General features: G+C 48.8%; 3 pseudogenes and 2 gene segments (V, D, J or C); all 5 read left to right on the top strand.

Moving 5' to 3' along the window:
* Positions 1-12,156: 12,156 nt before the first annotated feature.
* On the top strand, positions 12,157-32,858 carry LOC136133065 (immunoglobulin lambda-1 light chain-like; annotated as a pseudogene).
* LOC136133149 (immunoglobulin lambda constant 3-like) lies at positions 19,460-26,262 on the top strand (annotated as a pseudogene).
* A 1,497-nt stretch (positions 32,859-34,355) lies between the features above and the next one.
* LOC136132609 (immunoglobulin lambda constant 3-like) lies at positions 34,356-36,157 on the top strand. The segment is given in 2 exon segments: positions 34,356-34,416; positions 35,838-36,157. Coding segments are annotated over 2 exon segments (381 nt in total).
* A 1,507-nt stretch (positions 36,158-37,664) lies between these two features.
* On the top strand, positions 37,665-39,600 carry LOC136132608 (immunoglobulin lambda constant 3-like). The segment is given in 2 exon segments: positions 37,665-37,725; positions 39,147-39,600. Coding segments are annotated over 2 exon segments (381 nt in total).
* Positions 39,601-78,123: 38,523 nt separating this feature from the next.
* Positions 78,124-140,388, top strand: LOC136132607 (sodium/glucose cotransporter 1-like; annotated as a pseudogene).
* The last annotated feature ends 3,791 nt before the right edge of the window (positions 140,389-144,179 follow it).

Below are 144,179 nucleotides of genomic sequence, written 5' to 3'. Positions count from 1 at the left end.
TCTGGGCTGTGGTGTTGACTTGAGGAAATAAGGCCTGAATGAAGGACAGACAGCGAGGGCAGAGACCCAGTGCTAGTGGACCCTGGATGTCCACATGGTGCTGACTGGCCATTCATCAGCCCAAATCTCTTGGATGGATGCCCAGAACCACCCAGCTCGTCACAGCTCTGGAACCTCCAGGATCCCGTGACAACATGGGACTCCAAACGAGGCAAAGCAGCACAGTGGACAGAGTGGGGGCCGCCACGTCCCTCCTCCGGGCTCACCCGCCTCACACCCATGTTGGAGCCCCTGGCAGCTCCCAGCTGTGCCCTCCCTGGGAAGGGCTGTCGTTGTAGAGACAGTCCCCCCTAGGTCGTGTCCCCGGTGCCATCTAAAAAAGTGTAAATGCAAGTACAGAAAGGATTTAACTGTGACCAAGTACCTTTGTTGAAACTAAAAACAATAAGAAAGAAAGAACATAGGGAGAAACAAAATATCCCATACCCAGCAAAGAAAGATTCACAATACCTGAATATCAAAAATTTCCTGTAAGGAATCAGAAAAATAAGAGTCAGAATAAGTACAAAAATCAGTTAATCCGAACTTGCCCTGAATGGCCCAGATGATGTATTTGATAGACAAGGACACAAAAGCAACTACTATAGTTATAGTCCATTTGTTCTTGAGGTTGAGGAAAGATTGAACATGTTAAATGGAGACACAGGGTGTAAAAACATGATCCACATTGAATTTCTGCAAATGAAAACTACACATCTGAGATGAAAATAAACTGGATGGGACTGAGAGCACATAGATGCTGCAGAGGAAGACCACTGAACTTGATGAAATAGGAGCAGAAACTACTCAAAATCAAACACAGACCCAAAAAAAAAATGATGAGAGACGTCATCCCCTGCCCCACACCCACCCATGTGGCCTGAGAAAAAGTCTCCTCTTAACAAATTTTGCCCATCGTTCCAGGGTCTAGGGTCTGACAAGCTCAGTTTGATGAGTTTAGGACAGTTAAGCTCCAGACCCCAGTGGCCTTAGAAAGACTAAGGAGGCCAGCAGGAGGGGCTGAGGGTGTCCATGGTGACCTGGAACAGAGCTCCTGAGACCTGGTGGGCGCACTGAATGGGTTTAGGGGCCCCTCAATCCAGTATGAACTCACCTTAAGTAATTACATCTGAATGGACCCTATTTCCAAATAAGGTCCCACTCCTGGGCACTGGTGGTTAGGACTACAACTGGCAATTGTTAGAGGTCCGACAATATGTTTGTGTATTTTGGTGTGGCCAGAAAATGTTGTCAGTGGCAAATCCCAAACCCAAGACTTTTCCCATCCATCCCATTCCTACATCCACTGTTCCACCGTCTCTGCTTTCTATTAAGTGTATGGGTAAGGCATAAGGATATTCATAGATGGAAGAGGAGTAAATATTCATGTGTGCTTAATACATATCAATACCCATCCGCGTTCTTCCTACTTATTAACTTGTTTAATCACAAATAATCAATGAACAAGCATCCCCATTATATCCCATCATACAGATGCGGAAGCTGAGGCACGAAGGACAGAGCAACTTGTTTCAAGTCAGAACTGGAACGGGGCAGACCCGGCAGCAAAGAGGTCCCTCCACACGAGTTCCTGGACTTCCCCACCTTCCTGTGGCCTCTCATGGTGCTTCCAAAGCTAAGACATGGCTTTTCCTGAATATGCTAGGAAGTTCTTTCTCCTATTTCAGACACAAGCGACTGACGTTGTGACTTTGCAGCGCTGCCCTATCCATTACATACACTATTTGAAACACATATGTAATTTTAAATTATCCAGTAAACGTTTTTTAAAATTTAGGACAAACCCATGCAGTTAGTTTCCATAATAGATTTTGCTTAACTAAATTACTTGAAAATATCATTTCAATATGAATTAAATATAAAAATATTGATACGTTCTACACTACACTATCGTAAATCTTTGAAATGTGCTGGGTATTTCAGATCTACAGCACATCTCACTGCGACCACCCACATTGCTTGTTCAGAAGCCTCATTGGCTTGTGGCCACCATGTTGCACAGAGCAGGTGAGATGGATGAGGTTTCCTTGGGGTAACCGTGCCTGTAGTACATACTCACCACACCAAGAGGTGACGGAGGGTCCCAAGCCCAGAGTCTTTGCTGGAGAGGAACTGCTGAGCCATTTTCCACCCAGACCAGGGATACTGAGGGTACCTCAAAATGAGGAGATTTAATACATGTATCCGTGTGACTTCTTTCCCAAAGGCAAGATAGTAAATACAACTACAATTTTCAAGGTGCTTCTGAATCGTTAAACACATTTTTATTACAGTCTGTGAAATGAATGACAATAGTCTGTACCTTTTTAAGTAAATAGTGTCACATCATCCCTTTCAGTAGGGAGATCATTTCCATAAACCACACGTCATAAAGTTATGTTTTGTGAATAGATCTAGATGGAAAGGTGGACCATAAGGAATATTTTCGTGACATTGGATACGGATCACCTGATGACAGAACAGAAGGTGGGGAAGGAGGGGCTCAGGGGGCTGGAGTAGGGATGCAGGAGACTATGGGGGGTTTGAGGGGGAGGGGGGAGGGGCTGAAACGTCAGGCTCTGAACTCAGTCCCTTGGATGGAATCTTGACCCATGCATCCCTGTCTGGGGGAATCTGGGAAAATCATTTACCCTCCCAGTGGTTACTCTTCCTCATTAGACTGGGGAGAGGTTGTGCCTTCAGCAGAGGGCGCTGTGGGATTATTTGGTGCCCGGTGAGGTGCTGCAGGAAACTCACCAAGGGTCTGGCATGTACTGGGGGCTCAAAAGTTGTCATTCTATTAAAGTAGCTACATGTGTAGGAAGACGTCCATCCTGGGGGCACCAAGGGGCACTGTGGTCCTGACTGGGACCCTCGTAGGTCCACGTCCCCTGGGAAGGGCTCAAGTGCAAAGGGCATGACTGACGCTTCCTTGAAGACACCTCTCTTGAGGAGAGTAAATGTCTCTCTGAAACCCACACGTGGCCCTTCTTCTGACCCCAGGGAGTCCCCAGCGTGAGGCCTCTGGGCTCAGGGCTCAGCCAGGAGCTGAGACACAGGATGGGCAGGGAGGAGTAGATTTGCATTCATGCTCCTCCCTTTTTGAGCTGCAAGGGGAGAGGATAAGACAGAGACCTGGAGAGGCCAGTCCAGCTGGGCAGCCTCAGTGCAGAGCTCGCAGAAGGACCTCCGACCATGACCTGGGTGCCCTTCTACCTCCTGCCCCTCCTGTTCAACACAGGTCAGAGTGGCCCAGGGACGCGGGGGCCTCCCAGCCCCTCCCTCCAGCACAGTCCTGAGGGTCACCTGCCCAGTGTCAGTGCCGTCAGCCAACCCTTGCATTTCTGTCTGCAGGTCTCTGTGCTGTGCCTGTGCTGACCCAGACCCTGTCTGCATCTTCATCCCTGGGAGGCTCGGCCAAGCTCACCTGCACCCTGAGCAGTGAGCACAGCACATACTACATTGAGTGGTATCAACAGAGAGCAGGGCAGGCCCCCAGGTATCTGATGAAGCTGACCAGTGACGGAAGCGTCACCAAGGGGGATGGGATCCCCGACCGCTTCTCAGGCTCCAGCTCTGGGGCTGACCGCTACCTGACCATCGCCAACATCCAGTCTGAGGACGAGACTGAGTATATCTGTGGTGTCAACTATAAAACTGATGGCCCATATGGATACCACAGTGACACAAAGGGGAAGTGAGGCCAAAACCGTCCCACGTCCCACGGCACCAGGGTGAGCTGCTCCCTGTCTGTCCCCGGAGTCCTGACCTTTGAGTCTTCCCCTTGCAAACCCCTCACCCCCAACCTCTCCCCGAGTCACCCCCAGGGAGAGGCAGACGCACATTAAAATTTAGGTGGTTTTGACGAGGTGGGATTCTGGGTCCTCCTCACAGGCCTGTGTGGGCAATGCTGGGAGAGACCGGCTCAGCCCAGGGCGGAACAGGACACTGGGAAAGGGCTGAGCTGAGATGACCCTGTCCCCAGTAGCCCCCAGGCCCTACTCCAAGTCTCTCAGGGAAGGAACATGGATCTTGGCGTCCAGAGGCGACATGCAGGTCATGGTACCAAGTGTCCTGACTTGGGTGCCCCGGGTGCACAGCAGGCCCCTGGCCAGGACTGAAGGCTCAGCAGGAAGCACTGGGCCTCTGGGGAGGGAGGATGGGAACCTTGACCCCATGGTGGGTGCAGAGCTGGGTCCTTAGGGAGTCAGGTGGCGGTGAGGGGGTCTGTGGCAGTACAGACTTGGAGCTCGGCCGGGATTCTCTTGCTGGGGATGGGTCTCAGCTTTGGTGCCAAGAATGGCTCCCCATTCACCCACAGGACGTTCTAAGGACCGGCCAGCACCACGTCCACTGGGACAGCAGCAGGGATGGGGAACGGGGATGCTGAGCTGGAGAATATGGTCCCCTTACCCCAGTCGGACCCCCAGTGACTGAGGCCTGAGAGGCAAAGTCCAGGAGCTGCCCGTGTTCTGGAGGACTCCACAGGGGCAGGAGGGGAGGAGGTGGCTGGTCTTCCGTGGAGGGATGGACTGGGGGCTGGGGGCAGGACTGGACAGGACATCAGAGCTCCATGCTGCAGTGACCTCTGTCCCCGACTCTGCTGGGACTCACAGGGGACACAGGGCCCTCTCCTGTCACCCCATCCCGGAAAGGGTTGTTCTCTCCAAGGGTGTGCTGTGACTTTGTCCCAAACAAGGCCTTCTGCAGGTCCCTCTAGTGGGGAGTGTCCTGCCCCCCTTACACTGTACGAAAGGGAGCCAGGAGGATGGCAGTGAGTAAACCACCTCCCATGCAGGTCCCACCACATCCACACGCCCCGGGGCCTGTGCTGCTAAGAACTGAAGACAGCAGGAGCCTGTGACGGACACACAGACGGACAGACGGCACGATGTGAGGACAAGGATGGAAAAGGGAAGACGATGAGACCATACCCCGCTGTGCTTAGATGGCGACCCACCAGGGAGGGGTCTGCCCCTACGGACTCGATCACAGAGAGATGGACACCCATTCGAGGGCATCTCTCTGGTCAAGGTCATAATAGGGTCAGGGTCTGGGTGAGAACTGTCATCCTGTCTGTGAAAGTGACTGATGAACAGGGTGGAGGACGGTATCTCCTCCCAGGTTGGTCCACACCTGTGGACATAGGATTAGTGACCTTATAAGAAGAGACCAGAAACACACCCCCAACCCCGAGTGAGCCACTGAGACAGACCATCTAAGGACAGAGCCAGAAAGTGCCTTCAGGGAGCCGGGAGAGAGCTTGCACTAAAAACAATATTAGGGCATCTTGATCACGGACTTCTGACCTCCAGAACCTTGGTAAAGAAATTTGTGGTGTTTTAGCAACATATGGGTGGTATTTTTCCATGGCTGCCTGAGCTGACTAAGACAGGAGCTGGGAACACTTGTGTGTAGGTGTTTATGGGAGCATTAGTCTTCATTTCTCTGAAATAAAATCCCAAGGGTACAATTCCTAGATTGTACAGTAATGGCATGTTCAGTTTCACAGTAGCTGCAAAGCTGTTTTCTAGGGTGGCTGTGCCACTTTATAGTCCTACCAGCAACACCTGAGCCACCAGGCCCTCTTCTGCGCAGCCAGCATTGGTTCTGCCACTGTTTTTTACTTTAGCCCATCTGCTCCATTCTGACTGGTGTGTAGCGGCAACTCTTTAGGGTGTGATTGACATTCCCCTAATGACTCATGGGGACCATCTTCCCATGTGCTCATCTGACATCTGGACATTCCCGAAAAAATGTCTGTTCACATCATTTCCCAAATTCCACTTGGATTTTAGTTGTTTTGTTTATTGATTAGTTTTCAAACATTTTTCAATGTATATACAAGTTTTTGGATGAATATGTGAGTGGAAAGTATTTTCTCCCACTTTACTGGATTTTTCAACTCCATAAAAAGGACTTTTATAGAAAAATGCTTTTCAATTTACTGTATTTCAATTTATCTTCTTCCTTTCACAAATCATGCATGTATTGTCAAGTCCAAGAATTGTTGCCTAGGTCTAGATAAGGAAGACAATTTCCCTTTTTTTCTTAAACATAAAATGAAAAAGAATGTATATGTTGATTTGAATCACTTTGCTGTGCACCTAAAACTAAAACAACAGTGTAAATCCACTATGCTTCGAAAAATAAAAATTAAAAAACTTTAAGGAAATAGAATAAAACCTCTGCCAGACGTACCTGACCAGGGTCACTGTGTCTGCTGCTGGGATTCTGGGCTCTCGCAGCAGCATGACCGTGGTCCCCGCAGTGCCAGCTTCCAGCACTGTCCAGCCCACCACACGATAACCTCATCCCCAGAGAGGACGCTTGTGTGTCCCCAAGGCCCAGAGGGGAGCCCAGGATCGGACTGAGAGGTGTGTACACACGCTGGGCCAGGGGCAGCCTTTCTCACTCAGCACCAGAGAGTTCTGGGGACCTGGGCTCAGGCCTGGAACTCAGGTGCCAGTTTAACTCCTCCTTGGATCCCAGCTGTTCTCTGCTCAGCAGGGAGCCGGTCACAAGGCCAAAGGTGGCAGGAAGGAGATTTGCATGAAGACACCCCTTCTGAGCATAAGAGAGGCCCAGAGGCCCCACCCCAGCTGTGAGCTCAGAGGCAGAGCTCGGGCGTCCCCACCATGGCCTGGACCCGTCTCCTGCTCCCCCTCCTCGCTCTCTGCACAGGTGCTGCCCCCAGGCTCAGCCCGAAAAGTGACCAGAGCTCAGCCCGGTCCAGAACTTCAGCTCAGCACAGGAGCTGCCGCAGGGGGCATGAGGCTACAGGGATGAGACCCTCTTCCTCACCCTCACTCTCCTCTCCTATCTTGCAGGTTCTGTGGCCTCTTCTGAGCTGACTCAGCCACCTGCGGTGTCCGTGTCCTTGGGACAGACGGCCAGGATCACCTGCCAGGGAGACAGCTTAGGAAGCTATTATGTTCAATGGTACCAGCAGAAGCCAGGCCAGGCCCCTGTGCTGGTCATTTATAAGGATAGCAACCTGGCTTCAGGGATCCCTGACCGATTCTCTGGTTCCAGCTCAGGCAAAATTGCCACCCTGACCATCAGCAGGGCCCAGGCCGAGGACGAGGCTGACTATTACTGTGGGTCAGCTGACAGCAGTGGTTATCTTCACAGTGACACAGGCAGACGGGGAAGTGAGACACAAACCCCCTCCCCATCTCTCTCTCACTCTCCTCCAGCCCCCAGGAGGATTGTGGAAGAACAGTGACAGGTCTGGCCCAGTTCCCCCAGATCTGAGACCCCCAGGCTGCCCCTCTTCCCAGCCCTCCAGGCAGGCTCTGCACAGGGGGCTCAGGGATGGATTATGGCTGGCAGGACCAGGCTGTCTTAGTGCTGTCTGGCCAGGTCGGGAACTTCGGACAGAGGCCCTGTATGGAAAGACAGACAGAGGGACACGTCCCTCCAGTGGTAGTTTTCCCCACATTTCCATATCGTGGTCCCTGGGCCCCTCTTGGCCCAACTGTCTAGGATTTGACCACAGAATGTCCTATCCCATCTGATGCTGAAGCCCCAGGCTCCCATAGCAGCTGGGATTCTGAATAGAACACGCCAGAGCAGTGGGCATTCTAGCATCTACCTCCTTCTCTCTTCTGGCCTCGTCTACTCATCCACGGCTGCTGGGAGCCTGTGAAAACTCACAGCGGCGCCCTCACTGGGAAATGCTGTTGGTGCAGAAAATGGCCCCCCACCCCGGTTTATCCCCCTGGTCAGAGAGGGTCAGGTGCGTGATGCCTGAGGCCACCATCCCCAGGCTCTGATTCAGTTTAGGACGACCCGAACGGACCAGCTTTAACTCTCCTGCAGAACCCCGAGTCCTCATTTGTGTGACCAAATCCCGGGTCCCCTCCCCTCTGCCCAGTCTCCCCTCCTCATCTCCTTCCAGATTTCCAGGACATGCACTTAACATCTCAGAATCAGCTTCCAGGGAACCCGATCTAAGTTGGCCAGCTGTTCCCAACATGTTCACAGGGTCCCGAGGAGGTTATATATACCCCCAAGTCTCTGTTTTCCTGCCTAAATCCACAGTGTGCTCTTCAAAATCCCCAGTTAGATCTGATTGTCCTTGAATTTTTATAAAACTGTGCATTGGAGGCCAATAAGCTATGGTGAGAATGTTTGTGAAAGAAACTGGCAAAAAACGATTTCTCTATCCAAAGTGATGACTGAAAACTCACCACTATCACGCTGTCCTATGATTAGGTGTTGTAAGTGATGGGGACCACCAAGAACATCTGTTCTGTTTCAAACTAGGGCCCCAGTTTCACAGTAGACACCCCCATTATACCAAAGCCTCAGTCTTCATCTGAAACAGGATCCAGGGAGGAACTGGGTTGATTTTTGCACAGCTATTGACCCATCAGTTGACTGGATATGTTTCTCCTTCTTGTAAAGAAATAAAACCTTGACATCCTACAATGCATGGCTTTCCTCACAAAAAAAGTCAGTGTCCAAACTCGTAGACGTACAATGAGGAAATTTCTGGGTGACCTTGGAAAACAGTGAATTTACACCCAAAGACCATTTCCCTGGAAAATGCTTAAACAAACATGTGACAACCTGAACAATGGCACATAGATCTCCTGCTTCACACAGAATTCTAGATTCTCCAGGGGAAAGGTCCACATTAGAAATATTAAAATGCCACCTGTGGATTTTTTTTAAAAGAAAAGCCAAAAGTTTCCTCCAAGTGCACTCCTGTCTTGCATGAGGGTGGATGTCTAATTTGGAGGATGGAAACCACATGGGAAAAAATTACGTTCAAAAAGTATTGACAATTACAGATTATTAAATGTACAATTAACTTGTCACACTAATGGACCATGAACCAGCAACAGATGATACTGTATGCACCGAATCCCTAAGACCTAAGCAGTAATTCCAGGATTCCTCCAGAGGAGAGATCATGAAAAGGCTGCTGTCGTTGCTTTGAATCTGGAGTGTGTTGTTCTTGGGCTTTCTGTTCAGCCCCACGGGGAGCAGGGCGCTGTCAGCCTCGCAGGTGTCAGACGGCCCCAGGGGAGGTGCAGCAGCGCCCCCAGAGGCAGTGGGGAGAACTGACAGGAAGAATCTACAATTCAGGCTGAGAATTTCCCACAGCCCCCTCCTGGCCCAGTCTGGTTCTAGAACACTCAGAAGAGGCTATTATTTAGGAATTAAGACATCTCTCTTCTCTCTAGCCCCCAAGTGACCTTGGCGTTGTCATTCCCTCTCTCAGCCTCTGCCTTTCCCTGTCAAGTGAGCTCCTCGAGTCCTGGGCTCCCAGTCACAGAAGCAAATCTGCAGACATTTATGGAAGACAGTGACTGGTCAGCCACATGGGACAGTAGACAGGGCTCAGGACCAGAGGCACATGCAGCAGCTAAAGCCCCAGCACGGCTGCATGGTGGATACTTGGCAGGGGAGAGGCACTAGTAACCCCCCCGAAGGTCTTCAGCCCTCAGGTAAAGTAGGGAAGGCCGAGGGGTTTGTCTCAACCCACCTGTGTCAATCCTGTTCCTGCTCCCTGGGCTCCAGCCTGTGCTAAGGAGCTGCAAAGACCCGGATTTATTACGTGTGAATCCCCTTTGCTCCACCTGAACACATGTCACTTCTACCCCTCAAATTCTTAACTCAGAGAACATATTACACTGGCCCTGAGCTGGGTTTACATCCCAGATCCCTCAAGTTTGCCCTGTCCTTTCAGATCCTCCAACACACCCGACTCCTCCCCACTGGCCAAGTCTCAGCCCTTCCCACACTCACTTCTTACTACTTGGTTCACCCCAGTCCTGAGGGCAGCTCCAGAGTTATCCCTTTGGAGAGGCCCCCAGCCTCTGATTACAGGACAGCCTGCCTGTCATTGTCTGTCTCTTCTCTGGATTAATTATCCCCACAGCACGCACCACGATGGGGTTCTTTCCCCATCACTAGTTTCGTTAACTGATGCATTTGTGCTCAGACTTTTCCTGCTTGGTCGGAATACATTTTTTTCTTTTTAATTTCAGGACTCACTGATGAAAAGCAGAGGCATGAACAGGCGGGACCTATTGTAGTCTCACCAAGATAAGTTCTCTGGGTGATCACAGATTCCACGTGGGACCCAAGATCTTGCCAGCATCCAGGTCCCTTGTCCCTATATGTTGGCCTTGCTTTCATTCTTGTGGATGACAGACCTCAGGATGGCTGCTGCAGCTCCAGCTATCACACCATGTTCAAGAGGAAAGGATCTGCGTCAATTCCTGCTATTTCTTTCCTTTACAAGAGCAAGAGTTCCCCGAGATAAACTCCAGCCAACTGACCCTTACATCCCATAGAACAGTGCTGGGCCACCTGGTCAAACCTGATAGCCAGAGACCTGAAAGAAGCAAGTGTTTGGCTTTTAAATAAACACTGCAGGCAATGTGTAGGTGACCGTGGTGGAGATTCTCTGCCAGGTGTGCAAAGCCACTGTGTCCCCTGCACTGCCCCCCACACAGGATGGAAACACCCTTCAAGCAGGGACTGTGTCCTGTTCATGCTGAATTCCCTGGAGGGAATGTGCCAGCCCAAAGTGGGTCTGAATGAACATTTCCCAGTGGGTGTGGTCCTAACCGTGCCTTTGGAACTGTAGCCGCCACCCCGCATCAGGCCCATACCCAAAGCTGGCACCAATAAGAGTCACCCCCTGAGGGAGGTGTCCCCAACTGCCCATCCCACCTGCGTGACCTCCCACCACGCCACAGACAGGAGCAGGGATGCCTCTGTGAGCCCAGCCCCCTCCTCTTCCAGATGAGCCTGTTCATACCTTCACGGGTAATCTCAGCCCCTCGTGCCAGGACGTGAGGCAGACAGAGCCATGGAGGGGGAGTAAATCCTGATTGGGGTCACCATCCCTGGATCAGGGAAATCACCACCTGAGCAGTGGGCTCTGAAATCTACACCTAGAACTGAGTCTCCGCCTCCAGTGTGGAGCAGCCACCAGGGGGCAGCAGAGGTAGCCCGGCAGAGCCACCTGGAGGAGGGGTGTCCTGGGCATCAGGGCTCCAGTACAGGGGAAGAAGTAACCAGGACCTCACACCTGATGACAAGTGTCCTTCCGTTTCTACAGTGTCACCTTCACTCTCAAGTACATGTTTCTGTCTCCGTGTGTCCCAAGTCCTGCTCTTGGAGACGGTGCCTGTTTCCTTGCCCCACACCCACTGCCAGCACACCTAATACTGCTAAAAAGCCACCGCTGTCCAGAAACGCTCATCCTCCCTGTGACCACGTTGCCCCTCCCTTCCCTGTACTCGGAGGCCCCGTCCTCCAGACACAGCTGCTCCTACTCCCTGGAAGCTCTCCCACTGCCCCCTACCTGTCCCTCCACTTACCCCTTACAGGGAAGGGGGGGAACCAGAAATTTCCACACTTCCTGTTTCCCAGTGTCTGACACACAGCAGTCACTCAATCAGCTTTCCGTAATTGTGATGTTTATGACATATATATTTTCCCAGCAACTGAAGGGAAATGGATTAGGACTGACATTCCCTTGCAGAGTTATTAAACCCTGAAGCCCCCTCTCATTCTCTCACAGAGCAAACATTTCTTTTAGCCCCTTGTCTGTTCCTGCCCCTGAGGCACAATGGGGACACTACAGCCCCGGGAGCTCACAGCCCAGGGTAGACACAGCACCGCAATGGCCTGGAACACTCCATGTGCTTTGTCAAACCGTGAATTTTATTCAGTCTTGGGCCCAGGAGCTGTGATGGGGGGGAGAATCCTGTACAGTCTAAGCCTCTTAGTGTCGCCCATGGAATGAGTTCAGAGAATACAGACCCACCTCTGAGCTCTCAGTGGCCAGGCCCGTCCAGGAGTGAGGCCAGGACTCAGACTGGAGTGGAGACGTCACCCCCAGACTACGGGACAGCAGGTGGAGGAGGATCCCCCAGGCCGAGGCGGGGTCTGCAGGGGCCACCCCTCCCTCTCCGTGTCCCTGGGGGCTGAGCCCTTCTCTGAAACCACAGAGCTCTCCAGGCAGACCCCCTGGGCCCGGCTGATTTGCACCCCCGGCAGCTCTCTCTCCAGCAAGGGGATAAGAGAGGCCTGGGAGCCACCCTGCCCAGCCTAGGCCTCGGGGAGCAGACTCGGGGTGCCTCCACCATGGCCTGGACCCCCTCCTCCTCGGCCTCCTGGCTCACTGCACAGGTGCTGCCCCCAGGCTCCGCCCACCCCTGGCCCAGGGCTCGGGGACAGACCTGGCCCTGACTCTGAGCTCAGCAGGGCGCTGCCCGTGGGGACAGGAGACTCCTGGCCCTGCTGCAGGATGGGGGGCTGGAGGGGCTGAAATCTCCCCACTGTGCTCACTGCTGTGTGTGAGCCCCGAGGCGCTGCGCCTGCCAGAGAAAGTGAGGCTCCATCCACCAGCCAGGCCCATGGGCCCCTGGGGCTGAGACTGACGGGAGGGGGCGCCCTCGGGGCCCAGAGAATCTTTGGAGCTTAGTCCAGGCCAGGCAGGTGGGGGTCTCTGGACATGGGTTCTTCACCTCCAGCCCACCTGTCCTTTTCTCTCCTGCAGGCATTGTGTCCTCCTATGAACTGACTCAGTCGCCCTCGGTGTCGGTGCCCCTGGGACAGATGACCAGGATCACGTGTGGGGGGAAACAACATTGGAAGTAAAAGTGCTTACTGGTACCAGCAGAAGCCGGGCCAGGCCCCAGTGCTGGTCATCTATCATGATAACGAGAGGCCCTCTGGCATCCCTTACCGGTTCTCAGGATTCAGCTCAGGGAACACAGCCAGCCTGACCCTCAGCGGAGCCCAGGCCGAGGACAAGGGCGACTATTACTGTGCAGTAGCTGATGGCGGTAGGAGCAGCTGGCAGTGACTCACGGTGACACAGGCAGATGGGAAAGTGAGATCCTGACCTCCCTGCCTGGCTCGGCGCTCACTCCACCCGCCTCGGAGCAGCTGGAGGGCAGGCCTGAGGCTCCGGTGTCCTCTGTGCTCTCAGGACCTCTGTTTATCCTGCTGAGAAATGGCGAGTGGGGATTCGGTCCTGAGTCATGGAGACTGTCGTCAGCACCCTTGAGCCAGAGGGTTCCCCTTGCCAGCTGTGTCCTAGGACAGCCGTGTCCCCTCTCCAGGCTCAGCTTCTCCACTGGCTTCTCTCAGGAGTGGGGGGAAGATTCCAGATACAGGAAGGAAAGCTTCCGGCGCCTGGTGGCTGCTGGTGGCCCCTGACCCACGGAGGTCATTCTCGTCACTTGTGCCTGATCGTCCTGCACTGAGACCCAGGGCCTCCCTGCAACACCCTGAGGCGGGCCCTCAACACCATTGCCCACAATCCTCTAAGAACTGGGCTTCCCCGCGATGCCTGTTCCTTTGTAATTTGACATCTGAAAATTGTCATCAGAAGATTGCAAAATGTTCACATCACTTCTTTACATATATTCATCGGAGTCTAAAAATCGTCGTGATTTGATATCCACTGTCCTTAAAATTCTTCTATAACATCCATCTTTCCTTCTGCTTAGACTTGTTTCCATTCCACATCCCTTACTACATTTGGTCTGCTCATACATTTTCATACCTGAAAATCTCATTCATTATCCTGTCATACATCTCTGTCATAATAATGTACATTCATTTAAAATTTTTGAATTTGTTTCATTTCCCGTGATTTTAAGCGCTAAAAGGTTTCTCCCACATTGTTATATCCTAATTATTAGCAGCAGAGTTTGATCAAAACAACATAAATGCATTGACATTTTCATAAATAACTATTAACTAGTGTTGATTCGTGGATCCATCAATTAATATAATTTACCTCTAGAATGAAGTAAGTCCAGCAACAACGCTGTCCTGGCTTGCGTTTCTATATGAAACAGAGAAACTTTGGTCCATCAATAGGAGTCTTGTAATACAGTGTCACTGCCTGATATGAACTCCTTCCTAGTTATACGCCAAAAATCGTTCTTGGTTGATGGTCAAAAATAGTTTCTCTAAATGATTTATCAGCTGACAGCTCCGTTTCATACTCTTGTAATTTTGTGGAAAGCAAAGGATTGGACGGACACCACCCGACTTCAAGAGGACTCGTGTGGGAGGCAGTTCGATGCACCTCCAGACCCCTCAGGGATGAGGGCTCATTGCCTCACATACTGGGAGAGCCTGCAAGCCGGCTCCATCCCAGAGTCAGCTTTTCGGGGAACCACCCTCAGAGAGGTGTCACCCGGCCACTTGTCATTCATTTTCTCGGGGATAAACACCGAGAAGGCTTGAGCAGAACTTACTAGTTAAATGTATTACTCCTTTACTTAAGAGGCCCCTTGTGTAAGAAGATATAAAGATTGGGGAAAATTTAAATATCACCTTAGTGCAGCTTTGCCAATATGATATCTTTTGAGAAAAATACTTGCATCTTATCATGTGTTTTGAGTATATGCTTCCTCCAAAACCTGAGGCTGCTGACTTGAATCATTTAATCTATGGAAGAGTCTGACCGAGTGATCTAATTTGCACAGCCAGTCCTCACTGCCAAATGTACTATTCGGACGAAGTCCTGTTAGAAGCCTTCCCACTGTATTTGTCAATACAAGTAAACGTGTTAGTGGGCATTTTGAGGAACATCATAAATCACTTTTAATCAAAAGATGTATCTGGTGAGATCAACATTAAAATGATGTAGATCTTCTGCGTTCACTTATCTACATTTATAACTTTTTAAAAACAAGGTAAGTCACAAGGCTATTTGTCGTTATTTAATTAGCCACAGATACTATTGGACACCATGTGAGAAATAAATGTCAGAGTATTTAGCGGTTTGGCTTTTAGTAAGAATGAAGTAAGAATCGAATATAAATCACATTAGTCTTGTTACCCATCAGGACGGAAGCATTTCCTATGAATGGAACAAGGATGTGAGAATGTGTAAGTCTGGACCACCCTCCCAGGGTCCCAAGAGGATTCACCCGGCAGATAGCTGCTGGTGGAACAGTTAAAGGACCAATGGCTGCTACAAAGCCACCACCTGCCAAAGTGGGGTCTCCTCACCGTGGGAGTGTACCCCTCCCAGGTGTCAGTCCAAGCCTTTGGAAAGGACCTGGAAAACAGGTTCTGCCCTACAAATATAAACCCACCTGGTCAGGTGGGGCAGGACCTGCTGGGCACTGGCCATGCCCACTCCAGCACAGGGAAGGGTTGGGCAGACCCTGCAAAAAGCAGTTCCTTGAGCTGGAGGTAACTAGTTTCTCCCAAGTTCCAGACACAGCCAAGACTAGAGTGAGATGAGTAAGACACCCTCCTTGTCTGAGAAATTTAAGGAAGTGCCCCAAAACTCAGTAATCAAGAAAAATAATATTTTGGGAATTCCCTGGAGGTCCAGTGGTTAAGACCGCATGCTTTCACTGACGAGGTCACTGGTTCAATCCCTGGCTGGGGAACTAAGATCCCATAAGCTCCATGGCACGGCCAAATTAAAAAAAAAAAAAAAAAAAGATAAATAATACTTAATGCAATATTTTTAAAAATTGAAATTAAAGCCCCCCCAAATCCATATGAGTAAAGCACTGAAACAGTAAGTAAAATGAGGATCTGACCATGCACTGGTGTGACTCACCTTAAGCACCCCCACCCCAGGACAAGCCGGGACTCCAGGAAGATGAAGAACAGAGTCCAGCCCCTGCACCCCTCCTCCCCCTCACGGGAACCCCCCGCCCCCACCCTCAGGTCTCACGCCTCCCGCGAGCCACATTTTCTGGGCGTTGCCTCCCTTGACAGCTGGTTTCTGCTGCCCTGTACCGGGCCCTCCCCCTCGGGCTGCATCCCCGGTGGCTGGACTGGGAGAGTTAGAGGTTAAAGCATGGAAATTTTCCAAAGCCCCCAGTTCCAGGCTGGGTCCCACCACCATGTCCAAAAAGGCTGGTCCTCCCAGGTCTCCGGCTGGTACTGGTAAGTCCCAGGACACGGTCTTTACACCAAGTAGCTGTGTGTCTTAGGAAAGAAACTCTCCCTCTCTGTGCTTCAGTTTCTTCATCCGTAGAAGCTACCAGGTCGGTGAGTCTGTGGCGTCTCCAGAAGCAGCAGGATTCTCTCCCTATTTGCTGGAGGACAGTGCAGGTAGGGGGCTGTACCCCCAGGATCGCCAGAGGAGCTGGGATCTTCAGGGTTCCCCGGGCACCCTTCAGAGGGGGCTCAGGAACCACAGAGCCAGATCCTGATTCCAGAAACTTTGTCATATCTCCAGATGGACACTTTGTCCCCCTCTGCCTCAGACCCTCCAGGCCCCAAGAGTAAAACGCTGAAGATGTTAAGAGAAGGACCAGCCGCTTAAGTTTTGGGGATGGTGGGGAGTGGGGAGCTGGGGAGACCTAGGCCTGGGAGAGAAGACTCCACTGTGACTATAGGCAGGTGTCTGGGGCCTGTGGGATGGAGAATGGGCAGGGGGCTGACCAGCAGGAGGCAGGGGGCGCCCCTGACACGGGAGCAGGGCAGAAGTGACGGGGCATGACACACCCCTCCACTCCAGGGGAGATGGGTGGGGGCGGGGCACAGAGGAGCCAGGGACCCTGAGTAGGGGATCTGCTGAGCAGGACAGCTGGACCCAGACCTCTCTGGCTCAGCCTGAATCCAGCCCTCGGCCATTCTTGGTCCAGGGAGGGGGTGGGGAAAGTCTGGGCGGCCAGAGCTGCAGCTGCACCAGCTGGGAAGGCCCTGCCCATCCCCCGAGGGTTCCCAGCGTCCAGCCAGACCAGAATTTCCAACCATGGCCACCACAGGAGGATGTGGTCTGCGGTGGCGGCTGCCCAGAGGCCGTGGCAGGTACAGGGTGGAGGATGGGGCACAACTGGAATCACCGAGTTCAGGGACAGCCCCTTTTTCTCCCCGAAATCTGGGGCTGTCCCCAGTGGGTGGGGGGAACCACAGCTTCTGGGCTCCGGGCAGTGGGTGAGTGTCACACCCACACAGGGGTGCGGGGAGGGAGCAGATTCAACCTGGACTCTGGGGCAGGGGCAACGCAGCCCCCAAGGTGCAAGGGGCCCAGGTCCCATGCTGGAGTGGGCCAAGCACCACAATGGGGAGAAGCTGGACTGAATCAGGGCCTCCCAGGGGCTCCCCCATATCCTGCATGATGGCTGGTAGGGCACCCACACCCCGTTACTCTTCAATGCCTGGCCCATGTCCAAGGACAGGGATCTGTCTGTGTGTGCTGTATAGTCCAGCCCTCAGCACCCGGCCCGGCAGCCTGGGGTTCCTCCAAAGCTGCTTTATGAGTTTGGTCAAACTGTGAGGTTTTGATCACCATCATCACCTTCCTTCCCTCCTTCCCCCATCACAACCGTCATTATCAAGAGCTGTGGAGGGTCTGGGATTTGTTCCCGCCCACAAGCTAAAAAGTGAGCCTGCCGCAGTTGCACAGATGCTGGCGGACACAAGATGCTGGGTTGGAGACAAAGGCCAGCATGTTACTCCCAGCAAGAGAGGCAGCCGGCATATCGGCATCACCCTGCACTGGTTCTCTGAGCCCCACAGGGAGATGCAAAGGGGCCAGGAGACACCTGCACATCCACGCTGGGGACCTCAAATCTTTTCTGCCGGACAGTAAGCATGTTTTGCTCCAGAGGGAGACGCTATCTCTACCCTCCAGGGTCATTCATTACACACACATACTCGAAAAGATGATCCAAAACAAAGGCAATCCGTTCCTTTGCTCGTGAGACGTGCAGAAATACAGAGATCCGTGGACATTGTCTCCCAGGGACCCTTATCTATATGAAGAAAATGAAGTCCCAAGCTGTGTGCCTGTTAACGCATCCCATGGAACAGGCTGGACTGATTTTCACCAGATGTAGCAGGAAAGATAAGGAGCATCGGCCTCAAAACATGGGCCAGGGCTTCCCTGGTGGCGCAGTGGTTGAGAGTCCGCCTGCCGATGCAGGGGACATGGGTTCGTGCCCCGGTCCGGGAAGATCCCACATGCCACGGAGGGGCTGGGCCCGTGAGCCATGGCCGCTGAGCCTGCGCGTCTGGAGCCTGTGCTCCGCAACGGGAGAGGCTGCAGCAGTGGGGGGCCTGCGTACCACAAAAAAAAAAATCACGGGCCAGACACCTCTGAAAGGGCCCTCCCAGGAAAGTCACTTTGGGGTCCATCCCTGGGAGGCCTCTTTCAGATTTGCTGAAACAGAAGATTGGGAGGGCTGCAGAGCTGGACTTAAGTTGACATAGGTATTAGGGCTCCTGTGGCCAGAGAGCAACTGGAAAGCCAGAGGGTAGGTGCTGGCTGTGACGAGTGGAAACTTGCAAGCTGCCACTTGGAGTTCTTCCTATACCCAGCAGCCTGACAGCACCAGGACCTAGAGGGAGGGGCATGCCCTGGAGCTGTGTGAGGGCCAGGCCTCTTGACGGTGTGGCATCAGGAAAGTACGGAAGTTGCTTGAACATCAATTTCTTCGTCTTCAAACAGGGGAGAAAAAACAAAATCTCAGCTCAGCAGGGAGCCGGCCCAGTTGTCAGCACTGGATAAACAGCACCCCTCTCATCACTGTATCATGTGTTATCTTCCTGGGCTTCAAAACGGACCCCAACCTAAGCAGACACGTGATCACACTGATCCTCAAGGCCTTCCTACGGCAAAGGAACTGCCCCTATTTTACAGATAAGGAAACTGAGGCCCAGAGGGAACCTCGGTCTGATTGGTGTCAACATTCATGACTTGACATTTCTCATTGAACGCGGGGTATAGAATCACTCCCGCAGGGCCCTTGCCTGGCTGAGAAGCTGAGTGAGGAGTTGACCAGGGACACTACCCAGGCTTGACCAAACCAACCAAGGAAGGGCGATCTTGACTGGCCGGAGTGAAGGCTGCAGGGACCAAGCCAGAGGACTGGTCAGAAGAGAAGCCCCAGCCCACTGCACTCAGGCCTCACTGACTCTTATTCCACGGGAACTCGGCTGCCCTCCCCGGCTCCTCCAGGCCCCAGGGAGATGCTCCACAGCCCAGGGACGCAGTTGCAGAACAGGGAAGGAGAATAGGGCAGGTATGCCCGACCCAGGGACCCGGGGGCGGGGCTGGTGGGCGGGCTTTGCTGTGAAGCCCTTGAGCCCTGGATCCTGACCACAGCAGAGCAGTTAGCAAAGGCCCCCCTGGGAGAGGCCCCAGGAGTAACAGCCATTGATCCTGAAGGGGGCCAGGTGCTGGGGGCAGGGACAGAAAAGGCCCAGGCAGAGGACAGGGCCACGAGGGCCAGGATGCACTGGGACGGCCACTGCCAGTGAGAGGAACTGGGGGCACCTGCCGATCCCCCTCCAGGGAGCCCACACCAGCAGGTCGGCCGAGGCGCCTTTGACCCTGAGGGCACATGAGGCCCAGGTCAGGCCAGGTGGGCCCATGAACACCCCAGGGGTCAGAGCTCTGTCCCCAGGCAGTCCTGGCCTCTAATAGTACTGGGCCTGGCCATGGGCACCCATGGCCTGCTGCCCCCGAAGGCAGCATGGCCCCCCACATGGAAGCCCCGGGAAGTCTCCAGCCTCTGGAGACTGTGGGACAGGTAAGAGGCCGAGGGAGTTGTGGTACAGGGGGACTGGAGGTCCCTTTGACGGGGTGCAGGGGTGAATGACTATAGAAGAGAGGGGCAAGAAGGGAGAATCATCCGTAAAGAAGGGGCCTGAGCAGACAGTGGCTTTATTTAAAGTGTTGACATTTTGTCTAGTGTGAATTTGTTTGTATTGATTTTTTTCTTAATATTGTATTAAAGTATTATTTATCTCAATGACTGGATTTTTTTGGTGCCCCTTAAGTTTTGTGCCCAAGACTGGTGCCTCACTTGCCTCGCCCTGGACCTCTGAGCAGGGAGAAACAGGGTAGCAGGGGCAGGACATACCCAGAAGACACTAATCACTTTAGGGGCAGCAGCCCCACAAGGCAGGTCCTGCCATCATCCCCGTCTTACAGACAGGGATAGAGGTCCAGAAAGGTGAGGCAACCTGCCCAAGTTCACACAACACATGGGCACGGTCCCAGGACTGTGGAAATCCCGGGACTGAACAGGCACCAGCATGTCCTGTGTTTTAAGAAAATGGTGCAAGAGAAGGGGCAGTTTACAAGGCGTCCAGAGAAGGAAGCAAGGGTTTGGCTTGTTGTCCCCCAAGGAGGCCAACTCCTCAACTAAATTCCTGAGTGTTTAACTGGGGCCAAGACTGAACCAAGCGGGGTCATGTCCAGGCATTGGGCAGACCCATGGGTCATTTTAGGAGCAGTAAGATGGGAGGGGGGGATGCCCGAGCTGGTCTTACAGATCCAGGGTGCTGACACATGACGGGGCGCTCCAGGCAGAGGGAATGGTCGGGGGTCCGAGGAGGACAGTGAGGTGGCACAGGCCCACAGGGAGCCTCCAGAGCCGGGGAGAGCGGGGTGCAGACTGCTGGGGTCTTGTACACCTCATCCTTTATCCTGGGGTCCAGGAGGAGTCACTGAAGGATTCAAGTGGGGAGCTGTCAGAGTCAGGTTCATGTTTTGAAAAAATGGCTCCAGATCGGAGACCAGTGTGAGTGAGGCCAGATTAGAGGATGGAGAAGGGGCAGTGGAAAGGGGATGGGGAGGGGGTGCTGGTCCATGGTGACCAGGTACCGATATCTCCTATGGAATTGGCAGCTGAATTTAAAGTGACATTATCATGGTGGGGAGAAACGGGCACAGTCACGAACTGTCTATAAAAGACTAAAATGTCCACCCTTTTTAGCAATATGCAATGAGTCATAAAAGAAAGCGTATTTCTTTAAATTGTGTAATTCCACTTCTAGGAATTCACCCTGAGCAGAGGGTGGGGGGAACAACCAAAGATGTAACCAAAGGTTTACAAGCAAGAAACTCAACATTATTAATGATGGGAGAAAACTGGAAATAACCTAGAAATCCAGCAGAAAGGGTGTGACAAAATACAGCATGGAATATCCATCATAAGGAATCTTGCACAAACCTCCAAAATTGTATTTCTGAAATTGGGTTTTTAAAGTATGTGTGCATTTTCAAAAGCCTGTCAGAAAATGTAGAAAAATGTCAATTGTGTGTCTCTGGCAGGTGTGATTTCATCTAGTTTCAATTTTTTACTTTATAATTTTCTGTAGTTATGAAAATGTTCACAAGAAGATATATTTCATTTTTATCTTCAAAAATAATTTTTAATACCAGAGTACTATGTGTTTTAAAAAAAGATTAAGTACAGAAGTATATTAGCCTGCAACTAGCTTTTTCAACAGTCTGTTGAGATTTTCTGTATCAGCCCATATGAATCCCCCATGTTCTCCACACAGCTTTGTAAGACTTCAAAATTTGGATGAAGCAGCATGTCTATAATGATTCTCCTGTTAATGAACATTTAGGTTGTTTCCACTTAAAAATGTGAATTACAAGAGATGCTACATGGAGACCCCCAACGTGTGTAGCTGTGTATCCATACTAAGTACACTGTGTATCTCCACGGGATAGATACCTAAAAGTGGGATTGCTGGATCAGAGAGAACAGGCTTTGAAATTTTCATAGGAGATGCCAGTGGTCCTCCCAAAAGTCTGTTCCAACTTACTCTCACCACAGTGAATGACAGTGCCTTTCCCTCTCCATTGTTGCCAATAATGTGACAGGGTGGATCTTTTTTTATTTTGCATGTCTGATGAGCAAAAATGAGAACAAATGTGTTTGTTTATTTGATCGTTGGTGAAACTTATTTTTCTTTCATATTTTTATTGACTGATTTTATTTCTTCTGTGAATTTCACCAGTCATAATTTTGCCTGGTTTATTTTTCATTCGTTTGGTTGTATTTTCTTAAAGATCTATAAGAAACTCTCCATCTATTTGGGATAGTAACCCCTTATTAAGTATGTACATGGTAAATATTTTTCCCTGATCTGTTTTACACCTTTTGTTTGTGGGGTCTTTCACCATAAAACCTTTTTGATTTTTATATGTCAGATTGGCGGTTTTTCTTTACAGTGTCTGTGATCTGCGGCAAACATAGGGAAGGCATATTCATTTCTATTTTTTTCTATTTTATTCAGGTATTTTCATTGTTTTGGTGTTTGTTTTTACTTCACCTGGAGTTTATTTTTGCGTAGGTAGGAATATAACCTTATATATTTTCCAAATGGAGAGCCAATCATCATATGTTTGTTGAATACAAACATAGCTTTTATCCAATACTGAATTATGGATTTATCACATCCTCTCTGTGGTTCTGTTGATCTAATGATCAATTCCCACATCCTTTCCACCCTGTTTTAATTATTGTAGCTTTACAATGTGTTTCTGTACCTGGTAAAGAACAACCCCGTCATTATTATTCTCATTCAGAATATTTGTGTCTCTTCTCCATTATTATTCTTACTGTTGGACTTCAGAATCGGTTCGCTAATTTTCAAAAATTATTCCTTTGATGTTGTGCTTGTAATTTCATGAAGTATATGGATTCATTTGAGGGGAATTGATGTCTTTGCTGTTGTGTCCATTAGTCAAGTTGTGTTATATTTTATCCATGCAAATCTTGCACATTTTGTGTTAGGTTTATTCCTAGGACTTTTAATAGAATTTTCATTGAGGTTGTCAGTGTTTCCCAAATTTCATCTCCTCAATAGTTACCTATTGCTCTTGTGTTCAATCATTTTGGTTAATTCTTGTATTAGTTCTAATAGTCCTTCAGCTGATTGTCTTGGGTTTTGTTTTGTTTGTTTGTTGAAGTAAACTAGCCCATCATCTGCAAAGAACAATTTTATCTCATTTTTCCTAACACACTCTTTCCCCCACCTCATCTCACTTCATTGGCTCAAATCTGTAGAATATGATGAATAATAAAAGTAAGAGTGGGAACCCTGACCTTTAAGATGGTTTTACCTTTAAATGTGAGGGTTGCTATAAGTTTTGGGAGACTCTTTATCAAGTTGAGGATGTTTCCTTAGATAATTAACTTAATAAAAGTCTGGATATTTGCTTTATTTAATCAGAAATAAGTGTTGAATTTATACTGCAGTTCTGTTAAATTTTGTTTCAAAAATCTTATGTGCACACCTTAAACACAACCATGAACAAATAGTTCCACCGCTGAATTAAAAAAATTCTTGTCCCAATGCAAAGGGTTACCTTCTGATTTAGATAAACTGCATTGGGAGATACAATCAGATTTGTCAAAGTTTGAGGATTCTTGTCATCATAAACTCTCAGGGTGAGATTTGGGTGTTTTTTCTTTTTCTGAGTATTTTAAGGGTATTTTGTGTTTAGTAGGATGCCTAGAACACAGAGGGTGATTCAATGAGGGGAAAGCATTCTGGGATGACTCCAGGCCTCTGGCTTGAGGAGAAATCTACTGAAGTGAGAACAATGAGGGGCAGCAAGTTTTCGGGGAACTGTGAGGAGTTTAGATGGGGGATGTTGAGTTTGAGGTGTCTGGAGGGCATTCAAGCAGAGATGCATTCAGGAGGCAGAATGTGCATAAATCTAGAGCCAGAAAGAGAGGTCAGGACTGGAAATAGAGATGCAAGACCCCTGGGCAGTTGTCAGAGTGCACAATGTGGGTCAGAGGCAGAGAGAATGGGAAAACACAGGGGACTGGGAAGGGACCTCAGACTTGACCAGGATGGGGACCTTGTTGGCGTTGACCTGAGAAGTTTCAGGGAGAGATGGGGGTGAGAGGAAGAGGGCTCCCCATACCACATCCCAGCCTGTGAAACAGTGCCAGGCAGACAGGTGCTTGGGGACCATTGTTGGACAGATGGACAAATGATGGATGGATGATGGATACATGGATGGATGGATGGATGGATGGATGGACGAATGATAGATGGATAGATGGATGATGGATGGACAAACATACGGACAGAAAGACAGTGAACTGAGAGAGCAGAGAAGGCTTCATGAAAGAGGAGGAACTGAACTGCATCTCAATGTATGGAGACAACAGGGCAGGGGGTCCCCACATGGGGGCCCCCCAGGAATGACCTGGTGTCCACAGGCCCAGGGAGGAAGCTACCTGGCTGGACTGTGGGAAATTATGGGGAAGGAACACCCAGAAGCCCTAAAATGAGGCCAGGAGAGGTCGGGCAGGTCCAAGCCAGCTCAGGACTCACTCTGCCACACCACATGGCCACCCGAGGGGACTGGGCACTCAGCAGCACCATCAGCACTGAGGATTCAGTGGTCACAGGACAGCCTCAGAGTTGGGGGACACACTGGGTGACAAGGTGTGAGTGGCTCCTTCCTCAGACAGGGGGCTGGGCATGGGGACACCCAGGCGTGCCCCAGCCTCTGGGGGGCTGGCTGCCCACACCCCAGCCCGAGGACACAGCTCCGCCTGCTACAGCTCTGAGCCCGTCACGCCCAGCAGTTCCCTGCTCCATCCTGGCCCCCGGAGGGACAGGCCCCAGGTGCTGGCCCGGCGGGTTTTGGTCCGAGTCTCAGTCACCCTGCTACGTCTTCGGCGGCGGGACCCAGCTCACCGTCCTAGGTAAGTGGCTCTCACGTCTTTCCCAGTCTGTCCCACCCTTGGCTGTCTCGGGAAAGTCACTTTTTTCTCTCTGGGGGCTGCTTCCCCTCTGCCCTCCCAGCTTAAGGACCGACCCCACCTTTCTCCTTGGGGCCTGGGGAGGCAGGTTGGTCTTGGGGTAACCGGCAGGAAGGACCCCAACAGCAGGAGCAGCCACCTCCAGGGTCCAACTGTTGGACATGGCCCATCCAGGGGCCTGGGCTGGGGTTTGGTCCAGGAATGGGGGCTCCTTCCCCTTTTCTAGGGCAGACATTGGCGTAGGGACCAGAGGCTTGTTCTGACAAGAGGCACTGGGGTGGCCTTGGAGACAGTCTCCAAGCCCCAGGGTCTGGGCTGAGGGCCACAAGGGAGGTCAGGGACATAGCGGGAGCTATGACCCAGCCTCCAGGGACACAGAGGAGCAGCCCGAGGGAGGCCCGTGGAGGGCAGAGAGACGGGTCCCACTCACTCTGGGCTGAGGCTCTCTGGGCCCTGGCTGGGCTGTGAGGACACAGGGACATGGAGACACAGGTGAGATGGGACAAGGTGACCAGAGGCTCCCAGGATGGTGGTCAGAAACGAGCGGGTCCTGTAGGGCAGAGACTTCTCCGTCCCTGGAGCGCCGACCCCCTGGGGCGCAGGGATCACACCTGTCCAAGGGTCAGCCTCCACCTGCCTCAAAGATTTCATTAGACTCAGGAGATCATGAACAGGGGCTCAGAGCTCACAGCAGCCCCATAAAATCAGAGTCGTCAGAAGTGCTGCATGGGGGCAGCTGTGCCATCCTCTGGGGGAGCAGCTCCAAGAAGACAGCCAAGGTGAGGGGCTTTGCAATCAGGGCAGAGGGATGGGGAGATGGGCAGAGCCTCGGAGGAGTCCCTAGGGCTTTGGTGAGGCAGACCCAGCCCTCGGCGGAACGGCTGAGGCCAGGCTGGGGCAGAGCCAGTTCCCGTCAAGGAGAGGAGGCTCCAGGTCCCGCTGTGCAAATGGCTCTGCTTCGGTGCCTCTCCATACACAGTCAGGATTCTGGCACGTGGGGTGGGGGACCCCGGTTGACAGAGGAGGCATCTGGGCTCCTGAAGGATGAAGCCATGTGGGGGCCTGATGCTGGGTTGAGGGCTCAGGAGGTCAGGACCAGATTCCAAACTCAGACTCCAGGTACCAGGAGGAGGGAGGAGAGCTGCCCGGGTTACACACAGGGACACTGAGGCTGCAGATGGAATGGCTTGGCCGGGTCACCTGGGAGGGTAACATGGAAGTTTCTTAGGATCCCCCGACAGAAGGTGAGCAACCCCAGCCATGGCTGCCTGACCTCAGGGGAGCAAGGGCCCGCCTGGGATCCATGCACTGGACTTTGGGCACCTGTGCCCGCTTCTCCTGAGCTCAGGGGCTCCCGCGATGGACGCTGCCCCAGTGACCTCCCGTCTCCCCCTCACTTTGCAGGTCAGCCCAAGTCCCCGCCCTCAGTCACTCTGTTCGCGCCCTCCACTGAGGAGATCAGCGCCAACAAGGCCACCCTGGTGTGTCTCATCAATGACTTCTACCCGGGCAGCGTGACGGTGGCCTGGAAGGCAGGCAGCACCACCATCACCAGGGGCGTGGAGACCGCCCAGCCCTCGAAACAGAGCAACAGCAAGTACGCGGCCAGCAGCTACCTGGCCCTGACACCAGCGAGTGGAAATCTTATGAGAGCGTCAGCTGCCAGGTCACGCACGAGGGGAGCACCGTGGAGAAGACAGTGTCGCCCTCCGAGTGCTCTTAGGTCCTGGTCCTCACATCCTCAGGGGACTGGAGCCACAGGACCCCTGGAGGGTCTACCCACCCACCCTGGTCCCCCCAGCCCTTCCTCCTGCACCCAGTCAATTCTCAATAAAATGTCCTCATTGTCATTCAGAACTCGTGCTCTGCTCATGTTTCTTTCTGCATTTGGTGTCCTGAACTCAACCATCCTCGAAGGGGAACAAAATCCTCCTATCCTTTAAGAAATCAAGATAGAGGATGGAGTCTTGGGACTCTTGTGAGGGATGGTTTCACTGTCACCCAGGAACCCCCTCCTCCAGAGAACATTCGAGAACAGGGAATTGGGTCGCTGCAGGAATGGAAGTCTGTCCACCCTCCCCACCCTCTTCCATGTTTCCTCCTCTGTGTGGACCACCTCCACATCTGATTGTCCCGGTCACACAGTGTTTGGTTGCCAGGGTCCCCAGGACAATACCTCAGATCCCTTCCCTGGAATCGTCAGCATCACATTCTGGGTTGTGTACCCCTCAGGAGTCCGTCGGTTCTGTAGATGGTGACCCACCGATTCCACGTGTCCTTTTGCTCAAAACCCACCCCGGTAATTCCGCATGACCTCGTCCTAGAGTTCCCACCCCTCCTCATGGCACCTCCTGCTCGCACCTCCCTAGGGAAACAGCCCTGTGCCCCTCCCCCAGGCCTTCCTGTCACACTCTGCACAGGACCCACAGCCCCTGACCTTGATCCCTCATCCCACACTCCCTCTAGACAGTCCTCCTCCCACTTGCGTCAGGAGGGTCCCGGCTGCCTTCAAGGCTCCTGGGACGAGGCCAGCTCTGCTCTCACCAGTCTCTCGGTGGCCAGCCCACCACCGACCCCACCACAAATGCCAGTAAAAACCATGTGAGTGGTCGACGGGGCCATGAGTCTAACGTCAAGTTTCGGTCTAGGACGGTGCCGTGGACTTGACTGTGTACTGATTCACCATCTTAGATCTGGAATGAGATCTCAGATCAGTGAGATTATTGCTGTAGGAGCTACACAGGACAGGGATCCGAGTGGTTAGAAAGGCAGACACACACGCACATGCACACACACCGGCACACACACGAGTTACTACAAACTTGGCCGTGTTGGACATGCCTCTAGGGCACTGGAGCCTCCAGAATCCCTGTGGCCTCGCTCTGCAGAGAGCACAGCTCCATCCCCTCAGGATGCTAAACAGGCTCCTCACCCTCCCACCATGACGCCCCCCATGCTGCAGACCAGGGGACCCCACCTCCTCCAGGAAAGGAAGGTCCCTGGGAGGTGATGTGACACCCAGATGTCTCTCCTGCACCTCCCATGCCTGGGGATGGATGGAGCCCCGCTTCCCAGGGCTGAAGTTGCTGGTGGGGTGGGGTCCCCCCACATCCTCCCCGAGGACAGACCAGCCCCCATGACAAGGAGGGTGGCCCTGGGGCCTCTGTGCAGCTGCAGCTGGGCCTGGGCAGGGGGTGGAGGGGTTGTCAGGAGGGTTTATGTTCGAGGCTGTGTCACTGTGTGATGTGTTCGGCGGAGGGACCAAGCTGACCGTCCTGGGTGAGTCTCCCCCTTCCCCTCCTCTTCGGAGTCCACAGTGAAATTTGGGCAGATTTTCTTGTCTTTTCCCTCTTCTCTGGGGCTGGGGTCTCACCCTCCGGGGTCTGTCACCTTCACCCTCTAGGCTGTCCATTGCCCCCAAGCCTGTCATTCTTCACAGAACCTGGTGGCCATGGTGGGGACAGGCTCAGTGACCCTCCTGCCACGCCTCGCTCTTCCCATCCCGAGCCTTCCCTCCAGGCCCTTCTTCTCTGGATGCTGGGATGTCAGCTCCCTCCTCAGGGTGCCCAGCCCCAGGGTCTGAGGAGAACGGAGGGGCTGAGGCCCAAGGAATGGGGGTCTCAGGCTGGGGCACTGGGTCCAGGGATGTGGGAAGGACACTGGAAAGAGCTGGACAGAGTATGGGTGTCATCCTGGGACCTTTCTGCTCAGGGACCCAAATGGGGGCTAGTGAGGGACCCCAGAGCCAGGGGCCTTGGAGAGTGGAGGAGGGAACAGTACACGGGGGAAGGGTAGACGAGTGTCCCGTTGAGAAGGTGGCCTCAGAGTGCTAGGTCCCCATCATCCTCCCAGCAAGCAGGCCACCCCAGGCCGCACACATCTCAGGACACTTGGGCCTTAAGGGTCACTGCACCAGTTACACACTGGACGTGAGCCCCTAGCTCAGACGCCCAGGGTGGGGACTCCTCATAGGGACAGGTGACAGGAACTGACTCAGCCAGGCAGACAGATGTCCCAGGACAGACAGATCCCCAGCGGGACTTCACAGGTCAGGGGACCCCTCAGAACAGACACAGCCCCAGGCTCAGAACATAACATTTACCCACATGGAAACTCTCATTTGTGGGACTCCCTGGACCCCAGCCCTGGGACTGACGCTCCCTCCACCCTGGCAGCCCTGGAGGGGTCTCTGTGGTCTCTGTGGCAGCCCTAGAGGGTTGGGGGCTGCGAGGCTGGCATCAGGGGGACTGTGGGCAACAAACCCCCCCCGCCAAAAGGGAAGAGAGCCTAAACGGGAGACAGGCAGACGACCTGTATGAGGACACCGGACGAAAACCAGGGGAAGATCTCAGACAGACTGATGCCCAGGACACACAGACACCCAGAGGAAAGAGAGGACCTCAGGGTAGACGCCAGGCAGCACCAGGGAGCAGAGGGTGGGATGTGGTTTATGGGACGTGGGAGCCTGAGGAAGAGATGGAGACTTGCAAGGGAGCCCCGAACTCCCAGGAGTCGGGCACTGAGGATCCCCCGACAGAAGGTGAGCGACCCCAGCCATGGCTGCCTGACCTCAGGGGAGCAAGGGCCCGCCTGCGATCCATGCACTGGACTTTGGGCACCTGCGCCCGCTTCTCCTGAGCTCAGGGGCTCCCGCGATGGACGCTGCCCCAGTGACCTCCCGTCTCCCCCTCACTTTGCAGGTCAGCCCAAGTCCCCGCCCTCAGTCACTCTGTTCGCGCCCTCCACTGAGGAGCTCAGCGCCAACAAGGCCACCCTGGTGTGTCTCATCAATGACTTCTACCCGGGCAGCGTGACGGTGGCCTGGAAGGCAGGCAGCACCACCATCACCAGGGGCGTGGAGACCGCCCAGCCCTCGAAACAGAGCAACAGCAAGTACGCGGCCAGCAGCTACCTGGCCCTGACGGCCAGCGAGTGGAAATCTTATGAGAGCGTCAGCTGCCAGGTCACGCACGAGGGGAGCACCGTAGAGAAGACAGTGTCGCCCTCCGAGTGCTCTTAGGTCCTGGTCCTCACATCCTCAGGGGACTGGAGCCACAGGACCCCTGGAGGGTCTACCCACCCACCCTGGTCCCCCCAGCCCTTCCTCCTGCACCCAGTCAATTCTCAATAAAATGTCCTCATTGTCATTCAGAACTCGTGCTCTGCTCATGTTTCTTTCTGCATTTGGTGTCCTGAACTCAACCATCCTCGAAGGGGAACAAAATCCTCCTATCCTTTAAGAAATCAAGATAGAGGATGGAGTCTTGGGACTCTTGTGAGGGATGGTTTCACTGTCACCCAGGAACCCCCTCCTCCAGAGAACATTCGAGAACAGGGAATTGGGTCGCTGCAGGAATGGAAGTCTGTCCACCCTCCCCACCCTCTTCCATGTTTCCTCCTCTGTGTGGACCACCTCCACATCTGATTGTCCCGGTCACACAGTGTTTGGTTGCCAGGGTCCCCAGGACAATACCTCAGCTCCCTTCCCTGGAATCGTCAGCATCACATTCTGGGTTGTGTACCCCTCAGGAGTCCGTCGGTTCTGTAGATGATGACCCACCGATTCCACGTGTCCTTTTGCTCAAAACCCACCCCGGTAATTCCGCATGACCTCGTCCTAGAGTTCCCACCCCTCCTCATGGCACCTCCTGCTCGCACCTCCCTAGGGAAACAGCCCTGTGCCCCTCCCCCAGGCCTTCCTGTCACACTCTGCACAGGACCCACAGCCCCTGACCTTGATCCCTCATCCCACACTCCCTCTAGACAGTCCTCCTCCCACTTGCGTCAGGAGGGTCCCGGCTGCCTTCAAGGCTCCTGGGACGAGGCCAGCTCTGCTCTCACCAGTCACTGGTGGTGGCCAGCCCACCACCGACCCCACCACAAATGCCAGTAAAAACCATGTGAGTGGTCGACGGGGCCATGAGTCTAACGTCAAGTTTCGGTCTAGGACGGTGCCGTGGACTTGACTGTGTACTGATTCACCATCTTAGATCTGGAATGAGATCTCAGATCAGTGAGATTATTGCTGTAGGAGCTACACAGGACAGGGATCCGAGTGGTTAGAAAGGCAGACACACACGCACATGCACACACACCGGCACACACACGAGTTACTACAAACTTGGCCGTGTTGGACATGCCTCTAGGGCACTGGAGCCTCCAGAATCCCTGTGGCCTCGCTCTGCAGAGAGCACAGCTCCATCCCCTCAGGATGCTAAACAGGCTCCTCACCCTCCCACCATGACGCCCCCCATGCTGCTGACCAGGGGACCCCACCTCCTCCAGGAAAGGAAGGTCCCTGGGAGGTGATGTGACACCCAGATGTCTCTCCTGCACCTCCCATGCCTGGGGATGGATGGAGCCCCGCTTCCCAGGGCTAAAGGTGCTGGTGGTGTGGGGTCCCCCCTCATCCTCCCCGAGGACAGACCAGCCCCCATGACAAGGAGGGTGGCCCTGGGGCCTCTGTGCAGCTGCAGCTGGGCCTGGGCAGGGGGTGGAGGGGGTGTCAGGAGGGTTTATGTTCGAGGCTGTGTCACTGTGTGCTGCGTTCGGCGGAGGGACCAAGCTGACCGTCCTGGGTGAGTCTCCTCCTTACCCTCCTCTTCGGGGTCCACAGTGAAATTTGGGCAGATTTTCTTGTCTTTTCCCTCCTGTCTGGGGCTGGGGTCTCACTCTCCGGGGTCTGTCATCTTCACCCCCTAGGCTGTCCATTGCCCCCAAGCCTGTCATTCTTCACAGAACCTGGTGGCCATGGTGGGGACAGGCTCAGTGACCCTCCTGCCACGCCTCGCTCTTCCCATCCCGAGCCTTCCCTCCAGGCCCTTCTTCTCTGGATGCTGGGATGTCAGCTCCCTCCTCAGGGTGCCCAGCCCCAGGGTCTGAGGAGAACGGAGGGGCTGAGGCCCAAGGAATGGGGGTCTCAGGCTGGGGCACTGGGTCCAGGGATGTGGGAAGGACACTGGAAAGAGCTGGACAGAGTATGGGTGTCATCCTGGGACCTTTCTGCTCAGGGACCCAAATGGGGGCTAGTGAGGGACCCCAGAGCCAGGGGCCTTGGAGAGTGGAGGAGGGAACAGTACACGGGGGAAGGGTAGACGAGTGTCCCGTTGAGAAGGTGGCCTCAGGGTGCTAGGTCCCCATCATCCTCCCAGCAAGCAGGCCACCCCAGGCCGCACACATCTCAGGACACTTGGGCCTTAAGGGTCACTGCACCAGTTACACACTGGACGTGAGCCCCTAGCTCAGACGCCCAGGGTGGGGACTCCTCATAGGGACAGGTGACAGGAACTGACTCGGCCAGACAGACAGATGTCCCAGGACAGACAGATCCCCAGCGGGACTTCACAGGTCAGGGGACCCCTCAGAACAGACACAACCCCAGGCTCAGAATATAACATTCACCCTCGTGGAAACTCTCATTTGTGGGACTCCCTGGACCCCAGCCCTGGGACTGACGCTCCCTCCACCCTGGCAGCCCTGGAGGGGTCTCTGTGGTCTCTGTGGCAGCCCTAGAGGGTTGGGGGCTGCGAGGCTGGCATCAGGGGGACTGTGGGCAGCAAACCCCCCCCGCCAAAAGGGAAGAGAGCCTGAACGGGAGACAGGCAGACGACCTGTATGAGGACACCGGACGAAAACCAGGGGAAGATCTCAGACAGACTGATGCCCAGGACACACAGACACCCAGAGGAAAGAGAGGACCTCAGGGTAGACGCCAGGCAGCACCAGGGAGCAGAGGGTGGGATGTGGTTTATGGGACGTGGGAGCCTGAGGAAGAGATGGAGACTTGCAAGGGAGCCCCGAACTCCCAGGAGTCGGGCACTGAGGATCCCCCGACAGAAGGTGAGCGACCCCAGCCATGGCTGCCTGACCTCACGGGAGCAAGGGCCCGCCTGGGATCCATGCACTGGACTTTGGGCACCTGTGCCCGCTTCTCCTGAGCTCAGGGGCTCCCGCGATGGACGCTGCCCCAGTGACCCCCCGTCTCCCCCTCACTTTGCAGGTCAGCCCAAGTCCCCGCCCTCAGTCACTCTGTTCGCGCCCTCCACTGAGGAGCTCAGCGCCAACAAGGCCACCCTGGTGTGTCTCATCAATGACTTCTACCCGGGCAGCGTGACGGTGGCCTGGAAGGCAGGCAGCACCACCATCACCAGGGGCGTGGAGACCGCCCAGCCCTCGAAACAGAGCAACAGCAAGTACGCGGCCAGCAGCTACCTGGCCCTGACGGCCAGCGAGTGGAAATCTTATGAGAGCGTCAGCTGCCAGGTCACGCACGAGGGGAGCACCGTAGAGAAGACAGTGTCGCCCTCCGAGTGCTCTTAGGTCCTGGTCCTCACATCCTCAGGGGACTGGAGCCACAGGACCCCTGGAGGGTCTACCCACCCACCCTGGTCCCCCCAGCCCTTCCTCCTGCACCCAGTCAATTCTCAATAAAATGTCCTCATTGTCATTCAGAACTCGTGCTCTGCTCATGTTTCTTTCTGCATTTGGTGTCCTGAACTCAACCATCCTCGAAGGGGAACAAAATCCTCCTATCCTTTAAGAAATCAAGATAGAGGATGGAGTCTTGGGACTCTTGTGAGGGATGGTTTCACTGTCACCCAGGAACCCCCTCCTCCAGAGAACATTCGAGAACAGGGAATTGGGTCGCTGCAGGAATGGAAGTCTGTCCACCCTCCCCACCCTCTTCCATGTTTCCTCCTCTGTGTGGACCACCTCCACATCTGATTGTCCCGGTCACACAGTGTTTGGTTGCCAGGGTCCCCAGGACAATACCTCAGCTCCCTTCCCTGGAATCGTCAGCATCACATTCTGGGTTGTGTACCCCTCAGGAGTCCGTCGGTTCTGTAGATGATGACCCACCGATTCCACGTGTCCTTTTGCTCAAAACCCACCCCGGTAATTCCGCATGACCTCGTCCTAGAGTTCCCACCCCTCCTCATGGCACCTCCTGCTCGCACCTCCCTAGGGAAACAGCCCTGTGCCCCTCCCCCAGGCCTTCCTGTCACACTCTGCACAGGACCCACAGTCCCTGACCTTGATCCCTCATCCCACACTCCCTCTAGACAGTCCTCCTCCCACTTGCGTCAGGAGGGTCCCGGCTGCCTTCAAGGCTCCTGGGACGAGGCCAGCTCTGCTCTCACCAGTCACTGGTGGTGGCCAGCCCACCACCGACCCCACCACAAATGCCAGTAAAAACCATGTGAGTGGTCGACGGGGCCATGAGTCTAACGTCAAGTTTCGGTCTAGGACGGTGCCGTGGACTTGACTGTGTACTGATTCACCATCTTAGATCTGGAATGAGATCTCAGATCAGTGAGATTATTGCTGTAGGAGCTACACAGGACAGGGATCCGAGTGGTTAGAAAGGCAGACACACACGCACATGCACACACACCGGCACACACACGAGTTACTACAAACTTGGCCGTGTTGGACATGCCTCTAGGGCACTGGAGCCTCCAGAATCCCTGTGGCCTCGCTCTGCAGAGAGCACAGCTCCATCCCCTCAGGATGCTAAACAGGCTCCTCACCCTCCCACCATGACGCCCCCCATGCTGCAGACCAGGGGACCCCACCTCCTCCAGGAAAGGAAGGTCCCTGGGAGGTGATGTGACACCCAGATGTCTCTCCTGCACCTCCCATGCCTGGGGATGGATGGAGCCCCGCTTCCCAGGGCTAAAGGTGCTGGTGGTGTGGGGTCCCCCCTCATCCTCCCCGAGGACAGACCAGCCCCCATGACAAGGAGGGTGGCCCTGGGGCCTCTGTGCAGCTGCAGCTGGGCCTGGGCAGGGGGTGGAGGGGGTGTCAGGAGGGTTTATGTTCGAGGCTGTGTCACTGTGTGCTGCGTTCGGCGGAGGGACCAAGCTGACCGTCCTGGGTGAGTCTCCCCCTTACCCTCCTCTTCGGGGTCCACAGTGAAATTTGGGCAGATTTTCTTGTCTTTTCCCTCCTGTCTGGGGCTGGGGTCTCACTCTCCGGGGTCTGTCATCTTCACCCCCTAGGCTGTCCATTGCCCCCAAGCCTGTCATTCTTCACAGAACCTGGTGGCCATGGTGGGGACAGGCTCAGTGACCCTCCTGCCACGCCTCGCTCTTCCCATCCCGAGCCTTCCCTCCAGGCCCTTCTTCTCTGGATGCTGGGATGTCAGCTCCCTCCTCAGGGTGCCCAGCCCCAGGGTCTGAGGAGAACGGAGGGGCTGAGGCCCAAGGAATGGGGGTCTCAGGCTGGGGCACTGGGTCCAGGGATGTGGGAAGGACACTGGAAAGAGCTGGACAGAGTATGGGTGTCATCCTGGGACCTTTCTGCTCAGGGACCCAAATGGGGGCTAGTGAGGGACCCCAGAGCCAGGGGCCTTGGAGAGTGGAGGAGGGAACAGTACACGGGGGAAGGGTAGACGAGTGTCCCGTTGAGAAGGTGGCCTCAGGGTGCTAGGTCCCCATCATCCTCCCAGCAAGCAGGCCACCCCAGGCCGCACACATCTCAGGACACTTGGGCCTTAAGGGTCACTGCACCAGTTACACACTGGACGTGAGCCCCTAGCTCAGACGCCCAGGGTGGGGACTCCTCATAGGGACAGGTGACAGGAACTGACTCGGCCAGACAGACAGATGTCCCAGGACAGACAGATCCCCAGCGGGACTTCACAGGTCAGGGGACCCCTCAGAACAGACACAACCCCAGGCTCAGAATATAACATTCACCCTCGTGGAAACTCTCATTTGTGGGACTCCCTGGACCCCAGCCCTGGGACTGACGCTCCCTCCACCCTGGCAGCCCTGGAGGGGTCTCTGTGGTCTCTGTGGCAGCCCTAGAGGGTTGGGGGCTGCGAGGCTGGCATCAGGGGGACTGTGGGCAGCAAACCCCCCCCGCCAAAAGGGAAGAGAGCCTGAACGGGAGACAGGCAGACGACCTGTATGAGGACACCGGACGAAAACCAGGGGAAGATCTCAGACAGACTGATGCCCAGGACACACAGACACCCAGAGGAAAGAGAGGACCTCAGGGTAGACGCCAGGCAGCACCAGGGAGCAGAGGGTGGGATGTGGTTTATGGGACGTGGGAGCCTGAGGAAGAGATGGAGACTTGCAAGGGAGCCCCGAACTCCCAGGAGTCGGGCACTGAGGATCCCCCGACAGAAGGTGAGCGACCCCAGCCATGGCTGCCTGACCTCACGGGAGCAAGGGCCCGCCTGGGATCCATGCACTGGACTTTGGGCACCTGTGCCCGCTTCTCCTGAGCTCAGGGGCTCCCGCGATGGACGCTGCCCCAGTGACCTCCCGTCTCCCCCTCACTTTGCAGGTCAGCCCAAGTCCCCGCCCTCAGTCACTCTGTTCGCGCCCTCCACTGAGGAGCTCAGCGCCAACAAGGCCACCCTGGTGTGTCTCATCAATGACTTCTACCCGGGCAGCGTGACGGTGGCCTGGAAGGCAGGCAGCACCACCATCACCAGGGGCGTGGAGACCGCCCAGCCCTCGAAACAGAGCAACAGCAAGTACGCGGCCAGCAGCTACCTGGCCCTGACGGCCAGCGAGTGGAAATCTTATGAGAGCGTCAGCTGCCAGGTCACGCACGAGGGGAGCACCGTGGAGAAGACAGTGTCGCCCTCCGAGTGCTCTTAGGTCCTGGTCCTCACATCCTCAGGGGACTGGAGCCACAGGACCCCTGGAGGGTCTACCCACCCACCCTAGTCCCCCCAGCCCTTCCTCCTGCACCCAGTCAATTCTCAATAAAATGTCCTCATTGTCATTCAGAACTCGTGCTCTGCTCATGTTTCTTTCTGCATTTGGTGTCCTGAACTCAACCATCCTCAAAGGGGAACAAAATCCTCTTATCCTTTAAGAAATCAAGATAGAGGATGGAGTCTTGGGACTCCTGTGAGGGATGGTTTCACTGTCACCCAGGAACCCCCTCCTCCAGAGAACATTCGAGAACAGGGAATTGGGTCGCTGCAGGAATGGAAGTCTGTCCACCCTCCCCACCCTCTTTCATGTTTCCTCCTCTGTGTGGACCACCTCCACATCTGATTATCCCGGTCACACGGTGTTTGGTTGCCAGGGTCCCCAGGACAATACCTCAGATCCCTTCCCTGGAATCGTCAGCATCACATTCTGGGTTGTGTACCCCTCAGGAGTCCGTCGGTTCTGTAGATGATGACCCACCGATTCCACGTGTCCTTTTGCTCAAAACCCACCCCGGTAATTCCGCATGACCTCGTCCTAGAGTTCCCACCCCTCCTCATGGCACCTCCTGCTCGCACCTCCCTAGGGAAACAGCCCTGTGCCCCTCCCCCAGGCCTTCCTGTCACACTCTGCACAGGACCCACAGTCCCTGACCCTGGTCCCTCATCCCACACTCCCTCTAGACAGTCCTCCTCCCACTTGCGTCAGGAGGGTCCCGGCTGCCTTCAAGGCTCCTGGGACGAGGCCAGCTCTGCTCTCACCAGTCTCTCGGTGGCCAGCCCACCACCGACCCCACCACAAATGCCAGTAAAAACCATGTGAGTGGTCGACGGGGCCATGAGTCTAACGTCAAGTTTCGGTCTAGGACGGTGCCGTGGACTTGACTGTGTATTGATTCACCATCTTAGATCTGGAATGAGATCTCAGATCAGTGAGATTATTGCTGTAGGAGCTACACAGGACAGGGATCCGAGTGGTTAGAAAGGCAGACACACACACAGACACACACGCACATGCACGCACACCGGCACACACACGAGTTACTGCAAACTTGGCCGTGTTGGACATGCCTCTAGGGCACTGGAGCCTCCAGAATCCCTGTGGCCTCGCTCTGCAGAGAGCACAGCTCCATCCCCTCAGGATGCTAAACAGGCTCCTCACCCTCCCACCATGACGCCCCCCATGCTGCTGACCAGGGGACCCCACCTCCTCCAGGAAAGGAAGGTCCCTGGGAGGTGATGTGACACCCAGATGTCTCTCCTGCACCTCCCATGCCTGGGGATGGATGGAGCCCCGCTTCCCAGGGCTAAAGGTGCTGGTGGTGTGGGGTCCCCCCTCATCCTCCCCGAGGACAGACCAGCCCCCATGACAAGGAGGGTGGCCCTGGGGCCTCTGTGCAGCTGCAGCTGGGCCTGGGCAGGGGGTGGAGGGGGTGTCAGGAGGGTTTATGTTCGAGGCTGTGTCACTGTGTGCTGCGTTCGGCGGAGGGACCAAGCTGACCGTCCTGGGTGAGTCTCCTCCTTACCCTCCTCTTCGGGGTCCACAGTGAAATTTGGGCAGATTTTCTTGTCTTTTCCCTCCTGTCTGGGGCTGGGGTCTCACTCTCCGGGGTCTGTCATCTTCACCCCCTAGGCTGTCCATTGCCCCCAAGCCTGTCATTCTTCACAGAACCTGGTGGCCATGGTGGGGACAGGCTCAGTGACCCTCCTGCCACGCCTCGCTCTTCCCATCCCGAGCCTTCCCTCCAGGCCCTTCTTCTCTGGATGCTGGGATGTCAGCTCCCTCCTCAGGGTGCCCAGCCCCAGGGTCTGAGGAGAACGGAGGGGCTGAGGCCCAAGGAATGGGGGTCTCAGGCTGGGGCACTGGGTCCAGGGATGTGGGAAGGACACTGGAAAGAGCTGGACAGAGTATGGGTGTCATCCTGGGACCTTTCTGCTCAGGGACCCAAATGGGGGCTAGTGAGGGACCCCAGAGCCAGGGGCCTTGGAGAGTGGAGGAGGGAACAGTACACGGGGGAAGGGTAGACGAGTGTCCCGTTGAGAAGGTGGCCTCAGAGTGCTAGGTCCCCATCATCCTCCCAGCAAGCAGGCCACCCCAGGCCGCACACATCTCAGGACACTTGGGCCTTAAGGGTCACTGCACCAGTTACACACTGGACGTGAGCCCCTAGCTCAGACGCCCAGGGTGGGGACTCCTCATAGGGACAGGTGACAGGAACTGACTCGGCCAGACAGACAGATGTCCCAGGACAGACAGATCCCCAGCGGGACTCCACAGGTCAGGGGACCCCTCAGAACAGACACAGTCCCAGGCTCAGAATATAACATTCACCCTCGTGGAAACTCTCATTTGTGGGACTCCCTGGACCCCAGCCCTGGGACTGACGCTCCCTCCACCCTGGCAGCCCTGGAGGGGTCTCTGTGGTCTCTGTGGCAGCCCTAGAGGGTTGGGGGCTGTGAGGCTGGCATCAGGGGGACTGTGGGCAGCAAACCCCCCCCGCCAAAAGGGAAGAGAGCCTGAACGGGAGACAGGCAGACGACCTGTATGAGGACACCGGACGAAAACCAGGGGAAGATCTCAGACAGACTGATGCCCAGGACACACAGACACCCAGAGGAAAGAGAGGACCTCAGGGTAGACGCCAGGCAGCACCAGGGAGCAGAGGGTGGGATGTGGTTTATGGGACGTGGGAGCCTGAGGAAGAGATGGAGACTTGCAAGGGAGCCCCGAACTCCCAGGAGTCGGGCACTGAGGATCCCCCGACAGAAGGTGAGCGACCCCAGCCATGGCTGCCTGACCTCAGGGGAGCAAGGGCCCGCCTGGGATCCATGCACTGGACTTTGGGCACCTGCGCCCGCTTCTCCTGAGCTCAGGGGCTCCCGCGATGGACGCTGCCCCAGTGACCTCCTGTCTCCCTCTCACTTTGCAGGTCAGCCCAAGTCCTCGCCCTCAGTCACTCTGTTCGCGCCCTCCACTGAGGAGCTCAGCGCCAACAAGGCCACCCTGGTGTGTCTCATCAATGACTTCTACCCGGGCAGCGTGACGGTGGCCTGGAAGGCAGGCAGCACCACCATCACCAGGGGCGTGGAGACCGCCCAGCCCTCGAAACAGAGCAACAGCAAGTACGCGGCCAGCAGCTACCTGGCCCTGACGGCCAGCGAGTGGAAATCTTATGAGAGCGTCAGCTGCCAGGTCACGCACGAGGGGAGCACCGTGGAGAAGACAGTGTCGCCCTCCGAGTGCTCTTAGGTCCTGGTCCTCACATCCTCAGGGGACTGGAGCCACAGGACCCCTGGAGGGTCTACCCACCCACCCTGGTCCCCCCAGCCCTTCCTCCTGCACCCAGTCAATTCTCAATAAAATGTCCTCATTGTCATTCAGAACTCGTGCTCTGCTCATGTTTCTTTCTGCATTTGGTGTCCTGAACTCAACCATCCTCAAAGGGGAACAAAATCCTCTTTTCCTTTAAGAAATCAAGATAAAGGATGGAGTCTTGGGACTCTTGTGAGGAATGGTTTCACTGTCACCCAGGAACCCCCTCCTCCAGAGAACATTCGAGAACAGGGAATTGGGTCGCTGCAGGAATGGAAGTCTGTCCACCCTCCCCACCCTCTTCCATGTTTCCTCCTCTGTGTGGACCACCTCCACATCTGATTGTCCCGGTCACACAGTGTTTGGTTGCCAGGGTCCCCAGGACAATACCTCAGTTCCCTTCCCTGGAATCCTCAGCATCGCATTCTGGTTTACTTTCCCCCTCAAGTGTCCTTCTGTCCATTGATGAAGACCCACTGATTCCATGTTTCCTTTGGTTTAAAACTCACCCTGACTATTCCGCATGACCTCGTCCTAGAGTCACCCCCACTTCACCCCCTCCCAGCTCCCTCCTGCTCCCACCTCTCCAGGGACACTGCCTTCTGCCCCTGCCCCAGGCCCTCACTGTCACACTCACAGGAACCTCCATTCCCTGAGCCTGTCACTCATCCCACACTCCCCCGGGGTATCCCTCCTCCCGCTTGTGTCAGGTGGGTCCTGCCTCCATTCAAGGCCCCAGGGCCGAGGTCAGCCTTTCTCTCTCTGACCCTTAGAAGTCAGCCCAGCACTGACTCCACCACAACTGTCTCCTGTCCAAGTGTCCATGGTGGTCGATGGGCGCCATGAGCTCGAGGTCTGGCATCATTTTCTAGGAAGGTGCCGTGGGTTCGTCTGTGAACTGGAACTGTGGAATGGGATCAGAGACCCTCCCAGATGACTGTCCTAGGTGCTAACATAGGATCTCATAGCTGCCCCTTTCATCGCACACACACACACAAAGTTACTAGAAACATGGCCCTGTTGGATGTGCCTCTAAGGAAATGGAGCCTCCAGAATGCCCCGTGGCCTTGCTCTGCAGAGAGAACAGCTCCATCCCCTCAGGGTGCTAAACAGGCTCCACCCTCCCACCACTGACACTCCCCTCAAGCTGCTCTCCTGAAAGGGAGTTCCCTGGGATGTGATGTGACACACAGACATCCCTCCTGCCCCTCCCACAACTGGGGATGGATGGAGCCCCGCTTCCCAGGGGTGAAGTTGCAGGATTGGAGAGGTTTCCCCTTCCCTCCCCAAGGCCAGACTAGCTCCCATGACAAAAAGGGTGGTCCTGGAGCCTCAGTGCAGCTGCAGGTGGGCCTGGGTTAAGGGCTGGGTGGCTGACAGGTGGGTTTATGCTTGAGGCTGTGTCACTGTGTACTGTGTGGACCCAGCTGACCATCCTGAGTGAGTCTCCCCCTTTCCATCTTCTTGGGGTCAGGAGTGACAATTGGGTAGATTTTTCTGTTTTCTCTGTCCTGTCTGGGGCTGGGGTCTGAATTGCTCTGGGGCCTGTAACCCTCACCCTTTAGTCCGTTCACTGTTCTTAGACCCCGGTTGGCGGCAGGATGGGATGGTCTCAGGGAGCCTCTTGCTCCCGGTACTGTGACCCCGAGGTCTCTCCCGGGGACCTTCTCCTCTTGATTCCTCATGTTTCCTTGAGGGATAGTTTCACTCTCACCCAGAAAAGCCCAGAGAATATTCCAGAGCAGGGCACCAGGACCCAGGAGAGCCCACCTCTGCAACTTCCCTACACTTGCTGTTCTTGTGTGGACCTCGCCCACCGCCAGCCCTCAGGCCCTCTCCCCCACTCCCCTGCCCCCAGGATAATATCTGAACTGCTTCCCTGGATTCTTCACAATCTGAGACTATGAGGCAAGAAACCCCCTCCCCAAAAGGGCGGAGACCTGACACCAATACAAATGGATGGATGGACATGCTGTATGAGGACATGGGGAGAGGGTCTGGGGGGAGGGGATCTTCAGGCAGACAGATGCCCCGGGAAGGATGAGAGGTCACAGCTGATGTCGGCAGCAGCAGGGAGCACAGGGCAGGAGGTCAAGTTATGAGGACGTGTGAACCTGAAGGGTCAGGGGCCAAAGAGGGTGCCCAGAGCTCCCATGATTAGGGCATCGAGGACTTCCAAGTGGGTCCAGTGGTTAAGACTCCGCGCTTCCGCTGCAGGGAGCACAGGTTCCATTCCTGGTCGGGGAACTAAGATCTTGAATGCCACACAGCAGGGCCAAAAAAAGAAATTAGGGCATAGAGATTCTCCCAACAGGATCCGGTAGGGTCTCCCCGTGCCCGACCTGGGCCCACCGCAGCCCTCTTCCTGCACCAAACAACCTGCAATACAATGTCCTCATCGTTATTCAGAAATCATGCTCTCTGCTCATTTCTTTTTTTGTCTCGTATTTAATTTTCACCCTCTCCAGAATTCTGGGGGTGGGGTGGGGAATCCTAGGCGCCAGTGAGAAAGTAACTGAAGGGAGAGGCTCACAGTCTCCTGGTTGCCTGGGCATCTCCCAGGCAACCAGCCAGGACACATCACCCATCCGCCCTCTCCTTCTTTCCACTCCTCCTCCAGCACAAGGCCGTGCCCACCCCCTGCCACCTTCCTGGCCGGAGCTGCCCATGACTGGTGACCTCCAGATGAGCCCTCCCTCCCTGCCCTGGTGGGGACGCTCTAGACCGCCCCCCAACCCACATCCTGTCTTTCCTGCCGTAGCCTGGACCCCCTCTGCTTCTGGCCCTGCCCCCAGGATGCCCTCCTCCCTGCCTTCCCAGCTCAGCTCCTGCCCCCCCTCACCCTCCCTGTCACTCCCTAGGGCTGGACCACCCACGGGGGCCAGGACACTCCAGCAACATTGGATTCATGGGCTCTTAAACCTGGGGTCCACCTCAGTTCTTCACCCGATGGCAGGTGCAGGGCTGCAAGAGGAGTAGGAGGAAGCTAGGAAGGAAACTGTCCCACAAAAGCCCTGCCTGGAAGCTCGGGCACGTGACAAAGATCAGCTCTGAGCTCCCCAGGAGCCAATGCGAGGAGGGAATAGGTGCCTCAGAATCTCTGAGATTCAACAAAGCTTTTGCTGGAGGGAAACTGGTATCTCAGCACTGAAGCCAGGTGTCTTGTACCACGGTTAGAAGTGGGGACATGTTTTACACAAGGCCTCAGCGTTGACGGGAACCGGGCTCTGACACACACACAGGTGATCACCTGGCAGTCTCATGACATGGTAATGACCACCAGGTGGGACAGCTGCCCCTGTATGGGGAGCCCTCCATGTTCCTGTCTCCGGTACAACCAGGTTACCATCTCTGGGGGGTTACATAGTAACTGTACATAGTACTGTTAGGTACATAGTGTAGTTACATAGTAACAGTCCCCTGATTTGGCTCCCAGGGGTGTAGCCAGGAAAGTCCCTGCCCCTGGACCCAGGGTGGACCACCACCCTGCACACACCACACACCCAAGTCCTCTCCCACCCCTGCCTGAGGCCCTCCTGGGTGTCCTGGCACCCCCAAGCTGCCCCCCACTCACAGCCCAGCTATGCCAGGTGGGAGCAAAGAGGTGAGGGGCGTTCTCGCAGGTCTGTGCCAGAAAGGCACGTGCCACCTTTCTGGGGCTTGTCTACTGGACGCCTCCTCCCTTCCGTCATGTTGTCAGTGGGAAAGCCCCATCCCGTGGAGGGACTTGGTGTCTCTGCAAGGCCCCTGGGGTCTGGGGGCTCCAGCCACTTTGACGATGAAGGGTGTGGTGAGAGACCCAGCCCCAGCCCCGCCCAAGCCCTTCATGCAGGGACCCTGGGCTGTGGAGACCCCACTGCACTTGGGAGTTAGAGGGGTGGGCCATAGAAGTGGGTGACTCTGTCCCTCGGCTCCTGGCTATAATGAATCACCCAAACTCAGAAGCTTTAAACAACATTTATTCTTACAGGTTGGGGGGCAGAAATCCAAAATGAGTCCTACAGGCTGAATTTGAGGTGTCTCAGGGCCAAGCTCCTCCCAGAGCCCGTTTCCAGCCTCTAAAGGAGCCCTAGTCCTCAGCTCGGGTCCCTCCCTCCTGCTTCAAAGCCACAGCAGCTTCTAACCTCTCTCCCTTGCCCCCTGACCTCTGTCCCCATCGCCACACCCCGTCCCCTCCCTCTGACCCTCCCTTCTAAAGCCCCTGCATGGAGCCACCCAGATAATCTAGGATAATCTCCGCATTTCAAGGCCCTTAACTCCATCACATCTGCAAAAGCCCTGTCGCCCCATAAGGGACGTACTCACAGGGTCTGGGGATTAGGACGTGGACAACTTGAGGCCTTATTCGTCTGACCACAGCTCCAGCTCCCAGATCCCCGAGGTCTCGGGGACCTTTGCCCACGTTCCTCTCCCTCTGTGTCCTTCCTGGTCCCTGGGCTGGGCCACTCCTGGGGGCCTCCCAGCCCAGGATCCCCCCCCGTTCCTCCCTTGCCTCCTGCGGCCCCTTCTCCTGGGCTCACAGGAGGAGCCCGGTGTTAGCTTCAGCTCTGGGGCACTGCTTCCCTCCGGCCCCAGCTAAATGCTCTCCAGGCCTTACTTGTCAGTCATCAAAACTCCCTCGGAGGAAGACCCTATAATGACACACGCCCTACGGATGGAGACACAAGGCCCAGAGACCCTGAGTGACCTGCCCACGTTCACAGCAGGACTGAACCCCATCCGCCCACCCGACCCCAGAGCTCAGCTCCTGCCCCCAGGTTCCCAGCCGCCCCCAGTGCCCTGCCCACCCTGGCCAGGCCCTCCTGACTCATCCAGCCTCCTCCCTGGGGACCTCCGAGCCCACCTGAATCAGGTCCCCCTCCCTGGGACCCACGGCTTAAGGGGACAGAGTTGCTGGGGCCCGTGAGGGACCACGGGGGACAGGGGCCTTAGGTCAGAGTGGCTGGCTTCCTCATGTTCTGGGTCAGAAATCAGGGTCAGGGCACTGGGGGAGGGGCCGAGAGAGGGTCGCCTCTTTCTGAGGACCCCACCTCAGTCCAGGCTCCCAGGGAGGGTCACCGCAGGGCTCACCCTTGGTTGCCCCAACACCAGGAGGGTCAGTCCCCAGTAGGTGGCTTCCCAGGCCCAGCCACCCCCCCAACTCCCTGGTCTCTGAAGATGCAGGAACTGTCACGACACCTTCAGTCAGGGGCTGCTCTCCGAGGAGCTGTGGATCTGGGCTCCAGGGAAGGGAGCCCAGTGCTAAGTACAGCAGGAACTCAGAGGCCAGGACAGCCCTCCCGCAGCCCCCCAGAGCAGCAGGCCGGCTCCCCTTCTCCCCCAATGAGGCCCCTGTGTCTGCCTCTGCCTTTTCCTGCCAAGAACCTTTGGGGTCCCCACTTCCTCCGGGATGTGAGACTTCACCACAGCTCCTGGGGGGCATGCAGAGGGGCATACGGAAGAGGGGCCCTGAATTCGGGGAATCTCAGGCCCCATGATGACGGACGCCCTGCCGCGGAGCAGCCACTGGGCTGTCAGCCGTGGGGATGCTTCACCCCTCGGATGTCCCAGCCCCTCCGTGAAACCTCAGAGACACCCCACTTCCCTGCGGTCACTGTGACCGCATCCCACTCCAGTCCCCTTCCCTGCAGTTGACACTGGGGCTGGAATCACTACCAGCCCGCGCATGACTCAACCCCTTCCAGGTCTCAGACCACTGGCTGCCAATCAGCTGCTGTTTCCCAAGTGCCTGAGCAAGCCCTGCCCCAGCCGGGACCAGTCCTGGCCCTGCCTGGCCCCGATATGGCAGTAACGGAGGACCCAGACACCAGGCCAGCGGTCAGAGAGCTGGAAGGCCGTCTCCGGGGCCCAGCACCAGCTTTCAAGCCTCAGCAGCTCCCAATTTCCCTCCCGATGGCCATTATAGGCCCACAGACATGATCCTGGGGAAAGAAATAACCCGGAGGTAATGAGATGCCCAGACTCGAGGATGGCCTCTGTGACCTGACAAAATCCTGAGGATCGTACTTCCTCATATGAAAGCGGTAGGGCCACCGAGTGTGAACCCACCCCCCTGAGCCCACCACACAGGGCCCCCCGGCAGGGCCCCTGACTGTGACCTCACTCAGTTAGCAGGCAGCCCCAGTGGCTTCCAAGGCACTCGGTCGCTCCAGGGTAAGCCATCTGGCTCACCCAGGCTGCCCCTCTTGGCAGCCATGCACCCACGCTCTGATCCTCAAGGATGGCACCTTGAGGCCAACCCACTTTCCTGTCACCCCCTCCAGGTGGACCTGTCTCCCACTCATGACCCAACTCGGGGCCACGTTCTCTCCAGCCACATCCTCCTCCCTTCAGCCCCTTACAGCACAGCTCTGGGGGCTCCACATTGCCCTCCCTTCCTGCCGTCACCCCATCTTTCCCTGCACTCCTAGGTACCAGTGACCTCCAAGGGGCCCAATCTAACCATCCCCTCTCTGTCCTCCCCACTGTCGGCCTCTGAGTGGACTTGAGAACCACAGTCCGTTCTTTCTCTCTTGAAACTCCTCAGCCCCCAAATCCCCTCTCCTGGGTCCTCTTTCCTCTCCTCTCTCATCCCCTTCCCCATTTGTTCTGTGTTGTCATCAGGTCCCGGGGAGCCAGCGGCCTGGATGCCCTTCCTTCTCTGTCCACGGGAGCTAGAAACTGGCTGCATCTAAAAAGGGCTCGTGGAATATGACTCAGCCATTAAAAAGAATGAAATAATGCCATTTGCAGCAACATGGTTGGACCTGGAGATTATCATACTAAGTGAAGTTAAGTCAGACAGAGAAAGACAAATATCATATGATATCACATATGCAGAATCTAAAAATAGCGACACAAACGAACTTATTTACAAAACAGACACAGACTCACAGACTTAGAGAATGAACTTATGGTTACGGGGGGCGGGGGGGGGCGAGGACGGGAGGGATAGATTAGGAGTTTGGGATTGACATGTACACACTGCTGTATTTGAAATAGATCACCAACAAGGACTTACTGTGTATAGCACAGGGAATTCCGCTCAGTATTCTGTAACAACCTAAATGGGAAAAGGATTTGAAAAAGAATAGATACACGTATATGGATAACTGAATCACTGTGCTGTACACCTGAAACCAACACAACATTTTTAATCAACTGTACTCCGATATAAAGTAAAAAAAATTTTTTAATTAAAAAAAGAAAGGGGCTCCTGTTTCTTTATCCATCCAATCTCCCAGCCCGACCAGGGCTCTGACCTCGCTCCAGGAGGTAGGTGCCCTGAGGGCAGGGGCTGCACCCCCACCCCCTCAGTGCCTCAGAGGATCAGCTGGGTGCTGGACAGGCATCAGGGAGCCTCTTGACGATTGCTGTCAACTTACTGCAGAACTGTCCCCAGCTCTGCCCAGTTGTGGGACTGACCATCCCCAGCTCTGCCTGGTTATGGACTGATTGTCCCCGGCTCTGCTGCAGGTGTCTGTCATCTCTCTGCCACGAGGAAAGAGCCCCAGGTGGGTACTGCCTGTGGATCGTGTTCTAACTCCCCCATACCAGCCCAGGAAGTGGGTGCTAACACCCCCTCACCTAATGGATTAGGAGACAGAGGTTCCCGGAGCTGGGGCAGCTGCCCAGGTCCCGCAGGCACTCAGGGCCACACACACGGTGGGCACCCGGGCCCCCCTCATGAGGTCACCTTCGCGCCCCGAGGAGGCTGTGCTGTGCCGGCCGGGAGATGGTGCTGAGCACACGACCCCGCAGCCTCTGGACATCAGAGGCAGCCTAAGGCTCTGTGGGGTGGGGGAACCCTGGCTCCTCAATCTATACTGACTCGGTGCAGGTAGGGGCAGGCAGGAGGGGGTTCATGGACCTCTGAGTCCATACAGCAAAGCAGTGTGGGTATTGTGGGCCCAATTCACAGAGGAGAGAACTGAGGCTCTGTCAGCGGGATGGGGGTTGGGGGACCTGCCCAGGGTTACAGGGTGAGCTGCTGGCTGACCTGCACCCCCCACCCCCAGCTCTTTCCACGGCTCCTCAGCCCTGCGAGACATGTCATTCATCCATTCACTCACTCATTCATTCAGCAAACCATCAGCGAGCACTGCTGTGGGCTGGTGCTGGGAGCAAGGAGACAGGACCACCTGCCCTGAAACAGCTCATGCACTGGGGGGACACCCGTAGAGCCCACCGCTGACCCCACCGTGTCCTCAAGCACCCAGGTCAGCCCCCCGCCCGGGGAGCATCTCTCCGCACACCTGAGATAAGATTTCATCCACTGCCCGACCCCAAGTGGCGGATCCCCCAGCAGCCGGCACTGGCACATCTACAGGCTCATCACAGCCCCTCAGGGAGCCTTGAAGTCCCCATCAGGGCTGCCATTGCCCACTTCACAGAGGCGACACTGACCATGAGGGAGGCACCGGGCCTGCCCTGCTCAGCTCCGAGCCGGGACAGCCCCTGCGGACTGGTGGCCCCAGGGCACCGGCAGGGGGGGCGGGTGTCCATGCTGGGCTGACTCTTTGTGGAATAAAAGAGTGTCAGGTCAGGGGAGGGGGCTTGGCCTGGCCCTGCCCTGCCTGCTGTGCAACCCTGGGCAGTGCCCTCTGTCCGGGGCTTCCTTGTGGGAGGCCAAGACTGGGGGAGGTGACTGATGGGGGAGGGTGGTTGTGGCTTCCTTCACAGCAGAGCCTGGAATAGCCCGGGGGGAGGGGAGGGGAGGTGACTGCTGGGGCCCTGGGGGTGGCCTGAGCTGAGCTGGGTGATTCTCCCGGCCCACTGTGAGACTTGCAACGTCACCAAGAGAGCGCAGCCGGGCCAGGTCTGGGCAGGGGGACACCCTTGTCCTTCACCCCACAGTGTTCACCAGAGTGCCGCAGTGGTTGCAAGGGGCTCTGCCCCGGCCTGTGTCTCTCTGGATACAGACCCTCACTCCCAACACAAAGGTCTAAACCCAGGTTTCCAGCCGCTTTGAAAATACAGCTTCCAGGGGTGTCCGCGGAGCAGTCAGCTGTCTGTTGCCACACCCGCTGGTTCAGTGACACAGGACACAGCAAGGTGATGTCTACATCTCTCAGAGCGTGCTGTCCTCCTCCTGGTCAGGTCCTGCGTCCCCAGCCCACCTGTGCCCGTGATGGGGCATCAACCTCCTCCCTGCAGCTCCTGAGCAGGACGGGTGGGAGGAACGGGCCAGGTTACCAGGGTCCCTGGCTGCGCACAGAGGAGCATCCCCCACTGGCATCCACGCGCCAGGCTAAACACTGCTGTGCAGGAGACTTTGTGAGGCTTCGAGGGGACGCGCTCCCTCGAGGTGGCCAGAGAACCCCCGCTTCTGTATGGTCACCTGGAGGGACTGCACACCAGTCTCACGGACACAAACGCAGTGATGTGACAGAGGGTAGTTGGTCCTGGCAGGGCCAGTCTTTGGACCAGTTTTTCTGAAAAGCCAGTTGGTCACCTGGGATCACAGCAAACCTAGTCCTGTTTGGCCAGGAATCCCCCAGTGACAGCCTCCCCCAGAACACCTGGCCCAGGGAGGGGTCCAGGGGGTGACCTGCCTCCTAGATTTCACTGACGTCCCCAGTTCATGCCCATGTCTTGGTGTGATTATTTTTTAAATTAATTTGTATTGAAGTACAGTTGATTTACAATGTTGTGTTAGTTTCTGCTGTACAGCAAAGTGCATCAGTTACGTTGCTGAAACCCTGGCCTCTGTTCACCGGTGCTAGATAGAAACGCGGAGACAGAGCTTTGGAGGACTAGAAAAGAACAGCTTTATTACTTTGCCAGGCAAAGGGGGCCACAGCGGGCTAACGTTCTCAAGACTGTGAACCCCTTCCTGGGAAATAGGAAAGGGTCTTACGGTTTCAGGGTGGAAAACAGGGCTGTAGAAAAGGATCGGGACTGACGTAGTCTTGCATTCTTCTTCCCTCCTGGAAACATTGAGATCATTAGGGCTGGCGTCCGGTGGTTCCGGAACAGGTTCTGGTGGTCCTCGAGGTTATCATCCCGTCACCTTTCTGGAATAAAGAATGCTCCCAAAGGAGAGGAGTCTTAGGGAGTGTCGTCTTGGAGAAGTAAACATCAGGTGCATAGTACAACTTTAGCTAGAGGGCAATCATTTTCAGCGGGCAATTAAGCAAGAAAGAGAGGGGAAAAACATATCTGTAGGAGACAGTTTGAACAGGCAGAAAGAATAAGGGCTGAATAAGGGCTAACATAATGGGGGTACCTCAACAAACTTCTGCTACAGCAGTTATACATATACATATATCTACTCTTTTTCAGATTCTATTCCCGCGTAGGTCATTACAGAGTATTGAGTAGAGTTCCCTGTGCTTTACAGTAGGTCCTTATTAGTTATCCATTTTATATATAGTAGTGTGGATATGTCAATCCCAATCTCCCAATTTATCCTTCCCCCTCCCTTACCCCCCGGTAACCATAAGTTTGTTTTCTACATCTGTGACTCTATTTCTGTTTTGTACATAGGTTCATTTGTACCATTTTTTTGGATTCTACGTATACGTGACAAACCCACAGCAGACATCATCCTCAATGGTGAAACACTGAAAGCATTTCCTCTAAGATCAAGAACAAGACAAGGATGTCCACTCTCTCCACTTTTATTTAAAATGTGTTGGAAGTCCTAGCCATGGCAGAGAAGGAAAAGAAATAAAAGGAATCCAAATTGGAAAAGAAGTAAAACTGTCACTGTTTGCAGATGACATGATACTATACATAGAGAATCTAAAGATGCTACCAGAAAACTACTAGAGCTAATCAATGAATTTGGTAAAGTTGCAGGATACAAAATTAATACACAGAAATCTCTTGCATTCCTATACACTAACAACAAAAGATCAGAAAGAGAAGTTAAGGAAACAATCCCATTTACCATCACATCAAAGAGAATAAAATACCTAGGAATAAATCTACCTAAGGAGGCAAAAGACCTATACTCCAAAAACTATAAGATACTGATGAAAGAAATCAAAGATGACACAGATGGAGAGATATACCATGTTCTTGGATCGGAAGAATCAATACTGTCAAAATGACTATACTACCCAAAGCAATCTACAGATTCAATGCAATCCCTATCAAATTACCAACGGCATTTTTTCACAGAATTAGAACAAAAAAGTTTACAATTTGTATGGAAACACAAAAGACCCCGAATAGCCAAAACAATCTTAAGAAAGAAAAACGGAACTGGAAGAATCAGGCTCCCTGACTTCAGACTATACTACAAGATTATTAATAGCGCTCCTTCCACTCCCAGAAATGTCCCAGTGTGGACAATAAATTTTGGTCGTCTGAGTGCAGGGAAACTGTTTGCTGAATGGCTGAATGACTCTCCTTATAATAAGTTAAAATGTGGGGCTCAAGGCCAGCACCAGGCTTTGTGGTCAGCTGACTGTGCAGCGCCATCGAATCCCCTGACAGAGGTGCAGGATGGGGGCAGCAGCCTCACCAAGGGCCACCCCCAGGGGGTCACCATGGGGCTCCTGAGCCCTGTGGACCTTGGCTGGAGCCCTGGTGTGAGCTCACACCGTACCAGCCCATGAGAGCCCTGAGTGTGACCCTGACACCATTTCCCACCCAGTGATAGATCCGCATGTGTGGAAACCTGCAAGGGACGGACCCTCTGGGCAGCCCTCGTCCCCAGGGAAACTGGGAGGAATCAGGGAGAATGTCTGGGGCAACCAGGACAGGGGCCAGGGGAGGGGCTCGGTCATCAGACGCCCTGTGTCCACTCCAGGGACAGAGTAGCTAATGGTCAGCGCGACCCACCAGGGCACTGCCATGTGTGTGCTTCCACACAGATCGGAGTGACACTCTCTTCCTGTGGCCACTCAACCCCCCAGGTCCCTTCTGCTCCTCAGCACGTGGCCTGGGGACACGTCACGTCAGGGCTGGCGTCCACTGAGTATTCTCTGTGCCCGGGCTGTGCTGGGCACCAAAGTCTGGATCCCCCTCCTGTCCTCACCGGGATGGGTAATCCCTGCCCGCCCAGGGCCCGGCCTCCTGGGGACATGCTGGGGCCTCCAGATTGTGCCGGGAGAAAGGAGGAAGCCTCAGCCAGACCCCAAACAGGCTCCCTAAGGAGGACGGAAAGGCTGCTGTGGGCCGGCCGAGAGCAGCTCTCCAAGGGAAGGTGGGACCCCAGAGCAGCCTGGTGAGCCCACCCGCAGGGTCTCTGGTCACACAGGGCCTCCAGCTCAGCACTAGTGTGGACCAAGTCCCTGCGTGGATGAGACCCACTGCGATCACTGCCCGGGGCAAAGCCACCGCTCAGCAGCCCTTTCCTGAGCACCTACGATGTGTGGGGACCTCGGCGGTGGCAACGCAGCTCTGCTGGGCCTCCTGTGGGCACTGGGAAGCAGCCTATAGAGAGGGAGTGGTGTCGTGGAGGATGGCCTCATGCCTTGGAGAAACCAACAAGAGTGAGGGCTGAGGGTGCCCAACTGGGCCTCACAAGGGGCCACGGCCGAGCCTGGAGGTGGCCAGGGGGCAGGACAGCTCTGACTCTGGGTTGGCGGCTTGGGGCCTGTGTCCCCTCCATGCAGCCGGGCTGGTGATAGTGGAAACTCTCTCCCTGGGGTCCAGGAGGGACGGTCAGATGGAAACTAGATGTTTACTGGTCTCTAAGGTTGACTGTTGCTGCCATTAGCATCGGCCTGATCGGGCCCAGCCGGCCTCAGGCCAGCACCCCTGGGCTCCCCATGGGCCCCACCCTCACCCTCACCCCCGCGCAGCTGGCCTGGTGAAACCAAGAGGCCCTGACGCCCGAAATAGCCGGGAAACGCCAACCGGCCCAGCCCGGGGAAGCAGGTGCCTCCCTCTCCCAAGGCTGGGGGGAGGAGTGGCTCCAGTTCTGGAAGCTTCCACCAGCTCCCTTGGAGAAGAGACCTGCGTCACAGCACCCAGGTTGCCCAAGCCCCTGCGCCCAGGCCTAAGCCTGGCAGAGATCACGTCAATCAACCATCAGAAGGGGCATCTTCTGTTCCAGAATCTTGTGTCTGTGCAGGTCATACCCCCTCCTCGGGGTCCCCAGGGACCTCTCTAAACGCTGGGCGTGCAGCTGTGGCTGATGTGGGACACAGCCAGACACTTGGGGCTCAGAGGAGCCCGGGGGGCAGGGCTGGCCAGGGCTGGACACGGGGCACTGCAGTCACACCTTCCCTGCTGTCCCCACACCTAGGACTCTTCTTGGGGAGGGACTGGGCCAAGGATGGGGAAGGGGGAGAAATGGGGACCCTCACAATCACTGCACTGGGAGCCCTGGGTCTGGGGTAATAATGAGGAGCCCAGAGCACAGATGTCCCCCAGGAGGCCTCATGCGGTCCTTCCCCAATGGACAGGACCTCAGATTGGTCAGTCACTCATCCATCTGTCTGTCCACCCATCCATCCACCCATCCATCCATCTACTCATCATCCATCAATCCATCCATCCAAAAAGCCTCCCTCAGGCCTCCTGGAGGCCTGGCCTGTGTGGGGCTCTCAGCTACTCATGTCCCAAGCAAGGCAGGACTGGCCCAGTCAAGGCCAAAGTCAGACCTGGAACGTGCCTGCTTCACCATGGAAGGAGGGGCCTTTGGACACTGGGTGCCCTGTTCCCTGCCCAGTCTGCCCTGTGCTTGGTCGATACGCTGAGGTCAAAGAGAGGGCAAGAGGTGTGACAGATGGGCCAGCGTGGTGAGGCCAGCTGCCTCCTGCCCTGTGGGTGACCTGACTCCCCACCTCACCCCCACCCACAGTTACAGGCCTCCCCGATCCACCCTCCAGGCTGACCCTCCCATTCTCTCCTCTCCTCCCCTGTCCTTCTCCAATCAGAGAGTTTCCCAGGACATTCCAGGGCTCCAAGGTCCTGATGGGAGTGGAGATGGGGGACAAGCACCCAGCCACAGTTTCCTGAGTTCACCCCCAAAGACAGCAGATCACTTCCACAGGGTTGACTCCACCAGCTCGTTCTCAGGGGACACTGCCAGTAGGTCCCCCAGCCCAGGGAAGCCGGGAGCCAGGCCACAGGCCACAGCCATAACATCGCATCACCTGACACATGAGCCGTGCAGTACCCGGGGGGCAAATGCTCCCACCCGAGAGCCTGGGGGAGTGTGGCCCTCACCCCAGCACTGACCAATCAGCTCATCAGCCAGTGCTCACTCCCATCGCCCCTCACCGCCCCTGCGGGCCCAGGTCGCGTCCTGGAGGTGAAGCTAAGACAGGGGAACTCGCCCCTGCCCAGCCCAGAGCCCATGGCGCCGAGAGATCCTCCCCCACCAGTAAACATTAGCAGGGAAGACAAGGACGGCGGATCCCGGGGTCCTGGGGGGTCAGCCAAGAGGAGCAGCAGCAACTTCAGCCACCTCAAAACAGGGCCTGGCGGGCTTCCCTGGTGGTGCAGTGGTTGAGAGTCCGCCTGCCGATGCAGGAGACACGGGTTCGTGCCCCGGTCTGGGAAGATCCCACATGCCGCGGTGCGGCTGGGCCCGTGAACCATGGCCGCTGAGCCTGTGCGTCCGGAGCCTGTGCTCCGCAACGGGAGAGGCCACAACAGTGAGAGGCCCGCGTACCACAAAAAAAAAAAAAAAACAGGGCCTGGGAGCTGGACCCCCAGGGCTGAGGGGCAGAGGGAGGAAGGGCCTCCCGGGGGGTCAGCATGAGCAAAGGCACAGAGCGGGGGGGCCGCAGCAGCCCGCGGCTGGCACACACAGGTCCCCAGTGGAGCACCCTGACCCCTCCACCTCGGAGACTCCAGACTCCTGTCTCCCGCACCGCCTGGCCCACCACCCTGCTCACCGCCCAGCAAGCCCTTGCATTCGGTGTCACACGGCAGGGCCCTGCCCTGGGGAGGAAGAGGAATCAGACACAGACTGGATGCCAGGCAGAAAGGGACGAGCAGAGGGTGCAGGGAGCAGGCCCAGGGAGGGACGGGGGGTGGGGGGGGGAGTTCTCCAGGGGGGACGGTTCTCTGTGCCGCACACAGTGAGGCCGGCTGGTTGGCCAGAGTGTCCCGAGCCCCGGAGCCCAGCAGAGGGACAGGGACGGGGCTCGGAAGAGGTGAGGCGGGGGGCAGAGGCCCTGAAGGCCTCAGTCCTGACCAGATCTGAGATTCCAAAAGGCAGCTGCGCCCTGAGGCTACTGAGTGGCCTACTGTCCCGAACCATTTACGAAACATGCAACACGAGTTACCCAGCTGAGCCACTTCCGGATTCTATGGGGCTCAGCTAGCATCACCATCCCATCTCACAGGTAGGAAAACTGAGGCCCAAAATGATTAACATGCCAGAGAGCGAGACAGAGCCAGCCCCCGGCGTTCCCCCTCCCAACCTGGGGCCTCCCCTCTGAGGGACAGGAAACTGAGGCCACACAGGGACAACCGGATGGAAAGCGGCCCTCTGCAAGGCCCCAGAAGCCTTCTGTGGGCAACCTCCCCCCATCACCTCCCAGCCCCAACCCGAGTCAGGGGAGCAGAAAGGAGGCCAGAGAGTGGACCCAGTGGCCACCCCCACTCCATGGCTGGAAGGAGGGAGGGCTGGTGGCAAAGGGCTTGGGAGTGTCCAGACCCCAGGGTGGACAGGGTGGGTCCCCCTCACCCACAGCCCTTCTCAGCCCTTGACCTTAGGCCATTTGCTTCCCTCTGTGGGCTCAGTTTCCTTATCCCATCTGTACAGGGGGTGATAAGTCTCTATCCCAAAGGGTGGGCTTGGGGATTAAAGGAGCCAATGTCTGTGAGGTGCCTGGACCATGGTGACCCTCACCCACCCCAGCCACTGCTGTCACGTCCTGGGCTCTTGCCTGGGGCCTGCCTCTGACATGCTGTGTGACCTTGGGCAAGATAATTCCCCTCTCTGGGCCCCAGCTTTCCCCTCTGCTCAGGGAGTGCTGGGTGAGGGGCCCTGTGGGCCAGAAACTACAGGAAAACTGTCGGATTCCTGGATGAAGGGGCTGAGCAGGGAGGCCCCGGGCCTGGAGGGGCAGTGAGGCCTGAGGTGGGAGCAGGGTGGGGGCCAGGCCAGGACAAGGAAAGGATGCAGCGGGGGCCCTGCCTGCAGCTGGCCACCGCTGGGAATCCCCAGGCTAAAGTTAACCCTGCGTTGGCCGAAACCAGAACTCAGGGTGACGAAAGGGAGAAGTAAGGGGAAGAGAAACTGAGCCCGTGGTCAGCGGGGCGTGGGACGGGTGACAAACAGGGCCAGGTGTGGCCCGGGACGACGGGACAGGGCAGTTTCAGGGCCGTAGCCGGATGTTTGTGCAGCTCGCAGGTGGGGGTAGCAGAGCCCTCCCCCTCCCCCACCCCCTCCCAGCCCCCTCCCAGCCCCGCCTGGCCCTGATGCCGCCCCCTGGCTGCCTTCCCACAACCTCCCCCAGCTCCATCTTGGGTCCTGGAATCCTGGAGGTCCCGACCCCAGGGGATCTCAGAACCACTCAGGGGTGGCCCCCACTGTCAGCATGGCCCTGGGAAGGGAATAACCCGGGGCACAGAGCGAGTCAGCATGGGAAGGGAGGGGCTCCGGTCCCAGAGTCCCAGCCCCGGGTCCTTCTGGCAGCAGAATGAGTGGATGGGTGGGCAAGGGGGTAAGCACAGGCCTCCGGCTGCCCAAGACTCCGTGATCCTGAGGGGCCCCAGGGAGCCGGACGCATCCCATCTTTTCAGGAGGGAAGGCGTCCCCGCGTCCGTGGGCTGGGGACGCACTCTCCTTTGACCAAGCAGACCCAGCAGTTCATCACCGGCCCAGGGCGCAGAGACGCCGAGGTACCCTGCCCTGCATCTCTAACAGAGATACCGTCAGACAGCCTGACATCCATAGCTCCAAACAGCCTTGGAGACGTGCCATGGGTGGATTCCACCCTGGGGGCCAGGGGACAAGGGCAGGTGACAAGAGGAGGTCTCGTCTGAGCCCATCTTTGTGAAAAGAACATGACTGTTATAGGGAAATGTCTGGAAGGATACACACCAACACACTGAATCCTCCCTGGTAGCAAGATCAGATGTTTATTTTCTTCTTTATGCTTCTCTGTACTTTCTCATTTCTCAAAGAGCGTGGATTACTTTTATCATCAGAAAACGAAACAGTAAACTGATTCAAGATCAACGACACTCTAAAAATGGTGTGTTAGAAGGTTTGAAAGGCATTGTGAAAATAACGTTATCCCCAAGAGGTCACAAGACAGGACCTGGCACGTGTGAGCGTGTCTCTGTATCTACATCCACATCCATGTCCATATCTCTTACCTGTGGCTACCTGTGGCAGTGGACCTACAGGTAGTGTTGGTTTTCATTCGGCACATTTGACTTTTCTGATTTATTGGGTAATTATGAAAAACAAGATTCTTTTCACTTAAGTAAGGGTATTTATTCCAACTCACTTAACGTTCAACAAATATTTATTGCTTGCCTGCTACATCCATGACAGGCTGGGTGCAGGCTTTGGGACTACAGTGATGAAAAGACAGAGAATCATCCCTCTTGAGCAGTGGTCCAATGGGAGAAATGTATGTGGAAAGAGGTCATTACAATGCTGAGATGGATTCTTACCTCTAGGTCTTAGGTCATGTCCAAATCCACGAAACTCTCTCACTGCGCCAGCTCCACACCCAGGCAGGAAGGTTACTGAGCCCCTAAAAACAGAGAGAAGGTGTTCCGGGGGTGCTGAATACCTAGCAGCAGGCATTGAGCAAGGAGGATCAGAGAAAAGCACCCCCCTTTTAAATACAGTTAAAAACAGAAGCCTGAGCGATTGTAAACAAAAAGTTTAAGCAATTTCTGCAAAGAGCAATAAAAACCTTCCCACCAATAAAGCAAATTGGCGTGGGACACAGTCCAGGATCGGCAGAACTTATGAAGGAAAGAGGCGCTGTCTGAAGCAGACCAGAATAGACTTCAAGAATTTTTACCCAGTTCTTTGGACAGGAAGAATTATGTGGTAGATCAGAGCACAGTCCATGTAGGTGAGAAGACCTAGGGTGACAAACTTCTCTGCCGTGTAGGCGACAACTTATCTTGGCAACTAATCTCTCTCCCTGTGTTCTGATCTGGCCGATGTTGATAATATTAGTGGCCACCTCACATTTCCATCTTGAGGAATGCAAGAGGGGATGTACCTAGATCCTTTCACAGAATACCGGGTTCAGTGAATGGAAGAAACAGGTTAGAAATGATTGTTGGAAACTCCCTCTCTGTCACGTAGAGTTTGTTAATCCTAATTACATTTACAGGTGCCATAGGAGCTTGTAGATATGTCATTTCTTTTCTTATACTCCTAAACTCTCTATTTAAACTCTCCACTTAAGGTCATTGCCAGCTAGCAGTCCTGTAAGTGACATGAAGACACCTCAGTTGTCCACTCCTCACTCTCTCCAGAGAAATACAAGTGTTTAACCCCACTCAGTGAGTCTGGTGCTGTGGCCCAGAGCCCCAAAAGGCAGGGACTCAACAGCCATCTCTCTAGCCTGCCTGCCTCCTGCCCCAGCTCCAGCTCCAGAATCCTCATGGACGAAGGAAGAGGTGCAGCCCCCTTCCTGGGCCTGCAGACTCTGCATGTCGCCCCCAGCCCAGTGCCTGGCAACTTCGAGGCTCTCAATAAACAGTTTGAATGAGGGAGGGAGGAAGATAAGGACAGGTGAATAGATGGATGAGTGGGTGGGTTGGTGGGTGCATGGGCAGGTGGGTAGTTGGGTGGGTGAGTGGATGGATGGACAGTTGGGTGGATGGGTGGATGGATGGGGAAATAGCTGGATGATTGATGGATGTGTGGGTGGATGGGTCAGTGGCTGGCTGGCTGGCTGGATGATTGATGGATGGGTAGATGAGTGGGTGGATTGGTGAGTTCATGGGTAGGTTAGTAATTGGATGGGTGAATGGATGAGTGGATATTTGTGTGGGTGGGTAGATCCTAATTATGAGAAACACAGAACCTTAGTGCCTGGCAACTCTGTGGAAAGGGGCTGAACGCGACACCCAGGTTCCAATCCCAGCTCTGATCCTGACTTGGTGTGACCTTGGGCCATTTCCTTAGTGCCTCTAAGCCTTGTCCCCTTGCAGGCAAAGATGATGTCAACCCCTGCCCTGCCCATCTCACAAACTGCTGGGAAGAACACCGAAAGGACACATATGCGTGAAGATGTTTTAGAAACCCGAGAGGCTTCTCAGGTGTACTCTTAGCCTTCGAAGGACCTTGCAGGGCATTGAGCTGACTCACCCCTGGCTTTGGAGCACAGCTGTGGGAAGAGCCTGAGCTTGGAGCCCAGACAGACCTGGGTTCCAATCCTGGCTCCACCACTTTCCAAGTGTGTGACCTTGGGCAGGTGACTGTCCTTCCCATGTCCTCCTCTGTGATGCGGAGGTGATGACAGCGGCAGCTACCCCTCGGGGCTGTGAGAGAAATCAGGGGGATCATTCAGGAAAGCACTCAGCACAGCACCCAGTAAAGGTGCAATGATGGATCTGAGGTCTACCATCTGGGGTCACAAAGAAGAGGCTCAATCCTGCCCTCTCTGTAGCAGTGTTCCCTGGAGGCCTGGAGGTGTTCCAGGACATCTAACTCAGGGGTTCAGAAACCCTGAAGTGTGTCTGTAAAAATGCTGATTGTGGGGAGAGGTCCAGGGCTTTGTGCAGAAGAGAGGCCATGGCCCGTGGAGGACTAACCGCACTGATCTAATCCAAGGCCCTCATTAAGGAAAAACAGAGACTCTAAGCCACCACAAGGGCACTCGGTGGGTCAGAGGAAGGCCAAGTACACAGGCATTCAGTCCAGCGTGATACCCTCCTTACCCAGCGGCGGGGGCCTGCCTTGGAACACAGGGCCTGAGATAGGATTACTGCCACCTGGTAGCAGCATGTACCAGGCAGAAGCCCCCAGGATGGGGGGGATGGCAGGGGGACCACAGGGGTCACCATTTGGATTGTGCAGTAGGATTGTGAGGAATTTCAACTTTCTTTTTAAATTTGTCTCTCAAGTTTGTTATAAGAGGACTTTAACAATAAATTAAAGTTGAGGGAGAAAGAGGTAGTGGCTGGTGGCAAAACATCTCACCCACTCCCCCAGGGGACTCACAGTTCATGATCTTGTGCTGATGAAAATCAACCCAGCGAGAGGCCCAAACAGAGGGAAATAGAGTTTATCAAACACAAGTGTGACCTGCAGCGGATAATCCAGGGAGGGAACTGCTGAGCCTGGGACAGATCTGTGTCCTGTCTCAGGGCCATCCTGGCAGAGAGGTGCAGGTGCCTCTGGGGCACCAAAACTCCAGGCCCAGCTGGAGGTAACAGGATGTAGATGAGCTGCAAGGACACAGGTGTCAGCTCAGCATCAGGGAGAATCACGTTGTTTGTTTTCTGAGTTCCTCTTAAAATAGAGTTTACTGGTCTTGGTCTTTGGTTTTAAAATAATAACTGCTCACTGTAAACAACGGGAAGACTACAGAAAAACAAACAGGAGGAAACAAAATGCACCCCATGTATTTCACCCAGAAGAGCCGCCACTAATATTTTGATGGATTTCCTTCGATTTTAATTGTAAACTGTAAAAGCCACGACATAAATCAATAAAATGTATCTGTAAAGTTTAAACAGTAAAAGCAACAGTGGCGATAGTTGCACAGCGCTGTGAATGTGCATTTCGAAACGGTGGATTCTCTGTGATGTGCATTTCCCATGAACTAACTTCACAGGCTCAGAACGTGGCCACAACCTCAGGAACCCTGATTTCATCATCTCTACTTTTCCTTATAGCTTTAGGTCCTCTGTGTCTGCCCTTACACCAACCACTTTCAACTTCACCTGTTTTTGAACTTCACGTAGATTAAGTTAGAGTGTGTGTCAGGGAACTCCGTTCAGTATTCTGTAACAACCTGAACGGGAAAAGAATTTGAAAAAGAATAGACACCTGTATATGTATAACTGAATCACTTTCTGTACACCTGAAACTATCACGACATTGTTAATCAACTATACTCCAATATAAAATAAAATTTTCTTTAAAAGTTAGACTGTGTGAGTCTTCTTTCTCTCAACACTGCATCTGATACCACCCACACTGCCCAGCGCTGCTTTCACTGTGGACATGGAGGGGCTCCCACCCAGCTGTGTGCCCGGCTGGCCACCACTGGGCAGATCTGCCCCCGGAGTAGGACCACCAACACTGAGGTGGGAGGGAGGGGTTCTCCAGGGCCTGTCATTGTCCAATGCATTGTTTCTACTTGTTTTGTTTTCAAAAATGGAGACAGCTTAATTTTTTCCTGATTATAAAAAGATATACAAAGATTCTTTACAAATAAAATGGGGAAAAAGGTATAGAGATGGGAAGTTTCCAGCACAGCCTGAAGATCCCGTTGGTTGTACCGGGTGTGTGTCCTTCCAGACTGGACCTCACATTCCACGCAGACAACAGATCAATGATAGATGATGGATAGACAGATGATAGGTACATAGATACATAGATGAAAGATGATAGATAGATTGATAGATAGATACATAGATGACAGAGAGAGGAGAGGAGATAGATGGGTAGATATTTTCCTTTCGTCACTGAACAGCCCACCCACGCATGTGTGGTAACCTGGGCGTGCATCACGCTTGTGAACCTGCGGCTCTCATGACACTCAGTGGGTCCCTCCGGGCACTACTGTCCCGCACAGGATGCAGCCAACGCCCCGACCTCCATCCCTGGGCAGGGATCCCACCACTGACTGCGGGTTGACCCTCCCCACAGGGATCAAAGGTCATGCCCGTCTAAGGCTTTGAGAGCTCATTCCAGAACGACTTCCAGCATTGCCCCCCACCCCTCAGAGCCCGGGAGGACCCCTGGATCCTAGGGAAGGGATGGCACAGGTGTAGACAGAGAGGGGCCTGAGGACACTGCCCCCCCACCTGTCCCACCCGACCCCTGCTCTGCTCTGAGGCGGGGGGCAGACAGGGGCCTCGAGGCCTCTTCCCAGCTCTTCAAAGCACCCACCACAAGCTGGCCTGAACCAGCCGGAAGCCCCCTTCTCAGGGAGTCTTCGGACCCCTCCCCTCCAACCGCGGTTGCCCTGCATGTCTCCCTGGCAGCACGGAGCCCCCGGTGAGAAGAGAAGGTGCAGAGCTGTGAGCTCAGCCTTCCGCTGCTCTTGGGTTTGACGGGGGTGGGGAGTGTGTGAATGCTGGGAGTGGGGGGCTGTGGGCTGGGGTCTGTGGAGTCTGCACAGGTGGAGCTGTGGGAAGGCCCTGTCGGTGGTCTCCACAATCAGAGCCAAAGGAAGGGGTCTGGCCCCTCTGCCCCAGATAACGTCTGGTCCCTCAGCTTCTGAGGCCAGAGACCGCCAGTTTGCCCTTGATGGGGGAGCGTTGGAGGGGAGGTCCCCAGCCCCAGCGTCTTCAGCAGCAGGGCCTGATTCCCCATCTCCCAGGCCCTGATCTCAAGAGTCTGGGGTGTCGGGCCCACTGGGGGTCCCGGCTGCCCAGCCCAGCTGCCCCAGGAGCCAGAGTGGGGCGAGGGTTACTGGGGAACCTGGAAGGGGTCTTAGAGATTGGGCCCTACCCACTCAGTTTTCACAGGAGAAACCGGGCCCACAGGGGGCAAAGGACTTGTCTGGGTCACACTGTGAGCCCAGCTGCTGGACTCAAGGCCCAGCTCTCCCCCGCCACACCCGTGATGTTCACACGCCCTTGGCGCTGAGGGGCCCCCTCTGCTCAGCCAGGCTCCAGCCCCGCGACCTGCACCCCAGCACTCAGCACTGGCCATTGTGAGCTGAGGAGTCCTCAGGATCCGCACCCAAGGCCACAGGGCCAGCACTCTCCCGGCCAGGCCTCCCAGCCAGGCTCCTCTCTGATCAATGGGCCCTGGCCTGGCTTGACTCCTGCAGGCCTAGTGCCTGTCTTCTTCATCTGGGCCTTTGGGGTCCCACCCACACCCCCAGCCACCATCCAGGCTCAGAGGCAGCCCCTGTGCGACATCCCCATAGGTGAGTCTCAGTCCCACCCTGAGCAGACAGCACATGAGGGGGCCGCAGGCATGGTGTCCTGTGCTTATTTATCATGAACGAGTGGGTACGCAGTGTCAGAGAAGAGAGGCCTTCCAGGCCTCAGGGAGCAGACTGAGCCCCCAGACCAGGGTCCCTTCTGACGGGCCAGGCCCCAGCCCGGCTCTCCCCCAGCCCGGGGGCCTCAGTCCTTGGCTGGGGCCTGGAGCTGGGCCTGTGGGGAGCTGGCCTGGGGGCAGGATGGCCGAGTTTGGGAGCCCGGCCAGGCCGTCACCATGCATCGCATGGAGGGTGTCACCCACACAGGGATGTCACCATCGTCACCTGACTGTGCTCATGGGCCACATGGAGGTGTCCGGGCTGCATTCCTGGTCACATACTCATGTCCCCATACTGTGCCACCCCAACATAGGCATACACACACATTCACACACCCCCACACAGGTGTACACACACGCACACATGCACATACATGCACACACGCTCACACAGGTGCGCACACAGAGGCTCCGGCCGACAGTGCCCTCTATTGGCCACTGTTGTCATTTCTCTAAAAGGTCGCAATCACACCCGCAAAGACCCAGGATGGTTCATTAGATATCCCAGATGCACAAGTCTGGGAAGATCGTTCTCTCCTTTCACAGGGTGGGGGATGTTACCTGGGCAACGTCACACAGCAGGTAAGCAGTGGAGTCCTGGCCCCCGACCCAGATTCCAGCCCATTCCAGCTCCCAAGGCCCTGCCAGAGCCCAGAGGCTGGACCCTCTGGGGCAGCGGAGCTGGGGGTCTTGTACTCCCAACCCCCCTCACGTGCACAGGTGCACGGACCCCCAGGAGGGAAGATGCACCATGGGGAGAGGAATCTCCAGACCAGAGAGTCCCCAAGACGGGCCTCCTCGGTGCTGATGGCATGGGGTGTCGGAAGGGGAGGGGGCTGGACTTCACAGAAACCCCAAAATGCCAAGAACACTGACACGGGCGTGCCACACACACCACACAGAAACAAGAAATGCTAACCTGTGGTCCAATAGCTTAGGTCTTCTCGCAAGAGAAGGAAACTGGTCATGACGGGTCCCCTTGTCCCCCAGGTCCATTGTCCCTCATTCCCCAGAAGAAACAAGCACCATCCACTCCACCCGTAGCCCCTGATCAGCTCCAAAGCCCAGCGCTGCCTTGGGGCCTGCAGACGCAGCAGGGGCCTGAGAGACCAAGTCCTGGAGCAAAGTCCCAGTGGGTGAGGCAGGCCAGACAAGCACATTGTATTTACTATAATATGAGGTGTGACAAGCTCTTTAGGAAAGGAAGGGGTTGGGGTGACAGCAGTTGGTTTAGGGGGATGGTCAGGAGAAGCCATCCCTGAATGAAGGAGGGGACCCCCAGGAGATGCCTGGGGAGGAGTGGTCCTGACAGAAGGGACAGCAAGTGCAAAGGCCCTGGGGTCATATGTCTGTTGCAGGAACAGCAAGGAGGTCAGTGTAGCCTGATCCAAGGAAGGGGACAGGGGAGGGAGCAGGGCCCTCGGGTGCTTGCAGAGCAGGCTGAGCACCTTAAAATTTGTCCACGTTTTCAAAGGTACCTGGACGATATCATGCTGCCATACCTGCTCCTTCTAACTTCCTGCACATACATCTCTGGGACTGGGATCCAACCAGTCAAGCAGGGGGAGCCAGATGGCTCAGCGTGTGGACACGGCAGATGCCAGCCAGTCTGCGCAGATGGACATTGGGCAGTTCGATCCTCCCCTCACAGACACGGCCCAGGGAGCCCTGTGCATCCCTGGTGTGCGGTCAGCACTCCTGGAGGGCACACGCCCACCTGGAGCTGCGGGGACACAGCGTCTGCGACCTGTAGCAGCCGGACTCACAGCCCCGGGGACAGCCAAGCCAGGTCCTGCATCTGCGCCACTGCTTGGATTGTGGCCCCTGGACGTTGTCCCCAGCGGTGCACCTCCCCCATGGGGTTAAGTGAGAACCCGGGCGAGGTCCACGGGAGTCACTCGCAGGTCCCTGAGCCCCGCCATCTGGGACCTCTTCCTCTGGGTGGTCGCTGTGGGTCCCCCTGCCATTCCAACGAGGGGACAGCGACCCCTGGCGGCCGAGGAGGGGGAGGCAGGAGGGCCCAGGTTAGAGGAAACGGGGCGGGGCGACACCCGCAGGACACAGGGAGCCCCCCCTCCCGGTCCCTACTCTCTGGGCTGAAGCTGGGACGGGTGTGCCCATGAGGAGACCCCCACCCAGGTCGCCTCTTCAGACAGAGAGGGAGAAATCTGAGTGGGCGACGCAGGGAACCAAGTCCTTCTGGCCATGACCTTGAAACTGCCCAGGTGACCAGGAAGAAGGAGAGCGCTCCTCTCTGTCAAGAGGATCTGAGCGTCTCTTAATTAGAATCGGCTCTTTGGCTTCTGCTCCCTAAAAAAGGTACAGGAATTCTGCACCTTGAACCAGTTCTGGGGGAATTTAGCAATCAATTTGGGGGAAACTGGCATCTTTACCACATTGAATCTTTCAATCCATAAATATCCTCTCTCTCTCTCTCATTAACAGGTTTTAATAATTCTCAATGAAGTTGTATGTAGAATTTTCGCCATAAACAAATGACTTGGGCATGTCTTTAGATTCATCCCTAGTAAACTTATATAAAGTTTTTTGAGATTTTATTGAAATGTAGTTGATTTAGAACATTGTGTTAATTTCTTCTGTACAGCAAAGTGACTCAGTACATACATATACTTTTTCTTATTCTTTTCCATGATGGTTTGTCACAGGATATTGAATATAGTTCTCTGTGCTGTACAGTAGGACCTTGTTGTTTATCCATACTACGTATACTAGTTTGCCTCTGCTAATCCCAAACTCCCATTTCCTCCCTCCCCTACTCACCCTCCCCCCTTGGCAACCACAAGTCTGTTCTCTATAAACTGATATTTTTAATGCAATTGTAAAATGTGTCCTTCTTAAATGCTATTCTCTATTCATTTGCTGTTATATAGAGATACAGTAAGTTTCTATATTTGAAATTGGACCTGCTAAAGTTGCTACAATTTTTTATAGATTCTGTTAATTTATCTACATTCTGTGGGACTTGCTACATACTTAAACTTATCATCTGTGAAGAATGACAGTTTTGCTGCTATCTTCCCAATTCTTATACATTTCATTTCTTTCCCAGTTATTTCAAAAGCCAGTTCGGGAGGGGGGAGAGTTCCACTTCTGGAACAGCAACACGAAGATTTCCACAGACCCATACCCCAGCCAAAGGGGTGAAAATTATTTTTTAAATTTCTGTATTTATAATAACATTTAAATGTATTTATTTATATGTTTATAATTATATATTTATAATATACAATATATCTATGTTTAGATATATATTTAGAAATATATTTATATTTATTATAATATATGTTTGTTATAATTATGTATTTATGATAATATATAAATATATTATATGTTTATAATCGTGTATTTATAATATATGCATATATTGGTTTTATATATTAATTTTAAATTTATGTATTTTAATAATACATAAATTTAAATTTATGTATTTTAAATAATACATAATTTTAAATTTATGTATATATTTTAAGAAATAATATAGTCTTTTTATAAATGTATTTATTTATTCATTTATTTAATTTTTGGCTGCATTGGGTCTTCGCTGCTGCACGCGGGCTTTCTCTGGTTGCTGAGAGTGGGGGCTGCTCTGTTGCGGTGCGTGGGCTTCTCATTGCGGTGGCTTCTCTTGCTGTGGAGCACAGGCTCTAGGCGCATGGGCTTCAGTAGTCGTGGCTCGTAGGCTCTAGAGCACAGGCTCAGTAGTGTGACGCATGGGCTTAGCTGCTCTGCGTCAGCTAAGATGTGGGATCTTCCTGGACCAGGGCTCGAACCCGTGTCCCCTGGATTGACAGGCAGATTCTTAACCACTGCGCCACCAAGGAAGCACACATAGTCTTTACATATAAATATTTAAAGTCTTTAAATATCATTAAAGTCTCTCTATATATATTTAAAGTCTCTGGAAACAGACCTAAGGGCATACAAAAAAAAATGTAATATTTATTCAAGAAAGTCTACTAAAACTTGGCAAGAGCAGTGAGAGTTTGTAACATTTCACCTATGACCTGTTTCCTCCCCCCTCCCAGCCCAACACGACGGCACCTCCACCCCAAGTAGGTGCAGAAAGAACACAGGGCACCCTCCCCACCCAGCTCCAGGTCTAGGTGATATCTTCCTGACATTTTCCCCAGGATAAATGGTTGCCTCTGGGCACGATGCAGGCTGATTGCTCTGCCCCTCAGCTAATAAGCTCCAAACGTGCTTCCTTGTAAAGGAGGATCATACTCACCTGGTCAGACATCATAAATAAAAGACCTGCCAGCTACCCCAAAACACCAGGCTGAGACCTTTCAACGCTAGAGAGCGCCAGAGACCGCCCAATCCCATCCAGGCTGCAGGGGCTGCCGCTCAAAACTTGTAAAAACGAATGTAGACTAGGTTTGAATTTCAGAAAAACAACGAATAATAGTTTCAGTATAAGTATGTACCCCGCAATATTTGGAACACACTTATACTAAAAAATTATTCACTGTCCGGGCATCCTGTATCTTACCTAGCAACCCTATTCATGACCGATGAAAAAAGGGAGAACGGCGGTGACTTTGCGTCTTTTTTTCTTTGCTCCTTATTGTGTGTGTATTTGTATTTATCAAACACGTTTTCTTTTCTTCTCAGTACTATTTTATGTAGGAGTTGTTGGAGGTCCGCAGAATATTCAGTGGAACTGTGACTGAGTTTCAAGAGGAATTAACACAGTTGGCTGTGGATACAATGACTCCTGGGAGCAGGTGTCCCTCATTTTGAGGAGAGGGCGAGATCCGGACGCCGAGGTTTGGCCAGCGGTTGCAATGCATGGCTATGCCAGCAGAGGGTGCTGGAGGAACGCGCAAGGCCACAGTGGCCAGAAACCGCCGCCCTGTTTTCCCGCTTTCCTTCCCTTTTACTGAGCACAGGAGCCAGTGATTGGTGTGAGGATGGCCCCGGGTCTGCTCAGCAACCCTGACCGACTGTTTAGCGTAAGTATGTCCCAGATCTCAGCACCTATGCCCCCACCCACGGTAGGATAGGTGGGGGATGAGGGCAGCCCCTGAGATAGTGAAACTGTGGGTCATGATTAGTCAAATCCATTCCACCTGCCGTCACTAATCAAGGCCGTTTTAAGACTTGCACGTCTTCCAAGCACGGAGCCCCAGAGATAAAATATCTGCCCTGGTTGTTTTCTAGAAACTGAGAGTCAGCTGCATCTAGTTGGAGCTGAGCTGGCTAAGACTGGATGGGACACCCCTGACCCTCCCACTGGGCGTGCGCGAGGGTCCGCTCCGTAAAAAGTCCGCCCCCAGATCGTGCTGTGAGCGTGCAGAGGCCGGGAGTTGGTTACACCTGCTCAGAACCACAGTCCCTGCTCCTTTTTCCAATCATTTCCCCCCACCACGCCTCAGACCGCACTGTCCTGCTGCTTGGTTCTCCATCCTGTAAACACCCAGCCCCTTGCTTTCACGGAGGCAGATTTGAGAGTGTTCTCTGGTCTCCTCATTGGCTGCCTTAAGGATAAACCCTCTCTTTGCTGCAAACCTCTGGTTGTTTAAGCGTTTTGGCCTGCTGCACTTTGGGGAAAAAAAAAAAAAAAAAAAACCTGGTTCCGTAACAATAGCAAAACCATTACGCTAATCCACCGCAATACCCCACAGATTTCTGACCACCAGAGGTTTGTCCTTGAATCCCTGCAATAGTGTATTCTTCTAGAAAGCTTCTGTTTAGCCCAGGCCTCCATTTTCCAGATCCCTGGAGGGGCAATGGGGGGAAAGTTTATTAATTCAAACTAATTCAAAATTAATTCAAAAGCAGAAATCCCCAGCTGCCATTTCTGCAGACCAGCTCCTGCTGTGTCCTCAGACCAAGTCTCCCCACCCGGGGGGCTGCTGACCCTGCAGACCTGGGCAGCGCTGCCCCCCCAAGGCCCTCCACAGTGGTGGCACTTCCAAGGCCCACCTCTGGCCACGTCCTGTGGCACGTGGCTTTGCCTCTGGCAGGCTGCACATCGCTGCAAAGTCACACCCTCTTGGGAAAGGTCTGAGTCTCAGCCTGTGTGAGTCCCTTCACTGTCCAGCCTCCCTCTGCCTAGAGGTGGCAGGTAGGACATGAGTGAGCCTCTCAGCCCTCTGTTTCCCTTTTCATGAGCTATCTACTCTTTTTTTTTTTCTTTTGGCTGAGTTGGGTCTTCGTTGCTGCACGCAGACTTTCTCTAGTTGTGGCGAGCGGGGGCCTCTCATTGCGGTGACTTCTCTTGTTGAGGAACACAGACTCTAGGTAGGTGCACGGTCTTCAGTAGTTGTGGCTCGCGGGCTCTAGAACTCAGGCTCAGTAGTTGTGGTGCTCGGGCTTACTTGCTCCGCTGCGAGTGGGATCTTCCCGGACCCCAGCTCGAACCCGTGTCCCCTGCATTGACAGGCGGATTCTTAACCACTGCGCCACCAGGGAAGTCCCGAGTTATCTACCCTTTATAGTAAACATTTCTCCTTCAAATAACTGGTGGGGTTTGTGTCCTGACTCGACCCTCATTGACACAATACAGCATCAAAAGGTGGCCGAGAAACAGAGGTCATTTCCAAACAGTTGCTGTCACTGATCTGAAAGTGAAAACCAAGATGAAGACACCTTCCAGAGAGAAGTGGGAGATGGGGATGGGAGGTGGCCTGAGGTTACCAGTGCTCTTTACCCCAAAGGGCTCAGAAAGTTAGAATTCAAGGTAACAGGAGTTTTAGTCTATGAACTAATAATGTGTGACCAGGCAAAAAACAAAATTAATTCAAAAAGAAGGTAGGTATGACTCACTAGGGGCATCTCTCCTCAAGTCTTCCTGCAGTGAGTTCTGTAAGCATCTGCTGTGTGTCCACTTCTAGAGTTTCAAAAGCCAGTTTGGGAGGGGGACAGTCCCACTTCTGGAACAGCAACAGGAAGAGCTCCATAGACCCACCCCCAGCAGAAGTGGTGACAGTTATTTTTTAATTTATATATTTATTATAATATTTAAATGTATTTATTTATATATTTAGAATTACATATTTATAATATACAAATATATTTATATGTTTATAGTTACATGTTTATAATATATAAATTTATTGTTTATAATTATATATTTACATAATGCATAAGTATATGTTCATAGTTACATATTTATAATATATACATACATTTATTTATGTCTATTATTTATACATATTTTAAATTTGTATGTATAAATTTTAAGAAATAATATACTATTTATATATATTTAAAGTCTCTATAAATTCAGTGTCTCTGGAAATGAGTCTAAGGGCATAGAAAAAATGAAAGATTTATTCAAGAAGTCTATTAAAACTGGCAAGAGCAGTGAGAGTCTGTAGCATTTCACTCATGACTTGTTTCCTTCCACCCCGCTCCCAGCCCACTATGAAGGCACCTCTACTCCATGTAGATACAGAAAGAACACATGGCACCCTCCCCACCCAGCTCCAGGTCAAGGTGGCATCTTACTGAGAGGAGCAGTCTTCAGCACTTTTCATCCCCCCCTCCCACACCCCAGCTACCTGTTGCAGTGGCTAAATTCCAGGTGAGTATGGTTTGTGACACAGAGGCTCTGCCTTGGAGGCAGCACACTGAAAACACTGGGACACCTATCAGCCTCGCCCAGCTCATTTGTAAAGTGGGGATTCCATGCTGGAAGAAGTAAGCCAAGAAGATCAAAGGTGCCCTGATGACTGCCAGATCCTAAAACAGGGTTGTCATTCAGAGAGAAGACACCCAGAGCTGTGGCTCAGAGATTTTTTCCAGGGAGAGAGGTGGGACAAAATAAAGTGCTCTAAGCCCTTCCATAAATGAGCTAACTTTATTTGCAACAGGCTGTGAGAATATTCAAAACTATTGAGCTTGTGGTGAAAAACAATTAAAAGGAGACTGGTAGTGTCTTTAGATATAAGCTGAATCACAGGCCACTAATTTACCAGAGAGAATCAGGAAAAGGGACAACTAAAAAGAGATTAGAACAAATCCCAAACACTGACCTCAAACACAATCCCTGCAAAAGAGCCCAGATTTAATTGGACCAGCCTGTGAAGCAACTGATGCCCCAGGACATTGTTGAGACGATAGAGCAATCAGCTGCAATTAATGAAGCTTATCAGATGGCTATGGTCAGGAAGAGAGGTTCTGGCAAGGGCAATCAGGCCACAGAAAGAAATAAAAGGCATCCAGATGGAAAGGGAAGATGGTGTGACCTTATACATAGAAAATCCTAAGGAATAAACAGAAACACGACTAGAGCTAATGAACACGTTCAGCAAGGTTGCAGGATCCAAGATCAATAGACAAAAATCATTTGTGAGGGCACAAATGGGTACAAAGGTTCAGTTATTCAGGATGAATGAGTTCTGGTGATCTAATATATAGAATGATGGCTGTAGTTAGTAATACTACATTGTATACTTGAAATTTGCTAAGAGAACAGATCTTAAATGTTCTTATCACAATAATGTATAAGTATGTGAGGAGATGGATAGATTAATTGGCTTGATTGTGGTAATCATTACACAATGTATATGTATATCAAAACACCATATTGTGTACCTTAAATATATATAATTTTAATTCGTCACTTATATCTCAATAAAGCTGGGGGGGAAAATTCAATTGTATTTCTATACACATAGCAATGAACTATCCAAAAATGAGACTAAAAAAATAATCCCATTTACAATAACATCAAAAGGAGTAGAATACTTAGAAATAAATTTAACAAATGTAGTGCAAGACTTGTATTCTGAAAATGGCTAACACTATGGAAAGAAATTAAAGAAGATCTAAATAAATGGAGATATATCTTCTGTTCATGGATTGGAAGACTTAATACTGATAAAATTAGAATACTCTCCAAAGTGGTCTACAGATTCAACCCAATCCTTATAGGAATCCCAACTGGCTTCTCTGCAAAATTAGCAAGCTGATCCTAAAAATAATATGGAACCTCAAAGGACCCAGAGTAGCCAAAACAATCTTGGGAAATAAAAACCAAAGTTGAAGCACTCAAAGTTCCCTGTTTTAAAACTTACTACAAAGCAACCATAATCAAGACAATGGGGTTTTGACAGAGGGATAGATGTACAAATCAATGGAACACAATAAAGAGTCCAGAAATAAACCTGTATTGCTATGGTCAGTTGATTTTTTATAAGGGAGCCAAGCCCATACAATGGGGAAAAATAGTCTTTTCAACAAATGGTGGTGGGAAAACTGTATATCCACACGCAAAATAATTAAGTCAGACCCCTTACCTCACACCATATAAAAAATTAATTCAAAATATGTCAAGAGTCTAGATGTAAGAGCTAAAACTATAACTCTTAAAAAAAAAAATATGGGAGTTCCCTGGGGACCTAGTGGTTAGGATTCAGGGCTTTCACTGCCATGACCTGGGGTTCACTCCCTGGTTGGGGAACTAAGATTGCACAAGCCATGTGGCGCAGACCAAAAAAAAACCCAAAACATATAAGTAAATCTTTGTGACCTTAGATTCAGCAATGGTTTCTTAGATAGGACACCAAAAGCACACACAACAAAAGAAAAAAAATAAATGAATGGGACTTCATCAAAATTTAAAACTTGTGTGCTTCAAAGACACCGTCAAGAGAATTAAAAGACAACTCACCAAATGGGAAAAATATTTCCAAATCATATGTCCGACAAGGGGCTTGTGTCTGGAACATTACCATTAGCTAGAAATGGTAACGATATGGGTAAATATAAAGACTTTTTAAATTATTTAAATCTCTTTAAAGGATGATAAGTTGTTTAAAAAAGAAATAATACATTTATAAATTAAAATGTAAAATTTATAACAATATATGACAACAATATTGCAAAGGCTAGGAGGGGAGAGACGGAAGTATACTATTGTAAAGGTCTTATATTGTATGTGATATGGAATAATATCACTTGAAGGTATGCTGGGTTAAATTGAAGATGTATACTATAAGCCCTAAAGCAACCACCAAAATAACACAAGACATTATAGTTAATAGGCCAATGAAGGAGATGAAATGAAATCACATACATACACGCATGCAGGCACACACACACACACACACACACACATCAATTAATACAAAAAAGGACCAAAAAAAGAAAATAGAAAACAAATAGCATGATGATATATTGAAACACCACCACACTAATATTCACATTAAATGTAAGTAGTCTAAATGTGCTAATTAAAAGTCAAGATTATATGATTAAATAAAAGCAGGACCCAACTATATGCTAGCTATAAGAAATCTATATACTTTAAATTAAACTGTACAAATAGGTTAAAAATAAAATGATAGAAAAAGGTATACTATGCTAACACCAAACAAAAGAAAGCTGAAGTAGTTATATTAACATAAAAATTGGGGCTTCCCTGGTGGCACAATAGTTAAGAATCTCCTGCCAATGCAGGGGACACGGGTTCGAGCCCTAGTCCAGGACGATCCCACATGCTGCGGAGCAACTAAGCCTGTGCGCCACAACTACTGAGCCTGCGCTCTAGAGCCTGCGGGCCACAACTACTGAGCCTGCATGCTGCAACTACTGAAGCCAGCGCTCCTAGAGCCTGTGCTCCACAACAAGTGAAGCTACCACAGTGAGAAGCCTGCGCACCCCAATGAAGAGTAGCCCCTGCTCCCTGAAACCAGAGAAAAGCCCGCACGCAGCAACAAAGACCCAACACAGCCAAAAATAAAATAAATAAATTTATTAAATAAATAAAATAAAAATTGACTTCAGAGCAAAGAATATTGCCAGGTACAAAAGGGGTCATTTCATAACAACAAAGGAATCAATTCATCTAAAGGACATAATGTTTATGCATCATGGTATGGTAGACCTATTTGTTGGGTGTGTAAAAAATAAAGATAATAAAGTGAACAATATTAAGACAAATTTTTAACCACTACATAGTGAATTTGATATTAAAAAATGTTCCCTCTCAGTGGTTAAGAAAAAATTATAAAATTAGTTGCCTGGAATCAGAAATAAATGTCCAAAACCAATTGTAATGATTTTTAACAGAATTTGAGTTTGTAACTTTGGCCAGCTTTAAAACAGCTTGGATTCTTACACTAAAAAGAAAAACAACTTAGATGGAAAGATGACAAAAGGAATTATTGCAGTTGTGGAAATCTGTTAGAAAATTATGAGGAAAATGCTATAAAAAAGATATTTTACAAAAAGTGAAAGATTTTTAAATTAAGCCTCAAAACAATTGCCCATAGAATACAAGGTCTTTCCAATGATACCAAAGATGAATGGATTTGAAATTTGACAATTCACAAGTACCTCTCTGTAGCTTTATTTGAGTCATGTGAGACCCTACCCAGTTAATATTTTGAATACTTTTTGTATCAAAGGACATCCAAACCTATGAAGAAATGTTGCCAATTAGTGACCTAAAAGATGGAACTTGTGACACAGATCTTTTAAACCTTTGACATTTATCAAAGAAGAATTTCAGCTAAATATGGGGAAAAATAGTTTTTTTATTGATATCATGACAGACACTGTTCTACCTATGTTCAGGTTAAAACTCCAGATTTAATGGAGTTTCCCTTGCTTCATTCAATTGTGTGATACATATAAAATCTTGTGCTTAGTTTTTATAGCAGACTTTATGTAAAACATCATGGATGGGTACCATTGTTTAAATCACTCAGTGTATATGTGCAAATAATACAAATCATCACCATGTTATGGAACTGTTGAAAGAAATAGGTGATGAATTTAACGATGTGCTTTTGCCAATGCCCATTGGCCAAGTATGGGAAATTTTACAAAGAATTACTGTAATGTCAGCTGCAATTCAAGATTTTCTTTAAACAAAAGGAATGTTTGTTGAATATTCAATAATCAAAGACCCAAAAATGTTAGTCTGTACTTATATTTCTCACTAATACACACCGTATAAGAATGAGCAAAATTTGAATAGTCAAAAGAAAGGAAAAGCTTATTTGTAACCTAGCTACCCAAGTATAAGAATTTATGTTGAAATCAAAACTTCATAATACGAATCAATAATAATAATTTTACAACTCTCCTAACATGAGTCAGTATGTCAAAGATTTTAATTTTAACTGGCCATGTTATATAATTGGTGGCAAAAAAAATCCAAGATAAATTTGAAGAATGCTTTGCAATATTGATCAATTTAGAAATGCTTTTCAAATTATGCCACGCCTCTGAATTCGATGTCAGTAATATTGAGTCAACAACAAGAGTTAGTGAATTACTTAACTTGGAAAGACATAATTTCGAAACTGATAGCCTTTCGCTTCAAAGTCAGATCAATTCTTCTAAAAAGATGAACTAGTTTTATCATTGACTTAAGGGAAAAGTAAATTTTGGTACTATATTCAGCTACTGGAAAACTTTCAAGTATATTTAGAACAACTTAGTAGGTGAATCTATTTTTTTCAACTGTGAATTTAATTAAATCTAAAGACAAATCAAGTATTTCTAATGAAAAGTTAGCGTGTAAATTGAGATGTGCTGTAAAATATACACCAGATTTCAAAGACTTAATGTGGAAAAAAAAGAATATAAAATATCCCAACAGTTTTTACATTGATCATATATTATAATGTTAATATTTTGGCTTATTGGACATATTGGCTTAACTATTAATAAATTAATTATTTAAATTAATTCCACCTGTTTACTTTTTTAATGTGGCTACTGGAAAATTTTAATTTTTATAGCAAATGAAACAATCAACAAGATGAAAAAGCAACCTACCGAATGGGAGAAAATATTTGCAAACCATAAATCTGATAAGGGGTTAATATCCAAAATGTATAAGAACTCATACAACTCAATAGCAAAAAAACCCAACCCAATTAAATATTAGGCAAGGGCTTCCCTGGTGTCACAGTGGTTGAGAGTCCGCCTGCCAATGCAGGGGACACGGGTTCGTGCCCCGGTCCGGGAAGATCCCACATGCCGCGGAGCGGCTGGGCCTGTGAGCCACGGCCGCTGAGCCTGCGCATCCGGAGCCTGTGCTCCGCAACGGGAGAGGCCCCAGCGGTGAGAGGCCCGCATACCGCAAAAAAAAAAAAAAAAAAATTAGGCAAAGGTCCTAAAAAGACATTTTTCCAAAGAAGACATACAAATGGTCAACAGGGATATGAAAAGATGCTCAACATCACTAATCACCAAGAAAATGTAAATCAAAATCACAATGAGATACCACCACACACCTGTTAGGATGGCTATTAACAAAAAAGTCAAAAGATAACAAGTGTCAGCAAATACGCGGAGAAAGGGGAATACCAGTACACTGTTGATTGGAATGTAAATTGTTGCAGCCACTATGGAAAACAGCATGGAGTTTCCTCAAAACATTAAAAATGGAACTATCCTATGATCCAGTAGTCCCACTTCTGGGGATATATCCAAAGAAAATAAAATCACTATCTCAACATGATATCTATACCCTCTTGTTTATTACAGCATTATGTACAGTAGCCAAGATACGGAAACAACCTAAGTGTCCATGGACAGATGAATGGATGCAAAAATGTGAAATCCTGCCATTTACAAAAACGTGGATGAACTTGGAGGACATTATGCTTAGTGAAATAAACCAGACACAGAAAGACAAATATTGCATGATCTCACTTACATGTGAAATCTTAAAAAAACAAAACGAACAAACAAAAACCCTCCTAGTAACAGAGAGTAGAAGGGTGGTTATCAGGAGCAAAAGTGTGGAGAAAAAGGGGAGATACTAATCAAAGGGTACAAATTTCAGTTATAAGTCTAGAGACTTAATGTGCAGCATGGTGACTATAGTCAATAATAATGTATTGTATACTTGAAATTTGCTAAGAGGGATCTCAAGCGTTCTCACTACACACACCAAAAAATGGCAACTGAGGTGATTGATATTCAATTAGCTTGATTATAGTAATTATTTCACAGTGTATACCTGTATCGAACATTACATTGTACACCTTAAATAGACAACTTTTATTTGTCAGTCATATCTCAATGAAGGTAGAAAAAAAATAACATCCGTGATTCACATTATATTTCTCTTGGACAGCACTGAACTATACTAGGACATGGAATTCTGCTCAGGAGGCTGAGAACATAGACTTCTGACCAGCAGCAAGCCTCCTGCCTTGTGGTCAGACTGACTGCTTATTAGGAGAATCAAATGGGTTAATACACACAAAGTACATATACATGCAAAGGGTATATCGTATCTTAATATAAATCAGGAATCAAGTCCATTCACCAAACTTCAAATTGATGTTTACTGTTTTTGTGACAATGTAAAGAACCGATAGTGGGTAAATTAGACACCATTAGCATATTATTATTTAATGTGTTTATCACTGGATTTTTTGCCTTCTTTAATCTGGTTAATTTTTTTTTTAAGGTTTTTTTGCCTGACTGTGTCAGGTCTTAGTTGTGGCACGTGGGCTCTTCATTGCAGCACATGGGCTTCTCTCTAGTTGTGGTGGGCTCCAAAGTGTGTGGGGTCTGTAGTTTGCCTCACGCAGGCTCTCTAGTTGAGGCACACAGGCTCAGTAGTTGAGGCGCGCAGGCTTAGTTGCCCTGTGGCATGTGGGATCTTAGTTCCCTGACCAGGGATCAAACCTGCGTCCCCTGCATTGGAAGGCGGATTCTTAACCACTGGACCACCAGAGAAGTCCCTGGTTAATATATTTAGATTAGTTTTTGTTTGTTTATCTGAAGGCTCTGTTTATAGTATTTTATGACACTGTTGTGAAATTCAGCTATATCAAAAAACAAGTTCGGAAAGTTAAAAAAAAAAAAAAAGTAGGTCTGGCACCTAGCAAGAGCTATATAACTGTTATCTATTATTATTGTTACTAGTATTATTGACCAAGATTTCTAACAGCTCAGCAGAGAAGCACACCAAGGAGAGTAAGGCTTGGCCCAGACTGAAACTTCACACATCACCTATGAAAGATCAAAGTGCAGAAAACTGAGGAGCCTCTGTAACCAGTTGGTCCAACCAGGGCCATGATTAGGGTGAGGCAAGCGAGGCACTTTCCTTGGCGCAAAATTTAAGGGGAGAGGGCACCAAGGAAACTCAGGACTCGGGATACATAATATTCGAATGCAATCGTTTACTAAATCCAAATCAATGCCCCAAACCCACAATGCACAAAATTTCGAAATGACAAAGACAGGAGGGGTATTGCTGGTTTCTGCCGCCTCAGGTTTCATGTGGTTCGTTCGTAAAGACACGGGTACTGATGCTGCCCCGGTAGCCTCGACCCAGACCCACGCCGCGACCAGCTCTCCGTCCAGGGCGAAGCGATTCCGACCGCCAAAAGGACGGCGTTGTGCCGGGACTGGCGGTGATGGCGTCGGCCTTCGTGCAGCGGAACCCCGAAGGCGGGAACTGGGCCGCGCGAGGCCTGCCCGGAGCTCCCAGGCTGCCCCGGGGCTGTTCCCAGGGTTCCCCGCGGCCGCGCCCCTGGAGCCCCACGGAAGCCATTGCCGCTTGCCGGAAGCCCGCGGCGCTCGCCCGCCCGGGCGCGCCCCCATGGGCATTCCGTGGTATGGCTTCGCCTGGGCTGCGCATGTCTTCACCGCCTGTAGTGCCCTGGACGTCCTGGTGATAGTTTTGTACGGTGTTGGTCCTGGGCATCGCGCTGTGGGTACGTGGGGCCCGGGGGCTGGGGGGGTAGGCCTGGACACGAGATGGGTTCGATCCTCACCTGCCTGTCACCTGATCCCCACCTCACATCCCTCTCGTTCCCGCCCCTGCACAGCCCTCAGCCGGGACCTCTCCACCCTCCCTGCGCCACCTGTTCCCTACCGAGAGTAAGGGCGCATCCAAGCCCATCTTCCCTCCCCACCCCACAAATAAACAAGCCAGGTGCCCACCGCCTGGAACCCAAGCCGTGTGTAATATGGGGTCGTTCTGATCGATCGTCGTGATGGTGGTGGCAGTAGTGACAATTACCCATCCTTAGGCGCTAAAGTGCCTGGTCTGTGCTGAGTGCTTTAAGTGTGTCACATTCTCACAACCAGGCTGTGGATTACAGATGAGGAAACAGGTTCAGAGAGGTCAAGTAACCACAAGGGAATGATGGAGTGCAGATTCGAACCTAGAGCTGCCTGATCTGACGCATGAGCGTAACCACTGCCCAGCAAACAAGACCTCAAAGGTCACATGCAATTTAGGGCCCTAAGTGTTCACTTTGAATTTGAATTGGGCGCTTATATATTCTACTCTAGTATAAGGTTCTCTTAGTAGGGTGGCGACTGGATCTCCTTTACTACCATCTGCCCGCTAGCACTTAACCTGTAGGCACTCACAAAGGTGTCTCGTAACTATACTCCCCAGGGCCAGGCAGTGAAAAGTCCGAGGGCAGGTAAAAAGACTTTGGCCTGTGTCATGGTATCGCCCCTCGGCTAAGCTGTTAACCATCAGAAGCCTCTCCTCGGCCTGCTTCATAAGCAGGAGTATCTGGTGACAGCGCCACCATTCGCTAGCTAGTGGGAGAGTTCATTGCAGGCTGCCCCCACCCAGCTGAGGCTTTCATGCCCATGTGACCTTTACTTCGGGGCGCTTCACCAGGTCACAAGCAGGATCTTACTGTGCAGAATCTGGTCCTTCAAAGCAAGATCACTGGACAGTCTTTTGAGTGCTTACCATGCTGTGAGTGGGCAGATAGAGTAATGAGAATATGGTCTCCATCCTCTTAAGAGAATTTCGTATCTCTCCCAACTGAAAAGAAGTCGGAGGTATTGATATTTATCCAGATCATTCAAACAAACAATTTTTTTCAAATTGGTCTCAGTTATGAGAAACATCCTTCTAGGTGGCCCAGGCCGGGCTCTGAGTAGTGGGCACTTTGGGATCCTTCCCCCAGCTGCTCTCACTGAATTAGGAAGCCCCCACCCAACCTTCTTCCGGGTCTAGTTGGAGCCTAGGTGTGGCCAAGGTCTGAGGACCCTTAAGCCATCCGGCCGCTTCCAAAGGAAACCTACTGTTCCTTCTGTTCTTCTAGGAGCCATAAAACATGTGCTGTTATCCAGAATGCTTTGATCTTTTTCCTTCTTTGTATTGTTATTTTTCCTTTGGTCCTTTTTAAAACTCGTATATTGTTTTTAGTCACGTGCTCACTGTAAGAACTGAGGAGATGCATAACTGTCTAGAGGAGTTATGGTTCCTCCCTCAGCCATTCCCATCCCTCTGAGGTACCCAGGGCCTGTGTGTCCCTCCTCCCTTCCCAGTGCTTACACAGACACATAAGTAAAGGTTTTGCGTTTTTGTCTTTACAAAAAATGTGATCGTATGATACACATTACCCTGCAGTTTGCGTTTTTCCGTTACTACATGATGTGGAGTCCTTCAGGTCTATAGATAGAGATCTAGCTCATGGTTTTTTGTTTTAAATAAATAAATTTATTTATTTATTTGTTTATTTTTGGCTGCCTTGGGTCCTCATTGCTGCACCTGGGCTTTTTTCTAGTTGTGGCGAGCAGGGGCTACTCTTTGTTGCAGTGCACAGGCTTCTCATTTCAGTGGCTTCTCGTTGCAGAACACAGGCTCTAGGCATGTGGGCTTCAGTAGTTGTGGCACACGGGCTCAGTAGTTGTGGCTTGCGGGCTCTGGAGCTCAGGGTCAGTAGTTGTGGTGCACGGGCTTAGTTGCTCCGCAGCATGTGGAATCTTCCTGGACCGGGTCTCAAACCCATGTCCCCTGCATTGGCAGACGGATTCTTAACCACTGCACCACCAGGGAAGTCCTAGCTCATGTTTTTATTAGATACACAATAGTCAAACACCTGTGTGATTCAGCTCTTCCCTACTCACTGACACTTAGATTGCTGCCAGGTTGTTGTTTTTTAATAAGATTTTTAAAAATATATTTATTTATTTGTTTGTTTATTTTTGGCTGCATTGGGTCTTTGTTGCTGCTGTTGTTTTTAATGTGTTGGTGCTTTTAAGCTGTGTAGCATGGATTCCCGAAATTGGAATTTCTGGGTTGGAAGGGTGTGTTTACTTGAAATTTTAGTAGATATCACTAAATGGCAATCCCCAAAGCTTGTTGAGATTTACATTTCTCACAAGCAGCATATGAGCACATTCTTTCCCCAGGCCTTCACCAGCCTGGTTTGTTACTACTAATTTAATTTTTGGGGGGGGGGGTCCCAGGGTGATGAGTGAGTAGTGGTATGTTACTGCAGCTTTGATTTGCGCTTTCCAGACTCAGCCTACTATGAGATTGACCATATTCTTGTGAGCCTGCTGTCCTTTGATCTTCCTCTTCTGTTGAATAGCCAGTTTATGTGCCCATTTCTGAATTGAGTTGTTCGACTTTGCTTTTATCACCTTGTCTGTCATTTGAGTTGCCAATATGTTTTTCCTAAACTCTCATTTTCTAGAGCAGTTGTTCTCAACCTCAGCACTACTGACATTTGGGACCAGATAATTCCTTGTTGTGGGAGGTCTGTCCTGTGTATTATAGGATGCTTAGAAGTATCCCCAAGCCCTGCCCCTTCACAGCCAAAACTGCCTCCAGACATTGCCACATGTCCCTTGGAGGAGTGGGGCAAAAATCACCCCTGGTCGAGAACCACTGGTCTAGACTCTGTTACTGTTGTCTCTCTGTCATCTGATTTGTTTTCACTTTGAAGAAGTCTACTGTCTCTCTTTTCCTTTGCATCTAGATTTCCTGGCTTGCTTAGGAAAGTTTTTACCCACTCCAACATTGTACAAATACTATTCTAAAATTTTTTCTAATATTTTATAGGTTTTAAAATATATTTAGGGAATTCCCTCATAGTCCAGTGGTTAGGACTCCGCGCTTTCACTGCTGAGGGCCCCGGTTCAATCCCTGGTCAGGGAACTAAGATCCTGCAAGCTAAAAAGAAATTTAAATGTCCAGAACATCTGGGATTTCCTTTTGCATATAATGTGATAAAGGAGTCTAGCTTTATTTTCTTTTGTTTCTTAAGCAAACCACCCTTTTCTCACTGAACAGAATTGCCCACGTTTGCACAGATGGGACTCCTGAAATCCTTCATCAGCTTCTGACCGCTGAGCCCCCACAAGGAAATCTTGTTCTTTGTTGCTGGTGCCTTGGCTCCTGCAGGATGTTAAAGGGGAAAAAACCTTACACTTTTGTTTGTTTGTCTTCTCTGTTATCAGTCTCAGCCCCAAGATCTTTGAGAAAGTGGTGGATGCACCTTCTGCCCCAGCAGCCTGGCTGCTGTGGTTGGTGGATTATTCCAGAAAGAGCAGGGAGGAAGGAGGAAGCAGGGACATGTGCATAACCACCCTCTTCCCAGGACCTCCTCTCTTCCTGTCTGGTTCTTTCTTTAATGGGAAGACAGAGTGATTTTATTCATCTTAGAACATTTTGTAAATTCCTTTTAAAAGTTTTAATGCACCTCTCCCTACATACCGCTGATACCTTCCTTAAGAAAGATCAGCTCTGAACATAATGGGCTCTTGATAAATATTTAGTTAATGGATGAAATGAGACTAACTTAATGTGTCTGATTTAGAGTTGTTCTTTGGTTTAAAGGTTTATGATGTGAAAGGACTCCATTAAAAGGCAGATACCCCAGATGGTGGTAATAAGTTCACTTCTCCCACAGAAACACTTTTTTGTCAACCAGTGGTCATCCGTGGGTCCTGCTAGTCCTAGGCAATCCAGGAAATCCCCAGGAATATCTTTTGACCGTACTGGAGTCTGGGAATCAGAGCTGGGGACCTGAGGAGAGAGCCCTTGGGTGCGTTGGGAGGACATCATAGTCTTGGCAACGTGACTGCTCTCCTGGAAAAAGCTAGGCTGGTGTTCAGCTTTGCCATTCCCAGTCAATTGATATATTCGCTGAACCACTCATCTCCAAGTCTCTGCTGGGAGCCATGCACTGGTTAACTATTTGGGGAAAAAATAAAGCAATATTATTTTTACACTAGTGTAGAGAAATGGACAGGCCCATGTGATCTCATAGCTGGGAGAGACCGTGGGCCCTCCTCTAACTCAGCAGGTAGAGACCTCTGTTCCTAAAAAGAATGAAGGGGAAATGGGATCTCTGCAAAGGACATTTACCCATAAGTGAAGGTCATCTGTTTGTGAGACCTGTGTCTTTGAAGCAGTTTGGTTTCTTGGATTCCCCCCCAACACCACCCGTTTTTTTAAGGCTGTATTGTCAAGCAGTCGTGGGACAGTAGAAGACTTCTTCCTGGCTGGCTGAAATCTAGCATGGTGGCAGGTGAGTGTGCCTTGCATGTGCAGTCCAGTTTGGGGGCTGCGTGTGGATTCATTTATTACTTTAATTTGAATGTCTTTTACCCCCAAATAATTTGAAGTTGCTAAATCAGGAAAGTCATTTCATTAGTACTTCCCTTAACTCTTCCATTCAGCTCAGTGTAGTTCAGTAACCATTACTAGGTGCCTGGTAGTACAAGGTATTGCTCTAGATTCTGGGACACAGATAGAACATAGTGAGTCCTGCCCTCTGGAAGCACACAGTGTAGAGTGGGAGTCGGATGTGACTTCTTTTTTTTGGTTTTTTGGTTTTATTTATTTATTTATTTTTATTCAGCAGGTTCTTATTTATCTATTTTATACATGTTGGTGTATAATATGTCAATCCCAATCTCCCAATTCATCCCACCACCACCACCCTTCCCCCGCTCTCCCTCCTTGGTGTCCATACGTTTGTTCTCTACATCTGTGTCTCTATTTCTGCCTTGCAAACCAGTTCATCTGTACCATTTTTCTAGATTCCACATATATGCGTTAATATACAATATTTGTTTTTCTCTTTCTGACTTACTTCACTCTGTATGACAGTCTCTAGGTCCATCCACGTCTCTACAAATGACCCTTTTTATGGCTGAGTTCCATTGTATATATGTACCACATCTTCTTTATCCAGTCATCTGTCGATGGGCATTTAGGTTGCTTCCATGACCTGGCTACTGTAAATAGTGCTGCAATGAACATTGGGGTGCATGTGTCTTTTTGAATTATGGTTTTCTCTGGGTATATGCCCAGTAGTGGGATTGCTGGGTCATATGGTAATTCTATTTTTAGTTTTTTTAAGGAACCTTCATACTGTTCTCCATAGTGGCTGTATCAATTTACATTCCCACCAACAATGCAAGAGGGTTTCCTTTTCTCCACACCCTCTCCAGAATTTGTTGTTCGTAGATTTTCTGATGATGCCCATTCTAACCAGTGTGAGGTGATATCTCATTGTAGTTTTGATTTGCACTTCTCTAATAATTAGTGATGTTGAGCAGCTTTTCATTTGCCTCTTGGCCATCTGTATGTCTTCTTTGGAGAAATGTCTATTTAGGTCTTCTGCCCATTTTTTGATTGGGTTGTTTTGCTTTAATATTGAGTTGCATGAGCTGTTTATATATTTTGGAGATTAATCTTTTGTTGATTCATTTGCAAATATTTTCTCCCATTCTGAGAGTTGTCTTTTTGTCTTGTTTATAGTTTCCTTTGCTGTGCAAAAGCCTTTAAGTTTCATTAGGTCCCATTAGCTTATTTTTGTTTTTATTTCCATTACTCTAGGAGGTGGGTCAAAAAAGATCTTGCTGTGATTTATGTCAAAGAGTGTTCTTCCTATGTTTTCCTCTGTTTTATAGTGTCCGGTCTTACTTTTAGGTCTTTAATCCATTTTGAGTTTATTTTTGTGCATGGTGTTAGTGTTCTAATTTCATTCTTTTACATGTAGCTGTCCAGTTTTCCCAGCACCACTTATTGAAGAGACTTTTCTTTTCTCCATTGTATATCCTTGCCTCCTTTGTCATAGATTAGTTGACCATAGGTGCATGGGTTTATCTCTGGGCTTTCTATCCTGTTCCATTGATCTATATTTCTGTTTTTGTGCTGGTACCATATTGTCTTGATTACTGTAGCTTTGTAGTATAGTCTGAAGTCAGAGAGTCTGATTCCTCCAGCTCCATTTTTTCCCCTCAAGATTGCTTTGGCTATTCAGGGTCTTTTGTGTCTCCATACAAATTTTAAGATTTTTTTGTTCTAGTTTTGTAAAAAATGCCGTTGGTAATTTGATAGGGATTGCATTGAATCTGTAGACTGCTTTGGGTAGTATAGTCATTTTCACAGTATTGATTCTTCCAATCTACAAACATGGTATATCTCTCCATCTGCTTGTGTCATCTTTAATTTCTTTCATCAGTGACTTATAGTTTTCTGAGTACAGGTCTTTTACCTCCTTAGGTAGGTTTATTCCTAGGTATTTTATTCTTTTTGTTGCAATGGTGAATGGGATTGTTTCCTTAATTTCTCTTTCTGAGCTTTCTTCGTTGTGTATAGGAATGCATTAATTTTGTGTCCTGCAACTTTACCAGATTCATCGATTAGCTCTAGTAGTTTTCTAGTGGCATCTTTAGGATTTTCTATGTATAATATCATGTCATCAGCAAACAGTGACAGTTTTATTTCTTCTTTTCCAATTTGGATTCCTTTTATTTCTTTTTCTTCTCTGATTGCCATGGCTAGGACTTCCAAAACTATTTTGAATAATAGTGGTGAGAGTGGACATCCTTGTCTTGTTCCTGATCTTAGAGGAAATGCTTTCAGTTTTTCACCATTGAGAATGATGTTTGCTGTGGGTTTGTCGTATATGACCTTTATTATGTTGAGGTAGGTTCCCTCTGTACCCACATTTTGGAGAGGTTTTATCATAAATCAGTGTTGAATTTTGTCAAAAGCTTTTTCTGCATCTATTGAGAATGATCATATGGTTTTTATTCTTCAGTTTGTTAATATGGTGTATCACATTGATTGATTTGCATATATTGAAGAATCCTTGCATCCCTGAGATAAATCCTACTTGATCATGGTGTATGATCCTTTTAATGTGTTGTTGGATTCTGTTTGCTAGTATTTTGTTGAGGATTTTTACATCTATATTCATCAGTGATATTGGTCTGTAATTTTCTTTTTCTTTGTAGTATCTCTGTCTGGTTTTGGTATCAGGGTGATCGTGGCCTTGTAGAATGAGTTTGGGAGTGTTCCTTCTTCTGCAATTTTTTGGAAGAGTTTGAGAAGGATGGGTGTTAGCTCTTCTCTAAATGTTTGATAGAATTCACCTGTGAAGCCATCTGGTCCTGGACTTTTGTTTATTGGAAGATTTTTAATCACAGTTTCAATTTCATTTCTTGTGATTGGTCTGTTCATATTTTCTATGTCATCCTGGTTCAGTCTTGGAAGGTTATACCTTTCTAAGAATTTGTCCATTTCTTCCAGGTTGTCCATTTTATTGGCATAGAGTTGCTTGTCATAGTCTCTTATGATGCTTTGTATTTCTGCAATGTCCATTGTAACTTCTCCTTTTTCATTTCTAATTTTATTGATTTGAGTCCTCTCCCTCTTTTTCTTGATGAGTCCTGCTAAAGGTTTATCAATTTTGTTTATCTTCTCAAAGAACCAGCTTGTAGTTTTATTGATCTTTGCTGTTGTTTTCTTTGTTTCTATTTCATTTATTTCTGCTCTGATCTTTATGATTTCTTTCCTTCTACTATCTTTGGGTTTTGTTTGTTTTTCTTTCTCTAGTTCCTTTAGGTGTAAGGTTAGATTGTTTATTTGAGATTTTCCTTGTTTCTTGAGGTAGGATTGTATTTGATATAAACTTCCCTCTTAGAACTGCTTTTGCTGCATTCCATAGGTTTTGGATTGTCGTGTTTTCGTTGTCATTTGTCTCTAGGTATTTTTTGATTTCCTCTTTGATTTCTTCAGTGATCTCTTGCTTATTTAGTAACATATTGTTTAGCCTCCATGTGTTTGTGTTTTTTATGTTTTTTTCCCTGTAATTGATTTCTAATCTCATAGCGTTGTGGTCAGAAAAGATGCTTGATATGACTTCAGTTTTCTTAAGTTTACTGAGGCTTGATTTGTGACCCAAGATGTGATCTATCCTGGAGAATGTTCCATGTGCACTTGAGAAGAAAGTGTAATCTGCTGTTTGGGGATGGAATGTCCTATAAATATCAATTAAATCTATCTGGTCTATTGTGTCATTTAAAGCTTGTGTTTCCTTATTAATTTTCTGTCTGGATGATCTGTCCATTAGTGTAAGTGAGGTGTTAAAGTCCCCCACTATTATTGTGTTACTGTCAATTTCCTCTTTGATAGCTGTTAGCATTTGCATTTGCCTTATGTATTGAGGTGCTCCTATGTTGGGAGCATATATATTTATAATTGTTATATCATCTTCTTGGATTGATCCCTTGATCATTATGTAATTTCCTTCCTTGTCTCTTGTAACATTCTTTATTTTAAAGTCTATTTTATCTGATATGAGTATTGCTACTCCAGCTTTCTTTTGATTTCCATTTGCATGGAATATCTTTTTCCATCCCCTCACTTACAGTCTGTATGTGTCCCTGGGTCTGAAGTGGGTCTCTTGTAGACAGCATATATATGGGTCTTGTTTTTGTATCCATTCAGCAAGCCTGTGTCTTTTGGTTGGAACATTTAATCCATTCACATTTAAGGTAATTATCAATATATATGTTCCTACTGCCATTTTCTTAATTGTTTGGGGTTTGTTTTTGTAGGTCCTTTTCTTCTCTTTTGTTTCCCACTTAGAGAAGCTCTTTTAGCATTTGTTGTAGAGCTGGTTTGGTGGTGCTGAATTCTCTTAGCTTTTGCTTGTCTGTAAAGCTCTTGATTTCTCCGTCAAATCTGAATGAGATCCTTGCCAGGTAGAGTAATCTTGGTTGTAGTTTCTTCCCTTTCATCACTTTAAATATATCATGCCACTCCCTTCTGACTTGTAGAGTTTCTGCTGAGAAATCAGCTGTTAACCTTATGGGAGTTCCCTTGTATGTAATTTGTTGTTTTTCCCTTGTTGCTTTTAATAATTTTTCTTTGTCTTTAATTCTTGACAATTTGATTACTATGTGTCTTGGTGTGTTTCTCCTTGGGTTTATCCTGCCTGGGACTCTCTGCACTTTCTGGACTTGGGTGGCTATTTCCTTTCCCATGTTAGGGACGTTTTTGACTATAATCTCTTCAAATATTTTCTCAGGTCCTTTCTCTCTCTCTTCTCCTTCTGGGACCCCTCTAATGCAAATGTTATTGCATTTAATGTTGTCCCAGAGGTCTCTTAAGCTGTCTTCATTTCTTTTCTTTCTTTTTTCTTTATTATGTTTTGCAGTAGTGAATTCCACCATTCTGTCTTCCAGGTCACTTATCCATTCTTCTGCCTCAGTTATTCTGCTATTGATTCCTTCTAGTGTATTTTTCATTTCATTTATTATATTGTTCATCTCTGTTTGTTTGTTCTTTCATTCTTCTAGTTGTTTGTTCTTTAATTCTTCTAGGTCTTTGAATTGTTTTTTTAATTTAAAAAAATTTTTTTATTTATTTATGGCTACGTTGGGTCTTTGTTGCTGCACATGGGCTTTCTCTAGTTGCAGCAAACGGAGGCTACTCTTCATCGCAGTGCTCGGGCTTCTCATCATGGTGGCTTCTCTTGTTGCAGAGCATGCGCTCTAGGCATGCGGGCTTCAGTAGTTGTGGCTCGCGGGCTCTAGAGCACAGGCTCAGTAGTTGTGGCACACAGGGTTAGTTGTTCCGCGGCACGTGGGATCTTCCCAGACCAGGGACTGAACCTGTTTCCCCTGCATTGGCAGGCAGATTCTTATCCACTGCACCACCAGGGAAACCCTCTTCTAGGTCTTTGTTAAACATTTCTTGCATCTTCTCGATCTTTGCCTCCATTATTTTTCCGGGGTCCTGGATCATCTTTACTATCATTATTCTGAATTATTTTTCTGGAAGGTTGCCTATCTCCACTTCACTTAATTGTTTTTCTGGGGTTTTATCTTGTTCCTTCATCTGGTACATCATCCCCTGCCATTTCATTTTGTCTATCTTTCTGTGAATGTGTTTTTTGTTCCACAGGCTACAGGATTTTAGTTCATCTTGCTTCTGCTGTCTGCCCTCTGGTGGATGAGGTTATCTAAGAGGCTTGTGCAAGCTTCCTGATGGGAGGGACTGGTGGTGGGTAGAGCTGGGTGTTGCTCTGGTGGGCAGAGCTCAGTAAAACTTTAATCTGCTTGTCTGCTGATGGGTGGGGCTGAGTTCCCTCCCTGGTGGTTGTTTGGCCTGTGGCAACCCAGCACTGGAGGCTACAGGCTCTTTGGTGGGGCCAATGGCGGACTCCAAGAGGGCTCATGCCAAGGAGGACTTCCCAGAACTTCTGCTGCCAGTGTCCTTGTCCCCACGGTGAGCCACAGCCATCCCCCGCCTCTGCAGGAGACCCTCCAACACTAGCAGGTAGGTCTGGTTCAGTCTTCTGTGGGGTCACTGCTCCTTCCCCCTGGGTCCTGATGCGCACACTACTTTGTGTGTGTCCTCCAAGAGTGGAGTCTCTGTTTCCCTCAGTCCTGTCAAAGTTCTGCAATCAAATCCTGCTAGACTTCAAAGTCTGATTCTCTGGGAATTCCTCTTCCCGTTGCCAGACCCCTAGGTTGGGAAGCCTGACGTGGGGCTCAGAACCTTCACTCCAGTGGGCGGGCTTCTATGGTATAATTGTTCTCCAGTTTGTGAGTCACCCACCCAGCGGTTATGGGATTTGATTTTATCATGATTTCACCCCTCCTACGGCCTCATTGCAGCTTCTCCTTTGTCTTTGGACGTGGGGTATCTTTTTTGGTGAGTTCCCGTGTCTTCCTGTCGATGATCGTTTAGCAGTTAGTTGTGATTCCAGTGCTCTTGCAAGAGGGAGTGAGCGCAAGTCCTTCTACTCCTCCATCTTGAACCAATCCTGGATGTGACTTCTTTTTACGCTATTAGAATTATTGCTTAGTGAACAAACTGTATTATGGTATTGATAAAGAAAATGGAAATAAAAGTAATTTTGCCACTTCAACTTTCTTTCTTTTATACTTTTATTCAGTCAGCAGATATCCGATGGGTATGAATTGCTCTTGTCTGGGCCCTCCATGTGGCTTATTCATGTGGTCGGTGCTCAGGCCTCCTCTTACCTAGCTTGGCGGTGGTGAAACTGAAATTCAGTCCTCCCTCCCACCCCACGTTGCCGCCTGGCTCTCCTCCATTCCTGCTGCTTCACCAGCCACTCGTTCGAGGTCCCCCTGGCTGGTTCTTTCCCATCTCCCTGGCTGCTGAATGCTGGACCTCCCCAGGGCCAGACCCTGGTGTCTCCTTTCCAGTTACACTCACACGCCTGGCGACATGGCATTAAAGACAACTTGCTAGAATGGTAGCAAGTCCCAGCTCTCTCCCTCAACTCCAGTCTTGTGCATCCCGATGCCCGTTTGACACCTGACTAGAAAGGTCTGTCAGGTCTTGCACATGGAACATGCATTCTGCACATCTTCTACTCCTGCCGTCTTCCCTGTCCCTGAACGGCAACTCCATCCTTCTAGTTGCTCAGGTTGACACCCGTGGAGTAGTGTTAGACTCTATTCTCTCTCACCCCAACTTCCAATCCATCACGAAGTCCTGGGACTCGATTTAAAAAACAGATTTGAAATCCAACCCCTTCGCATCAGTGCCTCCAGGCCCATGCTGCCGTCACCCTCACCTGGATTGATTGTAGTAGCCTCGGTGCCCTCCTTCCACTTGTGCTCCTCCACGTCCAACCTCAACAAAGCAGCTGAAGGGTCAGACCATGTCACCTGACTGCTTAAAACCCTCTGGGGGCTCTCATGTCACCCAGAATGAAGGCCCAGCCTGTGTTAGGCCACAGATGATCTGCACCTCCTTACCTCTGTGACCTTGAACAATTTAGCCGTGCTTCTGCCTCAGTGCCATTGCCCCTGCTGCTTCCTCTGCCTGGAGGCTCTCTGCTCTCACAGGTACCCTTGGCTTGCCCCTCACACCTCCTCAGAGAAAGTTGGCCCTGCCCACTGTACTGCACAGCACTTCCTGCTTGCCTTCTTTCTTTTTTTTTTTTTTCAATTGGAGTATAGTTGTTTTACAATGTTGTGTTAGTATCTACTGTACAGCGAGGTGAAGTAGAGTTCCCTGTGCTATACAGCAGGTTCTCATTAGTTATCTATTTTATACATATTAGTGTATATTTGTCAATCCCAATCTCCCAGTTCATCCCACCCCCCCTTTCCCCCCTTGGTGCCCGTACATTTGTTCTCTACATCTGTGTCTCTATTTCTGCCTTGCAAACCGGTTCATCTGTACCATTTTTCCAGATTCCACATTTATGTGTTAATATATGATATTTTGTTTTTCTCTTTCTGACTTCACTCTGTATGACAGTCTCTAGGTCCATCCACGTCTCTACAAATGGCCCAATTTTGTTTCTTTTTATGGCTGAGTAACATTCCATTATATATATGTACCACACCTTTTTTATCCATTCGTCTGTTGATGGAGATTTAGGTTGCTTCCGTGCCTGTCTGTTTTCTAACCTTTCTTCTTCTCTGTAGGACTTTACTATTTATCACTGTCTATTGTGCTATAAAATAATCCCCTAATTTATCTTGTTCATCCTCTTCTTCCTAAGAGAATGTTAGCTTCATGAGGGCAGGGATTTGTCTGTTTTACTCACTGATGTATTCCTAGTATGTACAACACTGACACATAGTTGGCAGTGGACATTTATTAATAGTTACTGAATTAATGAAGGTACATTTAATGTACTAATGTCTTCCTAGGTCTATATAAACATAGGTAGGTAGATAGAGATATTTTATATTTATACACAGTTGTATAGTGTTATATCATATGGACATTCCACCGTTTATGTAACATATTATTTGGCAATTTAGATTGTGTATAGTTTTTCATTATTATGATAAAGGTAGCAAACATTCCTAATAGTAAAAATAACTGCTTGAGTAATTATTACGTGCCTCTTCCAAGATTTTTTTTGCCTTATATTTGTTGGTGCTACAGTGTTTGGGTGCCTGTATGTTCCCAGTTATGTCTTACTAGTGCATTTTATGTTTCATGGTTTAAAAACAAAACAAAAGAACCTCTGTCATATTTAATGCTTTTGGTATTGAATCCTACTTTATCTTATGTTAATATCGTCAATGCTGTGTTTTTTGTTTGTTTTTATCTAAAAGGCTTTGTTATTTTTAGTCTCTCTTAATAATTTGGTTTTAAGTGTATCTTGTGTCAAATATAGCACAGTATTTGGATTTGGATTTGGAACGGAGTGGCTATCTCTACTCAATTAAAATTGGTTTAGGAGGGATTTTGTTCATTTTAAATGCCTCTGGGATTTTTTATTTTGAAAGTAACATATGCTGGTTGTAAAAAAAAAAAAAAAAGTTACAATCCAAGTATGGAACTTGAAATTTTCTTACCATTCTATTTCTATAGCCATGATTCCAGTCCCCAGAAGTATTTTTATATATATACTACCAGAATCACTCCCATCTATATATAAACATACATGTGCATAAGTGTAATATGCCCACACAAAATTTTAATGAGATTATATTATCAATATTGTTTACATTATTTTTTATCATTTAATAGAGTTCCTTTATTCTTTCTGTATGCTACATTGTATTTCATCATATTCATGTACCTTAGTATTTTAACCATTCTCTTATAATCAGTTAGATTGTTAATATTTTTAAATTACTTCAAACAGTGATGAAATTACACTCCTGCTAATATTTCTGCAGTTGCAAATAAGTCAGTGGAGCGTGTGGAGGGTGGCAACATAAGAATGCAGTAATACTTTTTTCCCTTCATCCCTTTTTACTTGGCTTCTAATTTATGGTTAGGGTTTGTATAGAAAAAATATGAATGGGAATTCTGCCCAGGGTATAATCCCTTTTGAGGAAATGTATTGATAAAACTCAGGTTGGGTTTATATTTGTGAGAATTAGTTTTTGAAGTTGGACTAAAAGTTCTGATCTGTAATTGTCTTTTGATTTTCAGATAGGTGCTTTTCTTTTTGCCTCGGATATTGGCACTGGGCACTTTATGGGCCTGGCTGGAAAGGGGGTGTCTTCAGGGATTGCTGTTGGGGCCTTCGAGTGGAATGTAAGTAGTGCCTTCTGTAGCAGCTAACCTCCACCTTTATCATTGTCCAAATGAAACATAAAAGCTTGCTTTCAACCCTGAGTAAATATTAAAGACTCCTTGAGAAGTCATGGAAGAAGGGAACCAGGTCTATGATTTCTCAACAAGATTGTGCTAGTTTTCATTCCTCTTAGTAAAGTAATGAAGAGATAGAGAATGTTTACATTCCAAGGACCATAGGAATACAGTTAGGAGACTAGTCAGGTAGGGAAAAGATCATATTAACACTTAAATATATATGTACATAAACATATACATACATGCATGCACGTATATGTGTGTGTGTACATAGACATACAGATATATTTGTATATATGTGTGTGTATTTATCGGTATGTACACATTTGCAGTATGCAGTTGACCCTTGAAAAACATGCATTTAAACCATGCACATCCGGTTACACGCAGATTTTTTTCAATAAATATAGTACTTTTATTTTCATTTCACAGATCTTTAAATTGACTAAGTGTGGGGAAAAGTTTGTGTTCAATTAGAGATCACAATATGTGGAATCAAAAGAACTAGGGTTTGAGTCCTGATTCTATCCAGATTGTTTCAGCTTCCTGCCCTTGGATGAGTCATTTATCAATTCCTTTGTTTTTGAGACAGATTTAGCTTGACTACCTGGGAGTTGGCACCCCTAACCCCCACATTGTTCACGGGTCAACTGTATACTGAGAATAGGTTCAGCTGGGTTCTTTGAGATATTCAGCTGGTTACTACAAAACTCCTAACTGATCGCCTATGAATACCAGGTTTCAACTATAAAACTTATAAAATGGATTATTTATCTAATCTGTGGAATATATTTGTTATAGGACATAGAATTTGTTCACCTAAATTAATATAAGTGAATTTATGTGTCTTGGGTTAATTAACCTATCTCTATATAAATCACCTGGCCCTTTTTTTTTTTTTTTTTTGATAAATCAGAAAGCTCCCTACTTTCTGGGTCTCATCTTTTCCTCTGGTAGACTACAGAAATAAACAATACTTCTAACAAAGTTAATTCCAGACCTGATAAGGCACCCTGGTCTGTACCACCATTTAGTTCTCAGAATTCGTTCACATCTACTTCATATATTCAACTTACCCCTTCTTTGTAAAGAAAGCCAGAGACAAATGCATTACTTAATTTCAATAGCTTGTGTAAATTTTGGTGTAGTTTCTCTATTATTTCTCTGAATGGTTTCTGATTTTTTCTTTTACTATCTTTTTTGTTTAATTATAAGCCACCTTCGTTTCTATCTGGAAGTAGGCAAACAATAAATTTTAATAAATATCTTGAAAATTGGCTCAGTTAACCCCCCCTAAATTAAGAATGCACCCCTTTATAGGCAAAGATCAAGTGCCTATAAGTTAAGTTTGTTGTACTGGAAGGCTTATGCTTGGGCTGTTATTTGCAAGGTCCCCAGTAATTATGACATTTATTGGGCTCAAAACAGCAACTGAGCTTGCATCTCATTTAAGAGCTTAGCCTAGGTGGGACCCTGATTTAATTGCTCTTCTTTTCTTGGTTTCAGGCTCCATTTATGCTCTGTGTTCTTGGTTGGGTATTTTCTCCCATTTACATTAAGGCTGGGGTGAGTATCCATTAGCGGTTACTCTTTTCTTTACAATATTTTTCCTTACAAATACTGCATATGTACATAAAAACATCCTAGAGGGGGCTTCCCTAGTGGCACAGTGGTTAAGAATCCACCTGCCAATGCAGGGGACGTGGGTTCGAGCCCTGGTCCTGGAGGATTCCACATGCCGCGGAGCAACTGAGCCCATGCGCCACAACTGCTGAGCTTGTGCTATTGAGCCGGCATGCTGCGGCTGCTGAAGGCCACGTGCCTAGAGCCTGTGCTCCGCAACAGGAGGGGCCGCCACAATCAGAAGCCTGCGCACCGCAGCGGAGAGTGGCCCCCGCTCGCCACAGCTAGAGAAAGCCCGTGCGCAACAACCAAGACCCAACGCAGCCAAAAATAAATTAATTAATTAAATTTAATTAAAATTAAAAAAAAAAAATCCTAGAGGACAGGTTAAACTTCTCAGTGTTCTGATCCTTGTACTGATTTCCCTAAATCCTAAGAAATGTCTGAAATAACATCATTCTGACTGGTAAACAGAAGCCAGTAACTGCCTACTGTTTCACTCTGGACCTTACTCAAGAGTTCACTTCTTAAGGCTTTTATAGAAAACATTTTAAAACTTTGTTAAAAAATAAGACCTAAATTAAGAGAACAATTCTGTTAATGACTGGAAGACAACATCCTAAAAATATTAGTTCTCCCTAAATCCAGAAGAAGATGTTTGAGGAACTTGACAAGCTGATTCTAAAATGTATGTAGGAGATAAGGGGACAAAGATGTCAGTGCCTGGCTGAGAGAGAACAAAGAAGAGACTGTCCAGGCCTAGCATCCCCAGGGGTACGTGGCATGATGTCACCAACATGGCAGAATAAGAGTTCTGTCAAAGAACTCCAGTTTAGACTGTCACCCACAGGCGAGAGGGCCTTTGTGGAAGTACAGGAGTCATGCTGTTGGAAAAAAAAAATACCCACGACTGGATGCATTGAAGAGGGTGAGAGGGACAGGTTCACTTTACCCATGTCACCACTCCCCCGAGGTGGCACAGCTCAGTGCCAAGAGAGACCTTCTTAGCCTGAGATTTGTCCCATGGGGGAGAGCGACAGCGTGTAAGTGCCCAGCTACTCTAGCTGCGCAGACTGCTGCCAAAAACACCTACTTCTTTCTCACTCCATCTAGAATATTCAGGTGTGCTGTATGACCGGGGGTGGGGAGTGGCTGGGAGAGCAGCACTCAGGGCTCTCAGATGGCATCAAAGGAACACAAATCCTACTAACCCCCTTGCAAACTCTATCAGGAAGCCTGCCTCTTCACTTGCAGATCTCCCCAGCTGGCCCTCAGACACCCCAACATTCTTCACGCCTCACCCACATATGCCTGCACCTTATGGCCAGCTCCCTTAGCTTACCTCCAATTGTGGCAGTGTTGATTCCTGGCATAAAGCTAGTGAGCACACGTAGAAAGCCAGCCTGACCCTGTGGGATTGGGAAAGCACACAGACGAGCATTCAGCACCACCCTCAGTAAGGCAAGCAAACTGGAGGCTGTCAGCACTCAGCCTGGCTTTGTAGGATCAAGGAAGACATGTGAAGCAGGTGTATCCAAGGAAAGGTCTGAAAAAGCCTCAGAATCCCTAGCAGGACTGATGGAACGTATTTCTCTCCAAAAACCAGTCAGTAAAAAATGGAGGCGGTGACTGCTTCCTCAAATGCAGAAACAGCAACACAAGACTTCAAGGAACTTGAAAAATCGAGGAAACATGACACCACCAAAGGAACACAATAATTTTCCAGTAACCAACTCCAAAGATTTGCCTGATAAAAAGTTCAAGACAGGGGCTTCCCTGGTGGCGCAGTGGTTGAGAGTCCGCCTGCCGATGCAGGGGACACGGGTTTGTGCCCCGGTCCGGGAGGATCCCGCATGCCACGGAGCGGCTGGGCCCATGAGCCATGGCCGCTGAACCTGCGCATCCGGAGCCTGTGCTCCGCAACGGGAGAGGCCACAACAGTGAGAGGCCCACATACCGCAAAAAAAAAAAAAAAAAAAAAAGTTCAAGACAGTTGTTTGAAGGAAGCTCAGTGAGCTACAAGAAAACACAGAAGGACAGCTCAGCGAAATAAGGAAAACAATATGTGAAAGAAATGAGAGGTTTAACAGAGAGATAGGAATCCTAACCATACAAATTCTGGAGCTGAAGATTACAATGAATGAAATGGAACATGCAACTGGGACATCAACATCAGGCTTGGCAAAGCAGAAGAAAGATTCTGTGAACTCAATGATAGGTCATTTGAAATTACGCAGTCAGAGGAGAACAAAGGAAAAAGAGTGAAGAAAGCCTATGTGAGCTATGGGACACCATTAAAAGAAACAATCTACACATTACTGGCATCCCAGAAGAAGAGAGGGAGAAGCAGGCAGAAAGCTTATTTAAAATGGAGAACTTCCCAAATCTGAGGAGAGATTTGGATATCCAAGATGACAAAGCTCATCGGTTCCCCCCCGTTTTAACCCCAAACTATCTTCTCCAAGACACATTATAATAAAACTGTCTGAAATCAAAGACAGAGACGAAATTTTAAAAGCAGGAAAAGAAAAAAAATTCCTCACATACAAGGGAACCCCCATAAGGCTATCAGTGGATTTCTCAGCAGAAGGCTTGCAGGACAGGAGACAGTGAGATGATGTATTCAAAGTGATAAAATAAAAAGACTGCCAACCAAGAATACTTCATCTGGCAGAGTTGGTCTTCAGAAATGAAAGAGAAAAAAAGACTTTCTCAGGCAAACCAAAGCTGGGGAAGTTCATCACCACTAGAGCTGCCTTATAAGAAATGTTGGACGGAGTCTTCAAGCTGAAATGAAAGGATGCTAATTAGTAACATGAAAACATAGTAAGTAGATAGTCAAAATGAGACTACTCAAATACAGTAAGATGGTGGTACATTAACCACTTAACTCTAAAGGTTAAAGGACAAAAAAGTATTTTTTAAAAACCATAGCTACAATTATTTGTTAACAGATACATAATATAAAAAGAGGTAAATTGTGATATCAAAAACATTAAATGTCAGGCGGGAAGTAAAAGGGTAGAGTTTTCATATGCATTCAAAGTTATCACCTTGAAATAGACTGTTATATCTATGGAAGCCTCCCGGTAACCACAAAGCAAAAAGCTATGCTAGATACACAAAAGAGAAAGGAGAGAACCAAAGCTTACTACTATGGAAAATCATTCATTCACAAAGGAAGATAGTAAGAGGGGAAGAAAGTAACAGGGAAACTACAAAACAGAAAACAACTACCAAGATGTCATTAGTAAGTCCTTACCTAGCAATAATTACTTTACATGTAAATGAATACTCCAATCAAAAGGCACAGAGTGGATGAATGGATTAAAACTTAGCATGGTGGGACTTCCCTGGTGGTCCACTGGTTAACACTTTGCCTTCCAATGCAGGGAGTAAAGGTTCGATCCCTGGTCGGGGAGCTAAGATCCCACATGCCTCATGGCCTGAAAACCAAAACATGAAACAGAAGCAATATTGTAACAAATTCAGTAAAATGGTCCACATCAAAAGAGTCTTTAAAACAAGAATTAGCATGGTGACTATCATTAACAATACTGTATTATACACTTAACAGTTGCTAAGAGAGTAAATCTTAAATGTTCTCACCACAAAAAAGTGGCAGTTATGTGGGGTGATGGAGATAGTAACTTAAACTTACTGTGCTAATCATTTTGCAATATATACATGTATCAGATCACATCACATACCTTAAACTTGTATGATGTATGTCATAGCTCAATAAATCTGGAAAAAAGTAAATAAAGTGTATGTAGAAGAGCAAAAGCATAAGAATAGCAAAGATATTCCTATCAAAGAAAAATAAGAAGAACTTATCTGACCAAATAGCATGACTTAGTATAAAGCTGTAGTAATTAAGACAGTTTGGTATTGGCACAAGGATAAACACATTGACACAAGAGAGAGTGAAAAAGCCCAGAAACACTCATATGTATGAACACCTGATTTATGACATAGACGGCATTGCAGATGACTGAGGAAAGGAGGATCAATTGGTTATCATACGAAAAAAATAAAATTAGATCCCTATTCTACACAAAAATAATTTTGGATTGATTAAAGGCTTAAATAGGAAAGGCAAAAATTCATCTAACTTTTATAAGAAAGTAAAAAATATCTTTATATCCTTGAAGTATGGAAGGATTTTAAAATAATATACAAAAATCCCAAATCTCTGGCTAACCACTAAAGTACACAGGCATAGCTGAGAGCCCAGGGAGCCCAGCCAAAAAAAGATCTGTCTTGCAAAGACAGGACTGTTCCTGGAGAGATTTGTGAGTTTGCTGTGCCAGTGACTGAGCACATTCCCCAGCCCGCACAGGGCAGGCAGTGGAAGACAGAAGTCTTGCTGGTTGGAGGTATCAAGGACATAATTGAGGGCTGGCAAAGCAACCCGAAACTTAGGAGGGGAGCTCCAAAAACGAGGGAGCCAAAGAGAGGGTTAGTCCCCAAATCTCAGTATAAATTCTGCCCAAACCCTTGACTGACTGCCAGGCTACTCAAGTGCAAAGAAAACCTTCAGAGGACCAGGCTAAGTCAGCAGCAGCTGGAAGCTGGAAAACCAAGTGGAGACCTCAGCTTCTGCACTGCAGGGTGGGGGTCAGGGTGGCATGGAAGATATGGTAGTCTGAGTCCAGACACATTCAGTCCCTCCTCAAACAAGAGCACTAATCCTCGGAAGAACAAAACGGATTCTAGAGTGCTACATCATATTATCTATGATGGCCAGTCTTCAACCAAGAATTATTAGATATGCAAAGAAATGGGAAAATAAATATGACCCACACTCAGGGAGAAAAAAAGCAATAAGTAGAAGCTGACTCTGAGCAGGCCCAGATGTAGATTTAACAAAACAAAGACTTCAACTTGCTATTATAAATGTATTCCAAAATGTAAAGGAAAATGTGATATTAATGAGTGAACAAATAGGGCCTCTCAACAGAGAAACTGAAACTGTAGAAAAGAACCAAGTCGGGACTTCCCTGGTAGCGCAGTGGTTAAGAATATGCCTGCCAGTGCAGGGGACATGGGTTCGATCCCTGGTCCAGGAAGATCCCACATACCGTAGAGCAACTAAGCCTGTGTGCCAGAACTACTGAGCCTGCACCACGACTACTGAAACCTGTGCGCCTAGAGCCCATGCTCCGCAACAAGAGAAGCCACCGCTATGAGAAGCCTGCCCACCACAGTGAAGAATACCCCCTGCTCATGGCAACTAGAGAAAGCCCGCACACAGCAATGAAGACCCAATGCAGCCAAAAATAAAAAAAAAATTTTTAATAAAAGTAAAAACCAAAAAAAACAAGTCAAAATTCTCAAGTTGAAAAGCATAGTAGCTGAAATGAAGACTTCACACGAGGGGTTCAACAGCACAATTAAGATGGCAAAAGAGAGAATCAGTGAACTTGAAGATAAGAATTACTCAGGATAAAGAACAGAGGAGAAAAAACTGAAGAAAAAGGAACAAAACCTCAGAGACCTGCAGTACAATATCAATCGATCAGACATGTAATTGGAGTCCCAGAAAGAGAAGAGAAAGAGGCAGAAAAAAATTTTTGAAGAAATAATAACTGAAAATATATCCTTTGGTGGAAAATGTTAATTTACAGATTCAAAATGCTTGACAAACACTAAATAGAATAAACACAAAGAAAACTACACATAGGTTTACATCACAGTCAAACTGCTAAAAGCAAAGATAAAGAGAAGATTTTGAAATTGGTAAAAGAAAAGCAACACATTACATGCAGGGAAACAATGATACAGTTAATAGACGACTTCTCATCAGATACAGTGGAGACCAGAAAACATCAGAATGACATAGTTGGATGCTGAATGGAAGAAAAAGCTGTCAACTGATAATTCTATACCCAGCAAAAGTATTCTTTAAAAATGAAGATGAGGGGCTTCCCTGGTGGTGCAGTGGTTGAGAGTCCGCCTGCCAATGCAGGGGACACGGGTTCGTGCCCCAGTCCGGGAAGATCCCACATGCCGCGGAGCAGCTAGACCCGTGAGCCATGGCCGCTGAGCCTGTGCATACGGAACCTGTGTTCTGCAACGGGAGAGGCCACAACAGGGAGAGGCCCGCGTAGCGCAAAAAAAAAAAAAAAAAAAAAAGATGAAATATATATAAATAGGGCTTCCCTGGTGGCGCAGTGGTTGAGAGTCCGCCTGCCAATGCAGGGGACATGGGTTCAAGTCCTGGTCCAGGAAGATCCCACATGCTGCAGAGCAACTAAGCCTGTGCACCACGACTACTGAAGCCCGTGCGCCTAGAGCCCTGTGCTCCACAACGGGAAAGGCCGCCACAATGAGGGGCCTGCACACCGCAACAAAGAGTGGCCCCCGCTCGCTGCAACTAGAGAGAGCCCATGCACAGTAACAAAGACCCAACACAGCCAAAAATAAATTAAATAAATAAATTTAAAAAGAAAAGAAATACATATAGATATTGAATCATTATGTTGTACACCTGAAACCAATGTAAGGTGATAAGTCACTTATACTTCAATTAAAAAAAGAACTTATTGCAAAAAAAATTTTTTTGAAGGTTATTGGGTAGGTAAAAATTTCTTAGGACACAAAAACCACAAACCATAAAGGAAGAAATAGATATATTGGACTTCAAAGTAAAATTTTAAACTTTAACTCTTAGAAGTATATTTTTAAGAAAGTGAAAAGTCAAGCTAGAGACTGGGAAGGAGTATTTGTAGAACATACTGACAGTAAAAGACTTATATCCTGAATATACATATTTTTTAAAACTCTTAAAGCTTAACAGCAAGAAGACATTTCACCAAAGAAAATATACAGATGGCAAATAATCACATGAAAAGATGTTCACTATCACTGACCGTTAGGAAAATGCTACTTAAAATCAGATCCCGTGCACACCCACTAGAATGGCTGAGATTAAAAGGACTGATGCTACCAAGAGCTGGAGAGGTTGTGGAGCCCCTGGGGCCCGTACCTTTCTGGAGGGAACGTTGGAAAACAGGTTGGCAGTTTCTTACCCAGTTACACCTTAGGATCTAGCCGTTCTGTTCCTGGGTGTGGCACTTCACCCCATCCCAGAGAAATGAAGACGCACGTCCACACACAGACTGATACAGGAAGTTTTAGTCCTAACAGACGAACCTAGAAATAATCTGAATTGGGACAGACAGCACGTGCCATGGTACTAGGTGGCACCGAGGAGCCGTCGAGTGACAGCACGGGTGAGAAGCAGGATGTGGTACCAGGTGAAAGTAGCAGGACATAGAAGTGCACACACTCTTTTTTTTGGGGGGGGGTTGCATTTATTCTTTATTGATTATGGATACTTTCCTTACTAGCCATATGCATTAAAAGAAAATTGTGAACCAGTAAAATAAACCAGACAGAGAAACAAATATTGCATGATATTAATTATATGTGGAATCTTAAAAAAAAAAATGTCAAACTCATAGAAACACACAACAGAATGGTGGTTGCCAGGGTTGGGTTGTGGAGGAAATAGGAAGGTCTGCTGGTCCCAAAGGGAAATTCATGAGTGATTTGTGAGCAGGGACTCTGGTGGTTCTGTGACCATTCACACTGGTTTCCCCGGAGCTGTGTGACTCCATGGGTTTGAGCTCCAAGGAAGGCGAGTCTGGCGACAGCTGGTTTTCCAAGACTGGGGTGGTGAGGGTCTTGGCCGCACACCCTTGGGGGCTTAGCAGGGTGTTAGAAATGCCTTATATTTTGAATGTGGTGGTGATCACACAACTGTATACATTTTCCCAAACTCATCAAACTTTACATTATTTTAAATGGGATAATTTTACTGTGTGTAAACCATGGCTCACAAAACTTAAAAACATACACTTGTGGAGAGGGCATTAAAATTGTGGAAGGCTTTGTCTGCCGTGCAGTCTAAAGCTTGCAGTTGTGAAGCCATAATCCCAGGAAAATCACCTCAGATTGTGACGGATTTTGAGATAAAGTCTTTGAAGAAGTAATTAAGTTAAAATGAGGTCGTTAGGGTGGGTCCTAATCCAGCATGACTTTATGAGATGAGTATATTGGACACAGACACGTACAGAGGGAAGGATGAGCAGATGCAGCGGGGAGATGGTCTCAGCCAGCCGAGGAGACAGGCCTGGCATGCATCCTTCCTCACGGCCCCGCGAGAACCAGCCCCGGACACTGCGAGCTGCCAGCCCCCAGAGCTACAGGGCAATGCGTTTCTGTTGTGTGAGCCACTCTGTCGTACTTTGTGACGGCAACCTTGGCAAACTACTATGAGTAGTGAGTGTGAAACAGCTTAGAGCCTGACTGAGAAGTCAGCCGTGTGTGGTAGCATATGATTAAGAACCAAATGAAGAGGAAATGAATGAAAGCTCCAGGTGTTTAGGAGGGGGCGTGTGGTCCCTGCCAAGCCCCCAGCTAAAGCTGCAGAAAGCAGATGGGATTTGCATGTGTGAGGTGGGGGAACAAGAGCACAGGAGCATATTCGGGACTGGAGGTAGGATGGTATTCAGTTACCGCTGGTTTATTCACTGCCGTGAGCCAGGCACTGTGCTAGGAGCCAGGCATCTGATGAGCGAAGAGCGCGCTCCCTGCCACCGAGCACACACAGCGTGAGATGGTGGAGGTAGAAATGAGCAGGGCGGTCTGGGGCACCAGCTCACACACGAGCGGCATTGGCACAGAGGACCAGGTGTGAGAGCTGTGGAGTCAAGTTGTGTCTCCCTTGAGCCCTTGGTATATTTGTAATATGTGATAAAAACATTTGATTTTGCTCTATGATTATTTCATGAAAGTGATTTGTCATCATTTGACATATTCAATTAGCTGCATTTACTTCTGCTTTCCAAAGGTTGAACAGGAAGCTAAATTCCAAGCTTCTTGAAGACAGCGGTTTTGCCTCTTCTTTCCTAGTTCTCCCATCTTAACAGGGGTCCGTGTAATGCAAAGCGAGAGTTGGTGACCCTGCACCTGGTACTCCTGGGCCGCTCCCACCGTCAGCCGCATCTCCGTGACAGCCAGCACCTTGTGAGCGCTCTGCCTGATGGTGGCTTCTCTTGTTGCTCCTACAGGTAGTAACATTGCCCAAATATTTGAGGAAGAGGTTTGGTGGCCACTGGAACCAGTTCCTCCTCACTATTCTGTACTTATTCCTTTATATCTTCAGTAAGATCTCGGTGAGTTGTGTAAAAGCCAGCCCAAGGAAGAAAAACACAAAATAATCGATAGGCAGGACTATGCTAGGTTTGTCGCAGCAGTTCACTCTGGGGCCTCATAAGTTACTTGTCAGCCTCTGCTGTCTAAGCTAAAGTGGAGAAAAAATAGCTTAATGATACACAAAATGAAAGGCAGAGGCATCTTCTTTGCTTCCCAAGCCTGGGTTACAGGCCCCTCCTGTGTGTTCCCAGAGAATGCTGGGCGTCATGTCATCAGGTGATGCCACTCCCCTGCTGGAAACAATCCAGGCACCCCACCACCCTTACAAGAGAACTGAACCTTGTGTTATGACCTGTGAAGCCTTCCTACCCTGGCCCTGCCTCTGGCCTCGTCTCCTCCCCTGTACTCGCCATATCGTTTCCCAAATCCAGCAAGCTTATTCCCACTTGAAGCCCTTGACACCTGCTCTGTACTGTGTCTGGAATGTTCTTCCCCCAGAGTTTTGAAATGTCACTTCCTGGGAGAGGCCTTCCTCGGATGTGCCCAGTCAGTCTCTATTCCATTACTGTTTCTGTTTCCTTTGTAATACACGCCACCATGTGAGAGAATTTATCTGTTTCCTTGCTTGTTATCTGTCTTCTCCACTCTGGTACGAGCTTCTTGAGCCCCGGGCCCTTTCCTGGCTTGCTCCCTGCAATCCCCCTCTGCTGAGAACATGGTTAGCACATAAGGCACTTGACAGGTGTTTTTTTTGAATGACTGAATGAGTGTCACTTATCACACTGCATGGAAATTGCCTATTTGGTGGCCTATCTCCTTCATTAAACATAAGGTACTTGAAGACAGTGACTGAGTTTTGGTAACCCTTGGATCTCCTGAACCCTGACGAGTATCTACGGCATGGCTGGTGCTCAGTAAACATTCGGTGTGTAAATGTTGGGTGTTGGGATAACCTCTGCCCATTGTATCCCTGGCTGTGGAGACCAGAATACCAAAGCACGAGGTTAGCCAGTAAATGACGTGCAGGTGCTTCAGAGTCATTGTCAACGAAGCCTGGGGTTAACAAACCCAGCCCGCAGGCCAGTCGGACTAGTGATCTGCTTTGTACAGTCCTTGAGCTAAGAATGGTTTTTACAGTTTTAAAGAGTCGTAAAAAAACAGAAATGGTCTGTGTGTCACAAAGCCTACAGCATTTACCATCTTCCCTTTACAGAAAAAGCTTGCCAGTCCCTGATAAGCAGCCCCCTCTGCCTTTCCCACTGGCGGGACTGCAGGAACAGCTCGCTCCCTGGGCACACTCCCCACTCTGAGGCTCCAAGGAGGAAGAGGCTAAGTTGCATTAACTTAGCCTAATGCTTAAAGTTCCTGACCTTGGCTGAACTCATGGGGCACCAGCTGTGTTGCCCAACAGAACTTGGGTAGACCTCACCCAGTGTCCACTAGGAATGGAGTGGACGTGCTGACTTCAGATGGCCTCTGAGGTCAGCGTCTTTATGGGACAGCTGTTGATAGAGCTGGAAATGAAAGTGCAGCCTGCTACGTTTGTACCCATTTCAGGTGGAGATCTGCACTGGCGCCATGTTCATGAGGCTGGTTTGGGGGTTGGATGTTTACCTGGCCACCGTAGTCTTGCTGTCAGTTACCGGCATTTATGCCATCACAGGTGAGGTTACTCTAACCCCACAGGTATTTGTGTTGACACAAAAGCTCTACTTCTTAGTGAAGTCCTAAAGACATTGAGACAGGGATCTCCAGCTTTTGCATTTTCCCTGAGTCTGTAAGTCACATTGCTGAGGCCTGAAAGGGCCAAACACTGAAAATAATTGAGGCAGGGGTGCCCGAGTTGTGCCCTGCTCCTGGAAATCGTATCAGACCGGCAGAGGCTTTCCAAGAGGATTGACAGGGCCAGCAGTGTTTGGGGTGGGGCAGGCCGCACACTGAAGTCTGCCTGGTGAAGGGGTGAAGGAGCTGGAGCACAGAAAGGGACTGAGAGGAGGAGCTGCTTCAGGGCATCCTGGTTACCTGGTAACCTGGTCAGGCCATCAGATGGGATCACTTAGGCAGACAATTCAAATTTGGAATGTTGATCCCATCTTGGGCTAACGCTATGTAGCATGATACGTGGCATCATAACCTTGGGTAGTGGCAGCTCCCCATCAGCCACGCATCCACGAGGTGAACAGCCGTTCTCTACCCAGACAGCCATTCTGTTTTTCAGTACAGTATTCAATAAATTACATGAGATGGTCGACATTGTATTATAAAATAGGCTTTGTGTTAATGAATTTGCCCGACTCTAAGCTAATGTAAGTGTTCTGAGCACATTTAAGGCAGACCAGGCTAAGCTGTGATGTTCAGTAGGTGAGATGTAGTAAATGCATTTTCGACTTAATAATATTTTCAGCTTACAATGGGCTTATCAGGATGTAACCCCATCATAAGTCAAGGAAGACCTGTATACTTTTTTGCTTAGGAAAACTACCAGATTTTCATTTATCCAAAATGGGAAGTAAAAGGAAATTGGGATATAAAAGAGCAAGATAAGAATCCAACAACAGACCATGAAGGCTGTTCAAGAGAGAAAACAGGGTGTATCTAGTCTAAGCATAAGCAGTTGTAAGGCCCAGTGAGCTCAGGATGGAGGTGTGGGTGTGGAGATGGGCAGACCCGAGTGTGTGGACCAGGCATGCAGAGTAACTTCCCACAGAGTCAGGCGTGGCTCTCCTTTCCCTTTCTCTTGCCTATTCAGGTGGTTTTGCGGCTGCAGTTTATACTGATATCTTACATGCTGGCGTTGTGGTCTGGGCTCAGTCTTGTTAATGGGCTATGGTAAGTAAATCTGGAGAGCAGTGGGCACTGTGGGTGGACTCTTTGAATCTGACAGCTGTCTGGGGCCATTTCAGCACCTTCCTCTCACAGATGAGGAGACCAAGGCCCTCAGAACCCACGAGCGTTGTCTAAGGTCGTGTCCGCGTCAGGAGAAGGAGGAGTTGAGGAGTAGGAGGGGTGATGACAAACTCATGCACTTTGAACAGCAGTCAAGAGTGGCCCACCACACTCATCCCCACTCTGTGCCTCTGTCCATGCTCTTCCTCTCCAGTCAGAAGCCCCTCTCCCTTTTGTCCACTCAGTTAAATCCATCTCTCAGGGTCAATGGAAGATCCACCCCTGAGTGTGTGATTCCATGATTGTTCTACCTCTACGTCTTTGTTCTCTGGACTTGTATCACCACCACACAACGTGACTTTTTTTTTTGATGGTACATACCTTGATTGTTCATTGTGTCACATAAATAAGTCATACCCCCCAGGTCCAAACCTTCTTAAGAACCAGAGCCATTGTATCCTTCACACAATGAGTCTCATGCACATGGTAGGTGCTTAGTGAGTAAGACGAATGAAAATAATAGCTGATATAAATTGAGAACCAGGTACCATGCAGGCATTTATCTGTATTGCCTCATTAAATGATCACAGTCATCATGAGGCATAACTACTTTTATTATCCTCATTTTACTGATGAGGAAGCTGAGTTACTCAGTTAAGTAACTTGTTCATGAAACACACCAAAAGTAGAGCTCAGAGCTGGGTCCCTCTAACACCGAAGCCCCCGATATTTGAATAGCATATTACCGTACCTGTAGTGACAATTACACTCACCTTCAAGTGGAAGTTTCCTCCCACTAGCTAGGAGTAGCCTTAGTGAGGTTGGCGGTACCCACTGTTTCATAAGTCAGAGATTGGTCTTGCAGAAACCTAGAAGGAAAAGCTCTTGGCTCAGGTATGGAAAAATTATTGAAATGATATGCTAGTTCAGTTGAAGGGTTATGGTTCCATAGAGCATGTTGTTGAGCCTCATGGAAGGAGAACAGATAGACTCACACAGAATCACAAACCTCAGTCTTACCATTCAGTAAGCATTAGTGCTCCATGAAGTATACTCAATGCTGTGTTGCTGGGACACAAAATACCTGTCAGGCATGCTCCAAGGAATTTTGTAATGAGCTGGAAAACAATCACTGATTTGAGTGACACAACTATAAACTATAAAACATTCTAAGCCATTGTGTTTGCTCAATGTTAATGGTAAATATCAACTTTATTAAAACTTGCCAAGACCATCCCAATACTTGAGAATGATATCCAATTAAACTTTAGGGGCAGGTGGAATATTCCATTTAATTTTAGCAATTATATCTCTAAATAATTATATATCATTTACTGTTATAGACTGAATGTTTGTATCCCCCCAAAATTCATAAGTTGAAATCCTAACCTCCAATGTGATGGTATTGGGAGTTGGGGCCTTTGGGAGGCAGTTAGGTCATGAGGGAAGAACCTTCACGAATGACATTAGTGCCCTTATAAAAGAGACCCCAGAGAGCTCCCTCGACCCTTCTGCCACATGAGGACACAGTGAGAAGATGGCCAACACCCTGTCAGCCAGCACCTTGATCTTGGACTTCCCAGCCTCCAGAACTGTGGGAAGTAAGCCATTCACTATATGGTATTTTGTTAATAGCAGCCCGAACAGACTAAGACATTTTCTGAGAAATTTAATGGGATTTTTTTTTACCAGATTATTCATGCTAGTTCTTTTGATAAGTAAACTATTTGGGAGAGGCGTTGTTTTCCTTTAAAAATATACAAGAACTTGTACATCCAAGGGAATGTTGCCTTCAAACAAGTCACCGTGGGAACCTGTGCACATACAATTTTATTTTTTTATTTCTAATTTTTAGGTAAATTTTAGGTAAGGTAAACAAAACAGAAGGGTACACAGTGAAATATTTACCACCCTCAATTTCTCAGTTTGACTCCCCAGAGCCAACCAGTATCATAAGTTTTGTGTACATCCTTCCAGAGATGGTCTTCATATGTACAAGCAAACCTTGGAGATATTGTGGGTTTGGTTCCAGACTACAGCAATGAAGCAAATACCACAATAAAGCAAGTCACATGAATTTTTTGGTTTCCCAGTGCATATAAACTTATATTTACACTATACTGTAGTCTGTTAAGTGTACAATAGCATTATGTCTAAAAACAAGGCACATACCTTAATTTTAAAATAATGCTGTTGGAAAAATGGCACTTATAGACTTGCTCGTTTCAGGGTTGCCACAGACCTTCAATTTGTAAAAAAAAAAAAAAAAAACCAAAAAAACCACATGGTATCTGCAAAGTGCAGTAAAGCAAAACACAATAAGATGAGATATGCCTGTACAAATATTTTTTTTCTCTGTGAGATATATATCTTAATAGAATCAGAACATTTTAAAGCCTGTTTTTCCACCACTGGAACTATATCTTAGGCAAATTTCTATATCAGCAAATAGAGATCTACTGCATCTTTTCTGCTTTTGTATTTGTAATAAACTTTTTTTTTTTTTTTTTTTGCGGTACACAGGCCTCTCACTGTTGTGGCCTCTCCCGTTGTGGAGCACAGGCTCCGGACGCGCAGGCTCAGCGGCCATGGCTCACGGGCCCAGCCACTCCGCGGCACGTGGGATCCTCCCAGACCGGGGCATGAACCCGAGTCCCCTGCATCGGCAGGCAGACTCTCAACCACTGCGCCACCAGGGAAGCCCCTGTAATAAACTTTTTATTGAAAAGTGCACAAATCAAAGTGGATAGCTAGATGAAGTGTCACAAAGTGAACACACTCTGGTAGCCAGCACCCAAGTCAAGAAGTTGTCTTTTTGTTTCCTTTTCCAAACTTTATACTTTCGTTTCTTTTTCTTGCCTTATTACACTGGCCAGGACCTTTAGTACAGTACTGAAGACAAGAAGAGGCATCAGTCCTCCTTGTCTCATTCCCAATTTAGAGGGAAAGCTTTGAATATTTCACCATTAAATAAAATGTTTGCTGTCAATTTTTTGTAGATATTTTTTGTCATACTAACAAAGTTCCCTTCTATTCCCAGTTTACTAAGATTGTTTATCATGAGCAGGTTTTGAATTGTATCAAATGTTTTTCCACATTACTGAGGTGATTATATTATTTTTCTCCTTTTTCTTTTAACACAGTTAATTACATTGACTTGGTTTTGAGTGTTAACCTTGCATTCCTGGATTTGTCAAGAGATACCTCAATTTCCTCTCCAAAGTGGCAATTTTAACTTATATTCTCAGAAATGTACGAGAATATGTGTTTCTTAACCTCCCAGCCAACACTTGATGTTTTTGTGTTTTTTTTTAATTTTTAAAAAAAAAAAGTTTTATTTATTTATTTTTGGCTGCATTGGGTCTTCGTTGCCGTGTACAGGCTTTCTCTCTAGTTGGCAGTGAGCAGGGGCTACTCTTCATTGTGGCACATGGGCTTCTCATTGCAGTGGCTTCACTTGTTGCAGAGCACAGGCTCTAGGTGTGCAGGTTTCAGTAGTTGTGGCACGCGGGCTCAGTAGTTGTGACTCGCAGGCTCCAGAGAACAGGCTCAGTAGTTGTGGCTCACGGGCTTAGTTGCTCCGCAGCATGTGGGATCTTCCCAGACCAGGGCTTGAACCCGTGTCCCCTGCATTGGCAGGCGGATTCTTAACCACTGTGCCACCAGGGAAGCCCAACACTTGATGTTTTAAGACTTTAAAAAAATATGCCCAGTAGGTGAAACGGGAAAAACAAGTATCTCATTTTTGTTTTAATTAGAAGTTTCCAGACGCTGGTGAGGTTGAGCATCTTTTCATATACTTAGTGGACATTTGTATTTCCTCCTTTGTGGATTACATGTTCATATTCTCTACCACATTTCTTTCCAATAGTTTCCCTCGGCTATTGATGTGTGAGTCCTTCATACGTGATGCAAATCTCTTCTTTTATTCTAACAAATTTTTAACTTGATTTCAGTCATATAAATTTAGAATTTTGAAGTCAAATTTGTCAACCTTCCTTTTCCTTTCTGTGTCTTGTTGAAGAATGTACTACTCCCTAACCCAAGTTCATAAAGATACTCTCCTGTTTTCTTCTAATAACTTTGTGGTTTTGTAGTTCACCTTTTTAAAATCCACATGGAATTCGTTTTTAGAAGTGCCATGAGGTGTCTTATTCACTTCATAGTCACTTGGTATCTTTTCATTGGCTAGTCTTGACTCCATATGATTCTGAACCCATTTCAAAAATCAAGTCTATATCAAAGGAACATGGTTTAATATGCCAAAATAAAAGATTTTTAGTTAAGTAGGTGGAATTATGTGTTTTAGTGCCTTTTAAAAATATTTTTCGGGCTTCCCTGGTGGCACAGTGGTTAAGAATCCGCCTGCCAATGCAGGGGACATGGGTTCGAGCCCTGGGCTGGGAAGATCCTACATGCCGCGGAGGAGCTAAGCACGTGCACCAGAACTACTTAGCCTGCGCTCTAGAGCCCGTGAGCCACAACTACTGAAGCCCGCACACCTAGAGCCCGTGCTTTGCAATAAGAGAAGCCACCGCAATGAGAAGCCCGCGTGCAGCAACAAAGACCCAACTCAGCCAAAAATAAATAAAATTTTCTTTAATGTTGAGATTTTACACCACTTAGGATATTGAGGGAGAAATGCTATAGGCTCTGTAGAAAATTCCAGATATGAAGTTTCATAAATGTTCTGCTGGAATTGCAGGAAAATGATTAATTTCTGATTTAGTCGAGATTCTTCAAATAACTTGAAATAGAACTTTAGTTCCAAACTAGTATAAGCAAATAAGTACTTCCTTGGCTCACCTAAGTGAAAATTCCAGGGCCGTCTTACTTTTGAGCATGGCTCGATCCAGCCTTCTGCATGAGCCAGGTAGACAAAAGAGCTTTAAACTGCCATCCTAGCTTAGAACCCCAAAGCAAAGAAGCAGGCTTTTTTGGTGCCTTAAGCAGAAGACTCCTGGGACAAGCTCTGATTAGCCGGGCTTGGGTCCCAAGTCCATTCCTGTTACATCAGCTGCCCAGGTGATGGGGAATATTGGCCAGGCCTGGGTCACATGCCAGATCAGAATGAGTGGTAGGTAGTTTGACGAGGCCCACCTAACTCATATAGGGCGGGATGCAGCTGGAAGAGGGATTCTGTCCCCAGAAGCAGGAGGATGGGGTGCCAGGCATATGACCACCAGTGTCCACTGTACTCTTCTTTTTCTTTGGAGGAGATGGTGTCTTTTCTTAGGTACATACAGTCTTGGCTATTTGCCAGTCCATTGTGTCTCACTCTGCAATCTCGGTTCTTCAGACGTGTGTTATTGTGCAGTTTAAGGTACTGACCAACTGTACGGTGTTCTCAAGCCTTTAAGGAGGTGGGAGGATACCAGGAACTACAGCATAAGTACATCTAAGCCCACCCTCATCTGTGAAGGAAACTGGACCGCCCAGCCGGAATGCTTCATTCCTCGTCTGGATTCTTTCCATATCTTCCGAGACCCCACCACCGGAGACATCCCCTGGCCTGGAGTCATCTTTGGCATCTCCACCCTCTCTTTGTACTACTGGTGCACTGACCAGGTAATCAAATGCGCTGCGCTGACAGGCCTGCGCTGGGGCCTGGGGGTTGGGGGTCTCTGCAGTCTCTGCAGCCACAGGCAGACTTCCCTCCCAGCCTTGTGTGATACCCAAATGTAGTGCAGGACCACGTTCTGTCTGAAAGGGGTCTCTCGGGACTTCCCTGGTGGTCCAGTGATTAAGACTTCACCTTCCAATGCAGGGGGTGCGGCTTCGATCCCTGGTCAGGGCGCTAAGATCCCACATGCCTCACGGCCAAAAAACCAAAACAGAACAGAAGCAATATTGTAACAAGTTCAATAAAGACTTTAAAAATGGTGCACATCAAAAAAAAATCTTTAAAAAAATAAAAGGGGTTCCCCCTCCAGTCCTGTCTATAACAGCACTTGTTTTCATTTTTTCCTCCCTCTCATTATCTACAAAGCACAATGTTTGCACATGAAAAATATGTCAGTTCTCCCAAATTGAGTCTAGAAATTAAATACCACTAATCGGTATTTCAGTTGGATTTTTTAAGGACTCAAGCTTATTCTAAAAATTATATGGCTCTCTATCAATGGTTGTTAATGAAATAAACTGTGAAATATTCATACAGTGGAAGGCCAATATAGAAATAAAAAGGAAGTACAGCTACACACCATAGCATGGATGAATCTTTAAAGCATTATACCAAATAAAAGAATCTAAACACAGAAGACTAGGTGCTGTGTGATTACATTTATATAAAGCTTAACACAGGCAATGCTAAGTTATGTTGTTTAGGTATACACAATTACGTAGCAAAAAATTGTAAAGAAAAAGCAAGGAGGAAATAAAATAGTCATTAAAGCGATCATTTCTGAAGCAAGGGAGAGGGTTGAGGTTGAAAAGAGGCACATATAACGGTGTTGTTCACGATCATTAAAAAGTGGAAACAACCCAAATATCCACCAACGAATGAATGAATAAACAAAATGTGTATCCATGTGTTGGAATATTAGTCAGCCCTAAAAAAGGATGAAGTACAGATACATGCTACACCTTGGATGAACCTCGAAAACATTATGCTAGGTGAAAGAAGCCAGACACAGAAGGTCACCTATTGTATGATTCCTTTTATATGAAATCTCCAGAACAAGCAAATCCATGGAGACAGAAATCCGATTAGTGCTTCCCAGGGGAGGAGGGATGGAGAGTGGCTGCTTCATGGGCCTGGGTGTTCTTCTGGGTGATGAAGAAGCTGTGATGCTGGAGAGAGGTGGATGTGATGCAACACTGGGGATGTACTAAATGATACAGAATTGTTCACTTTAAAACGGTTAATTACATGTTATGTGAATTTCACCTCAATTGTTTAAAAGAGCCATAGAGAGAGGCTTCTGGGGTACCTCAATGTTGCTCCTCTTTTTTTAATTTTGTTCCACCACCATCAGTGAGTTTTTTCATACATTTCTAAATCAGTTAGATTCTTTGTTGCATTCTGTATGCCAGCCTCTGAGCGTTGCACCTCTTGACTTGGTGTTTCCATGGTGCGCTCTGTAATGTGCTACACCATGTTCGTGTGTTATAGCACAATAAAAAGTGTTCAAACCTTTTGTGGAAGGAGAAGATGCCACAAATAGCTAACCCAAGTTTGAAAATGAAGAACAAAGGGGGAGAACTTGCCCGACCAGATATTTAAACTTGGACAAAGTCGCCGTAATACAAGCAGTTTGAAATTCCCAGGAATAGACATATAGACTAACAGAACAGAATAAAGAACTCAGAGAAAGACTCATGTACTTATAGGAATTTAATGTGTTCAAGGAGGCTCCACAAAGCAACAGCAGAGATACATACTCTTCGATGTTGTTAAAAAAAAAAAAAGAAACCAAAACCCAGCTTACTCTTTGGAATAACAAAGCTTCATCCCCACCTAACACTTACACAGAAGTGGACTTCAGATGAATTAAAGACTTAAACGTGGAAAGTAAAGCTGTACTACAATAAAGCGAGGTAATGCTAGTGAATACTTTTGAGTTGGGGGGAGTGTAAATCATATCGGTTTGATCACGTTACACATAAGGCCTTTTTAACAAAGATGCTCTAGACAAAGTTGATGGATGACGGGCTAGAGAAGAATATCAGAATGTTTATAATGAACAGGAGACTAATAGCAAATCCACAAGAAAAAGGAGCTCCAATAGCCATGCAGGCAAAAGATAATGAGAGACAATTTGTAGAAAAGGAAATGCAAACAAACATAAATGCTAACAAGCATATAACCCAGCGTTATCAGGGAAGTGCAATTTAAAACCACAATGAGACTGTGGCAAAAATTAGAAAGCTTGATGATGTCAACTGTTGAGGAGGACACGGATGTTCAGGGATCCTCTTGCGTTTCTGGTGAGAGTGCAAACAGGGCATGTTTTCTGGAGGGTGATCTGGCAATGCTGAATAAGGTCAAATATATTGTACTCTGTGACCAGTTGGTGATGTTCCTCAGAAACTACCCAGAACTCCTCATCCAAGTTCATAAGGGACCATATATGAGGCCTTGATCACAGTGTTGATTGTGCTAGGTACTGAGGTGGGTGGATGAGATGGGGGTGGGGTGGGAGTGGGGGATACCACTGAGGGCTGCTGTGCATCTGTGAGAAGCCGTGGAGCCACCATACAAGGAGTGGCACTGATGGAGCTTTACCATGTGCTGAGCGGAGGACCAGGAAACAAGATGAGGCCCAGAGCCCAGCACACAGGCGTGATCTGTAATGCAGCCACAGTGTTGTTATTTGTATTCTTCCCTTCTGCTTATTATGTGTCTAATTATGCTGCTTTATATCAATGACAAGAGAAGTCTTTCTGTAAAAATTAGAAAACAGGGTGGAATCAAACCACCACAACCAAGAAACCCTTCCATCAGAAATGATCAGTTAGATTTCAAACTCAAACTTCTGGAAATGAAAAATATTCTTATTGAAATGTAAAACTGAGTAACTGTTAGAATAACAGATTAAACATAGCTGAAGGAAAAAAGTGGTAACCTAGAAGAGAGAACTGGAGAACTTGCCCAGAAAGCACAAAAATGGAAAGTGTGAAAGAGAGACAAAGTGACATGGAAGACAGCATTAAAATACATCCTGTTGGAGTTCCAGGAGAAAAGGGGAGAAGCAATATTTGAAGAGAAAGTGGCTGAGAATTTTTACAGCTGTTGAAAGAACAGGACTCATCAGATTCAGGAATCACAGTGAATCCCAAGCAAATCTACACAAAGTCACCTCCTGATGAAGTTTCAGAACATGAAAGACGAAGAGGAGACTGAAAGCCACCTGAGAGAAAAGATCCCTTGTAGAAGAAGACAGGTACACCCCCAACAGACTGCTCAGCAGCAGCACTGGAACCCAAGGGAGAGGAGTAAACTTTTCAAAGTACTGAGGAAAATGTCCAATTTCAATTACGTGCCCAGCTAAGTATTACTCAATAGCAAGGGCAAAATAAAGGCATAGCCTTCCCTAGAGACTGAATGACGTGCATAAAGAAAAAGGAGGTCCTGGTGAGCAGGAGGGACAGTTAGAGAAGCCGGCCGGCACATGTGCAGATCTGAAGCATTGGCTGAAAATCACCATAATTCTGCACACAGGAAGTAACACAGGACAGAGCTAAAATATCGGACCATAATTAGAGTTAAATCTGTTTGTGGACCTTAAATTGTTCAGAAGGGCACAGATACTGATTTACTTTAGACCTGAAGTTGTATCCATGTTAAAATTTTAAGGGTAATTATTAAAAGCATAGAAGTAGAATCTCTAACTTCCTAACTAGTAAAGAAAATGATTTAAGAAAAAATTTTAATTGAAAAAGAGACAAACTGACCAAAGGAAAATTGTTTTCCTTTGGCCCACTACCATTTTTAAAAAAGAATTCGTCCCTTGCTCCGCTTTGTAATATATGACAACCTATTAAAGTGCTTAGGGCTTTCTGCGTGGAATGATTTCATGCCCCTACGACTATCCTGTCCTCAGAATAAGAGTTGGCTTCTGGGGCTTCCCTGGTGGCGCAGTGGTTGAGAGTCTGCCTGCCGATGCAGGGGACACGGGTTCTTGCCCCGGTACGGGAGGATCCCACATGCCGCGGAGTGGCTGGGCCCGTGAGCCATGGCCGCTGAGCCTGCGCGTCCAGAGCCTGTGCTCCACAACGGGAGAGGCCATAACAGTGAGAGGCCCGCGTACCGCAAAAAAAACCAAAGAGTTGGCTTTTGCTCTGGCCCTGTTCCTTCATCCCCTCCCTTAGAGACCATCTCTTCTGTGTGCAGAGCTAAGCAAAGACCAGGAAGTGCAGCCTGGCTGCCCACCTGCTCAGCAGAGACTCCCAGGCACCGAGAGGCTGTCAGCAGGATGCCCACAGGCCCACTGAGAAGCAATGCCTGCTTACATGAGGCAGGACCACCTTGGGGTTCTTCCTCCTATTAATAAATAATGCATTTGGGAAAGAAAGAAAGCATTAAAGAAGAACATGAAAATCCTACCTGTCAATCCTACCATCCCAGGATTAACCTCTATTGTCATGTTGGTTTATTCCTGTGGACTTTGTATAGAGTCGAGGTGTGTGTGCTATTGTATCCCGTGCCTTTTTGTTACTGTCACGCTATGAGCATTTTTCACATTATTTAAATATTCTTTGAGAACGTAATTTTAATGCATACAGAGTACTGCATTGTCTTGATGCACTGGACCATGTCTTTATGTTCTTTCTTAAGTGCTTCTCCATCTGCCCGCTACACCATTCTGCTCGGGCTGAGTGCACACCGCCTCTTACAGCAGGAGCACCGTGAAAGGAGGCGTGAAGCATCTCCCAGGAGACTTTGCATGTTAAGGTCTACACTGGTTCATTTCCACTTGGACAAGTGAAGCTGGTCCCAGTTCTAAACACTCATTTATTACCGGGGACCAAGCTGTGCTTGGATTGTTGTCACAAGGGCAGAGACGGTCTGTGGCCTCTAGAAGGGAGTCTCATCCTTGCCAGGGGACAGCTTGTAAGCACTGTGCTGCTGTGATTGGTGTGCAGTGCTAGCAATGAGGCCAAGGTCAGGCCACCCTCCTCCCCTCTGGTAGCTGTGCGCTGTGCACTGAGCAAAACGTGTGCATCGGTCACACATGCCTCCTCTGGCCCTGCATGCCCGGAGACACCTGGGTGATTGGGGTGAGCAGTGGGCACCCCCTCCGAGGGCACACCCTACTGCTACTGCAGGTCACAGTTGTCCTATCTGTGCCGAGGCAGCCTGGGCTTGATACCCTCTGAGAAAGCCCGCCCCTGCCCCCCCCCCCCACCTGTGTTTCCTCGGCAGATTTTTGTCCAGGGCTGCCTGGCAGGGAAGAACATGTCTCGTGAAAGGCGGCTGTGTCTTGTGTGGGTACCTGAAGCTGCTGCCATGTTCAGCATAGTGATGCCAGGGATGATCAGCCGCGTCCTGTACACAGGTAATTCTCGCTCTGCTGTGTCCACACTGATCTTCTCCTCTCTCAGGCATCTACATCTAGGGAGCATGGGGTTATCAGGTCTTCTGCTGGGGAGACTGCTGGGGTTGAGGTGCCCTGCATTGCTTTCTTGGGAGCTCATGGATTTAGATTAGGGATGTGGCTGAGCAGAAGTCTGGCAGGGACCGTGGATGTAGGTGGCAAGAGAGGAATTGGAGAGAGACGAGTTCAGGCGGAGATGAGCCAGCAGACGCTTCCTGCAGTGGCCGGTCTCTGAGTGGCGTTGAGGCGTGGTCCATGGGGAGGTCAGCTGTTCCCCCTGCACTGCAGGCACCGTCCTGCGGGCACTCCTGAGTGCCAGGCATCGTGCTCGGATGTGACCAATGCCGTCACTGTTCTCACAGCCCCAGGTGTGGCACGTCGATGGAACCCCCAAAGTGGGTCTAGCCCTGAGGCCCACGTTCTTTCTGTTAAGTGCTGTGAGAACGTCCCTGCTGCACTTAATTGAGCTGTCATAATTTCGTGGATGTCCCTCATCCCCGTTTCAGCCTCGTTTTACTGCCTTTAGGTGTACTGCCTCTCCTTACCAGATTTGTTTATTCATTAAACCTTTATGGAGCACATACTCAGGTGGTGCGGCCACATGGCCAAAGCAGGTGGCTTCCACGGAGTCTTCTGCCTCAGTGCTTGACAAGGCCAAGCAGAGAGTGAAGACTTTTTATTATGAAGCCACATGTGCAGTAGACGTCTCTAACCCTAATCCATCCTCAGTCTGCCTCTTTTTTAATCCTGATCCCTTTCCAGTTTCAACAGAGAGGAGTGCTCCGTTCCAACATCCCAGGCTTGGTCTTTGGCTGTCAGGCAGCCCTTTCTGGGGTCTCTTAGGTGGTGCCTCCTCGTAGGCTAGAAAATAGGCCTCTGTGCTCGCTAGGACCCCAGAGTCGCCTGTGCTTGGCGGCCCTGCCTCCCCAGCCCCACTTCACCTCACAGCCCACCCCCACGCACTGAGGAGGAAGGCTGGGCGAAACCGCCTGTCTCTTGGCCTCTAGAAGTGGCTGAGGGAGGAGCGAGAAGAGCAGGCCTCAGGAAGCCACACGCCCCCAGCTTCTGACCACCAGGTGAATAGAGTTGGTGGGCTACCCTTGGGAGAGCCGTCAGGGTGGGGAGGGGCCCAGGACCACTTGTCCCTCATCCTCAGAAATGGCCAGACTCACAGACTGTTTATACACACTCATAGAGAGCGGTTTAGCACAAAAGCTCCGCACCTGCCCACATTCCTGGGAGAACACACCTTTCCAGTAACCCAGACGCTCCTGGTCCTAGATTCTGGGTCTCTCCCATGGCCAGAACCGGGGACCAGACACCCGCACGGTGTGATTCTGCCAGTCAGGTTTTCCTTGGGGGCCACTGTATTAGTTGAGGCTCTTGAGTGAAAATGACGTGCACTTTTAGCTCCTCTTTCCTCCGAGCTGGAGTCCTCTCAGTCTGTCTGATGGCAGATGACCACCAGCAGCACCAGCCTTCCACCCTCCAGCCCACAACCCCCAGAAAGAGTGTTTCCTTTTCGCCCTCCCAGCAGAAATCCCAGGGGAGTCCCGTGAGCTCACTTGGGTGACAGGGACCAGTCATTGTGGCCAAGGGGAAGGTGTTTCCAGAATGGCCAGGTGGCCCCTGGGCTCCTCCCAGATCATGCCGAAGGAGACTGAGGGCCTGCTCACAGGGCAGGGGGAGGGAGAGCAGGCAGAGGAAAAGCTGCCCCCCTTAGTTTTCCTGACGTCCCCAGTGAAACCCCTTGCTCTCCATGTAAACCCAGGCCCTTCCTGCCTCTTCCTAGTCTACATTGATTCATTGTTTTGGTTTTTTTTCTCAGATGGTAAATTTTTATCTGTTATTTAAGCTCTTGAAGGCCTATCACATTCCCTCCTTTACTTCCCTTTGTCCAAATTTCTCCCCAAATACTCTGAAATAACACCCCTACGGGGCTAAGGGAGTAAGGTCATGAGTGGGCCACTCATCAGTGTATGGATGAATCATCGTTTGCTTTCCTGACAGGGATCATTGAAAGGCTTGTCGAGGTCACAGGGCTTGCTGTGGGTCAAGCAGTGAACTGACAGAAGCACCGACCCGCTGACTCCTGAGGCCTGACCCCCAGCTCCTGACGCACATGTGGGGTCACGAATTGGAGACGAAGAATCTGCCATCCACACACCGTTCCTAATTTGCTTCCCGTTCCCTGAGCTCAGATTTTAGTGCTCAGGGACCACATACTGGTGTGACCCTTGTGTCTCTTTGCAGATAAAAGTGGCGTGTGTTGTGCCTTCAGAGTGTGAAAAGTACTGTGGCGCCAGAACTGGCTGCAGCCCTCTCGCCTACCCCGTGCTGGTGGTGGAGCTGCTGCCCAGTGGTAAGAAGTGGAGCTGCCTCCAGGGCTGTGAGTGGACGGTCAGGAGTGAGGGCCCCGGTGGAAGCGTAGGCTGTGGGAGGGGCCCTCGGCATCCCGGGAGCCTTGCGGCCTCCTCTTCCTTTCTCTCTCTCTCTCTCTCTATCTCTCTCTCTCTCTCTTTTTCTCTCTCTGTCTCTTTCTCTCTCTTTCTCTCTCGGGCACGCGCTCAGGCCCAGCCTCTGCTCGCCCTTTGCACGGTCCCCTCCCTGCAGAACCCACGCCTCTGCTCCTCACTGCCGCAGATGGGCTCTCGACGTTGTTCTAGTCTGTGGGGACGAAGAGGGGAGCAAGACCTCATCCTGCTCTCAAGGAGTTCAGTACAGTGGGACAGGCAGGGGCATGGCTTTCGTCTCACCCACTTAGCCACATCCCAGGGAAACGGGCAAACAAACAGTACAGTCTTTTTAAATTCCGTATTAGCTCTGAGGATAAATAGGCTAGCAATGTTGAGACATTCCCATAAAATACGATGTAGATAGACCTCAGCTGAGGGAAGCACCAACCATCCCACTGTTCAGGAAGGGGGTTGCCCAGCACCCGGGGCTGCAGCCCAGGGCAGTGGGGCACTTGAAGCCAGGCCAATCCAAGAACTCTAGTCTTGGCCTGGCCTGAGTACCTGCTGAATACAGCGGGGCCTTCTGTGCCAGCCCTGTTACCCTCGGGCTTTCCCAGCTATGCATGGGAATCTCTCAGCAAAGCCGCTACCGCCCAGTGGCCTTGCAGGTCAGAAGCCTAGACTGTTACGTTTATAGGTAACACTTGTTGAGAGCTTGCTCTGTGTTGGACATTGTGTTAACCCATCTTCTTACTGTATCGTAATCTTAACAACAGTCTGTGCAGTAGGTACTTTAATACCCACCTTACAGATGGGGACACTGAGGCACAAGGAGCCACATCATCTGTAAAAGGGGTCAGCACTGGTGTCCTTCTCACAGGGCTGTAGGGAGATCATCAGGCTGATGCCTGAAGAGGTGCTCCAGCTCACAGTGAGCACTCACATTATTACATGAAGACACAGCGGCCAGCTAGCAAGGCTCGTCACAGAGCAAGGGCAGCTATAACGCACTTGATCTATCTTAGATGGACTCCCACTCCGAACAAAATTTACTATGTGGGAACGTTCCTCAGGAGGCCTGAGGCGTCTCCTGGCACGGCCAGAGAGCTGGAGGCCCAGGAAGTGTTCTTTTTCTTCCAGGTGTTCGAGGCTTGATGGTGTCCGCACTCTGGGCCTCTCTCATGTCCTCCCTGACTTCTCTTTTCAGCGGTGCCAGTGCCGTGTTCACAATGGACATCTACACCCAGATACAGCTGATGGCCACTGAAAATGAGCTCATGCGAACAGGAAGGTGAAGGATTCCTCTAATCACATGAGTTACTGCCATCCATGAATCGATGCCCACAAATGTCATTATGTGAAAATGTAGGCTCTAATGCTGCATATAGAGTTATCTTGTTTATATACAGCATGGTGGTGTTTTGTTTGTTGCAGTTTTGCAGTGAAGATGTATTGCTTTTATTTTATTTTATTTTTTTATAAATTTATTTATTTTTGGCTGCGTTGGGTCTTCGTTGCTGCGCATGGGCTTTCTCTAGTTGTGGCGAGCAGGGGCTACTCTTCATTGTGGTGCACAGGCTTCTCATTGTGGTGGCTTCTCTTGTTGTGGAGCACAGACTCTAGGTGCGCAGGCTCAGTAGTTGTGGCTCACGGGTTCTAGAGCACAGGCTCAGTAGTTGTGGCACGTGAGCTTAGTTGCTCCACGGCATGTGGGATCTTCCTGGACCAGGGTTTGAACCCATGTCCCCTTCACTGGCAGGCAGATTCTTAACCACTGTGCCACCAGGGAAGTCCTGTATTGCTTTTATAATCACAAAGAAAATTGTTCCCATTTGGGAAAAAATTAAGTAATAATCACAATGATAACGGGTACATATTAATGTACCCCCCAAACTAGTCCTTGTGAGGAAGTGTATCTACATTATCTCGTTTTCTCTTTCAGTCCTCATGACAACCTTTAAAGGTAAGTTTTAGTTCTTATTCTCACTGTACAAATGGGGGGAGTGGCTCAGAGAAGGTAGTTGGTCTCCCTGAGTCACATGGAAAGCGGATCTCATCCATCTCAGGGCCATGCCATTAACCAGGAGGCCTCACATGCTAGGCATAAGGCAGGGGGTATGAATGTGTAAACACGTGGGCCTCATTCTCATTCTGTAGGGTTTCACACTGGCTGTCCGTGGACCACTTCCAGCCCACACACTTTGAACTTGGCCTACGTTACGCCTCAGATGCCTCCTTCATCCGGTAGCAAGGTACATACTGCTCACTGTCTTATCTGTCTAACCGCTGCAAATTGAGTTTGCTGTTACATTTTGATTAGCATTCCATTGTTTAAAAAGCACTTTTCTGAGAAACTTTAAGAAATAGGTACCGGTTTTATTTAAATTTTTATAGAACATAGGGGAAAAAGAGGAAGACTTAAATTCATTTCATAAAGCTCAGGATATTGATGCCAAAACTGAACAAATACAGCACAGGAAAAAATTAAAACTAAAGACTCATCTCACTTTTAAATACCAATGCAAAACTTGTAAATAAAATATTAGACACAGATCCAACAATATACTAAAAAAATGTTAAAAGAATGACATCTCATTACCAACTGTGATTGTTTCCCAGAAATACAAGGATGGTTCAATATTAGGAAATGTAGTAACATTACTCACCATATTAATAGATCAAAGAGAAAAATCATATATATCTATTCAGACGATGAAAAGGTATTTGGTAAAATGGGTACCTTTCAACATGACAAAACATATCTGTATCACCCTAAAAGCCAAGTCATGCCTAATGGAACTAGAAAGGAACAAGGCAAGAATGTCCCCCCTTACCAATATATTTATACTTATATATGTGTAAAATAAAGTGTATATATAAGTAGACCTAAATAGATATTTCTCCAAAGAAGATATACAGATTGCCAACAAACACATGGAAGGATGCTCAACATCACTAATCATTAGAGAAATACAAATCAAAACTACAATGAGGTATCACCTCACACCGGTCAGAATGGCCATCATCAAAAAATCTACAAACAAAAATGATGGAGAGGGTGTGGAGAAAAGGGAGCCCTCTTGCACTGTTGGTGGGAATGTAAATTGATACAGCCACTATGGAAAACAATATGGAGGTTCCTTAAAAAACTAAAAATAGAACTACCATATGACCCAGCAATCCCACTGCTGGGCATATACCCTGAGAGAACCATAATTCAAAAACGGATGTGTACCACAATGTTCATTGCAGCACTATTTAAATAGCCAGGGTATGGAAGCAACCTAAGTGTCCATGAACAGATGAATGGATGAAGAATATGTGGCACATATATATACAATGGAATATTATTCAGCCATAAAAAGAAACAAAACTGAGTTATTTGTAGTGAGGTGGATGGACCTAGAGTCTGTCATACAGAGTGAAGTAAGTCAGACAGAAAGAAAAAAACAAATACCATATGCTAACACATATGGAATCTTTTCAAAAAATGGTTCTGATTAACCTAGCGGCAGGACAGGAATAAAGACGCAGACGTAGAGAATGAACTTGAGGACACGGGGTGAGGGAAGGGTGAGCTGGGACGAAGTGAGAGAGTAGCACTGACATATATACACTACCAAACGTAAATAGATAGCTAGTGGGAAGCAGCCGCATAGCACAGGGAGATCAGCCCGGTGCTTTGTGACCACCTAGAGGGGTGGGATAGGGAGTGTAGGAGGGAAGTGCAAGAGGGAGGGGATATGGGGACATATGTATACATATAGCTGATTCGCTTTGTTATACAGCAGAAACTAACACAACATTGTAAAGCAATTATACTCCAATAAAGATGTTAAAAAAAAAAAAGTAGACCCACAGGTGAAGTTAGCAGACAAGGACTTTGAAATAACCTTGATTAATAGGTACAAGAAAATAGAGGGAAAGGTTTATAAAATAGATGAAAAGAATTGGGAAATTTTCCAGAGAATTAGAATTTATAAAAATAAGAAGGTCTAGAATTGAAAAATAAATATCTGAAATTAAGAACTCAATGGATTTGTTAGCAACTGATTGGCTGTAGCAGAAGACACTGTTAGTGGCTTGGAAATGAATTAGTCAACAATATCCAAACTAAAGCACACAGGAGAAAAGGAAGATACACGTGGAACACAGAAGAATAATATATATATAATTGGAAATTATATATATATATGTAACTGTAGAAGCAATTTGGAGAAGATAATGGCCAAGAATATTCCAAATATCTGGACAACTATCCAGAGATTCAAGAAATTCCACAAATCGCAGGCAGGATAAATACAAAGGAGACCATACCCAGGCCACATGATAGTGAAACTGCTGGAGACTGGAGATAGAGAAGATCTTTAGAGCAGCCAGAAGAAAGTAAATCACATCACCTTCAAAAGAGCAGCAGAGAGACTGATAGTAGAAGTTTCTACAGAAATTGTAAAAGCCAGGAGGCAGTGGAGTGACATCTTCAAGTGCTAGAAAAACTGCCTACCTGGAATTCAATACCCATCGAAATAGCCTCCAGAGTGGAGGTGAAACAAACAGGTTTTCAGATAAATGCAGGTTGAGAGAATTTATTACAAAAGAATTTCACAATAAGAAATACTAAAGCATGTTCTTTAGGCTGCAGGAAAATTATCCAGACGGAAGAATTGACCTTCAGAGAAGGATGAAGAGCACCAGAAAGGGTAAGTATGTGGGAAATAGAAGTGAGTGAGTGTTGACATAAATAAGAAAGACTGTCTATGGGATTAACAACATATGGAGGCAAAACATATGCCAGTAAAATCCCAGAGAGAATGAGAAGGGGCTAAATGGAGCTTAAGTATTCTCACGTTCTCTTGCTATTCGGGACGTGGTAAAAGTCAAAACTTGTACCAGACTGTGATATGTCAAGGATGCATGTAGTCTCTAGACTAAACAATATAAGAACAGTTCAAGAACGTTTAACAAGTTAATAAAAGTAAAATATGGGATAACTAATAAGTCAAAAGAATAAAAAGAACGTGAAAGGTAGGTTAACTGGAAAACAATAGGATAGCTCCTAAATATATCAGTAATTTCATGAAACAGAGATAGGTAGACTAAGTAGCTGAGTTAAAAGGTGAAGATTATCAGAGCTTTTTTTTTTTAACCAACTGTAATCTACGTAGAAGAGACACCTTCTTTCTTTTCCAGTTTTGTTGGGATAACATTGACATATAACATTGTCTAAGTTTCAGGTGTACAATAATGATTCAGTATATGTATATATTGTGAAATGATCACCACAAGTTTAGTTGATATCTGTCACCTCACATAATTATTTTTTTTTCTTGTGAAAAGAACTTTTAAGATTTACTCTCTTAAAAAAAAAAAGATTTACTCTCTAAGCAACTTTCAAATATACAACATACAAATACACAATCCTGTGTTGTTAACTACAGTCACCATGCTGTACCTTATGTCCCCAGAACCTATTTATCTTATGACTGGAAGTTTGTACCTTTTGGCCACCTTCACCCATTCCCCCCACACCCATCCCCAGTCTGCTCTCTGTTTCTATGAATTCAGGGGTTTTTTAGATTCTACATATAAATGAGACCATACAATACTTGTCTTTCTCTGTCAGACTTATTTCACTTAGTATAATGCCCTAAAGGTTGTCACAAAAGGGAGGATTTTTCTTTTTTGTGGCCAAACGATATTCCATTGTGTATATGTACCACATCTTCTTTATCCATTCATCTGTTAATGAACACTTTGGTTGTTTCTATGTCTTGGCTATTATAAATAGTGTAAAGGGTGTAGAGGTCTCTTCAAGATAGTGATCCTTGTTTCCTTTGGATATGTACCCAGAAGTGGAATTGCTGGATCATGTGGTAGTTCTGTTTTCAGTTTCTTGAGGGACCGTAACACCGTTTTCCACAGTGGCCACACCAGTGTACACTCCCACCAACAGTGCACAAGGGTTCCCTTTTCTCCACATCCTCACCAGCACTTGTTATCTTTTGTCTTTTTGATAATAGCCATTCTAACAGGTATGAAATGGTATCTCATTGTGATTTTGATTTGCATTTCCCTGATCAGTGATGTTGAGCACCTTTTCATGTACCCATTGGCCATTTGAATATCTTCTTTGGAAAAATGTCTATCAGGTCCTTTGTCCATTTTTTAAATTCTATTATTATTATTATGTTGTTGTTGTTATTAAAGTTGTCTGAGTTCCTTAGACAACTAAGGAACTATCAACCCTTTATCAGATGTGTGGTTTGCAAATATTTTCTCCCATTCTGTAGGTTGCCTTTTCATTTTGTTGATTGTTTCTTTGACTGTGTAGAAGATTTCCAGTTTGATGTAGTCTCACTTGTTTATTTTTTTTTTTTATAAATTTATTTATTAATTTTATTTAACTTTTTTTTTGGTTGCATTTTGTCTTCGCTTGCATGCGGGTTTTCTCTAGTTGCTGAGAGTGGGGGCTACTCTTTGTTGCAGTGTGTGGGCTTCTCACTGTGGTGGCTTCTCTTGTTTCAGAGCACAGGCTCTAGGCATGCGGGCTTTAGTAGTTGGGACTCATGGGCTCTAGAGCTCAGGCTCAGTAGTTGTGGTGCACGGGTTTAGTTGCTCCGCAGCATGTGGGATCTTCCCGGACCAGGGCTCAAACCCACGTGCCCTGCATTGGCAGGCGGATTCTTAACCACTGAGCCACCAGGGAAGCCCTCACTTGCTTATTTTTGTTTCTGTTGCTTGGGATTTTGGTGTCATATCCAAAAAAAAAATCATTACCAAGACCAATATCAAGGATCTTATCCCCTATATTTTATTCTAGGAGTTTTATGGTTTCAGGTCTTATATTTAAATCTTTAAATCATTTTGAGTGGCGTTAAGATAGGGGTCTGGTTTCATCCTTTTGCATATGAACGTTCTATTTTCCCAGCACTATTTATTGAAAAGACTGTCTTTTCTTCATTGAGGTTTCTTGGCTCCCTTGTCAAATATTAGGTGACCATATATGTACGGCTTTATTTCTGGGCTTTAGATTCTGTTCCATTGGTTTATGTGTCTGTTTTTATGCCAGTACCATACTGTTTTGATTACTATAGCTTTGTAATATAGTTCAAAATCAGTATGTGTGATGCTTCCAGATTTGTTCTTCTTTCTCAGGGTTACTTTGGCTATTTAGGATCTTTTGTGGTTCCAGATGAATTTTAGGATTATTTTTTTTGAATTCTGTAAAAGATTCCTTTGGGAATTTGATAAGGGTTACATTGAATCTATAGATGGCTTTGGGTAGTGTGGACATTTTAACAATATTAATTCGTCTGATCCATAAACACAAGATATCTTTCTATTTATTTGTGTTTTCTTCAATTTATTTTATCAATGTTTTATAGTTTTCAATGTAGAGACCTTTTATCTCCTTGGTTAAATTTATCCTAAGTATTTTATTGTTTTTGATGCTATCATAAATGGGGTTGTTTTCTTTATTTTTTTCAGATAATTCATTGTTAGTATAAAGAAACAGTACTGATTTTTGTATGTTAGTTTTGTATCCTGAAACTTTATTGAAGAGCGACATCTTCTTTAAGATTGAGGAAGGCTTAAAGAAAACATGAGAAAATACATACCATGCAAATATGAACATAGATGCAGAAAATTTTAACAAAATATTAGCAAATCAGGTCCAGCAACATAGAATAATACACCATGACCATCTGGAGTTTATTCCAGGAATGCAAGTGTAGTTTTTTATTCAAAAATCAATGTACTTGACCACATTAACTGAAAACAGGAGAAAATTATATAGTCATCTTAATAGATAAAAATCATTCAAAATTTTAATACCTATTTTTTAATCTTAGCAAATTAGAGAATTTAAAAGATCTTCTTTATTCAGACTTTTAAACATACATATTCTTTGAAACCTATAGCATTTATCATACTTACTGTTTATATTTGAAAATCTTTTCCCCTGAGATTGGGAACTAGACACATGCATCCACTATAGCCACTTTTCTTCAGCATTGTACTGGAGGTGCTACTCTGCAAAAAGGTGAAAAAGGAAACAAATGTCATAAGGATAGAAAGGGAAGAAATTAAATTGTCATGAAAGACTTCGTAGACAAACCTAAAATTTTAAAGTGAATTTAACGAGACTGATAAAAGATCAAATACAAGAATTAATCATATTTTACACATTACACATTATACATATTACCATTTGTAGTGTCATTAAACCATATCAGATACCTAGGAATAAATCTCACAAAAGATATGAGAAAATTGCTGAAAATTACAAAGCATTGTCGAGAGAAATTAATGAGACCTAAGTATAGCAGGAATATACCATATCTGTGAATTAGAAGATTCAATAATGATATGTTTGTTCTCCCCATATTATTCTACATACTCAGAGTAATCCCAATCAAAATGCAGTAACTTTTTTGTATGCATGTAAAAATTGACAAACGAGTTCTAAAAGTAATATAGAAATGCGAAGAGCAGAGAATATCCAAGGCTATTCTTGAAGATGAACAAAGCTGGAGGATTTATGCTAACAGATACCAATATCTATTGTGAAGTGATACTAATTAGTGTGGTTTTATTGCAGGGGTAGACAAATTAATGGAACAGAATATCAAAAACAGCGCACAGGTATACAGTCATCTAATTCATGACAAAGATTACAGTACAGTGAAGTGGGGAAGGTGGTAAGGGGAGAAGGAACGGTACTGGGTAATTTGGCTATTCCTGATAAAAAGAATATTGACTAACTCCCTTTACACAAAAATCCATTTCAGATGGACTGTGTATCTGAATGCAAAAGGTGAAACAATAAAGCTTTTATTTTTTAAAAGTGGTCAGCATGACACCAGATTGCCAATCACATATCATGTGCATCAACAGTAGCTTTCTTAGCATGTCATTAATAAATTTTTGCATCATGTAGAATTGTGTTACGTATCAGAATGCAAATACCAACGTCTGATTTATAACTTTTGGCTCATATTCTGTAATCCCCACATCTGTCAGGATTTGTGCCATCATCTGTGCATCTTTTGGCATGCTCTTAGGAGAAGCCATATTGCCAGGCTCCATGATAACTGGTGATCAGACTCCTCGAGCTAAATCACCCAATTAAAGTATTCCACCTAGTGCGGTGTACCAGTGAGCACCAATTCCTGGTGTAACAGTGAGCAGAATATTCAGGAGCATCCTCACTGCCATGGCTCCAAGCACCTCCCCAAATTTTACCTTATCCTTTCAGTATCTGTAGGATCTCTAGTAATGGTGATATGTGGGCGTGGAGGGGGTTCTTTTTCTCTTGAGTGAACTTGCCTAGGCGTTTATCAATTTTAATAATTTTTCCAAAGAACTAACTTTGGGGCTTGTTGATTCCTCTGGTTTTTTTCCCCCATTGAATTCTATTTGTTTCCTTTTTTCTATTTACTTTGGATTTACTCTTCTTTTCTTTTTTTTTTTTTTAGCTTCTTAAATTGGAAATTCATATCACTTGTTTAAAACCTGTCTTATTTTTTACAATTACCACTTAAAACGATAAATTTCCCTTTAAGCTCTGCTTTAGCTGCATCCCACAAATTTTGATATGTTGTGTCTTCATTTTTAATCAGTTCAAAATATTTCCTAATTTCCTTGTGATTTATTTCTGTGTTCATAGATTATTTAGAAGTGTGCTGTTGGATTTTCAAGTATTTAGTACTTTCCTATTTTATTGTTATTGATTTCTAATTTACTTCCACTGTGATCCAAAAACATACTCTATGAGATTTTAATCTTTTGAAATTTATTGATACTTTTGTATTCTTAATTTTTGTCTAGTTCCTCTGTTATATATATTATATATACTGTGTATATTATATACACAGAGGAGGTATTAAAAGCTTCATTTATGATTATGTAGTTGTCTGTTTCTGTCTTATAGTTCTTTCAGGTTTTTTTTTTTACCTCTTATATATTCAAGTTCTGGGATTAGGTGCCCTTATGCTTGTTATGGTTTCCTGAGGAATTAACTTTTTCATCATTATGAAATGTCCCTTTTTATCTCTGATAATACTTCTCGTCTTGAGATTTACTTCATTACTGTTATAGATCACACCAGCTTTCTTATGCTTAGGGTTTATAACATCTTTTACTTTCAACCTGTAAATATATTTAAAATGAGTCCCTTGTAGAGCATATATAGTTGTATCTTGATTCTTTTAATCTAATCTGACAACCTCTGTCTTTATAATTTGAGTTCACTTGCATTTAGTGTAATCATTAATATGGCTGGAAATAGTTTTTATATTTTAATTTCTTTTTGTTGTTCTAGGCATTATAATAGGCATTATTAACCTACCTTAGTGTACTTAAAATTAATATTGTATCATTTTATGTAAAATGTAAGTACCTTGCAACGCTATATGTCATTTTCCCCTTTCATCATTCATGTTATAGTTGTCATATATTTTACATCTACATCCATTATTAACCCCAGAATACAGTGATAGTGATATAATTTTTTGCCTTAAGCAGTCAACTGCCTTTCAAAGAAAATAAAATAAGAAAAAATATATATGTAGCATCTTATATTTTACTCTTTTGGTGCTCATCATTCCTTCTTTTAGGTGCAAGTTTACATCTGTGTTATTTCCCTTCACCCTGAAGAATTTCAGTATGTCTTGTAATGCAGGTCTGTTAGTAACAGACTCTCTCAGTTTTTGTTTATTGGAAAATGTTTTTCTTTCATCTTTATTTATTTTTAAAATTTTTATTTATTTAATTTATTTATTTTGGGATGTGTTGGGTCTTCGTTGCTGCACGCAGGCTTTCTCTAGTTGCAGCGAGGTACACAGGCTTCTCACTGCGGTGGCTTCTCTTGTTGTGGAGCATGGGCCCTAGGTGCGCAGTCTTCAGTAGTTGTGGCACGCGAGCTCAGTAATTGTGGCTTGCAGGCTCTAGAGCACAGGCTCAGTAGTTGTGGCACGTGGGTTTAGTTGCTCCGCGGCATGTGAGATCTTCCTAGACCAGGGCTCGAACCCGTGTCACCTGCGTTGGCAGGCAGATTCTTAACCCCTACGCCACCAGGGAAGCCCTCATCTTTATTTTTGAAGGATACTTTTGCTGGATGTAGAATTCTGAGTTGACAGTATTTTTCTTTTACCACTTTGAAGTATGCTCTTCCATTCTCTTCTGTCCTCTTGTTTCTGATGAGAAGTCATCTATAATTCATAGTACTGCTCTCTGTATGTAATGTGTCTTTTTTCCTGGGCTTTCAAGATTTTCTCTTCATTTTTGGTTTTCAGCAGTTTTGTTATGGTGTGCTGACTGGGCTTTTCTGCACTTCTGAATCTGTAAATTAATGGTTTTCACCAAATATGGGAAATTGTTGACCATCTTTCTCTGCATATTTGTCTTCTGCATCCCTCATCTCTTTTTTTCGTGACCCTACTTACACACATATTTGCTCTTTTGATGTTGTTCCACAGATCGTTGAGGCTCTCTTTATTTAAAATTTTTCTCTGTGTTCTTCAGTTTAAAGTTCTATCAATCTCCCTTTAGGTTTATTGCCCCTTTCTCCTGCCATTTCCAATCTACTGTTAAAGCCAACCTGTGAATTTTTTGTTTCATATTTTGAACCAGAATTTCAGTTCTGGAATTTTTATTTGGTTCCTTTTTAAATTTTTTCTAGTATCCAGTTTCCTGTCATGATTTTGCATCTGTTCACTTATAACTATAATTTCCTTTGAGTCCTTTAACATAACTACAGTAGTTGCTTTGAAGTCCTTGTCTGCTAATTTTAATACCTGAGCCATCTTGGTGTCAGTTTCCATTGATTGCTTTTTTCTTGACTATGGGTTACATTTTCTTCTCCACATGCCTAGAAAATTTTATTATATATTGAACATTGTAGATAACACATTATAGAAATTCTGGATCATGTTCCTCTGAAGAATATTGGTTTTTGTTCAAGCATGCAGGTAAATTACTAGTTGATCCCCTTAAAGTTGTGGAGGCCTGGTTTTTATACTTTGTTAGGGTGACTCTGTTTCAGTTTTGCTCTAGTCTTATAGCAAGTTCTTAGTCCTGGGAAATAGTCTCTGCTTCTAAGGCATGGACATTCAGGGGTTTTCAGTGAAAAGCCTGAGGTGGTTACCTGGCCCCTCTAACTTGATGAGATTCAAACTCCAATTTCTGTCTCGCCTGCTATAAGCAGGCAATGAAATCTTTGCTTAGCTTTTTCTGCCTTCCAGAAGTTGCTTGTTGGTGGACTATCTGGCAATTCTTCCCCACATGCACAACCGAGGGTTTAAAGGGAGTTTACACAAATCTTTAAAATCAGGTGCCATACTAATCCATCTGAAATCTTTAGAAATGTGTTACCCCTGAAGAAATTAATATTTTCCAGGTATTCTTTTTTTTTTTCTTTTTTTTTTTTATCGTGGTGTGCGGGCCTCTCACTGTCATGGCCTCTCCCGTTGCGGAGCATAGGCTCCAGATGCGCAGGCTCAGTAGTTGTGGCTCACGGGCCTAGCCACTCTGTGGCATGTGGGATGTTCCCAGACCGGGGCACGAACCCGTGTCCCCTGCATTGGCAGGTGGATTCTTAACCACTGCGCCACCAGGGAAGCCCCAGGTATTATATATTTTAAGCACCACCATCCCAACACAGTCTCCAAATGTGATGAAAATCTACCCATGATCCAGTAACAGGCAAATGGACCCTCAGTTTTATTTGTCCAGAAGTTGAAGGGTTTTTGCCTGCAGCCCTATGGTCCTATTAATGTTTAGGGGTATGGCTATCTCCTCTGCCACACTTTTGAATGGGCACTTGAATTTAACCTAAGGAATAATTAAAACTAGCTAATAGTTTACAGTTTGTAGATATTTTATTGGCAGGTAAAAAACTCATAAAACTGCCGTTGACTTTTGGTTTAACTTACAGGTTTTTTGTTATAATCTTACTTGCTGTCTCCATTGCATGGGTCCCTGCTATACAAATGGCACACAGGGAACAACTATTTGAATACATGCAAGCAGTTTTAAGTTACCTGATGCCGCCCATTGCTGCCATCTTCCTGCTTGCCATATTTTGCAAGAGAATCACTGAGCAGGTAGGTGGGAGTTGGCATGGCCACGGCATGGCACAGTGTGAGGGCTTGCCTTCACATCATACCTATCTTTGCAAAAGTTGCTCTGAGAGGGTCTCTTGTGCTTCAGGGGTTGACACCGTTGCATCATTTGCTTTCTGAGAGATGATTTACTCCTGGGCAGCTTTGGTCCGAGCTCCCTCATGCTTGCAGGGGAAAGGCAAGCTCTGATTTGTTTTCTACCCTTTGCAATGTAATCCACTTTCGACGGTGCCATAGATGGTGCAAAACGTGTGGGAACCTCCTGCATGCTCATCTAGCCACAGGAAGATATTCTTCTGTTCCCTCTGTTCATGGATGTTTCCTGCTCAGAGGTTTCAAACTCACAGGGGGATGTTCAGTCATGAGTTCCTACCGCCTTCCCTGCATGAAGACCATCTCCTCCAGCCACACTTAAAACTAAATAAAGATCCCAATTAATGGTTTGATCATTTCATCAGTAAGACTGAAAGCACAGTTTGCCAGAATATTTTCATTCATTATTTGAGTCACATCTTGACCTGTTTCTCCTAACAGCACTGAGCAGCTGGGCCTTGCATGAGTTCCCGAGCATGGTGCCTCTGTGACCTGGCTCCTGCCTGCCTCTCAGCCCTGGCCCTCTCCATACACAGTCCCTAGGCCCCAGCTACTGCTAACCACTTGCAGTGCTGATTGCCTGTCTCATGCCTTTTCTGGCCCCTCTTCATTCCTGTGGATGCTTTGCTTTGCCATGAATATCTTTGTCCACCTCCATCTGGCTGGTGCTTTCTGCAGGCCCATGTCAGGTGTTCAATCCTCCAGACAAATCTGCGAGTGCTTCTTGCTCTGCCTAGCTCACCAGGACTCAATTGAGCACCGAGAATGGGGTGGGGGGCTGCTGGGCTCTGGAGATGCTCTTCTCTGTGCTCTCTTGGGAAGGGCAGGGGCAGAGGAGCAGGCAGTCAGGAGAACCTGCCTCCTACCGGCGATGGTCACCACCCTTGCCGTACTGGGGCCTATCACCAAGTGAAACTGGGGATCTTGTCAGTGGCTCTCCAGCTACCCCTGGTCCAAGGTTACAGCATATTGTGGCTACCTTCCTTGACCTAGGGAACTTCTCCAGGCCTTCTCTCCCACCCTCATCTGGCTTCTGCTGCCCATCTGTTTCTAGATCTTCCCTTTTCTGCACGCCTCCTTCAATAAATGGGTCCTGTGGACCACACCTGGCCTTTGGTTTCAGCTCTTTCTCCAAAATGCTTCCCACATACTGTATCCTCTACCTCCTCCAACATTCAGCCACACCTGAGACAGGCTCCAGATGCAGCTCTAGGACCAAGATGAAGTCCTCACTCTTAAAGAGTGGACTGTCCAGTTGGAGGAGACGGATGATACCGAATGAGCAGATAAGATTTCTGAGAGTGGTGTAGTGCTGTTTAAAAGTCAAAAAGGATCATGGAGGTTAGCAGGGTAGGTGCTGGGGGCAGGGGCAGCACAAGGACATTAGCCAAGGTAGTGGGAGAAGATTTCTCCTAAGAAAGTGACCTCGAACCTGAATCCTGGAGGATGAGCCAGAAACACCAAGATCTAGATAGAGAACCAAGCAGAAAGAAGGGCAAGTACAAAGGCCTGGCTGAGAGCACAGTGGGCAGGCCTGACATGCAGGAAGAGGTCATGCTTAGTGGCTAGAGTAGACTGACCAGGGGAGAGGGCGGGGCCAGGTGAGGTCAGCTCGAGCAGATGAGACTTGCTTCTGAGGGCAGCCATGAGAAGCCACGGTGGTCTTCAGCAGAGTCAGGGCACTCCCTAATCCATGCTTTGAAGAGATCACTCTGGCTTCTTGGACAGCGGGTGAGCAGGAGACCAGGTATGGATTCCACTTGTGTGAGAGAAGGTGGTAGATCGGGATTGAGGTGGTCGCTGTGGAGACGATGGGACGATTTGCTGATTGATTGGTGGTAGGGCAGAATGGAAGGAAAGGGGCCAGGGATGTCTCCTGTGGTTTCTGCCTGAGCTGCCAGGGCGATGGAGGTGCCCCTACAGCAACAGGCAAGACTGAGGTCTCTTTGGACACATTATGTTTGAGATGTGTCTTCACCGTCTAACTTAAAACTGTCTCCAGTATTTCCTAAGTTCTCTGATTGACCTAAGAGAGTGTCCATGCGTCTTCGGTCTGTGTTCAGCCCAAGAAGGTGTCATCTCCTCGCAGTGCTAAGACTGTGCTTCTGCAAGGCATGTGAAGCCCTTGTTATGCTGAGTTTAGCTGACCAGTTTAGACTGGTCAGGAGGCGAGGCTGAGGATGGCTTGTCTCATTCCCCGTCTTCCTCCCAGGCGACTCTCGGGGCTCCTTCTTTGGCAGGGTGCCTTCTGGAGGCTGACTGGTGGACTTCTGATTGGCTTCTGCCGCATGGTGTCCATGTTTGCCTACGGGGCCTGGAGCTGCTCGACAAACAGCAGGTGCCCTCGGATCATCTGCGGCGTGCACTACCTCTACTTTGCCGTCATCCTCTTCACCATCAGTCTTTTCACCGTCCTGGGGATCTCCTTGTTCACAGACCCGATTCCAGATAAACATGTGAGTGCTGCCATGAGGATGCTCAGGGGTCCACCGCAGTCCCAGTGTCCCTGTGAACCACAAGTTGGCTCTGCCAGCTTTGGAGAAAAGTGGCTGAATTCCTGCATTCTTTTTGAAAGCGGGGTCGGGGGGTGGGGGGGCAGGGGCTGGGGGTTGGGGGGTGACGGTTGGGTCAGAAATAGGCAAATAACCTCCTTGCCTTAAAAACTAAACTAAAAAGCTTTCCAACAGTCCTCTAATTACATATTCACTGAGAATGAGAAGTTTGGTTTTTAAAATACAAAATTTCCTTGAAGTGCTAAGGTTGCTAACCTCAGCGTGAATTAATGTAATCAGGGCAGTCCCAGCTGCCACCCACCCAGAAGGGATTAAGCCAGCAGGAGGGGGGACAGTAATGCTGGCAGTGCTGTGGCTGGTGGCTGGCACACCTCATTCTCCTTTCCCGGCCACTTCCCCCCTCCCAGGAGGCAGGTGTCAGTCACCCCAGTTGGAATATAAAAAGCCTGGGCTCAGAGAAGTCAAGTCACTTGTCCGTGACACCAAAACTAGCCAGCAGCAGGACTGGGCCTGACCAGACTCCATCATGTCACCCACATGGGCATGGCCAGGAGGCTTAGCAGGACAGGGGCTTGGCTGAGCCGAAGAGCAGCAGGGAGGGTCCTAGGTGTCAGAGGTGAGGGCAGGAGGAGCTCAGAAGGGAGGCGGGTCTGTGAGACCCGTGTGCCCTGGGGTCTGGGTGAGAGCTGAGAACTTGGAAGGCCGCCTCCCCTCTGGCCACCTTTCTGCTCAGTAGTTCCTTTTGACCCATTCCTCTCTCGCACACAGCCCCGTGGGATTGGGACGGAGCAAGTGGGGAGGACGGCCAGGAGTGCCCAGGACAGCTCGCCCACCACACGTCCCTGCCCTGCTCCCGGCACGTGGAGAAGCCGTGGGTGCTGGACCCAAGCTCCTGTCTCTCAGGGTCTTAATGGTTGACTTGTCTGACTTCTTTTCTGCTGCTCTTGTGTTCTCAACTTTTTGGTCCTGCCCGCTTCTCGGGTAGCCACGTGCTTGAGTGCTTTTCCTGCCCAGCAGCACAGGTGCTCTGGAGAGGAGGGAGGGAGGCAAAGGGGGAACCGTGCTTTCGGGTCAGTGTCTGCTGCACGCTGGGCGCTGCCGGGGGAAGCGGGACCACACTCAATCCCCTGTTCTTCCTGCCCAGCGGCCTGGTGCACAGGGCTCGTCATGTAATTGGGAAGGCAAATGCAGACGCACAGCATCACCAGGAAGCAACTCAAGGCTAAACCCAGTCTCTGTCACTGACACGGCAGCGGGTTCATTACTGATGTCTTAGTCCGAGAGGCGGGGCTTGGAGGGGCTGCTCAGTCACATTCCCGCTATGTTTGGGGGAGTGGGAGAGGTGGTGGTGCTGAGATTCAAATATACCGAAGCTGGTATAATAGATTGAAACCTGCTCCGGGAGAGACTTGGTGGAAATGTTCGCTTACTTGTGCTTCTGCCGACCCCAACCCTCAAAAAAAGCAAAAAAAAGCAACAGCAATTGGCTGGATTTTACTTCCCAAAGTCTCCATATGTGTTTTCAGGAAGAGAACAAAATAACAGACTAGAAGGGAAGGGATGCTCCCCTTCTGCATCTGCAAATGCCTTGCTGAGCTTGAGCGACTAAGCCTGGCTAGGGACCAGGTCATCCGGGTACCCCAGGTGAACCAGGTCAGGCCTCCTCTGGGCTGCGTGAGTGCTCATCTCTGACAGCCAGGAGGGGCTCCTGGAAGGAAAGCAGAGTTCCCAGGTCTACCCTGCGGGCCCATCCACCAGAAGCAGCAGACCGGAGTGCTGAGCAGCTTCTCCCACCCTGAAGGGCACAGCTTCCTAGACCCTCAGTTACTGGAAGAAGCCCTGAGCGTGTTGCCTCCTACCCTACCATCCAGCCCAAGACACTGAGGTCACCTTTGGGCAGCCACACAACCACACAGGACCAGAGCCAGCACTGAAATCCAGGGTTCCCAGGCGCCTTGCTTTCCCCACCCCATGTTCCTTCTGTCCCTTGTTGGAGTCTAACGACCCTTTTCAGTCCCTCGAGACCCTGGTGCCCAGCTGTGATCCGTGGCACCATAAGGCCTGCGTGACATGGCCCTGGGTGGTGACATGCGCCTGCTCTCCCGCCAGCTACGCCGCCTCTGTTGGAGTTTATGGAACAGCCAAGAGGAAAGGGTCGATCTGGACAAAGACACACAAGGGAAGAGCCCCGCACCGCAGGCATGTCCAGGTGAGAAGGGAGACCCAAAGCCAGAGGAGAGGCCTGTGCTGCTCCTTGCCCCCACCCCCGCTGTCTCCACTCCCAGAAGTGCTTCCAGGCAGAGGCTCCGTCTTTCATTTTCCCAAAGATGCCTTGTGGGTGTTTGTCGAGGGTGAGATGCCTCTCGGCCATCCGTGTGGCTGTCCGGGCCAGAGAGATCCAGATGGGAGAGATCAGCAGGTGCCGGGGGAGGAGAGAAGGGTCCGTGAGGGGCAGAGAAACACAAGTGTCTGGTGATCTAGGAGCGTTTAAGCTGGGGTGGGAGGGATCCACCGAGCCACACAGATCACATTGTGCCTCAGCAGGAGGGGAGGAGGCACTGGGGACAGGGGAGGGACAGCAGGTCACAGAGTCTCACACAGGGATTCAAACCCAGAGGGATTCTGGGAAGTGGGTGGGAGCCTCTGCAAGGAGGAGGGAGCAGCCCCACCCAAGAGGGCGCCGGGGGACACCGCCAAGGACAGCCGATTTCACTGGGGCAAGAAGAGAGAGTTCCGGAAGAGGCTCGGGCCTGGGGGCCCCAGAAGGCCCAGAGGAAAGCTCTCAGCAGATGGGGTCAGAGGCGGAGTGCGGGGGCCCCAGGGAGGGTGACCTGCACCTCCTGAGGCCCTGACGCAAACAGGGATAAAGGCCTAACAAGATTAGCGCTGAGTCTGGGGCAGAGAGTCTGGGGGGACTGTGAGTTTGGAGGAGGGAGGGAGGGAGGGAAGGCCTGCCTGAGGAGAGGCAGTGTTCTGGGGCCCCCTCTCCACTCCTGCCAGGAACGTTCAGAGCCTAGAGGGGCCTGGGACCCTCTCCCGACACCTGCAGGGCAGGGGAGTGGCCTCTCCTGAGCCAGGCTGCCCCGCGCCCCTGGAGGGTACAGGGCTCCCAGGATTGCTCTCCCTCAGGGACAGAGGAACTGCCCGTTGGGGGCCACGTGTGCCGGGGGCTTGTTCTGGGGGCACCTCCGAGCTCCTCTTCTCCCTCGTCCACAATCGTGGGTGGATGCCATGATGATAGTGGCTCACACTTTTTGCCCATTTGGGATGTGCCAAGCACTGTGGAAAGTATGCCTATGTGTGACAGGTACAATTACCATCCCCATTTCAGAGGTGGGGGGACTGAAGCACCAAACATTTAAGTAGTCGGCCCTGGACTCCAAAGATAACCAGGCAGTGGTGCAGCTGGGATTTGAACACAGGCAGTCTGACTCCAAAGCGTGTGCTCTTGGCCACTGGTCTGTCCCATCTCCCGTCATACAGCTCTTGGGCTGTGTTTACATGATCAGTCGCCATTGATATACAGCAACCTTTTTGGGCCTGGCCGCTGCATGATGGTGTGCTGACCCAGACATCTGAGAGACCGAGAGACAGGACCAGCATGTGCTGCTCAGGACCTTTCAGCACCGCAGCAGGTATCTGCGTCTCTGGGGTGCTCTGGCGGCAGCACCTCCCCTGTAACACGGGCCCCTCCGTCACTGGCTGACGGGTTCCGCCATCCCTGGTGCTGCCCCAGCCTCAGGACACACAGCTGGCGTGGTGGCTGCCCAAGGGGATGAGACATGGAACAGGTCACAGCGCACACTTCTCGGACTGAGGTGTGCTTGTCTTATCATCAAAGAGGGATCCGTTCCCAGACTGGCTGGGCTCACGTGTGTGCGGAGCTGGCCGTGGTGCTGACCCGTGCCTGAGCAGACCTGGGAGCGGCCAGCGTGGGCTGCACTACCAGACACCGGAGGGATATTTAAGCCCCAGAGTGAGACATTTCACTGATTTGGTCCAGAGCTGTGAATAGAAACTTGCCCATAATTCCTAGACTTACCCCGTTCCTGGAGAAAACACCAGTGATTCCCCTTTCAAGGGCCCAGAGGGCCTTACTTTGGGCCAGTTTGTGAGACTGGTACCTACCTGGAGAAGACACGCCCCAAGGTTGCTGAGGAGAGCAGAGCAATTGGGGCTTTTTCCATCCTCAGAGGAGCAGCCACTTGCCCTAGACCTACAGAGCTGTGCTGGGCGTGTGCCAGAGACGGGAGGGGTGGGCCCTCCAGCGCCCAGCGGGGAGGGCCTGCCCCGTGACGGCCGGGGTTCTGGGCCGGCTGAAGGCTCTGCCAGTGCAAGCAAGCATGGCCCAGGCCACACCCCAAGTCCCCGCTCCGTGTCTCTGCGGGCGGTGGGCGGTGGGCGGTGCTCTGAAGCAGCGGCTGAGGGTTGCTCTCCACATCAGAGCCAGTCTGTTGGGCTTCCTGCCGGCCTCACCGCTGAGATGTGAGCCCTAGAAAGACCCCCTCCTGTGTGTGGCCTCTTAGCCTCCTGACCTGTGCCTATTCCCTCTGTTCCAGACATATTTGAGGAGGCCAGGAGCTGCCTCTGGAAGGCCTGGGATGTGTTCTGCGGACTGGAGCCACTGCCAGGCCCCAGACTCGCCCCAGAAGAGGCAGTCATGCAGAAGATGGAGTGTGGTGACACGGAAGGGACACAGCACAGTGCCACTTCTGAAAGGACAGAGAAGCGCGACATGCTGGAAGGAACAAAGCTCCGAGACATGCCAGAGATATCCCACTGGAGAAAAGTGCCCAACGTCTGCGGGTTCCTCTTGGTATCGCTCACAGTGCTCTGCCACTTCTACTCCTCCTAGGCAGCCTGCGGGGACGTCTGGGGAACGGGCGAACCACCGCCTCTTGCAAATGCCCTCATCGTCGAGGGGAGGAAACATTTCCTACGGGGAGGCCCACGGACGTGGACCAAGGATCACACTGATGAAAACGCGCCCGCAGCGTCAACGCTGCCGGCTGACGGGCGGCGAAGCCCACTGGTGAGGGCAGAGACCGAAGATGAGCACATCTGTCCTCTGTGCGATGAGTCATTCTCCCCAGATGGCTCCACTGCACAAACACTGGCTTTCACTTTAAATTTAATTTTGGCTTTTTATCTCTAGATATATTTGAGGGTTTTGCTTGTGTTTACTGTCACCATTTCCTTCCTATACCCACCTCTGTTTGCTGTGTTCTCTCCTCCTTTGTAAAGGTATGGCTGCTGGCAAAGATGCTCCTCCTCGCGCCAAGGGTCCCACCCACAAGGGGCTGTGCCTACTGCCAATGACCACACAGGCCAGCTGGCGCCAAGGCTGCCGCGGATGGAAACGTTGGCTCCTGCCTGGACCCGTGGTGGGGCTGAGGCGGTCTCTGCCTGAGGACCAGGCCTCCCTGTGGCTCAGCTCTGGCTGCTCCCCGAAAGGGCAAGTGGAAAGGAAACTTCCCTCCTTGTTGAGCTCCTCCCAGTTCCTCCCAGTCTGCCTGCTACTGGGAGTTGGGCCCAGGGGCTGGATCCCCTTTAGCTGTCAAGTATAGACCAGTCCTGGGCTGTGTCTCTGGGAGAGGCTCCCTAAGCCACCCCTTCCTCTTCCTTCTTCTTAGACCAAAATAAATGATTTGGGTCTTTAGAAAAAGTTTCAGATGCCTTGAAGTGATTTGGGGGAGGCCCACCCAACATTGCAAAAGTCACACTCTGAAGGTGCAGTCGGGACCAGGCCCCCATCCCTCGTTTAGTCTTTCAGCTGACATTTTTGAGTGCCTGCTATGTGCCAGCACTGCTGGGAAGCAGTCATGGACAGAGCTCATGGTCCAGGGAAGTAGACAATGAAACACGAGCGGTGATGGCCAGCACCTCATGTGGCCCGCTATTTCCCTGCCCAGGTTATCATCACGTTCAAGCCATGGAGCCACCTTATGTGGAAGGACCAGAATCAACCACATTTCACAGAGGAGGAGACTGAGCTCAGCCAGGGGACCGAGTAAATGGGCCCTCTGTGCATGTGCACGTGGCAGGAGCGCCCACAGGGAGGAGGCCTCCCGTGACTGAAGTGGGAGGTCAGCTAGCTGGATAACAGAGGGACAACATGTGGGAAGACAGGGTGAGGCAAGGGTGTGAGGAGGCCAGAGTGCAGAACTGTGGGAGGTGGGGAGGCGGGGAGGGCAGCGTGGGCAGGGGCTGGACCTGCAGGCCTCAGGCGCTTTGGGATCCTGAGTCTCTGGGAACTTCAGCCAGGAAGGGATGGGATCAGATTTGCTGGCCGCTGCTGGAAGATGAAAGGGCGGCAGGAACACCCGCCAGGAGGCTATTAGAGGAATCCAGGCAAGTTAGCAGCAAAAAAGAAAAGACAAGGGAACAGCATCAAGAGAAGCCAGCAATTAGAAGTAACAGGACTCAAGTACTAGACTTCTGGAGGGAGGGCCCAGGGGTGACTCTCTGGCTTGAACATGTGGGCAGGGGGTGTACCAATTCCAAAGACAGGCCACACTGGAAGAGAGCAGGTGCAGGAGAAAAGTGGAGCACCGTTTGGGACATGTGGAGTTTGAGTTGCATGAAGATACTTATTGCCGTCTTGACAATGTTAAGTCCTCTGCTTCACGAACATGGGATGTCCTTCCATTTATTTAGGTCTTCTAATTTCTTTCAACAGTGTTTTGTTCTCAGCACTCAAGTTTTGCACTTCTTTTGTTAAATTGATTCCTGGGCATTTTATTCTTTTTGATGCTACTGTAAATGAGGTGGGTTTTTTTCTAATTGCGTTATAGTTGATGTACAATATTATGTAAGTTACAGGTGTACAACATAGTGATTCACAATTTTTAAAGGTCATACTCCATTTATAGTTATTTTAAAATATTGGTTATATTTCCTGTTGTACAATATATCCTCGTAGCTTATTTATTTTATACATAAGAGTTTCTACCTCTTAGTCCCTTTTCTTAATTGCATTTTCAGATTGTTCATTGCTTATGTACAGAAAATCCTGCAACTTTGCTGAACTCGTTTATTAGTTCTAATATTTTTTAAGTGTCTTCCTTGGGATTTTTCATATATAAAATCATGTACTGTGCAAGTAGAAATAGTGTACTTCTTTCTTTCCAACCTGGATGCCTTTTATTTCATTATCTTGCCTAAACTGCCCTGGCTAGAACCTCCAGTACAATGTCAAGTAGAAGTAGTGAGTGCAGACATCCTTGTCTTATTCCTGATCTTAGAGGGAAAGCATCCAGTCTCCTCATCGTTGAGTATGATGTTAGCGGTGAGTTTTTGCAGATGTTATCATGTTGAGGAAATGCCGCTCTTTCCTATTTTGCTGAGAGTTTTTGATTTTGTTTTAGTTTGGGTTTTTTTTATGAATGGGTGTTGGATTTTGTCAGGTGCTTTTTTTGCATCTATTAAGATGATCATGTGGTTTCTGTTCTTTCCTTACACGTTACATTGATTCATTTTCACGTGTTAAGCCAACCTTGCATTCCTGGGATAACTTACAGTCGGTCATGGTGTATAATGATTTTCTCATGTGGCTGGATTTGGTTTGCTAATATTTGGTTGAGTTCTTGTGTCTATATTCATAGAGGTCAATAGTTTTCTTTCTTTATGAGGTCTTTGTCTGGTTTGGGTATCAGGGTAATACTGTCTTCATGGAATGAATTGGGAATTGTCCCCTCTTCTATTTTTTTAAATTAGTTTTTGAAGGACTGGTGTTAATTTTTGCCTGGAGACATTTAAGGGTAAGTATTAAGTTGGGTGGAAGGTCCAAACACAGCAGAGAGGCTGGCGCTAGAGACTCAGACTGAGGGGAGAGAAGACAGTGGACCAGCCTAGCTAAGAAGTGAACCTGGTAGAGGAAGCCCAAGTCAGGCAGATGAGATTGTGCAGGAGAGCAAACAGAGATGTCAGGCTAAGAAAGAGGGTTCTTTCTGCAGAGGAGACTAAGAGGGCACAACCAGGGCCCTGGGAGGAGCACCAAGACAGCCGCCACAGGAAGGGAGCACTGGCACCTGGGTTACTGCTCGGGCCAAGCACAAAGAGCACAGGAACTTGGCAGCAAGAAGTCCAGAGCCCTTCAAGGAGGTGGTAAGGGTGGAGCCAGCGTGTTATGGTTGAGGAAGGATGAGGAAGTGGAGACCCTCAAGCCCCTGTTTTCCTGAAGGAGGAAAGGTTTCCTCTTACAGGGCCTTTTTTGAGAATGAGATTTAACCTGAAACCCCACCTGGGCCTGGCAGCAGGTCCCTCCCAGTACAAGAGGGGCTGCTTGGGCTAATCCTGGAATCCCAGGATGCAAGCGTCTCTGTGTTTCTGCTAGGAAAGTGAAGGCCCCAGGCACTGGAAGGACTACAAGAAGGCACTCAGCTGGGGATTCTAGCTCTGCAGGTAGCATCTATTCTGGGAGGTTCTGCCCCTCAGGAAGTGTGGCTGCTGGTTGGTGATGTAACAAGGGAAACCTGGTGTGAGGCAGGGAGGCTCGGAAAGCTCACGGGGGAGATTAAGGCTTCGGCTCAGCCCAAACGAGGCCAGCCCTGAAGCTGAGCCGCTCCTACAGCTTCTCCAAGAGAGGTCAGAACCCTGCCAGACCACCTGACAGGTTGGGTCGGGGAGATCAGGGAGTCCCCATGC

Source organism: Phocoena phocoena, chromosome 13, assembly GCF_963924675.1.
Source record: "Phocoena phocoena chromosome 13, mPhoPho1.1, whole genome shotgun sequence".
Taxonomy (NCBI): domain Eukaryota; kingdom Metazoa; phylum Chordata; class Mammalia; order Artiodactyla; family Phocoenidae; genus Phocoena; species Phocoena phocoena.
This window is presented reverse-complemented; position numbering and strand designations above follow the sequence as displayed.